Source organism: Mobula birostris, chromosome 18 (assembly GCF_030028105.1).
Source record: "Mobula birostris isolate sMobBir1 chromosome 18, sMobBir1.hap1, whole genome shotgun sequence".
NCBI classification, from domain to species: domain Eukaryota; kingdom Metazoa; phylum Chordata; class Chondrichthyes; order Myliobatiformes; family Myliobatidae; genus Mobula; species Mobula birostris.
Genome location: NC_092387.1, coordinates 70249677 through 70393855, shown reverse-complemented (window position 1 = coordinate 70393855; position 144179 = coordinate 70249677). Strand labels below are relative to the sequence as shown.

The following is a 144179-nucleotide window of genomic DNA, read 5'->3' as shown; positions in this document are numbered from 1 at the left end:
CATGCTGACTTTGTCCGATGATTTCACCGCTTTCCAAATGTGCAGTTATCACATCTTTGATAACTAACTCCAGCAGTTTCCCCACCACCGATGTTAGGCTAACCGGTCTATAATTCCCTGGTTTCTCTCTCCCTCCTTTTTTAAAAAGTGGGGTTACATTAGCCACCCTCCAATCCTCAGGAACTAGTCCAGAATCTAAAGAGTTTTGAAAAATTATCACTAATGCATCCGCTATTTCTTGGGCGACTTCCTTAAGCACTCTGGGATGCAGACCATCTGGCCCTGGGGATTTATCTGCCTTTAATCCCTTCAATTTACCTAACACCACTTCCCTACTAACATGTATTTCCCTCAGTTCCTCCATCTCACTGGACACTCTGTCCCCTACTATTTCTGGAAGATTATTTATGTCCTCCTTAGTGAAGACAGAACCAAAGTAATTATTCAATTGGTCTGCCATGTCCTTGCTCCCCATAATCAATTCACCTGTTTCTGTCTGTAGGGGACCTACATTTGTCTTAACCAATCTTTTTCTTTTCACATATCTATAAAAGCTTTTACAGTCAGTTTTTATGTTCCCCGCCGGTTTTCTCTCATAATCTTTTTTCCCCTTCCTAATTAAGCCCTTTGTCCTCCTCTGCTGAACTCTGAATTTCTCCCAGTCCTCAGGTGAGCCACTTTTTCTGGCTAATTTGTATGCTTCTTCTTTGGAATTGATACTATCCCTAATTTCCCTTGTCAACCACGGGTGCACTACCTTCCTTGATTTATTCTTTTGCCAAACTGGGATGAACAATTGTTGTAGTTCATCCATGCGATCTTTAAATGCTTGCCACTGCATATCCACCGTCAACCCTTTAAGTGTCATTTGCCAGTCTATCTTAGCTAATTCACGTCTCATACCTTCAAAGTTACCCCTCTTTAAGTTCAGAACCTTTGTTTCTGAATTAACTATGTCACTCTCCATCTTAATGAAGAATTCCACCATATTATGGTCACTCTTACCCAAGGGGCCTCTCACGACAAGATTGCTAATTAACCCTTCCTCATTGCTCAATACCCAGGCTGGAATAGCCTGCTCTCTAGTTGGTTCCTCGACATGTTGGTTCAAAAAACCATCCCGCATACATTCCAAGAAATCCTCTTCCTCAGCACCTTTACCAACTTGGTTCACCCAATCTACATGTAGATTGAAGTCACCCATTATAACTGCTGTTCCTTTATTGCACACATTTTTAATTTCCTGTTTAATACCATCCCCAACCTCACTACTACTGTTAGGTGGCCTGTACACAACTCCCACCAGTGTTTTCTGCCCCTTAGTGTTATGCAGCTCTACCCATATCGATTCAACATCTTCCCGGCTTATGTCCTTCCTTTCTATCGCGTTAATCTCCTCTCTAACCAGCAACGCCACCTCACCTCCTTTTCTTTCATGTCTATCCCTCCTGAATATTGAATATCCCTGAATGTTGAGCTCCCATGCTTGGTCACCCTGGAGCCATGTCTCTGTGATCCCAACTATATCATAATCATTAATAACAATCTGCACTTTCAATTCATCCACCTTGTTACGAATGCTCCTTGCATTGACACACAAAGCCTTCAGGCACGCTTTTACAACTCTCTTAGCCCTTATACAATTATGTTGAAAAATGGCCCTTTTTAATGCTTGCCCTGGATTTGTCGGCCTGCCACTTTTACTTTTCACCTTACTACTTTTTGCTTCTACCCTCATTTTACACCCCTCTGTCTCTCTGCACTGGTTCCCATCGCCCTGCTGTGAACTAACCTCCTCTCGCCTAGCCTCTTTAATTTGATTCCCACCCCCCAACCATTCTAGTTTAAAGTCACCTCAGTAGCCCTTGCTAATCTCCCTGCCAGGATATTGGTCCCCCTAGGATTCAAGTGTAACCCGTCCTTTTTGTACAGGTTACGCCTGCGCCAAAAGAGGTCCCAATGATCCAAAAACTTGAATCCCTGCTTCCTGCTCGAATCCCTCAGCCACGCATTTATCCTCCACCTCATCGCATTCCTACTCTCACTGTCGCGTGGCACAGGCAGTAATCCCGAGATTACTACCTTTGCGGTCCTTTTCCTCAACTCCCTTCCTAACTCCCTGTACTCTCCTTTCAGGACCTCTTCCCTTTTCCTACCTATGTCATTGGTACCTATATGTACCACAACCTCTGGCTCCTCACCCTCCCACTTCAGGATATCTTGGACACGATCAGAAATATCCCAGACCCTGGTACCAGGGAGGCAAACTACCATCCGGGTCTCTGGACTGCGTCCACAGAATTGCCTATCTGACCCCCTTACTATCGAGTCCCCTATTACAACTGCCCTCCTCTTCCTTTCATCTTCATCTTCCTCTTCTTCTTCCTTTTAAAATACATTAGGACAGATAAGTCCCCGGGGCCTGACGGAATATTCCCCAGGCTGCTCTACAAGGTGAGAAAAGAGATTGCTGAGCCTCTGGCTAGGATATTTATGTCCTCGTTGTCCACGGGAATGGTACCAGAGGATTGGAGGGAGGTGAATGTTGTTCCCTTGTTCAAAAAAGGTAGTAGGGATAGTCCGGGTAATTATAGACCAGTAAGCCTTACGTCTGTGGTGGGAAAGCTGTTGGAAAAGATTCTTAGAGATAGAATCTATAGGCATTTAGAGAATCATGGTCTGATCAGGGACAGTCAGCATGGCTTTGTGAAGGGCAGATCATGTCTAACAAGCCTGATAGAGTTCTTTGAGGAGGTGACCAGGCATATAGATGAGGGTAGTGCAGTGGATGTGATCTATATAGATTTTAGTAAGGCATTTGACAAGGTTCCACATGGTAGGCTTATTCAGAAAGTTAGAAGGCATGGGATCCAGGGAAGTTTGGCCAGGTGGATTCAGAATTGGCTTGCCTGCAGAAGGCAGAGGGTGGTGGTGGAGGGAGTATATTCAGATTGGAGGGTTGTAACTAGTGGTGTCCCACAGGGATCTGTTCTGGGACCTCTACTTTTCGTGATTTTTATTAACGACCTGGATGTGGGGGTAGAAGGGTGGGTTGGCAAGTTTGCAGACGACACAAAGGTTGGTGGTGTTGTAGATAGTGTAGAGGATTGTCAAAGATTGCAGACAGACATTGATAGGATGCAGAAGTGGGCTGAGACGTGGCAGATGGAGTTCAACCCGGAGAAGTGTGAGGTGGTACACTTTGGAAGGACAAACTCCAAGGCAGAGTACAAAGTAAATGGCAGGATACTTGGTAGTGTGGAGGAGCAGAGGGATCTTGGGGTACGTGTCCACAGATCCCTGAACGTTGCCTCACAGGTGGATAGGGTAGTTAAGAAAGCTTATAGGGTGTTAGCTTTCATAAGTCGAGGGATAGAGTTTAAGAGTCGCGATGTAATGATGCAGCTCTATAAAACTCTGGTTAGGCCACACTTGGAGAACTGTGTCCAGTTCTGGTCACCTCACTATAGGAAGGATGTGGAAGCATTGGAAAGGGTACAGAGGAGATTTACCAGGATGCTGCCTGGTTTAGAAAGTACGCGTTATGATCAGAGATTAAGGGAGCTAGGGCTTTACTCTTTGGAGAGAAGGAGGATGAGAGGAGACATGATAGAGGTGTACAAGATAATAAGAGGAATAGATAGAGTGGATAGCCAGCGCTTCTCCCCAGGGCACCACTGCTCAATACAAGAGGACATGGGGTGGGAAGTTCAAGGGGGATATTAGAGGAAGGTTTTTTACTCAGAGAGTGGTTGGTGTGTGGAATGCATTGCCTGAGTCAGTGGTGGAGGCAGATACACTAGTGAAGTTTAAGAGACTACTAGACAGGTATATGGAGGAATCTAAGGTGGGGGCTTATATAGGAGGCAGGGTTTGAGGTTCAGCACAACATTGTGGGCCGAAGGGCCTGTACTGTGCTGTACTATTCTATTCTTACTATTCCTAATCTCCACCCAGATGGATCCAACATTCTGCTCCTTAGATTTTGTATCATCTCACTATCTCCCTGATCTCATCTCATCTATGAGTGCTATCCCACCTCCCTTACTTTCTTGCCTATCCTTCCATATTACCTGATATTCTTGGATATTTAATTCTCAACCCTCTCCAGCCTGCAACCACATTTCTGTAATGGACACTAAATCATAACCTTTCATACTGGTATGTGCCACAAGTTCACTGACATTGCGTCGAGTACTACAGGCATACAGATAAAGTGCCCTTACACTCATTACGCTTTTAAACTCTTGTAATCTTTTTCTCTTTTGCTCTTGACTTTTCTTTACTCCACTCTTTTCTCTTTTTTTCTATATCTTTATCCACACTTTTTTATGTTATCCATACTTCTCTAATCTGTTGAAACCACCCCTCTACTATTTAGTTTAAAGCCCTATCCTCAGCTCTGGTTATGTGATTCGTTAGGATCCAGATCCCATCATGGTTCAGGTGCAGCCTGTCCCATTGGTTCAGCTCCCTCCTTTCCCAATACTGGTGCCAATTTTCCATGAATTCAAACCCACTTCTCCCACATCAATCCTTGGGCCACGCATTTAACTCTCTAATCTTCTTGAGCCTATGCCAATTCGCACGTGGCTCAGGTAGTAAACCAAAGATGACCACCTTTTTGGTTCTGCTTTTTAATTTAGTCCTTAGCTGCTCAAATTCCTTCGGCAGAACCTCTTTCCTCATTCTGTCTATGTCGTTGGTATCCTCATGGACCACAACAACTGGATCTTTCCCTTCCCACTGCAAATTCCTCTGCAGGTCAGATAAGATGTCCTGAAGTCGGGCACCAGGCGGGCAGCACAGCCTTTGGGATGCTCTATCTTCGCGACAGAGAACTGTTTATTTTCCAGACTGTACTATCCCCAATTACCACATTTCTCTTCTCTCCCCCTTCTTGAATGGCTCCCTGAACTACAGTGCCACAGTTAGGTTGCTCAACCTTCGTATAGTCCCCACTCTCATCCACACAGGGAGCAAGAATCTCAGACCTGTTGGACAAGCTCAAGGGCTGAGGCTCCTCCAGCGTTGTCTCTTGGATCCCACTACCCACCTCACTCATAGTCACACTCTTTTGTCCCTGACCACAGACTGAATTATTTTTCAAACTTCTGGTACTGGACCCCAACACCCCTCACCATTCCCTATCCCCTTTTCCCTCTGTCACCTTATCTCCTTGCCCGCCCATCGCCTCCCTCTGGTGCCCCTCCCTGATTCTTCTTCCTTCCATGGCCTTCTGTCTCTTTCGCCAAATAACTTCCCAGCTTTTTACTTCATCCATCCCCCTTCAACTTTCACCGATCACCTGGCGTTTCTCCCTCCGCTCCCCCCACTTTTAAATCTACAGTCCTGCCGAAGGGTTTTGGCCCGAAATGTCGACTGTACTTTTTTCCCCCATAGATGCTGCCTGGCCTGCTGAGTTCCTCCAACAGTGTGTGTGTTCGAGGGTGTTCCACATCTCAGAATGGATGCCCATACCGTTATTTAATCTTTCGGTCATTGAGCCTACTGGGGCATCAGCTGTACAGGATTGGGTGTTATGTAATGAACTCGAGCTTAAGGTAAAGGAACCCATAGTAAGGGAAATTACAGTGGCATGAGAGAGGACTTGGTCAAAGTAAATTGGAAGGAGCTGCTGGCAGGGATGACAGCAGAGCAGCAATGGCGCGAGTTTCTGGGGTAAATGAGGACGGTGCAGGACATATGTATTCCAAAAACTCTAATGGAAAAATAGTACCACTGTGGTTGACAAGGGAAGTCAAAGTTAATGTGAAAGCAAAAGAGAGAGCATACAACAAAGCAAAGATTAGCAGATAGATAGAGGATTGGGAAGCTTTTAACAAACCTACAGACAGCAACTAAAAAAATCATCGGAAGGGAAAAGATAAAATATGAAAGCAGGCTAGCAAACTATATCAAAGTGGATAGAAAAAGCTTTATCATGTATGTATAAAAAAAAGAGATGAGAGTGAATATAGAATCACTAGAAAATGAGAAATAATAACAGGGGATAAGCAGATGGCAGGTGAGCTAAATGATAACTTTGCATCAGTCTTTACTGTGGAAGACACTAGCAGTGTGCCAGGTGTTGATGGGTATGAAGGAAGAGAAGTGAGTATCGTTACTATTACAAGGGAGGAGGTGCTGAAAAAGCTGAAAGACCTAAAGTCATCCAGACCAGATGAACTGCACTCTATGTTTTTGAAAGAGGTAGCAATGGAGATTGTAGAGGCATTAGTAATGATTGTTCAAGAATCATTGGACTCTGGCATAGTTCTGGAGGACTGGAAAATTGCAAATTTCAATCGATTCTTCAAGAAAGGATAGAGGCAGCAGAAAGGAAATTATAGACCAGTTAGCCTGACCTCAGTGGTTGAGAAGCTGTTGTAGTCAATTGGTAAGGATAAGGTTATGGAGTACTTGGTGGCACAAGACACAATAGGACAAAGTCAGCACAGTTTCCTAAAGGGAAAATTTTGTCTGATGAACCTGTTGGAATTCCTTGAGGAGATTATAAATAGTTTAGATAAAGGGGATACAGTAACTGTTGTATATTTGGATTTTCAGAAGACCTTTGACAAGGTGCCACACATGACACTGCTTACCAAGTTAAGAGCCCATGGTCTTACAGGAAAGTTACTAACATGGTTAGAGCATTAGCTGATTGGTAGGAGGCAGCAAGTGGGAATAAAAGGATCCTTGTCTGGTTGGCTGCCAGTGATGAGTGGTGTTCCATAGGGGTTGGTGCCGGGACTACTTCTTTTTATGCTGTATATAAATGGTTCAGATGCTGGAATAGATGGCTTTGTTGCCAAGTTTGCAGGTGATATGAAGATTGGTGGAGGGGCAGACAGTGTTGAGGAAACAAGACGACCTTAGACAGATTAGGAATGAAATATAATGTTGGAACATGGTCATGCACTTTGGTGGAAGAAATAGATGTGCAGACTATTTTCTAAATGGGGAGAAAATCCAAAAATCTGAGATGCAAAGGTACGGGAGTCCTTTTGCTGAATACCCAAAAAGTTAACTCATAGGTTGAGTTGGTGGGGAGGATTTATTTCAAGAGATCTAGAATATAAGAGCAGGGATGTGATGGTAAGGCTTGATAAGCACTGGTGAGGCCTCACCTTGAGTATTGTGTACAGTTTTGGTCTCCTTATCTAAGAGATGTGCTGGCGTTGGAGAGGGTTCAGAGGAGGTTCACAAGGATGATTCCAGGAATGAAAGGGTTATCATATGAGGAATATTTGATAGCTCTGGGTCTGTACTAGATGGAATTTTTGACTGTTGAAAGGACTAGGCAGAGTAGATGTGGAAGGGATGTTTCCCATGGTGGGGGAGTCTAGGACAGCCCAAGGATAAAGGGGCATCCATTTAACAGAGACGTGGAGAAATTTCTTTCGCCAGATGATGGTGTATTTGTGGAATTTGTTACCATGGGCAGCTGTGGAGGCCAGATTGTTGGATGTATTTAAGGTGGAGATTGATAGGTTCATGATTGGCCACAGAATCAAAGGTTATGGGGAAAAGACCGGGGAGTGGGGCTGAAAAGTGGAGAAAAGGATTGGCCGTGATTGAGTGGTGGTGCAGATGCACTGGGCTAAATGACCTAATTGTGTTCCTATGTCGTATGGTCTAACATTGCATTTTCCTTCCTCACCACAGACCCAACCTGCAAATTAATCTTTACAGAATTCTGCACAAGTACTCCCAAGTCCCTTTGCACCTCAGATTTTTGTATTTGCTTTCTGTTTAGAAAATAATCAACCCTTTCATTTGTACTACCAGAGTGCATGACCATACACTTCCTGACACTGTATTCCATCTGCCATTTCTTTGCCCAATCTGGTAATCTGTCTAAGTCCTTCTGTAGCCTCTCTACTTCCTCAAAACTACCTTCCTCTCCAACTACCTTCATATTGTCTGCAAAATTTGTGAAAAAAACCACCAATTCCATCATCCAAATCATTGACAAATAACATTGTCACGTACCCCCTGACGGGAATAAAAAACCAGCAGAAATAGAAACCACTTTGGAGTCCAGTATTGCTATAAACTACTAATATTTATTAATAACTATGCAACACAATAATATCAATGTAAATAAATCACACAGGTTAGCAATGAATATATATATGAAAGTAAGTGTGGAATATATATGTATGAAAACCAAGCTTCTTTAAGTCTAGGGGTAAAAAGATACAGTCTTATGATGTTAAGTAAAGTTCAGTTCAGTTCATGGTATTTAGTTGAGTAGTGATGGAGAGAGGGAGAGAGAGAGAGTGAGTTCAGTCTTCGGGTGAGCTGATGCTGTCGATCTTCTTGTCGTCCTCCGAAATCCTTTACAAGTCACCGACTGTGACTTTAACCAGGGGCACCGGTTTTCCTGTGGTGGAGCTATCATCCCGGCGAGGGTGGACACATAGACAACTCCCCACCAGTCAACCCCTTCTTTACCATTGGAATAGCAATTTGGATCGATCCGCCTGATCGATCCTCCAAAACCCACTTTCTCTGCGGGCACAACAATGCTCATTCAGTGTCCAGATCATGTGTCTGAGGTCTGTATCATCTGACCTCCCATTTATTTCTCTGTGTTGAGCATCACCTGTCATTCAAAGAGTCCCTCCTTCCTTTGTCTGTGAAGAAATGCACAAGCAGGCAACAAGTCCCTGAAAGTAACATCAACAATGTTCTGTCAGTCACCATAGCAACTTTCGAGCTGCTCGGTGCTGTCTCTAACTCCAAACTCAGTAGAAATCCAAAGTTACTTCCAATGCCTTAAGGTGACAGTCCAACCGTTGATCTTCGTCTCTCTCTCTCCTTTCCAAACAAACCATCAATGGTGAATGTCTCTCTCTGTCTCTCTTCAAACAGTTAATAGGGGCACTCCTGGATCCCCTCACAACGTAAAAAGAATTGGCCTCAACACAGACCCCTGGAGAACACTACTAGTCACTGGCAGCCAGTCAGAAGAGGATCCCTTGATTCCCACTCTTTGCCTCCTGCCAATCAGCCACTACTTTATCTATGCTAGAATCTTTACTGTAATACCATGGGCTTGTAGCTTGTAAAGCAGCCTCATGTGTGGCACCTTGTCAAAGACCTTCTGAAAATCCAAGTACACTACATCAACCGATTCTCCTTGTCTATCCTGCTTGTTACTACTTCAAAGAATTCCAACACATTTGTCAGGCAAGTCTTTCGCCTCCAAGTACCCTGAGACCGCATCCTTAATAATTCACTCCAACATCTTCCCAACACTGAGATCAGACTAACTGGCCTATAGTTTCCTTTCTTTTGCTTCTTTCCCTTGAAGAGTGGAATGACATTTGCAATTTTCCAATCTTCTGGAACCATTCCAGAATCTAGTGATTCTTGAAAGATCATTACTAATCCCTCTGCAATCTCTTCAGCCACCTCTTTCAGAACTCTGGGGTGTACACCATCTGGTCTAGGTGACTTATCTACCTTCAGAATTTCAATTTCCCAAGAACCTTCTCACTAGTTATGGTAACTGCACACTCTTCGTGCCCCTTGACACCTGGAACTTCCACCATACTGCTGGTGTCTTCCACAGTGAAGACTGATGCCAAATACTTATTCAGTTCATCCACCATTTCATTGTCCCCCATTACTACCTCTCTAACATTGCTTTCCAGTGGTCTGATATCCACTCTCGCTTCTCTTATCTTAAGAAACTTTTGTTATCCTCTTTAATATTATTGTCTAGCTTACTTTCATATTTCATCTTTATCTTAATGACTTTTTTAGTTGCCTTCTGTTGGGTTTTTAAAGCTTCCTAGTCCCTCAACTTCCCACCAATTTGTGCTCTATTATGTCTCTTTGGCTTTTATAGACATAGTCATACTTTATTGATCCCGAGGGAAATTGGTTTTTGTTACAGTTGCACCTTAAATAATTAAATAGTGATAAAACCATAAATAATTCAATAGTAATATGTAAATTATGCCAGGAAATAAGTCCAGGACCAGCCTATTGGCTCAGGGTGTCTGACCCTCCAAGGGAGGAGTTGTAAAGTTTGATGGCCACAGGCAGGAATGACTTCCTATGACGCTCTGTGTTGCATCTCGGTGGAATGAGTCTCTGGCTGAATGTACTCCTGTGCCCACCCAGTTCATTATGTAGTGGATGGGAGACATTGTCCATCCACTACATGGGAGACATTTTATATTGGCTTTTACTTCTCTTATTAGCTATGATTGTGTCATCTTTCCTTTAGAACGCTGCTTCTTTGGGATGTATATATCCTGTGCCTTCTGAGTTGTTTCCAGAAATTCCAGCCATTGCTGCTCTGCCATCATCCTGCCAGTGCTCTTTTCCAATCAATTCTGGCCAACTCCTGTCTCAGGCCGCTGTAATTCTCTTTATTACACTGTAATACTGATACATCTGACTTTAGCTTCTCCTTCTCATATTTCAGGGTGAATTCAATCATATTATCCTCCAAGGGTTATTTTACCTTAAGCTCTCTAATCAATTCTGTTTCATTGCACCACACCCAAACCAGAATAGTTGACTCCCTAGCTCTCAACCACGAACTGCTCTAAAAAAGCCATCTCATAGACATTCTAGAAATTCCCCTCCTGTAATCAAGCACCAACGTGCTCTCAAGATGAGGCTTTTCATTCCAGGACGAAGGAGGTGTCTTCGTTTTTTAAAGAAAAGGGGCTTCCCTTCCTCCACTATCAACTCTGCCCTCAAATGCATCTCCCCCATTTCATGCACATCTGCTCTCACTCCATCCTCCCGCCACCCCACTAGGAATAGAGTTCCTCCTGTCCTCACCTACCACCCCACCAGCCTCCGGGTCCAACATATAATTCTCCGTAACTTCCGCCACCTCCAACGGGATCCCACCACTAAGCACATCTTTCCCCCCCCCCCACTTTCTGCTTTCCACAGGGATCGCTCCCTACACAACTCCCTTGTCCATTCGTCCTCCCCATCCCTCCCCACTGATCTCCCTCCTGGCACTTACCCTTGTAAGCGGAACAAGTGCTACACATGTCCTTACACTTCCTCCCTCACCACCAATCAGGGCCCCAGACAGTCCTTCCAGGTGAGGCAACACTTCACCTGTGAATCTGCTAGTGTGATTGTATGGTGTCCGGTGCTCCCAGTGTGGCCTTCTATATATTGGTGAGACCCGACGTAGATTGGGAGATCATTTCGCTGAACACCTGCGCTCTGTCCGCCAGAGAAAGCAGGATCTCCCAGTGGCCACACATTTTAATTCCACATCCCATTCCCATTCTGATATGTCTATCCACGGCCTCCTCTAATGTAAAGATGAAGCCACACTCAGGTTGGAGGAACAACACCTTATATTCTGTCTGGGTAGCCTCCAACCTGATGGCATGAACATTGATTTTTTTTAACTTCCGTTAATGCCCCTCCTCCCCTTCTTACCCATCCCTATTTTTTTCTCTCTGTCCCTCTCACAATAACTTCTTGCCTGCTCTCCATCTTCCTCTGGCGCTCCCCTCCTCCTTTCTTTCTCCCTAGGCCTCCCGTCCCATGATCCTCTCCCTTCTCCAGCCTTGTATCCCTTTTGCCAATCACCTGTCCAGCTCTTGGCTCCATCCCTCCCCCTCCTGTCTTCTCCTATTATTTCCCCCTCCCCCTCCCCCTCCCACTTTCAAATCTCTTACTATCTCTTCTTTCCGATAGTCCTGACGAAGGGTCTTGGCCCGAAACATCGACTGTACCTCTTCCTATACATGCTGCCTGACCTGCTGCGTTCACCAGCATTTTGTGTGTGTGTTACTCTGCCTAGTCCTGCTGACCCACATCCTGTTGTAGACCTCCTGTCCATGTTCTTATCCAAACTTCATGTTGAAATGGAACCAGTATCCACCACCTCCACTGGCAGCTCATTCCACATTCTCACCACCCTCTGAGTAAACAAGCTCCCCCTCAGGTTCTCCTCAAGTGTTTCACCTTTCACCCTTAAACTATGACCTCTTGTTCTAGTCTCACATAACCTCAGAGGAAAAAGCCTGCATCTATTTACCCTGTCTATACCCCCCATAATTCTGAATACCTCTATAAGATATTTGCTCATTCTCCTGCAGCACAGGGAATACAGTCCTAACCTGTCCAGCCTTTCCCTGTGACTCAGTCCTTCACACCCGGCAACATCTACGTAAATTTTCTCTGCACTCTTTCAATCTTATTAACATCTTTTCCTGTATGCTGGTGACCAAAACTGTACACAATACTCCAAATTAGGCCTCACTGATGTCTTATACAACCTCAACATCCCAATTCCTGTACTCAGTACATTGATTTATGAAGGCCAATGTGCCAAGAGCTTTCTTTATGACCCTGTCTACCTGTGACACCACTTTCAATGAATTATGGACCTGTATTCTCAGATCCCTCTGTCCTACTGCACTCCTCAGTGCCCTAGTTTACTGTGTAAGACTTACCCTGATTAATCCTCCCAAAGTGCAAAGCCTGACAGATGGAATTTAATACATTTTTTCCAGCTCATCAAGATCCCTCTGCAGGCTCTCTTGCTGTTCACTACACCCGAGATTGTGTCTTGTGCAAGATTTCTCCTTCCACATCATGTTACTACTGAGAGAAATTATTGATTTTCTAGGAAGTTCCAAGAGTCCAAGATTCTAGTTACTCCTGAGAACTGCTGTCTAAAGGGGAATAAATGCCAGGATTATGGCTTCAGGTTTGAATCTGAATTATTTCTGGTTGACTGAAATTCTTGCCAGCTGAATAACCACAAGAGATTCCAGGCACCTCACTGCAACTTTTTCCAGGGGTAATTGGAGAGTAACACATTTCAGCTTCAGCAGCAGGGTCCAGACCTCACCGTTATAGTCTTACTGAGCCTGGAACTGAAAATAACTGTCGACATACGAAGCACTGAAGGAACCTAGCAGGTCAGGCTGCACCTACAGAGTTGATGTTTCAGGCTTAGACCCTTCATTGGGATTCACAATGAAGGGCCTTGGCCCAGAATGTTAACAGTTGTTCCTCTCCACAGATGATGCCTGACCTACTGAGTTTTCCCCAGTATTCTGTGTGTGTTACTCTGAATTTCCAGCATCTGCAGAATCTCCTATGTTTATCAATCTTCAGGCATATAGAAGGGACAATGCAGCAGGAAACAGAATCCAGTTTAGAATCCCATCTCCTGGCTGGAAGGAAGTTAGTGCAGATCTTGAATATTTTCTCTTTCATACGATAATTGCAGTGGGAATCTGGGCTGCTTCTCCCCGAAAACAAGGGCTTTCTTTATATTCTCAGGATTCTACTGAGACATCAGCAAATGGCTAATTTCAAGAATCTGTATTAAACGCCACAATGATTAATATTGCAGAGCAAAGTACAAGGCCGCTGGGATATCCAGGAAGCTCCTCCGAAATAGGTAGAATTTTATTCTATTTTCTGGCAAGCTAAGATCCAATTAGACAGCCTCTTTTGTCTGCCTCAGGATAAGTAAACGACCCCATTGCTAACACAGTTCTGCCCTCTGCCTGGAAGGGATCTGGGTATACATTGAATAGTTGGCAGCGTAGGATTTGGGTGTGAGCCAACGAGAAACCTGGGCCATTCTGGTTTAACAACATTTATTAGGATGAAAAGCTTGAAATGAAAGTGCGTTCAAGCATGGAGAGGCAGGTGAGAAGGGTGGGGGCTGTGTAAGGCAGCCTGACCTTTCAGGACCTCCTCACTCTTCCTACCCACGTCATTGGTCCCCACATGGACCACAACATCTGGCTGCTCACCCTCCCTCTTGAGAATACTGAGAACTTGATCCAAGATATCACGGACCTTGGCACCAGGGAGGCAACAGACCATCCGGGATTCTCGATCGCTTCCACAGAACCTCTTATCTGTCCCCCGAACTATCGAATCCCCTATCATTACTGTTCTCCTCTTTTCCCTCCTTCCCTTCTGAGTTGAGGGTCCCATCTTGGTGCCAGAGACGCAACGACTGCAACTTGTCCCTGGTAGGTTGTCCCCATCAACAGTATCCAAAACGATGTACTTATTATTGGTGGGAATGGCCACAGGGGTGCTCTGCTCTTCTGTCTATTCCCCTTCCCTCTCCTGACAGTCACCCAGCTACCTGTCTCCTGACTCTTAGGGTTGACTATCTCCCTGTAACTCCTGTTTATTTCTGCCTCTGCCTCCCAATTGATCGGAAGTTCATCCAGCTCCAGTTCCCTAACTCGGTTTGTCAGGAGCTGCAGGTGGATGCACCTTTCGCAGGTGTAGTCATCAGGGATGATTGTGCTCGCCCTGACTTCCCACATACTGCAAACGGAGCACTCGACTGCCCTAACTGCTGCTTCCATTACCTACTCTTAAGGTAATTCGATTTATTAAAGGAACTTACCCGGCCTTACCTCACTTGGAGTGAAGCTCTTCCTCAGCCTCTGCTCGCCAAAGCCTTCCTAGTCTGTCTCCCTCTACTCCATCACCTGCTCCATTAATCTGCTCTTTTAAACAATCCTGCTGCCTCGCGGTCTGACTTACATGCTCTTGCGCAGTTGTGCCTCGTTCAACTGCCAAAGAAAATGGGTCTTACAAAGACTTAGCAAAGTCCTTGTAAACACATCTATCCCCAATCCTTGTTACCTATGTTACTACTTCACAGAATTCACTCCAGACAGACAGAATCTGGTTCTGAGAAGGCCACACCACCTCTAATCAGTGCCTGTCTCTCCATGAGATTATTAATCCTCCCCCGCAGGGAAATTTAATATTGTTTATTAGTGATACAGAAAACATTTACAGAAATTGTTTAACTGAAGCTCTGCACTCAACAATATCTCACTTCAGCAGAATAAACAATGAAACGGGTCACTTTGGTAATAAACACTTTTTATGGCTTCATTTAATATGTTCAAAAGCTTTCTTGATTTGATTTGTCATTTCATTTGCAAATAAAATTAACTTCAATGTGACAGAGATTTAGTGATTTATGATAGAGCAGCAGTACTGATTGCTGGCATTACCCCATGTAACTCTCTGCAAAACCTGGCAAAGCTTTAATCCAAAACTCAAAGAATTCAATCTAAAAGCTACATTTGGTGAAAAAAAATTTGCTGCAGTTATGCTTCACTGGGGCTGCCAGGCAGGCATTTGCCCCCAGTTACTTGCTCCCAAGAAGCCCCCAATCCTCCCACCAGCTTTTGACGTCATTTAAGGCAAGGATGTCTTTGTGCAGATGTCAGTTATCTACAATGTTTATCCAGTGATAGTGGATGGCGGGGGAGGCTTGGGGCAGGTTGTATTGAGGCTGGAGGTGGCCGGAGAGACCCTGGAGGGGGCTGGGGCTGGGGCCGGAGGGGGCCCGGAGAGACCCTGGAGGGGGAGTAGGACCCACGTGGAGCCCGTGAAGTAACCCAGACGGATATTGTGCCAGGGCGCATCCTCCAGTGCAGGGCCTGGACCCGGGTCGCGTGGCTACACACTGCACCGTGTGCCACAGGCATGTGCCATGCACTGGGACTTTGGCAAATGTGCTGAAATCACATGTTCCTGAACCCCAGTGAGCCTCTTACTCTCCTCCATGTTGGTTTCCTTCTGGGTATGGACAGAGTACCGACTGACCAATGAAGGACGACAGAGGAGGCTGCAGATGCTGGAATCCGGAGTAACAAACATTCTCTCTCCATAGACGCCGCTGGGCCCACAGAGTTCCTCCAGAAGACTGTGTAAGTGTTTTCAATGTCAGTATCTCCCGCCTCCTGTGTTTGTAATTTGAAGAATTTGCTCCATTTTTCAGTCTTTGCTTGATTGGTTCTAGCGAACACTTCTGTGAAGGAGATGGTTTGTCACTGTGAGTGGGCGGGAAAACGGGTGAATACTGAGTCAGGCAGGTTACAGGGGAGCATCAAAATCAAAAGTGCAGAAAGGTTTCAGGTAATGGGCCAAATGGCCTGTTGCTGGGACTCTGCAGCGTTTGAACTGTCTCAGCCCGTGGAAGGTGCAACCACTACAGCTTGAAGGCTAGGGTGACCCCATCACCAATGGCAAGCATGCTGACGTTCACCCGACTGTCCCTGGCGATCTTTTTGTTCAGTTCGTCAATGCTGAGTGTCTCTGCGTCATTTCCTGGGCTCAGTACACGGCCCCCCCACAGAACCTGTAGTGAAAGCACAGGTGAGTCACTCCACGGGAAAGGCAGAACCACTGCAGCCACTGTTCCTCTCCGAGTCTGAAATATTCCGAGTGAAGCACAGTGAGCCATTCCTCGGGGAAATGCACAGAATCTATCAGCACCAGAGAATTCAAATCAGTGCATGCTCTGGAGGGTGCACACGCACACACACACAAATTCAGACAAAAATACGCGCACACACACAGAGGTGCAGGCGCGCGCATGCATACGTACATATGCATGTGCATACACTTAAATGCAGACACACACGCTCCCGCGGTCCCACCCGAGGGTAGAGCTCTCTTGTTTCTGCTTTCGGATAATGTGCTGCAATAATACAACTGATTTCAGTGTTACCTCAGAACCCCAGAGACCCAGGTTCAATTCAAAACCTTGGGTGCTGTCTGCCCCCTGCCCCCTCTCATCAACCCCACAGCCCCCTTTACTGGCCAGTGTTTATGGACACTGTGTACTTACATTGTCAATTGCGATTATTCCTCCTTTGCGGGTAAGTTGTAGGCATTTCTCATAATATAAGCAATAATTCACCTTGTCGGCGTCTATGAAGGCAAAGTCGTAGGTCTCAGCCTCACCAGCCTGGAGAAGCTCATCTGTTGAGGAACCGGAGGGTTTATCAGGAGGTGAGTGACATTAACCAATGTGGCAGAGTGGTCACCGACACTGAGGAGCTCAGCCTGTGCGTTACCTGATGGGTTTACCGAGCTATGGTCACAGCCCAGTCAGTGACACATTCCACCCACCTCTCCAAGACACAGACAAGGCCAACATTGCCCTTGTGAAGGTGTGGGTGAACCATCATCCGAAACCACAGAGCTTCTGCTGACGGTTCTGGCGAGGGACCCCTGGTTCTGGGCCCATCGACAATGAGGGAGCTGGTACATCTCCAGAGAGAGAGGGCAGAGGAGAACTTGGAGGTGGTAGCGTTCCCATGTGCCTGCTGCTTTTGGCTAAGCTGGTAAAGATCAGGGGTTTAAGATGAACTTTGCCAAAGTTATTGGAGTTACACACCAAGGCTGTAAATGGAGAGGATTTTTCCTATAGTGGGTGATTCTAGGATGTGAGGGCACACCCTTAGAAAACAAGGATGTCCCTTTAGAACAGATGAGGAGGAATCTCTTTAGTCAGGGGGTGGTGAATCTGTGAAATTCATTACATTTGATTGCACATGTGTATGCACATGCGTCTGTGCATGTGCACGTGGGTGTTGGCGTGTGGCCAAGTGGTTAAGGCATTCATCTAGTGATTTGAAGGTTGCTAGTTCAAGCCTTGGCTGAGGCAGCGTGTCGTGTCTTTGAGCAAGGCACTTAACCACACATTGCTCTACGACAACACTGGTGCCAAGCTGTATGGGTCCTAATGCCCTTCCCTTGGACAACATCGGTGGTGTGGAGAGGGGAGACTTGCAGCATGGGCAACTGCCAGTCTTCCATACAACCTTGCCCAGGCCTGTGCCCTGGAAACCTTCCAAGGCGCAAATCCATGGTCTCATGAGACTAATAGATGCCTATATATTTGGTTGCGGAGGTCAAGTACATTTAAAGCAGAAATTGATAGGTTCTTTGTTAGTCAAGGTGTTGGGGGTTATAAGACCATAAGACATAGGAGCAGAATTAGGCCATTTGGCCCATCGACTCTGCTCTGCCGTTCAATCATGGGCTGATTCTTATTTTTTTCCCCACCTCAACCCCATTCCCTGGCCTTCTCCCTGTAACCTTTGATGCCGTGTCCAATCAAGAACCTATCTGTCTCTGCCTTAAATACACCCAACGACCTGGCCTCCACAGCTGCATGTGGTAACAAATTCTGCAAATTCACCACCTCTGGCTAAATATATTTCTCTGCATCTGTTTTAAATGAACATCCCTCTATCCTGAGGCTGTGCCCTCTTGTCCTAGACTCTCCCAGCATGGGAAACATCCTTTCCACAACTACTCCGTCTAGGCTTTTCAACATTCGAAGGGTTTCACTGAGATCCCCCCCACCTTCCTCAAAATTTCAGTGAGTACAGACCCAGAGCCATGAAACTTTCCTCATATGATAACCCTTTCATTCCCAATATCATCCTTGTGAACCTCCTCTGAACCCTCTCCAATGCCAGTACATCTTTTCTTAGATGAGGGGGCCCAAAACTGTTCAGAATACTCAAGGTGAGGCCTCACCAGTGCCTTATAAAGCCTCAGCATCACATCCCTGCTCTTGTATTCTAGACCTCTTCAAATCCATGCTAATATTGCATTTGCCTTCCTCACCACTGACTCAACCTGCAAGTTAACCTTAAAGGTGTTTTTCACAAGGACTCCCAAGTTCCCTTGCATCTCAGATTTTTGGATTTTCTCCATGTTTAGAAAATAGTCTGCACATTTCTACTACTAAAGTGCATGACCATGCATTTTCCAGCATTGTATTTCATTTGCCACTCTCTTTGCCATTTCTCCTAATTAAGTCCTACCTGTTTCCTCAATGCTACCTGCCCTCCACCAAACTTTGTATCATCTGCAAACTTGGCAACAAAGCCGTCTAATCCACCTAAACCATTTATATACAGCATAAAATGAAGCGGTCCCAGCACCAACTCCTGCAGAACACCACTAGTCACTGGTGGTCAACCAAACATTATCCTTTAATTCCCACTCACTGTTTCCTACAATCAGCCAATGCTCTAACCATGGTAGTAACTTTCCTGTAATACCATGGGCTCTTAACTTGGTAAGCATCCTCATGTGTGGCACCTTGTCAAAGGCCTTCTGAAAGTCCAAATACACAATGTTCACTGCATCCCCTTTATCTGTCCTACTTGTTATCTCCTCAACAAATTCCAACTTTCTTCCTATCAAATTTCAAGTTGAACTCAATCATATTGTGATCACTGGCTCCTAAGGGTTCTTTTACCTTAAGCTTCCTAATCACCTCCAATTCATTACATAACACCCAATCCAGTATAGCTGATCCCCTAGTAGACTCAACAACAAACTGCCCTAAAGAGCCATCTCGTAGGCATTCAACAAATTCACTTCCTTGAGATCCATTACCTACCTGATTTTCCCAATCGACCTGCATGTTAAACTCTCCCATGACTATGATAACATTGCTCTTTTGACTTGCCTTTTCTATTTCCTGCTGTAATCTGTGGTCCACATCCCAGCCATTGTTGGGAGGCTTGTAAATAACTGCCATCAGGGTCCTTTTACCCTTGCAGTTTCTTAACTTAACCTACACGGGTTCAACATCTTCCAATCCTATGTCACATCTTTTTACGGATTTGATGCTATTCTTTACCAGCAGAGCCATGCCACCCCCTCTGCCGACCTTCCTATCCCTCCGATATAACGTGTAACCTTGGACATTCAGCTCCCAACTACAACCATCCTTCAGCCATGATTGAGTGATGGCCACAACATCATACCTGAATCTGTCATAGTGCAACAATATCATCCACCTTATTTCTTATATTCCATGCATTGAGATGTAACATTTTAAGTGCTATATTTGCTATCCTTTCTGATTTTGCATCTCTAGTGCACTGATACTCACCCTGCTGGCTGCAATTTTATCCTATCATCTGCCTGCCCTTCCTGACAGTCTGACTGCATGCTATCTTTGCTTTTTTGCCATCTGTCCTATTCTGAGCCCCTCCATTCCAGTTCCCACAGCCCTTGCCAAATTAGTTTAAACCCTTCCCAACAGTTCGAACAAACCTGCCAGTGAGAATATTGGTCCCCTCGGGTTCAGGTGCAACCGTCACTTTTGTACAGGTCATACCTCCCCCAGAGGTGATCCTAATGATCCAAGAACCTGAAGCCCTGCCCCCTGCACCAGCTTCTCAACCACACATTTATCTGCCAAATCATCCTGTTTCTACCCTCACTAACATATGACACAGGCAGCAATCCAGAAATTACTATACTGGAGGTCCCGCTTCTCAGTTTTCTGCCTAGCTCTCTACATTCTCCCTTCAGGACCTCTTTGCTTTTCCTTCCCAAGTCATTGGTACCAAAATACAGTAAACCAAGACATCTGGCTGCTCCCACTCCCTCTTTAAAATGCTGTAGACGATGTCCCTGACCCTGGCACCTGGGTGTCCCATAGTGGGGAGAAGGCAGGAGAATGTGGTTGAGAGAGATAATAAATCAGCCATGATGGAATGGCAGAGCAGAGTCAATGGGCTGAATGGCCTCATTCTGCTCCTGTGTGCTATGGTCTTGTTGTTGGCCAGAGCAATGAGCTCAATATGGTCTCCAACCTGAAAGACGGGTTGAAAAGTAAAAGTCAGAAGATCCAGGGCCATCCTCTCCTCACACACTCTGTCCAGGACTTCCAATATTTAATAGGTTTCAAGGAGATCGCCACTTATTCTGAACTCCAGTGAGTATTGGCCCACAACCATCTCATGCTCTTCATCCTCCTGTTTCAGTTTAAGGAGATGGACAGGAGTCCAGTCATTTCCGGAACATTGGAAGCAGTAGCTGCCTGGGCACGGACTGGTATTTACATCCTCATAGCTTCTCCCACTGTGAGCGGTAAAGTAATCGAGTGAGTTACTGATGTACACCTCAAATACACAAATTAGTGTCTCTTTAAAAACTGTATGACCCCAAAGGTAAACAAGTTCTATTTAAAGCCCTGAAGTTTGCCTAAAACACTCACAGACCTCGCTCAAAGAAGAGAAAATCGACAGAGGCTGGAAATCCAAGCTGAGCCACGAGGTCTGCTCATCAAACCACGCTGCTCGACAACGGTAATTTCAAGCTTGTGGATTATATCATCATTATTTTGAATGAAAACTGATTTCAAAACACATTCAAAATAAAAGCTTATCAATACTACCTGAGTGACTTCATAACCCAATCTTTATTTATTAATCTGTAAAATGTTTAAACAGCTAATTTGTTTCCATTTTGGGTGAACTGATCACCTGATGTACCTTGCTGGTTGCCAGAGATCCCACAGAACAGAGCCTTGGGACCTGATGGAATTTATGGCAACCTTTTTCCAAGGATAACATGTTGCCCAGCTGCTCTCAGAGTGAGGAACGTAAAAGAAAGATCTGGACAACGTTCTCACTGGCAAGTTATCAGAATGTCACCATCAAGCAGTGTGCCCTGGAACTTGTTGGCTTGTGGCAGAAGTATATTGCAATACATAATCTTAATAGCCTATCAATCATAACAAGTATATATTTAAAATGGAGGCTAAATTAAACAAGTAGTGCAAAAAGAGGGAAAAATGCTGAGGTTTGAAAGGTTATTTATTGATGAGATGTGTGTGTCACCAGAACAACTCCAACTCCTACCACCCCATCCAGACTGTAACCTCGACCCCCACGCCACCCGGCCCCGTCCAGACTGTAACCTCGACCCCTACTGCCCGGCCCCATCCAGACTGTAACCTCGACCCCCACGCCACCCGGCCCCGTCCAGGCTGTGACCTCGACCCCCACGCCACCCGGCCCCGTCCAGACTGTGACCTCGACCCCCACGCCACCCGGCCCCGTCCAGGCTGTGACCTCGACCCCCACGCCACCCGGCCCCGTCCAGGCTGTGACCTCGACCCCCACGCCACCCGGCCCCGTCCAGGCTGTGACCTCGACCCCCACGCCACCCGGCCCCGTCCAGACTGTGACCTCGACCCCCACGCCACCCGGCCCCGTCCAGACTGTGACCTCGACCCCCACGCCACCCGGCCCCGTCCAGACTGTGACCTCGACCCCCACGCCACCCGGCCCCGTCCAGACTGTGACCTCGACCCCCACGCCACCCGGCCCCGTCCAGGCTGTGACCTCGACCCCCACGCCACCCGGCCCCGTCCAGGCTGTGACCTCGACCCCCACGCCACCCGGCCCCGTCCAGGCTGTGACCTCGACCCCCACGCCACCCGGCCCCGTCCAGGCTGTGACCTCGACCCCCACGCCACCCGGCCCCGTTCAGGCTGTGACCTCGACCCCCACGCCACCCGGCCCCGTCCAGGCTGTGACCTCGACCCCCACGCCACCCGGCCCCGTCCAGGCTGTGACCTCGACCCCCACGCCACCCGGCCCCGTCCAGGCTGTGACCTCGACCCCCACGCCACCCGGCCCCGTCCAGGCTGTAACCTCGACCCCCACGCCACCCGGCCCCATCCAGACTGTAACCTCGACCCCCACGCCACCCGGCCCCGTCCAGACTGTAACCTCGACCCCTACTGCCCGGCCCCGTCCAGGCTGTAACCTCGACCCCTACTGCCCGGCCCCGTCCAGGCTGTAACCTCGACCCCTACTGCCCGGCCCCGTCCAGGCTGTAACCTCGACCCCCACGCCACCCGGCCCCGTCTAGGCTGTAACCTCGACCCCCACGCCACCCGGCCCCGTCCAGGCTATAACCTCGACCCCTACTGCCCGTCCAGGCTGTAACCTCGACCCCCACGCCACCCGGCCCCGTCCAGACTGTAACCTCGACCCCCACGCCACCCGGCCCCGTCCAGGCTGTGACCTCGACCCCCACGCCACCCGGCCCCGTCCAGACTGTGACCTCGACCCCCACGCCACCCGGCCCCGTCCAGGCTGTAACCTCGACCCCCACGCCACCCGGCCCCGTCCAGGCTGTAACCTCGACCCCCACGCCACCCGGCCCCGTCCAGACTGTAACCTCGACCCCTACTGCCCGGCCCCGTCCAGGCTGTAACCTCGACCCCCACGCCACCCGGCCCCGTCCAGGCTGTAACCTCGACCCCCACGCCACCCGGCCCCGTCTAGGCTGCGAGTCAGACCCCTGCAGCCCGGCCCCGTCCAGGCTATCCTGATCCAAGTGTTGTTCCAGCACTGAAGAAACCCAAGAGTGAGCATTTGATCTGGTGAGTACCCTTAGACCCAGGAAGACTTCCTTCCCTGAAGACTATTTATGAACCAGACTGGATTCTATTGTAATGTAAAAGTTTCATGGTTATCACCTTTAACAATATGTACTTGTTTCTGCATTGTGGTGGCTGACTGGGTTTGAAGCAGTTGGCTCCCTGTGCAGAGGATCGGAGCTTCTGATGGAGGGGTTAGGGCATGGACTGTTTCCTTCTTTTTCAATATTTTTATTATTTCAATATTGTTTTATTTCCCTGAGCAGACCACCCTGAGCAAACACTCAGCCGCCCTGTCTGAAAATTAATTTCCCCACTTTCTAACCGGGTAGATCAAAGATATCTAGTACACATCCTGATTACGTTTATGACTATTCAGATCAGTGATCCTGTCTGCTATATCCACATTTTTCAGTGGCTCTAAATTTCCAATAAATCTTAAAAAAAAAATAACATAAGGCCATCAATGGATCGCGTCTCCCTGCTCGGTGGATCTCATTAAGGTCTGCTGAGAGCTCAGTGGGCCAGGGCCAACGACACGGAGACACCAGGGTGGAGGAGCCATGACTCCCAAGAGCACAGTGGGCAGGGAATGGCTCTCACTGGGAGAGGCGGACTCTGGTTCAATTCAAATGCTCCTGGTAAGTGCTGTCCTGAGGCTGATGTCCATCTGAGGCACTGGCTCTGGCGGACCGGTGAGGTGGGAGAAAGCTCGGGCAGTAACTGCCATCAAGTCCAATCACACTGCTTTCTCTCAAGTGTTTGTACGTTCTCCTCGTGATTGTGTGGGTTTGCTCCAGTTTCCTCTCACAGTCCAAAGACATCCGGGTTGCGGGTATGTTATGTTGGTGCTGGAAGCGTGGTGACTCTTGCAGGCTGTCCCAGCACACCTTCATACTGTGATCATTATCATGAACAATGAATTTCACTGTATATTTCAATGTTCATGTGACAAATAAAACTAACCTTCATCTTAAAGCAGTGGATTTGACACTGGTGGTGGGACAGTCAGCAGATCCCTACAACCACACCGTCTGTGTGTTGCCCCACACCAGTCCAGGGCTGTCAGCATGACCCCAGGATAAGCATCTGGCTGTACATCAGTACAGACTGCTGTGTCCTCCCCCCACCTACAGTCCATCGGGGGCTGGGTTTCTACTGAGCCAGGGTAAGAGTGGCATCACATTCTATTCACAGCGTGGGCACATGCCTCACTCAAACACGAGCAGTCAGTCCTAGACTGGGCTGGGATTCTTACAGGGAGTGGAACCTGTTCAATTTACAAACTGATGGGCTTCAGGGCAATCGTCATACATGCCAGAAAAACACTAGATCCTTTTTCTTCTCAAAGTGATTAATGGCAATGGGCTTCGTGGCAATAGCTTCATATTTTGGGGAAGATCATACAATGAGGCCGATGTAGTTTCAATTAACAAGCTGAAAATTAATCTTCAACTCAATTTGAAATTCTAAAATAACAAATTATGATTAATTAGCAAAAACAACCACAGGTTAATTCCAAACAATTAACAGTTTAAAGGACTGGAATCTCCTTGCCTTGTGTATTCAGGTAATTAGTCTGAGGGATTTTTACTATGAATTCATGCCAGTCCTACAGTTTCTGACTTACTGCTCATTCCACAAATTTTAGGACAACTAACTCATACAAAAGGGGCGTGTCAGAAGGCGGAGCAGACCACCAGGAAATGACATCAATGGTGCCTCAAGCCAATCAGTGCAAACTGCCTCTGACTGACACGAGCTCCACCTGCAGTCAGCATACCGCTATTCCCAGTGTCACCTTGTTGGAAACAAGGGGATAAATTCTTCAAGGCACAGTGTCAACTCGCTACATTTATGTGCTGGGAGTCCCTGCCCTGCAGCGCAGCGTATCAGATCTGTGATCCGGACACCTTGATACAGTTCCAGGGAGCAGAAAACTTCAATTGTTAATTGATTCAGAGGTATACCTGGAACTTAACAAAACATTGTCAACTTGAAACTTCTAGATACTATAGAAACAGTCACAACACGCTGGAGGAACTCAGCAGGTCGGGCAGCATCTGTGGAAAAGATTGGTCGACGTTTCGGGCCGGAACCCTTCGTCAGGACTGTAGGGGGAAGGGGCAGAGGCCCTATAAAGAAGGTGGGGGGAGAGTGGGAAGGAGAAGGCTGGTAGGTTCCAGGTGAAAAACCAGTAAGGGGAAAGATAAAGGGGTGGGGGAATGGAGGCAGGGAGGGGATAGGCAGGAAAGATGAAGGAAGAATAGGGGAAAACACAATGGGTAGTAGAAGGAGGCAGAACCAAGAGGGAGCAGCTGGGGGAAGGGGCAGAGTGAAACTGGGATAGAGGAAGGGAGGGGGAGGGAATTACCAGAAGTTGGAGAATTTTATGTTCATACCAAGGGGCTGGAGACTACCTAGACGGTATATGAGGTGTGGCTCCTCCAACCTGAGTTTAGCCTCATCATGGCAGTAGAGGAGGCCATGTATGGAAATATCTGAATGGGAGTGGGAAGCAGAGTTGCAGTGGGTGGTTACTGGGAGATCCTGTCTGTTGTGGCAGACGGAGCGGAGGTGCTCGACGAAGCGGTCCCCCAATCTGCGATATGTCCATACATGGCCTCCTCTACTGCCGTGATGAGGCTAAACTCAGGTTGGAGGAGCAACACCTCATATACCGTCTAGGTAGTCTCCAGCCCCTTGGTATGAACATAGAATTCTCCAACTTCTGGTAATTCCCTCCCCCTCCCTTCCTCTATCCCTATGTCTCTCTGCCCCCTCCCCCAGCTGCCTATCACCTCCCTCATGGTCCCACCTCCTTCTACTACCCATTGTGTTTTCCCCTATTCTTTCTTCACCTTTCCTGCCTATCACTTCCCTGCTTCCCCTCCCCCACCCCTTTATCTTTCCCCTTACTGGTTTTTCACCTGGAACCTACCAGCCTTCTCCTTCCCACCCCCCCCACCTTCTTTATAGGGCCTCTGCCCCTTCCCCCTACAGTCCTGACGAAGGGTTCCGGCCCAAAACGTCGACCGACCTTTTCCACGGATGCTGCCCGACCTGCTGAGTTCCTCCAGCATGTTGTGAGTGTTGCTTTGACCCCAGCATCTGCAGAGTATTTTGTGTTTAGATACTATAGAATCCTGCCTGGTTCATGAATACTTTCCTGGGATCCTCAGTCTTAAATCAATCCATCCCCTTCTCCCTCCATCAGAAGCTGAGATCCTCTGTGTATGGAGCTTACTTCCTGCTGCTCAGGCTCAGCCAACCTCTGCTATGCAGTAACCAGTCGATATGTTAACCATGAAACTTCTAGATTGCAATAGAATCCCATCTGGTTCTTGAATACTCTCCAGGGTCTTGCAGTACTCTCTAGATTGTGTGTTCACTCTTGGTTTTGTTAGGTCCTGGAAGACCACTCAGATCAGTGCAGTTTGGGCTGGACAGGGGCCTGGGCCTGGTCATTTACAGAAGGCAGGTACTCTGTACACACAACCCAGAATCAGAGCAGAAGTCTATTCAGCCCCTTGAGCCTGATTCCTCACTCAATACCTTCCATCTCAAAACACCTTTTCCTGCCTTCTCTCTCTATTCCCGATGTCCCTCTGTCTCCGTTTGAAACAGTATCAATGACTGAGTTTTCCCAGCACTCCAAGGTCCAGATTTTCACAGATTCACACCCACCCACCCACCACCCAACAGATTTTTCCTTGTCTCTCTCTCAAGTCTGTGAACTCCTGGGATAGGAGAAGCTATTCACTCTGAATCTGCTCAACAGTTCTGTACATTTCACTTTTCCAAGTTCTAGAGAATAAATGGATCATCTCCCCAACCTTCCCTCCGGGACCTGCAGCTGGTCCGGAAACTTTCTCTGCATTCCCATGGCAAGTAAATTATTTTCGGGTAATATGACCAAAATTGCAGATGCTATTCCAAAAGCATTTTCAAACAAGGTCTTGTATAATCATAGGAGATATCCTTCCTCTTGTATACAAGAGCCCTACAAGCGCACGACACACATTACTGATACTCATTGGGAGCACAGCTGGACAGGAGGTTCCATGGCAGGTGTCGAGTGCATGGGCAGTTAGACTGGAGGCTGTCTTGCAGTCTGGGTTCAACATCTCCAGGCCCAGTGGTAAATGTGAAGCCCACCCATCCACACTGACACGGTTGGGTTTTGGATCAACAGCAATGAGGTCCACAGAGTGACCTGAGCTTCTGAAGGGACTGCCCTGTGGGAAAGTGGCTCCCTGACCTGATCACCCACTCACCTTGCCTCTGGGAGAGAATTCTGGTCCAAAAACAACCAGACGTTTGCAGGATTTTAGTACATTCACTGTTACTCCCTCTCTGGTGTGGGACTTACTCACCAAGTGTCTCTGAGGCTGGTTTAATGCGAAGGTCAATCTTATGTTCCACTCCAGCCTGCAATCGACACATCACACGATAAGTGAACAATACCACAGGTGAGGTGCAGCCCTGTCTGAGACACTGAGGACACAGGAGTTCTGTGCTGGGACCACAGCCTCATTCTGTCACTCACCTGGCGCAGAGCTTCCCAAACTGAGGGCCACAGACCGCTCGGTTAATGGTAGAATTCCATGCCCTGCCTTAGTGGCTGGGATCACTGGTCACCCTCCCACAGCAAGGCAGGGGTGCTGAGGTCCGCAGCCATCAATACCAGAGATTTACCAGATCCACTGACCCTGATTCCCACACTTCCATTCCCCCCAATTCAAAGGGAATTCATTATGGTGGACATCAGTAAGTTGGGAGCTTGACATGTGAACAGTATCAGGGCCTGAATGAGGCTCAGGGCTGCACAGAATGTTGGAGATAGGGTTGTGGTGGTGTTCGGGGTGAGGGAGAGGCAGATAACCCACTCACGGGGCCAGGCCTTCTGGTTACCACGGTCATCTCACACTCCCCTCCCATCTTAAACTGCCCCATTCCCCACTCCCCCTGACCACCCACACAACTCACCTTCTCATCCGCTGTAAGGAAAGGGTTAAATACAATTCATCCTTGGCTTATTTCTTTATTTAGAAATAGTGCAGAACATCCCCTTCTAGTTAGAGTCTCATCACACCAGCAGCCCCCAACAGCCCCGATTTAACGTGAACCTAATCACCAGACAAGAAACAAAGACCAACTAGCCTACTCGGTATGTCTTTGGAGTGTGGGAGGAAAACAGAGCCGGAGAAAACACACGCATTCCCTGGGAAGGACATACAGAGACACCTTACAAATAAAACCAACAGGGGAGATCAGGAACAGGTGGTCAGGAATGGAGAGATCGGGAAGGGAGAGACTGGGACCCGGGGGGGGGGGGGTTGTTAGGAATGGGGAGTGGGGGGACAAGACCACAGAGAGAAGTGGTGGGAGATCAGGGACCGGGAATGGGGGGAATGGAGCAGGGAGCGGGTGGGGGAGGGGGAGACTGGGAGCCGGGAGTTGTGCAACCCCCTTCTCCACAAGCATACACACTCTCTGAAGGGACAATTAGTTTGAAAACCAGTTACACAAAAATGTTTACTCTTTGAAGGTAACCTCGTTTTAATTGAAATCTCTTCTCACCTCGCTCCAAAATGGTTTCCCAATGTTGGCAAAGTCCATATCGATGTCGCAGGCAACGACCACGCCGTCAGCTGGCAGTGTCAGGGCCATGTTCAGCGTGTTGTATCCGGTGTAGACTCCTGAGGAAACAGCACAAACTCAAGACCATCGCCACCAAACTGGCCAAGGCAAGACAAAGGAAAGCTACTCCCCTGTTCTGTAGGATTGGGGTCAGTGCATTACAGAGTGCTCTCTACACTGCCAGTGTGATCAACCTCAGAGTCCACTGCTCCGTTAGTCCTAGCTTCAGACCGCCAGGCTGCTGGACCTTAGTGCCCACTGCCCTCTCCATTCCAGCTTCAGACCATCAGTGTGCCAGCCCTCCGAGTTCACTGTCCCATCAGTCCCAGCTTCAGATTGACCGTTGCCTCATCAGCTTCAGACTGTCAAAGCCATAGACCTCAAAGTCTGCTGTCCTGGCTTATGAAGGGACTTAATGATTTATTTTTACAATTATTTTCCATCAGTTCCTTACCTGTGACCCACAGCTGTGGGGACACTGCTCTGTACAACCTACAGAAAGTAGTTGGCAGTCTCTGAGATTGTCTTCCATTTAAATATATTCCAAAGCCACTGTCGAAACTCAACACCCTCATTCCTATGACAATACTGTCTGCCACCTAACCAGCTCAGCTCTCCCCCTCAGCTGAGCACAGCCCAGGAAAACTCCACTCACCTCCACTCGGGTAATCTTGCCCCTATCCTCTCCCTTTGCAGCTGAGCCCGTCCTACTCATTGACTGTCCACAGTGGCCCCTCCCAGCGTGACAATGGAGTCCCTCACTCTCTGCAACTGCTTCACGAGGAGGTAACCTCCTTTCCTCAGGAGGATTACGAGGACCTTTTATTCACACTTGCAATGGCTACTTTTCAACAAGATTCAAGTTTCTTTGATGTCAGCTCCTGTACACAAGTGTAAAGGAGAATGAAGCATCTGTTACTCCAAATCTGATGCAGCACAAAAAAAAAAGATAAAGAACACAATAATAAAGAAAAAAAATGTAAATATTGATCAGCCTTACTGCTCGGGGAAAGTGCCTGTCTTGGTGTGGATGCTACGTGGCCTCTTACCCGTTGGGAGTGGAATACACAGTCCACGAGCAGCATGGGTGGGATGATAGGTGCAAAGGAGGGGAGCCCACGATCTGTGACAACAACCTTAAATACTTGCTGGTGGGATCAGAGGGTCAGGCAGCCTCCATGGAGAGTCAACATTTCAACTGAGACCCTTCATCCAGACTGGAAGTGCAGAGGAGAGATAGCTGGTATGAAGAGCTGGAGCAAGAGCTGGCAGGTGATGGGGAATGGGAGCAGAAATAGCAATAGTGACAGCTGAGGAGACAATCCCTTGAAGAATCTCTGCTCATATTGCTTTAATTCAACTGGATCTTGTCTCATGTCTGGTGACCCACAGTGACGGGCAACAGGCAGCTCCTGTGGCAGGCTTCTCAGGTGGGACTCACCTATTTCAATAACCTTCTTGGCCTTGATGAGAGTGGCCAGGTTTGCCAGGAGCTGAGCTTCCTCACACGCCACCATCATTAAATAATTCTGATCCTCTAGAGTCCGCTGGAGAAGAATTGCAGAAGATGCTGAGTGAGAGGGGTTAATTATTTTAAAATTTGTTTTGTGTTCTTTCCTGATTCATCTCAGGGCATTTACAAACAAAGGGAGGCACCGCACACGTTCTAAATACAAGAAAACACTTTATTAGAACTGCAATACAAAGAAAGATAAATGTCTACAGTAATCAAAATACTTATCGTTCACTAAATAAGCTAACTTGCAGAATGTTGACAAACTTTATGCAGCCTTCCCACCGCCCCCACCAACCTCTATACGTACTTGTCCCGTCTTCTCCAGATCTTAGCACCAACCAAAGTTATGATCTAGCCTAAAACAGCTTCACCAAGAAAGTGCCCTTTTTATACTCTTTAAGCATAATACAGTTATCACCCCAGTACTGTTCCATCCCTTAGTGGTACCAGATGCACACCCTCTTCAGGCCAGACACACAATGTAGGAAAGTAAACACAACAGGAGAAAGACATTCCTTATCTAATCACAGGGAGGTACACTCCTGCACAGCTCCAAACTTTCACATTCCCTTGCCTTCCTTTCCCCTCCCTCCGGGTAGTGGCTAGGACAATCGCTTTACAATGCTACTGAAGCTGGCAATTCTTGCTGCAGTCTAAGGAGTTTGTACATTCTCCCCATGACCTGTGGGTCTCCTCCGTATTCTCTGGTTTCTTCCACAGTCCAAAGACACGCAGGTTATGATTAGTAAATCGTGGACACGCAGGTTATGATTAGTAGATCATGGACATGCAGGTTATGATTAGTAAATCGTGGACACGCAGGTTATGATTAGTAAATCATGGACATGCAGGTTATGATTAGTAAATTGTGGACGTGCTATGTTGTGGACATGATTAGTAAATCGTGAACACACAGGTTATGATTAGTAAGTGGTGGACACACTATGTTGGTGCTAGAAGCATGGGGACATCGGTGGGCTGCCCCCAGCACACCTTCATACTGTATTGATCCTTGACGCCAACAACACATTTCACTGTATGTTTCAATGTACATGTGGCGAATATTGTTAATCTTTTTATCTTCTTCAACTTCTCTAAAACAGAAGTTACTAATCCCAAAGCCATTCCCCCAGTAACTGGCTCCCCCTGGGAGGGGAAGGGGTGCATACCCAGCCCAGAGATGTCAACCAACTTCCTTCACCTGACAGTCTCCCTGTAACCGTGGCCCATCTTACACCCTGTCTTGCGTCTGACAGGGTAGTTACCGAAGGGGTAACCATCACTGCTTTTCACTGACCTGCTTCAGCTTTTGCAGCACAGGATGTTCCCGCAGGGAATTCTGTAGGACGTATTTCGTCAAAGGATCATCTTTGGCACCTCCGTGACTCGTAAAAGACCTTCCGTGAGACTGAGAAAAGTACCTCTTCCCTGAAGGAAAGACAGAGCAGTTCTGAATTAATCCAAAAGCATGCAAATATTAACTTGACAAATCCCAAGGTGTGAACAGAAATACAGATAATAGTGGTACAGTAATAAACATGCTTAACAATATAATCTCATAAACCAATAGACATCGGTGAAAAACACTTCCTACAGAACAAAACCCAATAGCATGAATGGCAGCAACGTTTCACTACCAGATGAATCCAATACCTCCTATGCCCGCTTTGAAAAGGAGAAAATAACTGCAGCTGTGAAGATCCCTGCTGCACCTGATGACCCTGTGATCTCTGTCTCAGAGGCGGATGTTACATAGAAACATAGAAAATAGGTGCAGGAGTAGGCCATTCAGCCCTTCGAGCCTGCATCGCCATTTATTATGATCATGGCTGATCATCCAACTCAGAACCCTGCCCCAGCCTTCCCTCCATACCCCCTGATCCCCGTAGCCACAAGGGCCATATCTAACTCCCTCTTAAATATAGCCAATGAACTGGCCTCAGCTGTTTCCTGTGGCAGAGAATTCCACAGATTCACCACTCTCTGTGTGAAGAAGTTTTTCCTAATCTCAGTCCTAAAAGGCTTCCCCCTTATCCTCAAACTGTGACCCCTCGTTCTGTTAGACTGTCTTTAAAGAGAGTGAACACTTGCAAGGCAGGAGGTCCCGATGGAGTACTTGCTAAGGCTCTGAAAACTTGTGCCAACCAACTGGTAGGAGAATTCAAGGACATTTTCAACCTCTCAATGCTACAGGCAGAAGTTCCCACTTGCTTCACATATTAGTGCCTAACAAGAAGAATGTGAGCCCGGTAGCACTCACATCCACAGTGATGAAATGCTTTGAGAGGTTGATTATGACTAGACTGAACTCCTGCCTCAGCAAGAACCTGGACCCTCTGCAATTTGCCTATGGCCACAGTAGGTCAATGGCAGGTGCAATCTCAATGGCTCTTCACATGGCTTTAGACCACCTGGACAACGCAAACACCTACATCAGGATGCTGTTCATCGACTATAGCTCAACATTTAATACCACAATCTCACATTTCATTCCCACAATCCTGATTGAGAAGTTGCAGAACCTGGGCCTCTGTACCTCCCTCTGCAAATGGGTCCTCAACTTCCTAATCGGAAGACCACAATCTGTACGGATTGGTGATAACATCTCCTCCTCACAGACGATCAACACTGGCGCACCTCAGGGGTGTGTGCTTAGCCCACTACTGTACTCTCTCTATACCCAGGACTGTGTGGCTAGGCACAGCTCAAACACCATCTATAAACTTGCTGATGATACATCCGTTGTTGGCAGAATCTCAGGTGGACGAAAGGGAGTACAGGAGCGAGATATGCCAACTAGTGGAGTGGTGTCGCAGCAACAACCTTATACTCAGCGTTAATAAGATGAAAGAGCTGATTGTGGACTTCAGGAAGGGTAAGACAAAGGAACACATACCGATCCTCAGAGGGATAAGTGGAGAGAGGGAGGAATTTCAAGTTCCTGGATGTCAAGATCTCTGAGGACCTAACCTGGTCCCAACATATCGATGCAGCTATAAAGAAGGCAAGACAGTGACTATACCATTTGAAGAGATTTGAAATGTCAACAAAAATACTCAAACTTCTACAGCTGTATGTAGGAGAGCATTCTGACAGGCAGCATCACTGTTTGGTATCAGGTAGGGGAGGCTACTGCACAGGACTGAGAGAAATGACAGAGGGTCGGAAAGGGTACTAGTACAAAGTACCAGGACATCTTCAAGGAGTGGTGTCTCAGAAAAGCAGCATCAAGGCACACAGTCAACAATTCAGGAACAGCTTCATACCCTCCGCCATCCAATTCTTAAAAGGACATTGAACTCATGAACACTCCCTCACTTTATTAATACATATTTCTGTTTTTGCATGATTTTAATCTATTCAATATATAGAACCACAAAACACTACAGCACAGAAAGCAGGCCATTTGGCCCTTCTAATCTGTGCCAAAACTTTATTCCACTAGTCCCATTGACTTGCATCTAGTCCATAACCCTCCAGACCTCTCCCATCCATGTACCTATCTAATTTATTCTTAAAACTTAAGAGTGAGCCCGCATTTACGCCAGATTTCAGCTCATTCCACACTCCCACCACTCTCTGAGTAAAGAAGTTCCCCCTAAACCTTTCCCCTTTCACCCTAAAGCTATGTTCTCTCGTATTTATCTCTCCTGGTCTAAGTGGAAAGAGCTTATTCACATTTACTCTGTCTATACCCCCTCACAATTTTGTAACCCTCTATCAAATCTCCCCTCATTCTTCTATACTCCAAGGAATAAAGTCCTAATCTGTTCAATCTTTCCCTGTAACTCAACTCCTGAAGACCTGGCAACATCCTCATAAATCTTCTCTGCACTCTTTCAATCTTACTGATATCCTTCCTATAGTTAGGTGACCAGAACTGCACACAATACTCCAAATTTGGCCTCACCAATATCTTATACAACCTCCCCATAACATCCCAACTCCTATACTCAATACTTTGATTTATGAATGCCAGGATGCCAAAAGCCTTCTTTGCCATCCTGTCCACCTATGATGCCACTTTCAGGGAACTATGTATCTGAACTCCCAGATCCCTTTGTTCCTCCGCACTCCTCAGTGCCCTACCATTTACTGTGTATGTTCTACCTTGATTTGCCCTTCCAAAATGCAGCACCTCACACTTGTCTGTATTAAGTTCCATCTGCCATTTTCTGGCCCATTTTTCCAGTTGGTCCAGATCCCTCTGCAAGCTTTGAAAGTCTTCTTTGCCATCCACAACGCCTCCAATCTTAGTGTCATCAGCAAACTTGTTGATCCAGTTTACCACATCATCTAGGTCATTGATATAGACAACAGACAACAATGGTCCCTGCACAGATCCGAGGCACACCACTAGTCACAGGCCTCCAGTCTGAGAAGTAATCATCCACTACCACTCCGTCTTCTCCCACACAGCCAATTTCAAATCCAGTTTACAACCTCTCCATGGATACCTAGTGTCTGAACCTTCTGAACTAACCTCCCATGTGGGACCTTGTCAAAGGCCTTACTAAAGTCCATGTAGACAACATCCACAGCCTTTCCTTCATCTACTTTCTTGGTAACCTCCTCGAAAAACTCTACAAGATTTGTTAAACACGATCTACCATACACAAAGCCATGCTGACTATCCTTAATCAGCCCTTGGCTGTCCAAGTACTTGTATATCTGATCTCTCAGAACACCTTCCAATAATTTACCTACTACTGATGTAGGCTCATTGGTCTGTAATTATCTGGTTTACCTTTAGAGCCTTTTTTAAACAATGGAACAACATGAGCAACCCTCCAATCCTCCGGCATCGCACCCGTGGCTAAGGACATTTTAAATATTTCAGCCAAGGCCCCTGCAATTTCTACACTAGTCTCTCTCCAGGTCTGAGCAAATATCATGTCAGGCCCGGGGGATTTATCTACCTTTATTCACTGTAAGACAGCAAGCACCTCCTCCTCTTTAATCTCTATATGTTCCATGACACTACTGCTTGTTTCCCTTCCTTCCATATAACCTATGCCAATTTCCGGAGTAAATACTGATGCAAAACATCTGTTTAAGATCTCCCTCATCTCATGAAGCTCCACACATAGACAACCACTCTGATCTTCTAGGGGACCAATTTTGTCCCTTTCTATCCTTTTACTCTTAATATACTTGTAGAAACCCTTCGGGTTTACCTTCACATTATCTGCCAAAGCAACCTCATGTCTTCTTTTTGCCTTCCTGATTTCCTTCTTTAGTATTTTCTTACATTTTCTATACTCTTCAAGTACCTCATTTGTTCCTAGTTGCCTATACCTGCTATACACCTCTCTCTTTTTCTTAACCAGATTGCCAATATCCCTGGAAAACCAAGGTTCCCTATGCCTGTTAAATTTGCCTTTAATCCTGGCAGGAAAATGCAAACTCTGCACTCTCAAAATTTCGCCTTTGAAGGCCTTCCCCTTACTGAACACATCCTTGCCAGAAAACAACTTATCCCAATCCACTCTTCCTAGGTCCTTTCTCATCTCCACAAAATTGGCCCTTCTCCAATTTAGAACCTCATCTCAAGGACCAAACCTATCCTTATCCGTAATTAACTTGAAACTAATGAAATTATGGTCACTGGACCCAAAATGTTCACCTACACATACTTCTGTTACCTGACCTGTCTGGTTTCCTAATAGGAGATCAAGTATTGCACCCTCTCTCACAGGTATCTCTATATATTGATTTAGGAAGTTTTCCTGAACACATTTGACAAACTCCAAGCCATCCAGCCCTTTCACAGTGTGGGAGTCCCAGTCAATATGTGGAAAGTTAAAATCCCCTATTACAACTTTCCGTTTCTTACATCGGTCTGCTATCTCTCTACAGATTTGCTCCTCCAATTCTCTCTGACTATTGGGCGGTCTATAATACAACTCTATTAGTGTGGTCGCACCTTTCCCGTTCCTCAGCTCCACCCATATGGCGTCTGTAGACGAGCCCTCCGGGCTGTCCTGTCTACACACAGCTGTGATATTCTCCCTGACTAGTAATGCCACTTCTCCCCCTTTCATCCCTCCCCCTCTATCACGTCTGAAACAACGGAACCCTGGAACATTAAGCTGCCAGTCCTGCCCCTCCTGCAACCAAGTCTCACTAATAGCAATAATGTCGTAATCCCACGTGCCAATCCACGCCCTGAGCTCATCTGCCTTACCTACAATACTCCTTGCATTGAAATAGATGCACCTGAGAACATTTCTATCACATACAAACCTTTGATTTCTGTCTATACATGCAGTCCTCACATGACATTTATCCTCCTCCACCTATCAGCTTTAACACTTTGGTTCCCCTCCCTCTACAAATCTAGTTTAAACCCCCTGGAGCAGCACTAGCAAACCTTCCCGCAAGGATGTTAGTCCCCCTCCAGTTCAGGTGCAACCCGTCCCGTCAGAACAGGTCCCACCTTCCCTGGAACAAGGCCCAATTGTCCAGAAACATGAAGCCCTCCCTCCTGCACCAACTCCTTTGCCACGTATTTAGCTGCATTATCTTCCTATTTCTAGCCTCACTATCATGTGGCACAGGTAGCAATCCTGAGATTGCAACCCTGGAGGTCCTGTCCTTCAACTTTGCACCTAGCTCCTTAAACTCTCTTTGCAGGACCTCCTCACTCTTCCTATCCATGTCATTGGTCCCTACATGGACCACAACATCCGGCTGCTCACCCTCCTTCCTGAGAATACCAAGAACTCGATCCGAGATATCGCGGACTCTGGCACCAGGGAGGGAACAGACCATCCGGGATTCTCGATCTCTTCAACAGAACCTCTTATCTGTCCCCCTATCGAATCCCCTATCACTACTGCCCTCCTCTTTTCCCTCCTTCCCTTCTGAGTTGAGGGTCCCATCTCGGTGCCAGAGATGTGACCACTACAACTTGTCCCTGGTAGGTCATCCCCATCAACAGTATCCAAAACGATGTACTTATTATTGATTGGAACGGCCACGGGGTGCTCTGCTCATTCTGTCTATTCCCCTTCCCTCTCCTGACAGTCACCCAGCTACCTGTCTCCTGACTCTTAGGGGTGACTATCTCCCTGAAACTCCTGTCTATTTCTGCCTCTGCCTCACGAATGATCTGAAGTTCATCCAGCTCCAGTTCCCTAACTCGGTTTGTCAGGAGCTGCAGCTGGACACACCTTTTACAGGTGTAGTCATCAGGGACAATTGTACTCACCCTGTCTTCCCACATACTGCAAACGGAGCACTCTACTGCCCGAACTGCTGCCTCCATTACCTACTCCTAAGTTAATTAAATTAATTAAAGGAACTTACCCAGCCTTAGCTCACTGGGAGCAGGCTCGTCCTCAGCCTCTGCTCGCCGAAGCCTCTCGAGCCAAAACCTCAAAGCTCCAGTCCTACTCTGAGCCACTCACACACTGGCTGCTCCTCTTCAGTTACCCCTCCTTTCATTTGTCCCTGCCAATTATCTCAGGTACTCACTCCCTCCAATCAACTAATCAGCACTCTGTTTAACCCTTCAGTTGCCCTCCACACTCCTTTTAAAGCACACTCCCCTCAGCTGCTTCCCAGCACTCAGCGCTCTCCCGAGCCCCTCGCTCCTCCTTCTGCTGCGAGGATCCCGCGATCACACTGTAATTTATTTCGTATGTACACTGTAACTTATTTCTTTCCTCCTTCTATATTATGTATTGCATTTTACTGCTGCTAAGTTAACAAATTTCACAACACATGCCGGTGATAATAAACCTGATTCGGAAAATAGTGCCCGAGATTCTGGGAACTCCAATTACAGAATAGGGCAAATGTGAATAATTTTGTAAAGCAACCTCAACCTTTGCATTTTCTCCTACAATTATTCCTCAGCCCAAGCTGTCCAAGTGTTACAGAAATGTTTGGAACTATGAGAGGCATAGGTAAGGTGGACAGTAACAGTCATTTCTGCAGGGTAGGAGAGCCCAAAGCCAGGAGGCCAAGGTTTAGAGAGGAGAAAGATTTAAAAAGGACCTGACGAGTAACTTTTCCATGCAGACAGTGGTGAATATATGGATTGAGCTGCCAGAGCAAGTGATCGAGGCAAGTACAATGATATTATTTAAGAAACACATGGTTAGGTACATGGTGCAAGGCCCCTCTCCCCCTTTTCTCCCCTCTTTCCTTGCTCTATCCCTGTCCCTCCCCTCTTTCCTACTCTCCCCCTCCTTCTCTCTCATGTTCTCCCTGTTTCCCCTTCTCCCCCTTTTCCCTTCTTTCACTCAGGGGCGGGACCCACTGATGGTGGGGGTTGGAATGGGGATGGTGCCAATTCCCACTGTTAGCAGCTCTCTCCGCCCAGCCTGGACTGCAGTTGGAGCCGATGTGTGATCCAGTCAATCCCGGGGCCTAATCGCCACTACAGAGGGTTAATAATCACTTCCCCACTATGGCAGGGCCGAGGCAAGGCCTGTGTCCAACCTGGTGGGTGGGGAATGGGGGCTGGGGTGGTGCCAATACCTGCTGATGGCATTTATAGCCCTCCTGAGTTTGTAGATAGGACTGCCTGTCCGGTGGGAAACTACACACGACTGGTTTGTGTACAGATACTGAACGTCTTCATGAAGAATCATACCAGATGTCATATGAAGAGCGTTTGATGGCTCTGGGTCTGAATTCACTGGCATTCAGAAGAATAAGGGGTGACCTCATTGAAACCTATCGAGTGGTGAAAGACCTTGATAGAGTGGCTCCTGTATCTTATGGTTGATGGTTTCTTTCTCCACAGCTGCTGCCTGACCTGCTGAGTACCTCCAGGCTTCCCTATTTCAATCCTAGAATGGGTCCTACTGTGCATTTGCAACCTATCTTAGTACTAATTAGTTAGTGCATAGATCACAACATTCCTCCTTTCCTGAAAAATGAACTTCAAAGTATTAGTACACATTCGACTCACAGATTTGACCATTTCAATTCAACATATATTCTCTGATATGCATGACCATAACCAACACACTTAATGATAACTCTGGAACTGAAAACTTCATTTTCAACTTCCAACAGTTTTCATTGTTTCAAAACCCACAACTTAAAGCTCTACTTTACTACAAAACTGTTAAACTTCAGAGGTTGTTTTCTTATGCTCTTCTACCAGTATCTTTTTGCTTTCAATGTCTGGTAATGGCTCTTGCTCACTGTGAGCCTGAGCTTGCCTGTAACTGTCCATCATATTGTTCTCCTGTCCCAGTATCTCATTGTCAAATCCTTCAATTCCCTCCTGTTTGTCAAAAGTCTCTTGCATGTTGAACTTTTTTTTTAAAAATGTGTGGTGTTCCTTGTATATTGCACTCCGGTTGGAGATTCAACTACCACATGGAGAATTTATCCACTTTTTCTTGCTGAATAAGCACCATGTCCCCAACTTTTACAGTAGACTCTTGTGTGTCTCTGTGATCGTCTACATACAGCTTGTACTTTCCTTTCTGTTCTGTATCCCGATCTCATACTCCCAGTCCTGCTGTGTGTACCTTCTTGATGTCTGGTAACTTCCTCCTCAATTTGCAGTTGTAGAGAAGTTCAGCAGGACTTTTCCTTGTAGTGGCATGGTCCACACACCTTTCAATTGCATTTCTTCTATCTCACGCACGTCTGCTCTCACCCCATCCTCCCACCACCCTACGTACCAGGGACAGGGTTCCTCTTGTCCTCACCTACCACCCCACCAGCCTCTGCGTCCAGCACATAATTCTCCAAAACTTCTGCCACCTGCAGCGGGACCCCACCACCAAACATGTCTTTCCCTCCCCCCCCCCCCCCCCATTTTCTGCTTTCTGCAGGGAACGCTCCCTACGTGACTCCCTTATCAATTCATCTCTCCCCACTGGTCGCCCTCCTGGCACTTAGCCTTGCAAGCCAAAACAAGTGCTACACCTGCCCCTACACCATTCAGGGCCCCAAACAGTCCTTCCAGGTGAGGCGACACTTCACCTGTGAGTCTGTTGGGCTCATATACTGTGTCCGGTTCTCCGGTGTGGCTTCCTGTATATCGGTGAGATCCAATGTAGACTGGAAGGCCAGTGCACCGAGCACCTCCACTCTGTCCACAGAAAAAGTGCAATCTCCCAGTGACTAACCATTTTAATTCCACTTCCCATTCCGATGTGGCCTCCTCTGTTGTCACGATAAGTCCACACTCAGGTTGGAGGAACAACACCTTATATTCTTGTCTGGGTAGCCTCCAACCTGAGGGCATGAACATCGATTTCTTGAACTTCTGGTAATTCCCCCCCCTCAACTTTTCTTACTACCATGGCCTTCACTCCTCTATTAGATTCCCCCTTCTCCAGCCCTGTATCTCTTTTCACCAATCAACTTCCCAGCTCTTTACTTCACCCCTCCCCTCCGTTTCACCTACCACCTTCTGTTTCTCCTCCCCTCACCCACCTTTTAACTCTACTCATCTTTTTTTCTCCAGTCCTGCTGAAGGGTTGAGGCCTGAAATGTCAACTGTACTCTTTTCCATTGGCCTGCTGAGTTCCTCCAGCACTTTATCTGTGTTGTTCCGATTTCCAGCATCCGCAGATCTTCTCTTGTCCGTAAAACATTGGAAGTTTTGGATCTCAGATTTCTCCATTCTTATCAACTAACGTTGAACTTACTTTCAAAATCTGTATTCTATCACCATTGCGTATTGACTGCCTATCTTAGTACTCAATCTGACAGTGCATATATGACTCAACACTTCATGCTCTGAACAAGTCTTTATTTCTCACTCTCACTTCCAAGCTCCCTCACATCACCTGTTGTTCTGTGCCAGACTGATGACACCATCACTGTACTTGACAAATGTCAAACTCCATAACTAACCATAACATTTCAATACTGTACATGACAGGGCCCACACAGGACAACTGACTCCGGGCATGCACACAGAGACGGCAGTTAGTGCCTCAGGACGACTGCTTGGCAGGTTGCAATCATCGAGAGCACTAGATTGATTAGCTGAGGTGGTGTGAGGCTGCTTTCCCTCTCCTTCCCCCCTCTATCACACCCTCCCTCCCCCTCCTCTCTCACCCCCTCCCTCCCCCCTCCTCTCTCTCACCCCCTCCCTCCCCTCCTCCTCTCTCTCACCCCCTCCCTCCCCTCCTCCTCTCAGCCCCTCCCTCCCTCTCCCTCCCCTCCTCCTCTCAGCCCCTCCCTCCCTCACCCCCTCCCTCCCCATCTCTCCCCACCCCCTCCCTCCCCATCTCTCCCCCCATCTCTCCCCCATCTCTCACTCACCCCTCCTCTCTCACTCCTGTCACCCCCCCCCCTTTAACAGAAGTATAAAAGTTCATTTACTTGAACACGTGGCCAAGTGGTTAAGGCATTGGACTTGAGCAAGGCACTTAACCACACAGTGCTCTGCGACGACACCGCTGCCAAGCTGTACGGGTCCTAGTGCCCACCCCTTGGACAAAATTGGTGTCATGGAGAGGGGAGACTTGCAGCATGGGCAACTGCCGGTCTTCCATACAACCTTCCTGCGCCCTGGAGAGTGAAGACCTTCCAGGGGCAGATCCAAGGTCTCGCAAGACTAACGGATGCCTATCTCCTAAAAGTTTATTTACAACTCATATACACCAAGGTACAGACAATCTATATTTACAAAGACAGTAAGTATACTCAAAATATAATACAATATGGTCCCTACCGTCTATAAAACAGAGCCAAGTCGGAAAGGGGGCAGGCAGTCGGCCCGGGTAGCGCAGCCCTCCTTCCGCCACCGATAGACCGGCGGATGGCCCAGGGCCCCGTCAAGCCCCGTCACGACCCGAACTTGCCCGGAGACGAGGAGCGTGGGACCAGAATGGGAGAGTGGACAGCCGGACGGGGCGCCGGCGAACTTGCTCAGGCCCCATTGCCCGATGCAACCTCTTACCCCCCAGGTCCCCAGCGCACACCAGCACCCTGCGAGCACCGCTCCGCTGCCAGGTGCCAACATGGACCGGCCAGCAGGCGCGGTCACTCACTCACCCAGACCCACTGCTACAACCAAGCCCAGTCCGAGGCCCGTCACTCCGAGCACTTTCTGCAAGTTGCTCAAATCCATGGCGCAGTCTGACAAGAGGGGAAGCGGCGGCGGTCAGGACAAGGTCCAAGTGGGGAGACCGGGGCCGCCAATGGACTGCGTGCAGCTCGGACCTGGGGCGGGGCCAGTACCCGCTGTTGGCAGCCTTTCCCCGGCCGAGTCCAAACCGTAGTCAGGCCCATGGGTGCCAAGAAGGCGACCTCAGATTTTATGGGTGATCCAGCCAATCTTCGGGCAGACAGTGACCCGGGGTCTAATCGCCACTACAAGGGGATAGTAAATGCTCGCTCACTGCAGAAATGAAACCTTTTGTCATGAATGGCAGCGCTACTTCATTCGCAGACGGGCTCAAGGCCTTTTATGCTCGCTTTCAAAGGGAGAGTAAAACTAGGGCTGAAATGGCTAACACGAGAGGGCATAGTTTTAAGGTGCTAGGATGTAGGTACGAGGGCGATGTCAGAGGTAAGTCTTTTTACACAAGAGAGTGGTGGGTGCCGGCCATGGTGGTATAGGTGGATACATAGAATATTCCAGCACAGTACCGGCCCTTCGGCCCACTCTGTTGTTCCAAGCTTTTCAACTACTCTTAAGATGAATCAAACATTCCCTCTCACATAACCCTCCACTTTTTCTTTCCCCATCTGCCTACCTCAGAGGCTCTTGAATATCTGCCTGTACCCATCACCCCTGGCAGGGCGTTCCACACAACTACCCCCCTAAGTGTAAAATAAAACCGACCCCTGACATCCATCCAATCATCTTAAAACAATGCCCTCTCCTAACAGCCCTGGGATGAAGGTGCTGCCTCTGATCATCTTGTACACCTCGATCAAGTCACCTCTCATCCTCCTTTGATCCAAACAGCCCAAGCTTGCTCAGCCTTTCCTCAGAAGAAACACTCTCCAACCCAGGCAGTATTCTGGTAAATCTCCATAAGACAATAAGATATAAGAGCAGAACTAGGCCATTGAGTCTGCTCTGCCATTTAGAAACATAGAAACCTACAGCCCAATACTGGCCCTTCGGCCCACAATGCTGTGCCGAACATGTCCCTACCTTAAAAACTACCTAGGGTTACCCGTAGCCCTCTATTTTTCTGAGATCCATGTACCAGTCCAGGAGTCTCTTAAAAGACCCCATCGTATCCACAAACCTGACCACATATATCAGAGATAATGAACCTCATTCTGATTCTGGGTTAATACTCACTGTGGGATTATTGGTTAATTCCCGCACTCTAGGAATTCAGGGCTTAATCTCCACTCTAGGAAGTTAATACCCCACTATTACAACGAGACACAGAACCCATCGCTCTCCATAGCTCTTAGTTCCTGCTCTGTGAGTTTTCCAGTTCATTAGGAGCAGAATTGGGCCATCTCTCCCATGATTCCATGGCATTTGTAGCCCTCGAGTTTGTACACAGGACTGCCTGCTCCCAGATGCCTGTGGACACTACCCGGTGTGTAATTACCCACGACTGGTGTGTGTATGGATGCTGAACATCCTCATGAACGATCACTTACCAGTTGGTGATGGTTTCTTTCTCCATGGCTGCTGCCTGGCCTGCTGAGTGTCTCCAGGTTTCCCAGTTTCAATCCCAGAATGGGTCCCACATAGAACATCTGACCCCTGAAAGTGTAGAGAAGGCAGCCAGTGTCTGTCCTGTTGCATACACTCGTGATAACTGGTTGGCAGGTTGCAATCATCGGCAGCACTCCCTTGATTAGCTGAGGTGGCATGAGGCCCCTCTCCCTTTCCTTACCTTCCTCCTTATCCCCTCCCCTCCTCTCTCCTCCGTCTCCACCACCCTGCCCCTCCCCCTCCTCTCTCCTCCGTCTCCACCACCCTGCCCCTCCCCCTCCTCTCCTCCGTCTCCACCACCCTGCCCCTCCCCCTCCTCTCCTCCGTCTCCACCACCCTGCCCCTCCCCCTCCTCTCTCCTCCGTCTCCACCACCCTGCCCCTCCCCCTCCTCTCCTCCGTCTCCACCACCCTGCCCCCCCTCCTCTCTCCTCCGTCTCCACCACCCTGCCCCTCCCCATCCTCTCTCCCGTCTCCACCACCCTGCCCCTCCCCCTCCTCTCTCCTCCGTCTCCACCACCCTGCCCCCCTCCTCTCTCCTCTGTCTCCACCACCCTGCCCCCCCATCCTCTCCCCCGTCTCCACCACCCTGCCCCTCCCCATCCTCTCCCCCGTCTCCACCACCCTGCCCCTCCCCATCCTCTCCCCCGTCTCCACCACCCTGCCCCTCCCCATCCTCTCCTCCGTCTCCACCACCCTGCCCCTCCCCCTCCTCTCTCCTCCGTCTCCACCACCCTGCCCCTCCCCCTCCTCTCTCCTCCGTCTCCACCACCCTGCCCCTACTCTCATCCCCTTCACTCTCCCCTCCCCTTCAGCCCTTCTCCTCTCTTCCTCCTTCCCTTCTCTTTCCTCCTCCCCTCTTCCTCCCCCATTCCTCCTTCCCTCCCCGTCCGCCCTCTCTAAATGTACGTCCTATTTTGAATCTGTGCCCTCGGTTTCTAGACTCACCCACTATAGGAAACATCATCTTCACATCCAATCTATCTCGGCCTTTCAATATTGGATAAGTTTCAATGTGATCCCCTCTCATTCTTTTAAACTCCAGTGAGTACAGGCCCAGAGTTTCAAATGCTCCTTGTACCCTTTCACATTCATAGAAAAGTACTGCAAAGAAACAGGCCCTTCTGTGCTGAACCATTTAACCCATCGATCCGATCTGCACTGCGACCACGGGGCTCCCTACCCCTCCAAACCTCTCTTAAACAAGGAAGTCGAGCTTATTTGCATCTTTCCTGTAGGTAGAGGACCAAAACTGCACACGATCCCCCAAATTAGGCCTCATCAATGACTTATTCAACTCCAATGTAACATCCCACCCGCTGTACTCCATACATTATGAAAGCCAATGTGCCAGAAGCTGGTTTTTATGACCCTATCTACCTGTGACGCCACTTTCAATGAATTATGGACCTGTATTCCCAGATCCCTTTGTTCTACCACACTCCTCACTGCCCTACCGTTCACTGTGTGAGACCTACCTGGCTGGCCCGAGTGAAGTGCAACACCTCACACTTGTCTGCATTAAATTCAGTTTGTCCTGGTCTCTCTGCAAGCTCTGATAGTACTCCTTACTGTCCACTACACCCCCAAACTTGGTGTCATCTGCAAATTTGCTGATCCACTTCACTACATTATCATCCATCTCATTGATACAGATAAAAAACAACAGTGGACCCAGCACTGATCCCTGCAGCACTCCACCAGTCACAGGCCTCCAGACAGAGAGGCTTGGAAGAACCTTCTTGATCAATCTCCCATGCAGGACCTTGACAAATGTGTTGTCCATGTAGACAACAGCCACTGCCTTGCCTTCAACTTTCCTGGTAACTTCCTCAAAAAGAATGGCTAGACATGACCTACCACACATGAAGCCATGCTGACTATCCGAATCAATCCATGTCTGTCCAAACACTTTGATATCCAGTTCATCAGAATACCTTCCAATTACTTTCCCAACGTTGACGTCAGGCTCACCGAACTATAATTCCCTGGTTTATTCTTAGAGCCTTTCTTAAACAGCAGAACAACATTAGCTGCCCTCTAATCCTCTGGTACCTCACGTGCCACTAAGGATGATTTAAATATCTTTGCTCAGGCCTAGGGCCCTGGCAATTTCTGCATGCCTCCCGCAGGGTGTGAGGGAACCTTGTCAGGCCCTACCATTGGAGATTTACCCACCCTGATTTGCCTCTGGATGGTAAACATCTCCTTCTCTGTAATCTGTATCAGACCCATGAAGTGGATGACACTTTACTTCACTTCTATTATTTCCATGTCCATCTCCAGTGCACACATCCCAGCTTCCCTGCAAGAGAGCCTAATGATCCAAAAATCTCTCCTACACAAACTGTTTAATCTTCCTATTTGTGGCCTCACTAGCCCATGGCATGGGTAGCAATCCTGAGATCACAGGCCTGGAGTTCTTGCCCTTTAATGTAGCACCTAACTTCCTGTACTCCCTTTGCAGAACTTCGTCACTCTTCTTACCCATGACATTGGTACCTACACGGACCACAGCCTCTCGCTGTTCACCCTCCCACTTAAGAATGCTGAGATGTCCCAGGCCCTCGCACCCAGGAAGCAACACACCATCTGGGAAACTCATTCTCATCCACAGAACCTCCTTTCTGTTCCCCTAAATAACGAATTCCCTATCACTACAGCTCACCTCTTCTCCCCCCTTCCCTTCTGAATCACAGAGTCAGACTTTCGTTCCCAGAATTATTCTTGTGAATCTCCTCTGGATCTTGTTCAATGCCAACACTTAGATAAGGGGCTCAAAGCTGCTCACAATAGTCCAAGTGCGGTCTGACCAATGCCTTACATAGCCCAGCATTGCATGCTTGTTTTTAATATTCTAGTTCCCTTGAAATGAATGCTAACATCAATCTGTAAGTTAATCTTCAGAGAATCCCGCACAAGGGCTCCCAAGTCTCTTTGCACTTCTCATTTTTAAATTTTTCTCCCCATTTAGAAAATAGTCTATAATTTTATTTCTTCTACCAAAATGTATGAGCATACATTTCCTCCAACCTGAGTGTGGCTTCATCTTTACAGTATTCAGGGCCCCAGACAGTCCTTCCAGGTGAGGCGACACTTCACCTGTGAGTTGGCTGGGGTGATATACTGCGTCCGGTGCTCCCGATGTGGCCTTCTATTGGCGAGACCCGACGCAGACTGGGAGACCGCTTTGCTGAACACCTATGCTCTGTCCGCCAGAGAAAGCAGGATCACCCAGTGGCCACACATTTTAATTCCACATCCCATTCCCATTCTGACATGTCTATCCACGGCCTCCTCTACTGTAAAGGTGAAGCCACAATCAGGTTGGAGGAGCAACACCTTATATTCCGTCTGGGTAGCCTCCAACCTGATGAACATTGACTTCTCAAACTTCCGCTAATGCCCCACCTCCCCCTCGTACCCCATCCGTTATTTATTTTTATACACACATTATTTTTCTCTCTCTCCTTTTTCTCCCGCTGTCCCTTTGTCCCTTGCCCATCCTCTGGGTTTCCCCCCCCCCCCTTTCCTTCTCCCTGGGCCTCCTGTTCCATGATCCTCTCATATCCCTTTTGCCAATCACCTGTCCAGCTCTTGGCTCCATCCCTCCCCCTCCTGTCTTCACCTATCATTTTGGATCTCCCCCTCCCCCTCCCACTTTCAAATCTCTTACTAGCTCTTCCTTCAGTTAGTCCTGACGAAGGGTCTCGGCCCGAAACGTCGACTGTACCTCTTTCTAGAGATGCTGCCTGGCCTGCTGCGTTCACCAGCAACTTTGATGTGTGTTGCTTGAACATCCATTGACTCTCCTTCGTTTCAACAGATTTGTTAGGTAAGATTTCTCCTTAGGAAACCACGCAGACTTTGGACTCCAATATCCTGAAACCTCATCCTTAATAATGAACTCCAACATCTTCCCGATCACTGAAGTCAGGCTAACCGGCCTATAATTCAAGAGTGTGAGGGGTCAGAAGTGTGTGAAGTTGCTATTACTAGGGAGAAGGTTCTTGCGAATCTGAAAGGTCTGAAGGTAGATAAGTCACCTGGACCAGATGGTCTACACCCCAGGGTTCTGAAAGAGGTGACTGAAGAGATTGTGGAGGCATTAGTAATGATCTTTCAAGAATCACTAGATTCTAGAATGGTTCCAGAAGGCTAGAAAATTGCAAATATCATTCCCCTCTTCTAGAAGGGAGAGGGTTAGAAGAGAGTCTAACCTCAGTGGTTGGGAAGATATTACATAGAAAATAGGTGCAGGAGTAGGCCATTCGGCCCTTCGAGCCTGCACCGCCATTTATTATGATCATGGCTGATCATCCAACTCAGAACCCCGCCCCAGCCTTCCCTCCATACCCCCTGACCCCCGTAGCCACAAGGGCCATATCTAACTCCCTCTTAAATATAGCCAATGAACTGGCCTCAACTGTTTCCTGTGGCAGAGAATTCCACAGATTCACCACTCTCTGTGTGAAGAAGTTTTTCCTAATCTCAGTCCTGAAAGGCTTCCCCTTTATCCTCAAACTGTGACCCCTCGTTCTGGACTTCCCCAACATCGGGAACAATCTTCCTGCATCTAGCCTGTCCAATCCCTTTAGGATTTTATACGTTTCAATCAGATCCCCCCTCAATCTTCTAAATTCCAATGAGTACAAGCCCAGTTCATCCAGTCTTTCTTCATATGAAAGTCCTGCCATCCCAGGAATCAATCTGGTGAACCTTCTTTGTACTCCCTCTATGGCAAGGATGTCTCTCCTCAGATTAGGGGACCAAAACTGCACACAATACTCCAGGTGTGGTCTCACCAAGGCCCTGTACAACTGCAGTAGTACCTCCCTGCTCCTGTACTCAAATCCTCTCGCTATAAATGCCAGCATACCATTTGCCTTTTTCACCGCCTGCTGTACCTGCATGCCCACTCTCAATGACTGGTGTATAATGACACCCAGGTCTCGTTGCACCTCCCCTTTTCCTAATCGGCCACCATTCAGATAATAATCTGTTTTCCTATTTTTGCCACCAAAGTGGATAACTTCACATTTATCCACATTAAATTGCATCTGCCATGAATTTGCCCACTCACCCAACCTATCCAAGTCACCCTGCATCCTCTTAGCATCCTCCTCACAGCTAACACTGCCACCCAGCTTCGTGTCATCCGCAAACTTGGAGATGCTGCATTTAATTCCCTCATCCAAGTCATTAATATATATTGTAAACAACTGAGGTCCCAGCACTGAGCCTTGCGGTACCCCACTAGTCACCGCCTGCCATTCTGAAAAGGTCCCGTTTATTCCCACTCTTTGCTTCCTGTCTGCTAACGAGTTCTCCATCCACACCAATACCTTACCCCCAATACCGTGTGCTTTAAGTTTGCACACTAATCTCCTGTGTGGGACCTTGTCAAAAGCCTTCTGAAAATCCAAATATACCACATCCACTGGTTCTCCCCTATCCACTCTACTAGTTACATCCTCAAAAAATTCTATGAGATTCGTCAGACATGATTTTCCTTTCACAAATCCATGCTGACTTTGTCCGATCATTTCACCGCTTTCCAAATGTGCTGTTATCACATCCTTGATAACTGACTCCAGCAGTTTCCCCACCACCGACGTTAGGCTAACCGGTCTATAATTCCCCGGTTTCTCTCTCCCTCCTTTTTTAAAAAGTGGAGTTACATTAGCCACCCTCCAATCCTCAGGAACTAGTCCAGAATCTAACGAGTTTTGAAAAATTATCACTAATGCATCCACTATTTCTTGGGCTACTTCCTTAAGCACCCTGGGATGCAGACCATCTGGCCCTGGGGATTTATCTGCCTTCAATCCCTTCAATTTACCTAACACCACTTCCCTACTAACATGTATTTCCCTCAGTTCCTCCATCTCACTGGATCCTCTGTCCCCTATTGGAGTGCATTGTTAAGGATGTGGTTTCGGAATATTTGGAGGCACATGATAAAATAGGCCATGGTCAGTATGGTTTCCTCAAGGGAAAATCTCCCCTGGCAAATCTGTTGGAATTCTTTGAAAAATAATAGGCAAGGTAGACAAGGAGAATCGGCTGATGTTGTGTATTTGGATTTTCAGAAGGGCTTTGACAAGGTGCCACACATGGGGCTGCTTAACAAGCTACAAGCCCATGGTATTACAGGAAAGATTCTTGCATGGATAAAACAGTGGCTGATTGGCAGGAGGCAAAGAGTGGGAATGAAGGGAACCTTTTCTGGTTGGCTGCCAGTGACTAGTGTTGTTTCACAAGGGTCAGTGTTGGGAACACTTCCTTTTACGTTACATGTCAATGACTTGGATGATGGAATTGATGGTTTTGTTGCAAAGTTTGCAAGTGATACGGAGATAGGTGGAGGGGCAGGAAGCTTCAAGGAAGTAGAGAGGTTACAGAAGTCCTTAGACAGATGAGGAGAATGGGCAAAGAAGTGGTAGATGGAATACAGTGTTGGGAAGTGTATGGCCAAGCACTTTGGTAGAAGAAATGAAAGGGTTGAGTATTTTCTAAATGGAAAGAAAATACAAAAATCCAAGGTGCAAAGGGACTTGAGAGTCCTTGTGTACGATTCCCTAAAGGTTAATTTGCAGGTGGAGTCAGTAGTGACGAAGCCAAATGCAATGTTAGCATTCATTTCATTTCAAGAGGACTAGAATATAAAAGCAAGGATTAATATTGGGGCTTTATAAAGCACTGGTGAGACCTCACTTGGAGTGTTGTGCGTAGTTTTGGCCCCTTATCTTAGAAAGGTGACACTGGAGAGGGTTCAAAGGAGGTTCACAAAAATGATTGCATTTTCATTGAAACCACTTTCATTTAAACCATTTTCAATTCCACTTCCCATTCTCATTTTGTTATGTCAAACCATGGCCTCCTCTACTGTCATGATGAGGCCACACTCAGATTGACTTTATACTGCAACCGAACTTTTTCCTCTGTTCCCTCCTGCCATGCATCCTGCATTCTGCACAGTGCACTCTGTGCTTGCCTCTGGAGCTGCTTAAACTGATCACGTTTCATAATATAAGACAAGTCATTCTGCCATGCAGTCAGTGTTTTCTGCTTTTCTCACAAGATCTTGGCAATGCTCTCATCATTTTCATCGAGCCAGTCTTGGTGGTTTCGCTTTCTAGACTCCAGAACATGTAGCTGGCTCTTTTACCCAGGCTTTATAGTCCTCCCATTCTGTGTGGGGTTTCCAGTGAGGGGGCCTTGTAACATCAACTTGTCACCCAGATTGTCTGCAAATTGTCCTCGGTGCCAGGGGTGGTTCACCTTCCTGCTATTGAATGGCTGTTGAATGGCCTTTGGCTTCCTGAGATGTTGAGGAGCAATGCATATTGTGAGAATCGATCTAACCAGCCGATGATCCGTCCAGCACCCTGCTCCGTTCATTGCTCTGGTTGTCCTGAAGTCACCAGTGTCCCACCTCCGAGTGATAAGAAAATCTATAAGATGCACTGTTTGGATCTCAGATGCTGCCATGTTGTCTTGTATTGAACAGGGTGTTGGTGATAGTCAGATCATTTGCAGCACAGAGGCTCAACAACAGTAGACTGTTACTGTTCATTTTGCCAACACCATGCAGACCCAGCACCTCTTTCCAGTTTCTGAAGTCTTTGCCAACCCTCGTGTTATGTGTTGCCAAGCGGAAGCAGTTTGTCTTCTGGAGGTGTTGATTGCACATACATACCGTGACCACTAGGGGACGCACTGAACAATTGCACATACATACCATGACCACTAGGGGACGCACTGAACAGTCGCATATACACACTGTGACAACTAGGGGACGCGCTGAACAATTGCACATACATACCGTGACCACTAGGAGACACACTGAACAACTGTTTTATAGATGGTAATAACCATAATTTAATTTGAGTATACTTCCTGTCTTTGTAAATATTGATTATCTGTACCTTGTGTATATGTGTTGCAAAGAAACTTTTAAGTTTGTAAAAAAAACTACATGTATATGATGTAGCCACCGGGGGACACACTGTACAATCGCATATACACACTGTGACCACTAGGGGACACACTGTACAATTGCATATACACATTGTGACCACTAGGGGATACACTGAACAATTGCATATACACACTGTGACCACTAGGGGACACACTGTACAATTGCATATACACATTGTGACCACTGGGGGACACACTGAGCAATTACATATGCATAGGTTGGGGTATATGGGGTGTCAGGGAGGGGTAGCACCTTTGGTGGGGGAACGTGTCGCGTCCTTTTCAGGGCGGTTAGTCCACCTTTGGTCCCCACCTGGCACTCAGCTCTCGCCTGTGGCTCCCCGTAGCTGTTTGCATGCAACAGCGGCCACACCCCAGGCAACGGCTTCGACAAGCCGGCTAAACCAGGTGAGGGTAGCCGATGGGTCTCAAACCCTTGGTGAGATAGGGAGTTGTCTATCCCAGCATGTGAAGACTCCGGCGGATTGAGCGGACGAGACCGATGGAAGGTCCAACGGTCAAGAAGGCGGTCTCTGCAAGCGTCGTGGAACGTGTAGAGCAGGACAAGACACAGAAGACGTCCACTATGGGACACACTGTACGATCGCATATACACACTGTGACCACTGGGGGACACACTGAGCAATCGTATGTACATACTGTGACCACTATGGGACACACTGAACAATCGCATATTCACACTGTGACCACTAGCGGGACACTGAACAATTGTATTAACATAACATGACCAAGCAACACACACAAAATCCTGGAGGAACTCAGCAGGTCAGGCAGCATCTATGGAAAAGACTAAATAATCGGCATTTTGGGCCAAGATCCTACATCAGGAGTGGAAAAAAAAGATGAGAGGTCAGAGTAAGAATGTGGGACAGGAGGATAGAAAGAAGAACAAGGTTCTTGGTGATTGGTGAAATGGGGGGGGAGTGAAGTAAAAATCTGGGAAGTTGATTGGTGAAAGAGACAAAGACTGGAGAATGGGGAATCTGATAGTAGAGGGTGGAAGACCATGGAAGAAAGTAGAGAGGAGGTGACGCTGCCGTAAAGATATAAAGTGAGAAAGGGAAATGGGAATGGGGAATGGTGAAGGAGATGTGAGGGGCAGTTACCAGAAGTTTGAGAAATCAAGGTTCATGCCATCAAGGTGGAGGCCACCCAAACGGAATATAAGGTATTGCTCCTCCAACCTGAGTGAGGCTTCATTCTGACAGTAGAGGAGGCTGTCGATTGACATGTCTATGTGTAGGGGCAGGTGTGGCACTTGTTCCACTTGCAAGGATAAGTACTAGGAGGGAGATCAGTGGGGAGGGATGAATGGAGAAAGAATTTGCATAGGGAGCAATCCCTGTGGAAAGTGGGGGGGGGGAGGAAAAGATGGGCTTGGTTGTGGGATCCCATTGGAGATGGCGGAAGTTACAGAGAAATATATGCTGGACGCAGAGGCTGGTGGGGTGGTAGGTGAGAACAAGAGGAACCCTATCCCTGGGAGGGTGGTGGGAGAATGGTGTGAGTGTAGATGTGCGCAGAATGGAAGCGATGCAGGTGAGGGCAGCATTGATACTTGAGGAAGGAAAGCCCCTTTCTTTGAAGAAGGAGGATATCTCCTTCATTCTGGAATGAAAATGCTCATCTTGAGAGCAGATGCAGCAGAGATGGAGGAACTGAGAGAAGTGGATAGCATTTTTACATGACAGGGTGGGAAGAGATATAATCCAGGTAGCTGTGAGAATCGATGGGCTTATAAAAGATATCAGTAGATAAACTGTCTCCAGGCATAGAGACAGACAGATCAAGAAAGGGGAGGGAGGTGTCGGAAATGAACCAGGTAAATTTGAGGGCAGGGTGGAAGCTGGAGGCAAAGTTGTTGATGTCGATGTGCTCTGCATGTGTGCAGGAAGTAGCACCAATGCAGTCGTCGATGTAGCGAAGGAATAGTTGGGGAGTGATACCAGTGTAGGCTTGGAACATAGACTGTTCCACGTAGCTAACAGAAAGGCAGGCAAAGCTGGGACCCATGCGAATGCCAATGGCTACACCTTGGGTTTGAAGGATGCAGGGGGAGCCGAAGGAGAAGTTATTGAAAGTGAGGATCAGTTCCATCAGAGAGAGCACACTTAACAAGTGCTACATACTGTGACTACTAGGGGACACACTGAACAACTGCGCGTACAAACTGTGACCACTAGGGGTCACACTAACAATTGCATATACATACTGTGACCACTGTGGGACACACTAACAATTGCATGTACACACTGTGACCACTAGGGGACAGACTGAACAATTGCATATACACACTGTGACCACTAGGGGATACACTAACAATTGCATATACACACTGTGACCACTAGGGGACACACTGAACAACTGCATATACGCACTGTGATTACTAGGGGACACACTGAACACTGAACACACTGCATATGCATACTAAAGAAATTTGGCCTGTCCCCTAAAACCCTCACTAATTTTTATAGATGCACCATAGAAAGCATTCTTCTGGGGTGCATCACAACCTGGTATGGAAGTTGTCCTGTCCAAGACCGGAAGAAGCTGCAGAAGATCGTGAACACGGCGCAGCACATCACACAAACCAATCTTCCGTCCATGGACTGACTTTACACCGCACGCTGTTGGATGAGTGCTGCCAGGATAATCAAGGACACGACCCACCCAGCCAACACACTTTTTGTCACTCTTCCCTCCGGGAGAAGGCTCAGGAGCTTGAAGACTTGTATGGCCAGATTTAGGAACAGCTTCTTTCCAACTGTGATAAGACTGCTGAACGGATCCTGACCCAGATCTGGGCCATACCCTGCAAATATCCGGACCTGCCTCTCGGTTTTTTTGCACTACCTTACTTCCCATTTTTCTATTTTCTATTTATGATTTATAATTTAAATTTTTAATATTTACTAATTTTTACTATTTTTAATATTTAAAATTTGTAATCCAGGGAGCGGGAAGCGCAGAATCAAATATCGCTGTGATGATTGTACGTTCTAGTACCAATTGTTTGGGGACAATAAAGTATAAAGTACTGTGACTACTGAACAATTGCATATACATAATGTGACCACTAGAGGATATACTCAACAACTGCATATACACATTGTGACCACTGGGGGCACACTGAACAACTGCATATACATATTGTGACCACTTGTAAGCATACTGAACAGTTGCATGTATATAAGTAGTTATATAAAACACAAGCAGATAATTAATTGTTAAGCTGCAAGAAAAAGTATTAATTAAACAGTATAATCCAACAGAACCATCTGCAGTGAACAGACGTGTACACAAATAGGGAACTGGTTCCACTTGTCTGTACACACATGACAGCTGGTTGCAAGGTGCAAGGTGCAGAGGGTTGCTGAGCCCTGAGTGTGTACAGAGCTGCTTCCTACATCTGTACGCACGTAGTTCCGTTAACTGCTAAAGATGAACACATATTGGGCAACTAAATTTCTACAGTATATGTGTACGCACATGGGACAGTTGTTGCTACTTAATGCATACACAAACCAGACAGTTGGTTTAGAGAAGTGTACATACACAACAAGGTTAATTCCTTGATATATACATGCAACAGCACAGTCGTGTATGTGTAGCAGCACAATACTGATCGTTTCTGCATGTATATACACAGGACAGTTATATCCAGGGCAGCTATAAGGCAGGATTCCCACACCACCAGGTTCAGGAAGAGCTACTTCCCTTCAACCAACCGGTTCTTGAACTGATCAATATGACAAAAGCACTAGAGTACTATAATCAATCTGTACTGAAACAGACTTTTTTTGGTTCAAGTTGTTCTCTTTCTTGTAAAAATTGTGTATAATTTATGCTTAATTTATTGATTTTTGTGTGAATGCTGATTATTTTATGCTATATGTCTGTTAGTAACCTGTGCACAGACAATGAAGTTGACTTTGACTGCATCTGCCTATGTGCAGGACGGTTGATTGCCAATCTTCCCTGCACTGTACAGCATAGCAAACCGAAGCAACACACACAACGTGCTGGAGGAACTCAGCAGGACAGGCAGCATCTATGAAAATGAATAAGCAGTCAACGTTTCAGGCCGACAGCCTTTATCAGGACTGGAAAGGAAGGGGGAAGATGCCAGAATAAGATGGAGGAAGTGGAAGGAGAACGGGCTAGTATGTGACAGGTGAAGCCAAGTGGCTGGGAAAGGCAAATGGTTTGAGAGGAAGGAACCTGATACGAGAGAAGAGTGGACCGTGGAAGATAGGGAAGGAGGAGGGGCACCAGGGTGAGGAGACATGCAGGAGAGGAGAAGAGGCAGGAGGCCGGAGTGGGGAATGGAAGAAGAGGAGGAAAAAAGAAAGGAAAGTAAAAAAAAAAATTACCGGAAGTACAAATCAATGTTCACGCCATCAGGTTGGAAGATACCTTGACGAAATATGAGGTATCGCTCCTTCACCCTGAGAAAGGCCTCACTGTAGGCCTCACATGTCGCAATGGGAATGGGATAAGAATTAAAATGGTTGGGAGATCCCGCTTTTGGCAGATGGAGCAGAGCTGCTTGACAATTCCATCATTCTGCTGGGCCGGTCAGCAGTGGGAGCAGTGCAGAGCCAGGAGATTTCTCGCAGCTTGACAGCACTAGTTTAAAAGGAGAGCTTGGCGCGTGTTTGGTGTCACTCCGACAGCCTAATCTGTGGCGGGACCAGCTCAGGGAGAAGTAAATAAAAGTACAGAAGGGACAAACAGAGTGGCTATTGCTGGGAGTGACCCAGTGGTGACAGTGGGAGTGTCAAGCTTTGGCTCAGAAGGGGCATTGGCTCTCAGTAAGTTGCTGGGTAAGTTTTTGTTAAGTTTCTCATTTTCTTACTGCGTCAGGTGTATTTAGTGGAGTTGTGTGCTCTTCATGCCAGATGTTGGGGTTCTGGGAGACCCAGAGACTCACAGGGAATTACATCTGTGTGATGTGCATCGGGCTGCAGCTCCTTGAAGACCGGGTTGGGGATCTGGAGCGGCAGCTGGATGACCTTCGGCTTGTATGGGAGAGTGAGGAGCTCATCAATCAGAGTTACAGGGAAGTTGTCACTCCTAAGCTGCAGTCCTGACGAAGGGTCTCGGCCTGAAACGTCGACTGTACCTCTTCCTAGAGATGCTGCCTGGCCTGCTGCCTTCACCAGCAACTTTGATGTGTGTTAGTTGGGTGACTGTCGGGTGAAGGAATGGGACGGTGAATAGGCAGTTAGCACAAAGCATTGCAGTGGCCATTCCCCTCAATAATTAGTATACCGTAGGAAGATTAGTGGGGAGAGTTAAATAGACAAGGGTTCATGGAGGAACACTCCCTGCAGAAAGATGAGGTGGGGGGGAGGAAATAAGATGTTTGGTGGTAGGACCTAACTGAAAACTAGAAAGTGAACACTTTCTTCCTCCCAGGTGAGCAGCCACCGTCTGTAACAGTAGCAGATGTGAGAAGGACTCTGCAGAGAGTCAGTGTTCTGAAGCAGCCAGCCGGAGAACATCCCAGGCCTGATACTCAGGGAGTGTGCACACCAGCTCACTGACATCTTCAGTACTTGGCTCATCCAGGCTGCTGTGTCTACATGCTTCAAATCAGACAGCATCATCCCTGTACCAGAGAACTCGACATCTTCGGAACTGAACGACTACAGCCTGGTGGCAGTGACACCTCTCATGATCAAGTGTTTTGAACTGCTGGTAATGGCACATACCAAACACTCCATTCCTGCCATATCGGACACTCAACAATATGCTCCGACAAAACTGCTTTACAACAGATGCCCTAGTACCTGTCACGCACCTGGCCCTGACACACCTGGAAAACAAGGATGCTTAAGAAACATTGGATTCCGGCATGGTTCTGGAGGACTGGAGAATTGCAAATATCACTCCACTCATCAAGAAAGGAGTGAGGCAGAAGAAAGGAAATTATAGGCCAGTTAATCTGACCTCAATGATTGGAAGATGTTGGAGTTAATTGTGAACGATGTGGTTTCGGAGTACTTCGAGGCACATGATTCAGCATGGATTCCTCAAGGGAAAATCTTACCTGACTGAATGCTGTTAGCATCTCTGAGGGAACCCCAAGCAGGACAAACAAAGGAGACTGGTGAATGTTGTGTACTTGAATTTTCAGAAGGCTTTTGACAAGATGCCGCATATGAGGCTGCTTAACAAGATAAGAGTCCATAGTATTACAAGAAAGATTCTAACATGTATAAAATAGTGGCTGATCGGCAAGAGACAAAGAGTGGGAATAAAGGACCCTTTTCTAGTTGGCTGCCAGTGACTTGTGGTGTTCTGCAGGGGTCTGTGGTAGGACCGTTTCTTTTTATGTTATATGTCAATGATTTGGATGATGGAGTTGATGGCTCTGTGGTCACGTTTGCAGACAATACAAGGCTGGGTGGAGGGGAGGGTAGTGTTGAGGAAGCAAAGAGTCTGCAGAAGGACTTAGACAGATTAGGAAAGTGGGCAAAGAAGTGTCAGATGGAATACAGTGTCTGGAAATGTATGGTCATGCACTTCGTTAGAAGAAATATAAGTGTAGACTATTTTCTAAATGGGTAGAAAATGAAAAAATAAGAAGTGCGAAGGGACTTGGGAGTCCTCGTGCAGGACTCCCTAAAGGTTAATTTGCAGGTTGAGTCGGTGGTGAGGAAGACAAATGCCATGTTAGATTTCATTTCGAGTGGACTAGAACATAAAAGTAAGTATGTAATGCTGAGGCTTTATAAGGCACTGGTAAGGCCTTAGTTGGAGTATTGAGAGCAGTTTTAGGTCCCAGATCTAAGAGAAGATGTGCTGACATTGGAAAGGGTTCAAAGGAGGTTCACAAAAATTATTCTTGGATAGAAAAGCTTATCATATGAGGAGCATTTGATGACTTTGGGCCTGTACTCAAATGAATTTAGAAGAATGAGGGGGAATCTTATTGAAACCTATTGAGTGCTGAAAGGCTAAGATAGAATGGATGTGGAGATGATGTTCCCTCTAGTGGGGGAGTCTAGGGCCAGAGGGCACAGCCTCAGAATAAAGGAATGACCATTTAGAATGGAGATGGAGAGGAGTTTCTTTAGCCAGAGGATGGTGAATCTGTGGAATTTATTGCCACAGGCGACTGTGAAGGCCAGGTCATTGGGTGTATTTAAGGTGAAGGTTGGTAGGTCCTTGATTAGTCAGAGCATAAAGGGACATGGGGAGAAGACAGGAGCTTGGGGCTGAGAGGGAAAATGGATCAGCCATGATGAAATGGCGGAGCAGACTGGTTGTGCTGAATGGTCTAATTCTGCTCCTACTGCTCCTCTGTCTTATGGTCTTATGCCAGAGTGTGCTTCTGGATTTCAGTTTGGCATTCGACACTATTATCCCACAGACCCTTACTCGTCAGAATAAACACACCATTATACAACTGGGCGTCAGACTTCATAACCAACAGAATAAACACACCACTGTAAAGCTGGGTGTTGGGTTCCTAACCAACAGAATAAACACACCACAGTACAACTGGGTGTTGGGTTCCTAACCACAGAATAAACACACCACTGTACAACTGGGTGTTAGGTTCCTAACCAACAGAGCTCAGTTAGTCAGGATTCACAACCCCTCCTCCCTCCACATCATCCCCAACATGGGTGCCCCCCAGGGCTGTGTGCTGAGCTCATTGCTGTAAACTCTGCTCATACACAAATGCACAACCAAACAGCTGAGTAATCACATTGTCAAGTCGCCAATGACATGACAGTGCTGGGGCTCATCACCTACAGGGAGGAGGTGGAAGACCTTGAGGTTATGTGCCAGGCAAATAACCTCTTCCTTCATGTCGACAAGATAAAAGAGATGGTTATCCACTTGAGGAGAACTCACACCACTCACTCTCCCCATACATCAACAGCACAACAGTGGAAACTGCGAGCAGTTTCAGTCTCCTGGGAGTGCACTTCTCACACAACCTCCCATGGTCCCAGAACACATGCTATACAGGAAAGTTTACCAACATCGCTACTTTCCGAGGAGACTGAAGGGAGCTGGACTGTGTCCATCTATTCTCACATCCTTCTACAGACGTGCAGTGAAGGGCATGGGAACAAGCTGCATCACTGCACGGTACGGAAACCGCACCGTGGTGAACAGGAGGACTCTACAACGAGGAGTAGAAACTGCCCAAAAGGTCACTGCCCTAACGCAGTAGAACTGCCATAAGGGACATCGAAATGTGCTGGAAGAGGACCAGTAACATCACAAAGGATCCCACCCACCCTGCTCATGGACTGTTGGTCCCACTCCCATCAGGGAGGAGGCCACGTAGCATCCACACCAGGACCACCAGACTCAAAAACAGTTACCTTACTCAAGAAATAAGGCTGATCAACACTTTTGCTCTTTCACACCCTCAACCACCACGATGTTATCAATTCCGGTCAGTTACTTATGCACAGACACTCCTGTGCCTAGCATCACCTTATGGACATACCCATAGTGTTACCTTATGGGGGCATTTAAGGCAGAGATAGACAGGTTCTTGATTAGCCAGGGCATCAAAAGGTATGGGGTGAAGGCAGGGGAGCGGGGGTGACTGGAAGAATTGGATCAGCCCATGATTGAATGGTGGAGCAGACTCGATGGGCCAAGTGGCCTACTTCTGCTCCTATATCTTATAGTCTTATGGCTTATACCAGCAATCTTTTTATATAAACTATCTTGTGTATTTATATTTATTGTGTTTTTGCATTATTGTGTTCTTTATCTTATTGTGCTTATTTTGTGCTGTGTTGCATCCAGAGTAGTAATTATTTAGTTCTCCTTTACATTTGTGTACAGGAAATGACATTAAACAATCTTGAATCTTCTCCGTGGGAGCCAGGTCTTCACTTTGTCCACTGACTCTGTTTCCGTGTCCTGCATCTCTCCACCAGATGGAAGCACTTTCGTTTATAATGTCTGCCATCCGCTGTTTGGCACTCAGAGACATTCACCTCAGCTGATGCAGCACTTACAACTTGGCTTTAAGTGATGTTAGATGACCGGCTTTCTGAAATAAATACGAGAAAATCTGCAGATGCTGGAAACCCAAGCAACACGCACAAAATGATGAAGGGTCTCAGCCCAGAGACGTCGACTGTTCTCTTTTCCAGAGATGCTGCCTGGCCTGCTGAGTTCCTCCAGCATTTTCTTTTTGTGTGTTTCTGAAATGAATGTTAACTTTCTGTGGCAGGTTTTTTACACAAATGTAAAAAAGCACTGAGACACATATGTAGATTTAACACGTTATCAAAAACTTTGACAAACTTCTACAAACGTACAGAGTCCTAATGGGTTACATCATGGCCTTGTATGGAAACACCAATGCCTAGGAACGGAAAGTGATGAATTCAGCCCGGCCCGTCACTCAGTTCTCCCACCACCGAGCACATTTACTTGGAGTGCTACCAGAAGAAAGCAGCACTGCTCATCAAGGACCTGCATCATTCAGGCCATGCTCTCTTCCTGATATCACCATTACACAGGAGCTACAGGAGCCTTAGGTCCCACACCGCCAGGCTCAGGAACAGTTCTTACCCTACAACCATAAGGCTCCTGATTCGCATTATCTACAAACTTCCTAATCAAGCCTTGTGCATTCACATCTACTTATCAACGGCACCACGGTAGCAAAGTGGTTAGTGTGACATCATTACAGCTCAGGACGTCAGAGTACTGAGCTCCATTCCGCCGCTGTCTGCAAGGAGTTTGTACGTTCACCCCGTGGGCACATGGGTTTCCTCCGGGTGTTCTGCTTTCCTCCCTTAGTCCAAAGACGGACTGGTTAGTAAGGTAATCTACTTACAGACGGACTGGTTAGTAAGATAATATACTTACAGACGGACTGGTTAGTAAGGTAATATACTTACAGACGGACTGGTCAGTAAGGTAATCTACTTACACACGGACTGGTTAGTAAGGTAATATACTTACAGACGGACTGGTCAGTAAGGTAATATACTTACAGACGGACTGGTTAGTAAGGTAATCTACTTATAGACGTACTGGTTAGTGAGGTAATCTACTTATAATTGGTCATTGTGCTTATCGGTGGTTTGCAGGGTGGTGGGACATGGCTCATTGGGCTGGAAGGGTCTGTTCTGCACTGTATCTCTACATAAGTAACGTTTATAAATATAATAAAGAATAAGGGTTCTACCGCTGACCTCGGCACCACAGCATTAGTCCTTGGCCTTCGCTCCCAGAAACAGACTTGAACCTGCCCTCTGCTTCCTACCCCCAAGCTAATATTGAAACGTCCTGAGTAGCTCGCTTTGGGTTCCGCGGCATCTAACCTGTGAGACCAGCCTACCATGCAGGACCTTGTCAAAATGCCTTGCTAAAGTCCAAATAGACAAACTCCACTGGCTTTTCCTCATCTACCCTCTTGGTTACCTTTAGATTGTCTGTTAGGAACAGAATGATTGACGTGATAAAACCTTCGGGACTGTCCAGCTGGTGTTGACAAGTGCACTCCATGTTGTGGGAGTTTTCCCCAAGAGGCCTCTCCCAGGACAACAGGAAGGGAGGTGATTGGATGTTCTAGGGAAGGTGATATTCCATCATAGTTGGATCCGAGAGGCTCCAACTAGCTTGTAGTTGTAAATGCAGCCAGTTCCATCATGGGCACGAGTCTCCACATAGGCATCGAGGACATTTTCAAAAGGCGATGCCTCAGAGAGCCGGCATCCATCATTGAGGACCCCCATCACCCGGAACAAGCCTCCTTCTCGTTGTTTCCATCGTGTCCTGGAGCTTGAAGACGCACACTGAACGATTCAGACACGGCTTCTTCCCCGTCACCATCAGATTTCTGAACCAACAATGAATCCATAAGCACTTCCTCACTACTTTTCCTTTTATTGCACTACTTATTTAATTTAATTTTTCTTATATATACTAATTATAATTTATTCTTTACTATTATGTACTACTCTGTACTGCTGCTACATTTCATGACATATGCCAGTGATATGAAACTTGATTGTGATTCCGGTTGCCAAATTAGAAGCAGCGGAGACTTTGCCGATGAGAAAAGCTTGCAGATTGAACTGTGGATCGACAGACAGTGTCACAAGAGGCAGAAATCAGCTCAGCAGGGAATCTGTGAACGATTAAAGTGAAATGCTGAAAACCAAGTGCTGCACTATCCTTTGGGAATTTGTATGTTGTTAATTGCCAAAAGCGAGTGTCTGGGACTGTTTAGCAGATTTGAAATGTCCTGGGAGGTTGTTGCTTTTCACACGGAGTGAACTTGAAGTCGAGTGAGGTCAGCCCCAGCCGGAGCTCGGAGAACCGCTTGAGCCTGGGTCCCGGACTGGATCCCACCACTGACGGCCTGTGGTCATGTGGACCACACTAATTTAGTGGGGGTCTCCTTCCTGTGTCCTCAGGCAGACAGACGGGGGAGGGGAGGTCAGTGTTTGCCTGGAATGTGGGTTGGTGACAGGGGTGGAGTGGGGGGGGGGGTGCTGAACAGACAGGATTCTGAGCTGCAGTGGCCTGTTCATTGATGGATTTCCCAGTCCACGGACCTGCTCCACACTAATTCATGAATCGATCAACAGGGCTCGGTGTGAGCAGTGGAGCGGGAGGTGGTGCTGCTGCCTCACATCTCCAGAGACCCAATTTCGATCCCAACTTGGGCACTGTCTGTGTGGAGTTTGCATGTTTGTTTATTTATTTAATTTGGAGATACAGCAACCGTGATTTAACCCTAATCTCGTTAATCACGGGACAATTTATGATAACCAATTAATCTACCCAGTACATCGTTGAACTGTGGGAGAACCCAGAGAAAACCCATACATTCCACCGCGATGACGCACAGAGATTCCCAACAGACGACGCTAGAATTGAAGTCCGACGCCCCAAACTGTCTTAGAGTCGCGTTAGCCCCTACGCTGCCATGGTCCGTTTTCCCTGCGACTTTGCGGTCTTCCCCAGCTGTTTTGCTTTCCTCCCAAGTCCTCGGGACATGCGGGTCGGTGCGTTAGATGTCACTGTGAGCGGTCCCAAGGAGGCAGAATTGGGAGTGGATTAATGACGTCCTGTGTGTGAAAGGGAAGGAGTGACGGGCATAAAGAGAATGGGCTGCTGGAGTGGACGGGCCGAGTTACAAACACCTCGTATCTGTGTCATACACTGACTTCGCACCTCTCCCACTCCCCACTGCCAGTCCTTTCCCAGGACCACTGAGCTGATCCGATTCCCACCACTGCCATCTGTATCTTATTCTGCAGAAAACTATGAAACAAATCCCCTCCCGGTTCTCAGTGACGTGTGGGCGGTTCTGCTTGCTCACTGTGAATTTATCGTCTGCTCCTGGATCCGTGACCCAGGCCTCATTCCCACAATCCTTGCCCCAACCCCCCAAATGTCCTCTTCGACATTTCTGGCAGATCTTGACGCTGTAAAAATAAATCGGTGATGGGCTCCAGTTGCTTGTATTTCCTGTTTTAAAAACACATTAACTGCTGAAAACGACAGGAAGGGATTGTGACTGAGCCGTGAATCACCATGTCCTATTGGCCGGGGCAGCTCTGAACCTCTCTACAAGATCCAACAAGTTCTCCTGGCCCTGTGAGCTCACACTAATTAGCTGACTCCTCCATCCTGCTAAATTGTGATGAGTTAACTGGTTACTGGCTTATATACCGGTAACCAAGGTCCTGATTATACTGACAATGATCAGAATCAGGTTTAACATCTCTGGCATACGTCATGAAATTTGTTGGTTTACTGCAGCAGTACATTGCAATACACGATATTTTTTTAAAACTCAGCCACTCCACCGTGGGCACAAACTCAGCTCCACCATGGGGACAAACTCAGCTCTGTCATGGGGACAAACTCAACTTCATCATGGGGACAAACCCAGCCAATCCACCATGGACACAAACTCAGCTCCGTCATGAGCACAAACCCAGCTCCATCATGGGCACAAACCCAGCTCCATCATGGGCACAAACCCAGCTCCACCATGGGGACAAACTCAGCTCCATGTGGGGACAAACTCAGCTCCATCATGGGGACAAACCCAGCTCTATCATGGGGACAAACTCAGCTCCATGGGCACTATCTCAGCCATCTCACACAACCTCTCATGGTCCCAGAACACATTCTAATGTATCAGTAAACCTGAATAACTCCCCTACTTTCTGAGGATGCTGAAGACAGTTGGTCTATGCATATCTATACTCACAAATTCTGCAGATGTGCTGTCGAGAGCATCCTAACAAGCTGCATCAGTCCATGCATTACATTGCGGTGGACAGGAATGATCTACAAGGGAAGTTAAAACTGCCCAACACATCACCTGTACCAACCTACCCTCCATCAAGGATATACATACAGAAGGGTGCTGGAAAAGAGCCAGTAATATCATGAAGGATCCAACCCACCCTGCTCATGGACTGTTTGTCCCTCCCTCATCAGGGAGGAGGCTATGTAGCATCCATGCCAGGACTACCAAACTCTAAAACAGTTACTTTTCCCAAGCAGTAAGGCTGATAAACACCTCCACCCACTAACCCGTCCCTTCACATCCCCAACACCACTACTTTATCATTTCCTGTCACTCCTTATTCACTGATGCTCCTGTGCCTAGCGTCACTTTATGGACATACAATCAATCTATGTATTTATATTTATTGTGTTCTTTATCTTATTGTGGTTTTTTGTGCTGCGTCAGATCCGGAGTAACAATTGTTTTGTTCTCCTTTACACTTGTGTACTGCAAATGACATGAAACAATCTTGAACCCATCAACACTGCGAGGTATCAGTTCATTCCCAGACACAGGAACGTTCGAAAGGTCTCACCGTAGCCTGACTGAGTGACAACAGTGTGCTCTCCCTTCCACCTCTTCGTGCCCTCCACGTTATGTAAAGTCCTCTTTCACCACTACTTTCTGTTTCAATCCAAACGTTTTTAACTAACTTCACATCTGCCGGACTTCAAATTACGCATCGCTGTACAATTGGAAAAGAACATCAGGGCACAGTTTGCTATCAATTCATGGAGTCCTGTTGAAGCTGAATTTTATTCATTTTTTGTCCTCGTAGAGACAGAGTCATACAGCAAAGAAACAGACTGACTGGAAAAGGCAGGAGCATGGGTTTGAGAGGGATAATAAATCAGCCATGATGGAATGGCAGAACAAATCTGATGGGCCAAATAGCCCAATTCGGTTTCTATGTCTTATAGTCATCGTCTAAACCGGGGAGTCTGTTGACAGTGGTTTACCTCCGTGATGGTGCCATCATAGTCCAGTGTCCCCAGTGTCAGGCCGCCCTTGTCTTTTATTCTTGAATGATCACACTCACCAGACATGGACTCTGCTGTCAGTGAGCTTGGTGAGCTGCTGCTGTGGCGGTGACTAATCACTCACTGTCTTTAAACCATAAAAATGCCAGAGTCCTCGTCACAGGGAATAGGCCCTTCCACTCACATTCACCATGTCAACCTTTTTGGTCACCTACCCTAATCCCATTTGACCTCATTACGATTGCATCCTTTTAATCCTTGCCTGGTTTTGTTTCTGTTTCTACATCTATTAACCAGGGAAATTCCACCCACTACTCTGTCAGTGAGTTCCAGAGATCACCCACTCTCTAAAAAATCCCATCTCTCAGGTTCCCTTTAAAACTCCGTCCTCTCACCTTCAACTCCTTCCCTATTGTTTTGATACCCCTACAATGGGAAAAAGATTCTATGTACCCAACCTACACCTCGTACATCTCTATCTCATCCCCCCTAGCCTCCTTCACTACAGAATAAACAAGCCCACCTTCACCAATCTCTCCCCATAATTAAAATCTTCCAGTCCAGGGCAGCATCCCGGTGAATCCCCTCTGCACTCTCTCTAAACCAGTCACATCCCAGTGAATCCCCTCTGCACTCTCTCTAAACCAGTCACATCCTGGTGAATCCCCTCTGCATGCTCTCTATTCCAGTCACATCCCGGTGAATCCCCTCTGCACTCTCTCTATTCCAGTCACATCTGGTGAATCTAATCTTCACCCTCCCCACTGCAGTCAAATATTGGTGAAGCTCCTTCTATTCTGAGGCTGTGCCCACTGGTTCTCAGCTCCACTATTCTAGGAAACATTCTGTCTATGTCCACTCTATCTACCTGTGTTACTACTTTTAGGGAACTAAAGATGCGAACCCCCAAAACCTTTGTGTCCTGAACATTTTTTAGTGCCTGGTCATTTACTGTATATGTCCTAACCCTATTTGACTGCTGAAGATGCATCTCCTCATACTTGTCAGGATTACATTCCCTCTGCCAACTCTCCACCCAACTTTCCATCCGAACCACATCCTGCTCTAGCCTTTGACAACCCTTTTCACCAACCACAACACTGCAATTCTCGTGTATCTATAAGCATACTGGATGTATCTCCTACACTCACCCCCATCAGACCATAGAGTTGGAGCAGAATTAGGCCATTCGGCTCAACAGGTCTGCTTTGCCATTTCATTACAGCCAATCCATTTTCCCTCTCAACTCCATTCTCCTGGCTTCACCCTGTAACTTCTCCCTGGCCAATCAAAAACCTATCACCCTCTGCCTTAAATTTACCCATTGACTTGGTCTCTACAGTCACCTGTAGCAACAAATGCTACAGATTCACCACTGTCTGGCTAAAGAGATTCCCCCCTTCTCCGTTCTAGATGGGCATCCTCTCTTTTGAGGCTGTTCTAGACTGTCCTAGACTCCCCCATTCCTCTCCATATCTACTCTGTCTAGGCCTTTCAACATTCAATGAAATCCACCCCCCCCCCCCATTGACATATGTCACAAACAGTGAGGGTCCCAGCACTGATCCCTGTGGTACACCACTGGTCACAGACTTCCACTACCCTCTGTTACCAAACTAATTCTGGATCCATATCACTGGCCTGCTTTGACCCCTATGTGCTTTAACCTTCTCGACTAGTCTACAGTGTTCCTGAGGGAACCCACTCTTTCCATAGCTATGATCTTGCTCCTGATAAGCTTTTAGAACGTCCTGGAATTCTTCTCAATCCAACTTCCTTTGGGAATTTCTAACCAGCATCCATCATCAAAGACCCCCACCACCCAGCTCTCTTCTTGCTGCTGCATCAGGAAGAAGGTACAAGAGCTTCAGGACCCACACCACCAGGTTCAAGAACAGTTCTTAACCCTCAAACATCAGGCTCTTGAACCAGACACATTCAACTTCACTTGCCCCAACATTGAAATATTCCCACAACCTATGGACTCACTTTCAACGACCCTTCATCTCATGTTCTCAATATTTATTGCTTATTTATCTATTATTAATCATAAATAGTGTGGTCTTTCATTAATTCTATTATGGTTAATATTCTATTATTGATTTATTGAGTATGCCCACAAGAAAATGAATCCCAGGGTTGTATATGGTGACATATATATGAGGGGTGATTGATAAGTTCGTGGCCTAAGGTAGAAGAAGTCAATTTTAGAAAACCTAGCACCTTTACTTTTCCTACATTTACACACTTAGTCCAGCAGTCGTGGAGCATATGGATCCCTTCTTTGTAGGGGTCGGTGTCTTGGACCTCCAGGAGTGGTCCACAGCAGGGGTAATTGGTAAGTTTGTGGCCTAAGGTAGAAGGAGATGAGTTATTAACATCAAACTTTCTGCATTTTCACTCAAAGAGTTGAACTGCACTTGCATGTAACGAGAGCTGTATAACTCACCTCCTTCTACCTTAGGCCACAAACTTATCAATCACCCCCGCAGCGGACCACCTGGAGGTCCAGGATGCTCTCGTTACATGCACGTGCAGTTCAACTCTTTGATTTGAAGTTAATAACTCATCTCCTTCTACCTTAGGCCATGAACTTATCAATACTCCACGGCCACTGGACGAAGTGTGTACATGTAATGTACTAGGTTTTCTAAAATTGACTCCTTCTACCATAGGCCACGAACTTATCAATCACCCCTCATATACCTTGATAATCAATTTATTTTGAACTTTGAACTCCATTACCCCTTTTGCTCTCCTGTGTTTTTAGCTCTCTCTCTGACTCACTGAAGATGCCTCCTGTCAAATACTTCCACCTTTTTCCTGATGATTTATCACAACTTGTAAAGTTGCTCAACATGCAAGATTCTCCTTTGCAGCCTCTGCTGTTGATAAAGGTTGAAGTGGATAAAGGCAGTAGATCAAATAGATACAGATTGACAGTTCTCAGATCTAACTGAATCTGTAAAACGCCTAACAGGAAGTCTCACAGTTTGAAAGTATCTTTCACCAACTCAGGACATCAATGAAATCTTACAAAGGAATGTCACTGTCGTACTGACTAGAAACACATTTTTGAATTTGTACCTTTGCAGCTGGTGGCTTAGTCAGGAGAAAGGGTTGCACTTTGTGATGGGACTAAGCACATTGGAGGACTTCACACAAGAAGCCATGGAAATCGAGGACATTTTCTGTGGGTGGGAGTCCCAGTGAGGTGGAACAAACACCTGTGAACTGACCCCAGAGATATTCTCACTTGACCACATAGGTCATATTCCATTGGATCATGATGGGTGTGTGGCCTCAGATTTGGCCAGGTTTACAGTTTATACCAGAACTGAACTCTGTTGTACAAGAGCATGGAGTCACTTTGTGAGATAGCATTTGTTAATTGACAAAGAACACACTTGACCATCAGAAATCAGACCACTAGAGAAACTCAATGGGACAGGCTGTAGGGGGAAATGGACAGCTGATGATTTGGTTTGAGACCCTCTTAAAATCATTTTGGAGATTAAACTCACAGCAGCAGTTTTAAATTGTGGAATTTATCTCAGTGATAGGTTCAGTGAGTGGGGTTCTTGAATAGTGGGGGATCATCTATTGCAATTAACACCAGGCTGCTTGGCTGCAGATCTCATTGCAATGCAGACAAACAGGACGTCTTTATTCTTTGTCTGTTTCTCTGAAGGTGTCAGGAGTTTGAAAGCTCTAATTTTGAGACCATCTTTGATACCTTGCTGGCTCCAACAAGCTGTGACCTAGTTTAATTTATTGTGCAATGTTAGTTCCTGGAACAAGTGAAACAAGCTTCACTTAAAAAATTAGGTGCAAAGTCATGACATTAGGAAATATGAGGCTAAAATAACTTAACCGCCAAGATCCTAATCTTTGTCTAGTTTTGACAAAGACTGTCAAATATTCTGAGTAAAATTGATTCTTCTTCCATTTAGAAAGATGTTTCTACATACTCATCAGTGAAACTGCCTGTCCCACTGGGAATCTTCATCAGTGTAGCTTTTGGGTTTTTAATTTGAATTCATTGAAGCAAAGATCAAAGAGAATGCCTATCTTCACTACTCCTGAAGGGGTAAGAACATAAGAAATAGGAGCAGGAATAGGCCATCCAGCCCATCGAGCCTGCCCCACCATTCAATAAGATCATGGCTGATCTGTCCGTAAACTCAGCTCCATTTACCTGCCTTTTCCCCATAACCCTTAATTCCCTTACTATGTAAAAACCTATCCAACTGTTTCTTAAATATATTTAGTGAGGAAGCCTCAACTGCTTCCCTGGGCAGAGAATTCCACAGATTCACCGCTCTCTGGGAAAAACAGTTTCTCCTCATCTCGGTCCTAAATCCTCTTTGATGATGTGCCCTCCTTGTACTGGTGTATCACATCCACAGCTGAACCACCCATGAAAACATTTCAGCACCAAACCTGGTTCATTCAACCCATCAATCCTACTGTCCTGGCTCCTGGTAACTTTCCCTGACATGGTCTGCCCCATAAGAAAGCAGCAGTGACAGCCTCTTCACACAGCCTTTCCACACACATGATAGCCTTTCCGTAATGAGGTAACCAGACTGAACACAAGACTCCTAGTTCGGTCTGTCCATGGATTTAGGGAGACTGTGTCAGCTCTCTGTCTTCCTTCAGGGTAATTGCTGAAGTAATTGTAGTTCCACAATTGTCTCTGACCTGATTTTACTGTGTGGACAAACTGTAATTCAAAATCACAATTTACCCAATAAAATAACAAGGGTTGTATTGATGGGGAAATGTTAATGTGTAAAATATTGGAAAGGGCGGAATTAGACAGCGGAAGAGGGAGGTTCACTCTGAGGGAGGAAGTTTGGAGGAACAGAGACAGATAATGTGGGTGAACAGATTTCAGAGCCACAGAACTCAATGATGGGGAGCTTACAGGGGGCCCAAATAAGTGAAAAGTAGGGATCTGGGAGGAGTGGGTGGCTGGATCAGGTTGCAGGGACAGCGAGGGTGATTTGTGGAGCTGATGATAGCAGCAACAGTGGATGGGGAGGGTGAATGGTTCAGGGGAGGAGGTATGAGATGATTCACACCTGTCAGAACCCCTTTTCTACACCATGTGAGGTTAAACATTCCAGCTTCACCAGCCAAGGCATTTTCAGAAAACTCAGGAAGCGGTAATATTACATGTTTTGTCAGAGGAAACCCACAGGATGGTAGGGAACGTGTCAAACACCCTTTGCAATATCAAGCTCCATTTCTTTCATCAGGAAATTGGGAGGATGATAAGTCACTTGACAGAAGTGTACAAGATGGTAAGAGGCAAAGATTGAGTAGACAGCCAGAGACTTTTTCTCAGGATAGCAATGCCTAATACAAGGAGCATAATTCTAGGATGTTTGGGGGAAAGTATAGGGGGGATGTTAGAGGTAAGTTTTTAACGCAGGAAGTGGTGAGTGCTGCCAAGGGTGGTGGTAGAGGCAAATGCATTGGTGGCATAAGAGGCTCCTAGACAGGCACATGAATGATAGAAAGTGGAGGGCTATGTAGAAGGGAAGGATTAGGTTGATCCTGGAGTAAATTAAATGGCAGGCACCACATCGTGGGCCAAGGGGCCTGTATTGTGTTGTACTGTTCTGTGTTCTATAAAACGAGTGACACAGCTGAAGTCAACTGCTCTCGAGGCACAGGCTAGGTTAATTAAGTCTTTTTAAATCTTCCCTACCCATTATTGGGTCTCAAGTGCAGCATCTTAGTGACAAAGGTCAATAAACTGCCTGTGATCTTTCTCTGCATTTGTACAAGCTTTTGATGAATGGCTGTCTCTGATGCTTGAATCCATCTCTCCTGTTTGACTGGCTGTACACTTGGACCGTTTCTGTTTTATCTCAGTTTTTATCCACCCCGAAAAAAGAAACTGAAGTATGTGGTGGTTAGTCAGGCTTTCCTGTTGAAAGTGATCTCATCCCCAACTGCTCGATCATCTCCCAACTTCACATTCTGATTGGTAAGGCTGTTTTTACAACACAATTATCTCTGAGCACATTGTATAAATCAGAGAGAAAGAATTAGTGGTTAATCACTGCACTGTAACCAAGAAAGAAACTGCAATCCAGGGGAATTTGTCATCAGCACTGAACCACAGCTGCAGGAGAGGGAGTCACTGCCTCTCCATGTGGACAAGCTCCCACTGGCAGGGAAGATTTCACAGTAACACTATTGCAGTTTTCCTTCAATTGACTGAGTGGATCATTACACATCAGCCGGTGATGGTCTTCCATCCTTCGGTGCCTGTCTGTGACTGCTGATCAGAGATAGTGTCACGGCTGCAGAAAAGGTGGTCGCCATGGAGGATTGTCTACGGACTCTCTGCGGGTGGAGGTTAAGAACAGGAAGGGGTCAATAACTATACTGGGTGTTTTTTATAGGCCGCCCAATAGTAACAGGGATATTGAGGAGCAGGTAGGGAAACAGGTCCTGGAAAGGTGTAATAATAAGAGTTGTCATGATGGGAGATTTTAATTTCCCAAATATTGACAGAGCAAGGGGTTTAGATGGGGTGGAGTTTGTTAGGTGTGTTCAGGAAGGTTTTTTGACACAATATGTAGATAAGCCTACAAGAGGACAGGCTGTACTTGATTTGGTATTGGGAAATGAACCTGGTCAGGTGTCAGATCTCTCAGTGGGAGAGCATTTTGGAGATAGTGATCATAATTCTATCTCCTTTACAATAGCATTGGAGAGAGATAGGAACAGACAAGTTAGAAAAGCGTTGAATTAGAGTAAGGGGAATTATGAGGCTATCAGGCAGGAAATTGGAAGCTTAAATTGGGAACAGATGTTCTCAGGGAAAAGTATGGAAGAAATGTGGCAAAGGTTCAGGGGATATTTGTGTGGAGTTCTGCATAGGTACGCTCCAATGCGACAGGGAAGTTATGGTAGGGTACAGGAACCGTGGTGTACAAAGGCTGTAATAAATCTAGCCAAGAAAAGAAAAGCTTACAAAAAATTCAGAGAGCTATGTAATGTTAGAGATCTAGAAGATTATAAGGCTAAGAGGAAGGAGTTTAAGAATGAAATTAGGAGAGCCAGAAAGGGCCATGAGAAGGCCTTGGCGGGCAGGATTAAGGAAAACCCCAAGGCATTCTACAAGTATGTGAAGAGCAAGAGGATAAGATGTGAAAGAATAGGACCTATCAAGTGTGACAGTGGGAAAGTGTGTATGGAACCGGAGGAAATAGCAGAGGTACTTAGTGAATACTTTACTTCAGTATTTACTATGGAAAAGGATCTTGGTGATTGTAGTGATGACTTGCAGCAGACTGAAAAGCTTGAGCATGTAGATACTAAGAAAGAAGATGTGCTGGAGCTTTTAGAAAGCATCAAGTTGGATAAGTCGCCGGGACTGAATGAGATATACCCCAGGCTACTGTGGAAGGTGAGGGAGGAGATTGCTGAGCCTCTGGCGATGATCTTTGCATCATCAATGGGAATGGGAGAGGTTCCGGAGGATTGGAGGGTTGCGAATGTTGTTCCTTTATTAAAGAAAGGGAGTAAAGATAGCCAAGGAAATTATAGACCAGTGAGTCTTACTTCAGTGGTTGGTAGGTTGATGGAGAAGATCCTGACAGGCAGATTTATGAACATTTGGAGAGATATAATATTATTAGGAATAGTCAGCATGGCTTTGTCAAGGGCAGGTCGTGCCTTACGAGCCTGATTGAATTTTTTGAGGATGTGACTAAACACATTGATGAAGGAAGAGCAGTAGATGTAGTGTATATGGATTTCAGCAAGGCATTTGATAAGGTACCCCATGCAAGGCTTATAGAGAAAGTAAGGAGGTATGGGATCCAAGGGGACATTGCTTTGTGGATTCAGAACTGGCTTGCTCACAGAAGGCAAAGGGTGATTGTAGATGGGTCATATTCTGCATGGAGGTCGGTGACCAGTGGTGTGCCTCAGGGATCTGTTCTGGGACCCTTACTCTTTGTGATTTTTATAAATGACATGGATGAGGAGGTGGAGGGATGGGTTAGTAAGTTTGCTGATGACACAAAGGTTGGAGGTGTTGTGGATAGTGTGGAGTGCTGTCAGAGGTTACAGCGGGACATTGATAGGATGCAAAACTGGGCTGAGAAGTGGCAGGTGGAGTTCAACCCAGATAAGTGTGAAGTGGTTCATTTTGGTAGGTCAAATATGATGGCAGAATATGGTATTACATAATGGTAAGACTCCTGGCAGTGTGGAGGATCACAGGGATCTTGGGGTCCGAGACCATAGGACACTCAAAGCAGCTGCGCAGGTTGACTCTGTGGTTAAGAAGGCATATGGTCTATTGGCCTTCATTAATCGTGGAATTGAATTTTGGAGCTGAGAGGTAATGTTGCAGCTATATAGGATCCTGGTCAGACCCCACCTGGAGTACTGTGCTCATTTCTGGTCGCCTCACTACAGGAAGGATGTGGAAGCCATAGAAAAGGTGCAGAGGAGATTTACAAGGATGTTGCCTGGATTGGGGAGCATGCCTTATCAGAATAGGTTGAATGAACACGGCCTTTTCTCCTTGGAGTGACGGAGGATGAGAGGTGACCTGATAGAGGTGTACAAGATGATGAGAGGCATTGATTGTGTGGATAGTCTGAGGCTTTTTCCCCAGGGCTGAAATGGTTGCCACAAGAGGACACAGGTTTAGGGTGCTGGGGAGTAGGTACAGAGGAGATGTCAGGAGCAAGTTTTTTATGCAGAAAGTGGTGAGTGCGTGGAATGGGCTGCCGGCAACAGTGGTGGAGGCGGATACGATAGGGTCTTTTAAGAGACTTTTGGATAGGTACATGGTTCTTAGTAAGATAGCGGGCTATAGGTAAGCCTAGTAATTTCTAAGGTACGGACATGCTCGGCACAACCTTGTGGGCCGAAGGGCCTGTATTGTGCTGTAGGTTTTCTATGTTTCTATGTTTCCTTATACCATACAGTACTGTGCAAAAACCTTAGCTAGGGTGCCTAAGACTTTTGCACTATACTGCCGCTGCAAAAAGAGAAAACTAATTTCATGATAAATGTGAGTGATTATCAACCTGATTCTGATATGGGTCTCTATTGTGGATTGATAGTGGGAAGGGGTCGTGGTTGGGAAAAGGGGAAGGGAGAGGGGAGGGAGCAGGAAGCACCAGAGAGACATTCTGTAATGATCAATAAACCAATTGTTTGGAATCAAATGACCTTGCCTGGTGTCTCAGGGCTGGGTGTGTCTGCACCCACACCACCTCCCACCCTGGCACTCTGCTCTGCCACCTGTCCCACTCCCTCCCACAACACTCCACCCTCCCCATTCTCAGCTTCCTTTGCTCCATATATTCCTAAGACTATTACACAGTACTGTAGGAGGGGAGTGGAAGGAGGTGACCTGTCAGAGGGCGATCACACAAATCAGACTGGCCCACCATTTAATCTGATCATGGCTGATCTGTCCAGCCTCAACTCCTCTTATCAGCCATTCCCGCCATTCCTTGAACTTTCAAATTCTTACCTGTCTCCATCTTCAATTTATCCACTGGCCCATCCCCCACTGCCCTCGGGCCTGAGAAGTCCGAGATCCAACCTCTGAGAGAAGATATTTCAGAATGGTTAAAGACAAATCAGTGATCGAAAGAGGAATGGGAGGAGAGAGGGAGAGACAGAGAGAGACAGAGACAGAAAGATAAGCAGAGAGAATGAGAAAGAGAATTAGAGGATAAGAGGATGAGAGAGAGGGAGAGAGAGATAGAGAAAGAGAGAGAGAAACAAAGAGAAGCAGAGAGAGAATGGGAAAGGGGATTGGAGAGGACAAGAGGATGAGAGAGCGAGAGAGAGAGTGTGGGAGAGAGAAAGGGAGACAGACAGAAACAGAAAGAGAATCAGAGAGAGAGAGAATGAGAGAGCAAATTAGAGAGGATGAGAGGATAAGTGAATGAGAGAATGAGAGAGAGACAGACAGAAACAGAAAGAGAAGCAGAGAGAGAGAATTAGAGAGGATGAGAGAACGACAGAGAGAGAGAGATTTATACATGTTTGTGAAAACATTTTATTGTAAATGTACTGGTGAACAAGTGGAGCTGTACAGCTGCTGTCTCCCTGTTCCTACAATCCAGGTTCAGTTTTGCTCTGCTTCCTGCCACACCCCAAAGCCCTGCGTGTTGGTGGCTGATGGGCCACTGTGAGTTCCCATATCCCAAAGCCCTGTGTGTTGGTGAGTGACTGGACCCCTGGGCTGAGTGTGAGTGGTTGTTTGGTGGTCAGTGCAGCCTCTTTCAATGCGGTATTACTCTGACCAGTATTCCCTGGCTGTGTCTGCGAGGATTGACATGTTTGGTTTGTGGATGGGAAGCTGGGAAAGGGAATTGTTTTGCTGTTGTTCTGCTGAACATTGCGGGCATGCTAAATTGTCACTAGAATGGTTGGTGCTACTAGCTGGCTGCCCGAGTTCATCTCCAGGTAGTGTTGGTTGTTAATGCAAACAACACATATTACTGTATGTTTCCGTATACTGTACATATAATAAATAAATCTGACTCTGTTTCTTGAACCAGAAGTCCCTGATTGTTTCTCTGAGGTTTGTCTGACTTTGCCTCTATCGACCACACACCATCCATGATCCGTGGGACTGAGTCTCCAGCTTTGCAGCTGCCCTCTGCCTGGGCTGAACAATCAAATGTCCCCTCAGAGCACAGATCTTGCTCCTACAAAGTCGCTGAAGTTGCTGAGTATCTACCTCACACCTCTGGCCAGGTTTAGCACCTTTCACCTGTACCATTGCCTCAAGATCCTGAGAAGACAGTTCACAGCAGAACCGGCCACTGACGTGATGCTTAATGGGGGGGGAGGGGGTATGTGTCACAGTAATTGGGTCATCTACACACTGATGCCAGGATGTGCATTACCCAACGTAAACCACGAAAATCTGACACCGGGTTAGCTGGATGATGAAGTGGCTTGAGCAAGCAGGTGCACCAGCCTGTTCAGGACCCCCAGACCAAATCTCAGGGATACATGCCTGGGTACAGCTTCACATTACTCACAGTGGGATGTCCATGCCAGTTCCAGGGAGCCCATCTTCCATCCCTGCCCCACTGGGGTGCAATAGTTCTCAAGGTGGATGGAACTGTCATTCCCGGGATGGATGGGACCCTCTTTTCAGGGTGAGTGGGCTTCATTTTCCCAGGATGGGTGGGCCCTCGTTTCTGTGTGTGTGGCCATGGGTTGCTGCCTTGGTGTTCTGGACAACTGGGGCCTGGTGGTCTGTTGTACCTCATGGACATGGCTGTGTGGATGTCAGTGAAAGCTGGAACCCACTCCATGTTCCCATTGCAACACACATCAAAGTTGCTGGTGAATGCAGCAGGCCAGGCAGCATCTCTAGGAAGAGGTACAGACGACGTTTCGGGCCGAGATCCTTCCTCAGGACCAACTGAAGGAAGAGCTAGTAAGAGACTTGAAAGTGGGAGGGGGAGGGGGAGATCCAAAATGATCGGAGAAGACAGGAGGGGGAGGGATGGAGCCAAGAGCTGGACAGGTGATTGGCAAAAGGGATATGAGAGGATCATGGGACAGGAGGCCCAGGGAGAAGGAAAAGGGGGAGGGGGGAAAACCCAGAGGATGGGCAAGGGGTATAGTGAGAGGGGCAGAGGGAGAAAAAGGAGAGAGAGAGAAAGAATGTGTGTATAAAAATAAATAACGGATGGGGTACGTGGGGGAGGTGGGGCATTAGTGGAAGTCAGAGAAGTCAATGTTCATGCCATCAGGTTGGAGGCTACCCAGATGGAATATAAGGTGAGTGTGGTTTCATCTTTACAGTAGGGGAGGCTGTGGATAGACATATCAGAATGGGAATGGGATGTGTTCCCATTGGTTGTTCCACTTGTAAATTGATTACCTGATTCCTTTTGAAAAAAGAAGAGACTGCAGATGCTGGAAGAAGTCTGCGTCAAACACATTTGTGAAGAAAGAGGTGACATTTTGGGAGTGATGCAGGGTCTCCACACAAAACATCAACATCACTGTGTTGCTGCTTCACCCACCAAGTTCTTCCAGTGTTCTCTTCTCCCTTTCTGAAAGCATTTGGAGAACAGTTAGCAAAGCCCTCCACTCTCACCCAGGAATTGGCCTCCAACTTTCCCATCACTGTTTATAATGTCTTCCTTCCTGCCTCAGTCATCTTCTCGTGCCTCCTGCTTGCCCCTGGCCTTTCCGCTCCACTGCGGCTGGGAGTCCGCCTGTCACTGACACCAAATAATCAGACACAGTGGCAGCAGCGCATCACACTCCACCTATGAATTCTGTTTCAGTTCACTTCAGGGAAGCTGAGAGCAAAGACATGGGAATTTTACCAATTACTCCGTGAAAGTTACAGTCGGTGGCTGCTGCACAACGCCTTTGCGGCCCAGTGCATCTTTCTGCATCCTCGCCATCCTCAAGTCCACAGCCCCTCTGTGCTCAAAATTCTGTCTTCTGCAGGTTCAACACCAGGTTCCTCACTGTCATGAGATTGTTTTCCAGCAATGGAACAAAACTGACAGCACAGAGGTAAAAAAATAAAATTAAACAATTCCTCCCTGTATAATGAACACTTTTGTCGATTGGTCATAAAGCATTTTGACCTTTGCTGAGATTATGAAGGCTATGGTATCAATGCTAGTCTGTCCTAAACCCGCGGAACCAAATTAAACTCATTAACCACAACCAGAGTGTGCTGGTGTCGGAGCCGAGTATAGAGAAAGGGCTTTTGAAATTCTCTGAAAAACACTTGCACATCACATAAACAGTTGATTACTCCTGTGAGCAAGACTGGGATCCTTTCAGTGAGCTCTGTGAAGGTCAATGAGACTCATCTGCTACAACTTATTTTTTCCATTGATTTGAGGAACAGTTTTCCCCCCAATTATCGGTGTTACAATGCACAATAAAGAGCCTGTGATTGCACAGCCTGTGTATTTATAACTGCTGATTAAACCTCAGGTTATAACATTACATACCAAGTGGTGTAAATCACAACCTTCAGGAAAAACTGCCTCTTAATTTTGAAGAAATTCCCTAACACATCAATCTTAGCAGTCACTTAATACCTCCAGTTACTGCCTAAAGAGGCTCTACGTTTAGACGACTATAATCCAGAAATGGCTCACAATATCAGTAAACCCGCTCTGCATTGCCTGTTCTTGTTGTGTCCCAGTCTACATGGGTGAGGAACTCAGCTCAGGACAGGGTGACGCGGACTATTGCACCAAACAGGCATCTCCAATCAGTGCCAACAGTAACACAATATAGAAACACACACAAGATGCTGGAGCAACTCAGCAGGTCAAGCAGCGCCTATGGAGAGGAATAAACAGATGATGTTTTGGGCTGAAACCCTCCATCAGGACAAGAAAGGAAGGGAGACGAAGCCAGAGTAAGAAGCATCTTACCATAGATGCAGAGCAGTGCAGAGACTGTTGTGCACACAACAGAACAAGGCAGAGACTATCGTGCACACAACAGCAGAACAGTGCAAAGACTGTCGTGCTCACAACAGAACAAGGCAGAGACTGTCGTGCACAGAAAAGTAGAACAGTGTGGGACTGTCGTGCACAGAACACTAGAACAGTGCAGAGACTGTCGTGCACACAACAGCAGAACAGCGCGGGGACTGTCGTGCACAGAACAGTAGAACAGTGTGGGGCTGTTGTGCACAGAACAGTAGAACAGTGTGAAGACTCGTGTACATAACAGTAGACAGTGCGGAGACTGTTGTGCACACAACAGCAGAACTGTACTGAGACTGTCATGTATACAATGGTAGAGCAGTGCAGAGACTGTCGTGCACACGACAGCAGAACAGTGCGTAGACTGTTGTGTATTATTTATATATATTATATATTGATATACAGCACAAAACAGGCCCTTCCAGCATTCAAGCCGTGCCGACCGACAAACCATGATTTAACCCTAGCCTAATCACAGAACAATTTACGATGACCAATTAACCTATTAACCAGAGCACCCAGAAAAAACCCTTGCATTCCATAGGGTGGATGTACAGATGATGTCGGAATTGAATTCCGAGCTCTGATGCACTGAGCTGAAATAACATCATGCCAACTGCTATGCTACCTTGCCGTCCATTATCAAAGTACATATGTGTCACCATATACTACCCTGTGATTCATGTACTTAAGGCATACACAGTAGCTACAAAGAAACACAAAAGATTCAATGAAAAACTGCAGACTAAAGATGGCATACAACCAATATGCAAAAGATAAACTATGCAAGAGGAAAAAAAAACAAAATAATAATAATAATAATAAATGAGCAATAAATATTGAGAACATGAGTTGTAGGGTCCTTGAAAGTGAGTCCATAGGTTGTGGAACCATTTCATTGTTGAGGTGAGTGAAGTTATTCCCTCAGCTTGGGCTTCCAGCCAGGTACAGGTATCGATTATAACCGGTGTTTCCATGACAAACTCTATTTTCATCAGGGATAATGCCTGGGCATGTCTACTCCGGTGGTATTTATACCCTTGTAGTCCGTCCTTCCTGATTGCTTAGTCCCCAGCCAATCAGATTTCGGCTCTGTGTATACAACACTAGAACAGTGCAGAGACTGTTGTGCACACAACAGCCAAACAGTGTAGGGACTGTTGTGCAGTCTGAAGCCAAACAAATAGAACCAAATAGACCATAGGACCATGAGATTGCATGGGATTGTGTCTGCTCCGCCATTCCAACATAGCTGATTAATTGTCTCTATCAGCCCTTTCTCCCTGTAACCTTTGACATCCTCACTAAACAAGAACTTATCATCTTCCGGTTTTAATATACTCGGTTGCTTGGCCTCCACAGCCATCTGTGGCAATAGATTCACCACTCCCTGGCTAAAGAAGTTCCTTCTCATCTCTGTTCTAAAGGAAAGACCCTCTATTATAAGGCTGTGCCCTCTGGTCCTAGACTCCCCCATTATAGGAAACATCCTCTCCATGTTCACTCTGTCTAGGTCCCGATGAGATTCCCCCTCATTCTTCTAAACCCCAGTGAGTACAAGCCCAGGGTCATCAAATATTTCTCGTATGTTAACTCTTTCATTTCAGGAATAATTCTTGTGAACCTCCTCTAAACCCTCTCTAATGCCAGCACTTCTTTTCTTAGATAAGGGGCCCAAAGCTGCTCACAATATTCCAAATGTGGGCTGGTCAATACCTTATAAGGTCTTAGCATTGCATCCTTGCTTTTATATTCTAATCCTCTGGAAACGAATGCTAACATTGGATTTGCCTTCCTTTCCACTGAATGAACCTGCAAGAGGTCCTTCAGGAAATCCCCCATGAGGACTCCCAAGTCCCTTTGCATCTCTAATTTCTGAATTGTCTCCCTGTTTAGAAAATAGTCTATCCCTTTATTCCTTTTACCATAGTTCATGACCATACACTTCCCCACACTATGTCTATGTGCACCTTCTTTCCCCATTCTCCCAATCTGTCTATCCTTCTGCAGACTCCTTACTTCTTCAATATTACATGTCCCTCTGCCTGTCTTCAAATAACTGAAAGAGGGAGAGTTAAGGGTCGGAGAACGTGACAGAGGGATGTGAGCGAGGGCATGGTTTCAGCAGTCTGCCAGTGGTGGAGAAGAAGCTGTTCCTGCATCTGGATTGTGCTCCTGCATTTTCTCCCAGAAGGTAGAAGACAAAAAAGGGAATGGCCAGGGTGGCAGGTGTCCCTGTCGATACTGTCAGCCTTTCTGCAGCAATGCACCATGAAGATGGAGAGGATAGAAGAGTGTGATGACCCTTCGCTACTCTCTGCAAGTTGCATTGCTCCACAGCAGAGCAGATGCCATCCCAGGTTGTGATGTAGCCAGTCAGGATATTTTCTAGACCACATCTGCAGAAAGTGTCATTTCTATGTTGGGACCAAAATGCTGAGCCCTTGCAGCTTGGTGGGGGCAGTCAGATCTTGTCAGGACACAGAGATGTGAGTAACACTCTCAGTCATGGGGATTAGACAGACCTTTAGTTCACAGAATCTCCAAACTTTTGATCTCTGTCTCCAATGTCAAACATGCTATAACTAAAATAACCAGTCATTATTCAGCCACACTCCTTCCTATGGCAACTTGTCCAGATCATGTTCCATCATCAGCTCTTCCTCAGTGCCTTTGAACAGTGTTTGCTGACTATCCTTAAAGTAATGGATACCATCCTTGCTGGACCTGAGCCAGACCTGAGCTCATCTTGACTCACTCTAACCACAAACTTAATTCTGCCCATTGGGTCTACGTGGAATCACAGTGTGTCTGGGTGAATCTGCGATTCCTTTACACCAAACGTGTTTTCACCAGTGAAGTTCACTGTGTGGATACATGGCAGATCACGATCAAGGTTAATGTAGGGTTTCTATGGACAACAGATAAGAACCGTGAGATATTCATCTCTGAAAGACTGGCAGATGGAGTTCAATGGGGATTGGGGGCGGGGTGGGAGGAAGGTGGTGTGAAGGAGCTGCAGTTTGGCAGGTCAAACATAAAGGGGCATTAAATAGCAAGATCCTTCTGGGTGCAAGTTCACAGCTCCCTGAAAGCGGCAAGACAAGCAGATAGGGTCGAAAAGAAGGCATTTAGCATGCTTGCCTTCATTGGTCATGGTATTCAGCACAAAGATGGCAAGTCAGGTGGCAATTGTATCAATCTTGGTCGGGACATTTGGAATATTGGGTTTGAAAGAGGGGCAGGAACGGAGGAGGGTGGGGTAGGAGGGGCAGGATCATGGAAGAGGGTGAGGTAGAAAGGGCAGGAACACAGAGGGGTGAGGGGCGGGAAAAGAGGGGATGGGGTAGGTCTGACAGGAATGTGGAGTGGATGAGGTAGGAGGGGCAGGAACATGAAGTGAGTGAGGTAGGAGGGGGAGGAAAAGAATGAGTGAGGTAGGAGAGGCAAGAACATGGAGGGATAAGGTAGGAGGGGCAGGAAAGGAGAGGTAAGTTAGAAGGGGCAGGAACATGAAGTGAGTGAGGTAGGAGGAACAGGAATGAATGGGTTGGGATAGGTGGAGCAGGAACATGAAAGGGGTGAGGTAGGAGGAGCAGGAAAGGAATGAGTGAGGTAGGAGAGGCAAGAACATGGAGGGGTAAGGTAGGAGGGGCAGGAAAGGAGATACGTTAGAAGGGGCAGGAACGAATGGGGTGGGATAGGGGGAGCAGGAAAGGAATGAGTGAGGTAGGAGAGGCAAGAACATGGAGGGGTAAGGTAGGAGGGGCAGGAAAGGAGATACGTTAGAAGGGGCAGGAACGAATGGGGTGGGATAGGGGGAGCAGGAAAGGAATGAGTGAGGTAGGAGAGGCAAGAACATGGAGGGGTAAGGTAGGAGGGGCAGGAACGGAGGGGGTGATGTAGAAGAGGCAGGAACATGGAGGGGGTAGGTAGAGTAGAAACATGGAGGGGGAATGAGAGAATGGAAACTGCTCGGCCCAGTAATGAGGTAATAGGGTAAGAATAGAAGGTAGAACCAGAGAGTGCGGGCGCCGAAGTCTGAAAAGCTCAGCAGCCTCCGTGGGACAGAAACCACTCAGGTTCAGGTCCATCACTTTCCGTTCACTCTGACTGTTACTAACTTGAAACATTAACTCTTTCAGAATACAGAAACAAAGTTAAAAGAAGCAAGAGGAGACCAACTGGCCCCTCAAGCTTTCCCAACATTTTGTAAGATAATGGCTGACCAGCTCCAGGTCTCATCTCCCCTGCTGTTTCTGTCTGCACAGATAGTGCCTAACCTACTGGTACTTCCAGTACTTTCTCTCCTTATTTCTTTTAAAGTGTTCTCTGGATTCTGCTTGAAAAGGTCAAATTGAAATGGATGGCTTTGAGTTATAAAGGACAGTATTTACACTGACCTGAATCATCCAGGATCTTACAAATTTCATGGCTTGAACAGTCAGTGTGATTAAACACCAGACTGTTTTAATTTAGCTCTTTTTGGTATCATCCTTGTACCAATGAGTTAACCTCAAACAAACTGTATCACTCCACAAGACTAAGCTAATCTCTGGCCACTTTTTCCAAACAATTGCTTACATCACTGAGATTTCTGCTGGTCTCCACTGCAGATCAGAGTCTTGTGTCAATATTTGCTTCCTCCAAGAAGCAGCTTTCCACTTGCAGGGCCCAGGGAATTACGCTGCAATGAATTGTTTGTCTGCTAGAAAATATTTGTACAATTATTAAAGCTACAGTCTAAGTTGTCTCTCTTATCTTTAACAATGCAACCAACATTAGCCAATGTCTTTGACCTAAACCTCAAAATCCCATTTGATTTGTATAACACTGAAGTTTGCCATCAAACACGGATAGATTACACCAAATCCACACAAAGGAATGCCCAGACAATTATTAATAATAAAACTTGATTATTTGCAGAAGAAATTTCTCTAAAAAATGTTATTTTAGAAGTCTAATCCATATGTAAGCCATGTGGAATTTATAAACTGCTAGCTTTAAAATGTAAATAAAAAGTTCACATAAGAGTCTAACAATGGGATAGTTGTTGGGGGATTTTGTGCCTGTATTTTCAAATGTCCGATGCATGGAGACAATTGTGAGGGTCTCAGCAATGCTTCTCCCACGGAGAAATTTAATTGCATCATCATCTTTCCAGCATTAGCGGCTAATGTGGTCAGAACAATCATGTAAAGAATTTGTCTTCCACCAGACTGCTGCAGCTTTGGTTTTCCAGGAGACAGGGGAAGTTTTGAACCTCTGAGTTCCCACATTCCTCCTGGCAGCTGGAGGTACTGTTGTCAGACAGAACATTCTCATGGGGTAACAGTGGGGGGAGAGGGTGTGCAGCAACAAAGGCAGCAGCGAACATTCAGCAGTTCCTATCTTGTCCTTTCTGATGGAACTTCATACTGTATGGTGGATTTAATCCCACTCGTGCCTGAGACATGCAATCTGAACTGAGCATTATGTCACGTGTGTCAGAGACCACTGGCCATATCTGGTGTGTGGGGGCTCTGTCTGGTGGTACAGAGATCAGGAGGGGCTGCAGTCGCCCTGGTTAATGGTGTAGTTGAAGAAACAAGGATGAGGCAGTTGGGCTTCGGGTGAGGTCTGCCTGGGATTCTTAGCAAGGGTCAGGTCAAAGTTCAAAATTCAAAGTAAATTTATTATCAAAGTACCATATACAACACTAAGATTCATTTTCCTGCAGGCATTCTCAGCAATCTATAGAACAGTAACTATAACAGGATCAGTGCAGAAGACAACTAACTGTGCAAATGCAAGTATAAATAAAAAGGCAGCATAGTTTCAAGGTGCTTGGAAGTAGGTACAGAGGGGATGTCAGGGGTAAGTTTTTTACACAGAGAGTGGTGGATACACAGAATGCACTGCCAGCGACGGTGGTAGAAGTGGATACAATAGGGTCTTTTAAGAGCCTCTTAGATAGGTACATGGAGCCTAGAAAAATAGAGGGCTATGCAGTAGGCTAATTCTAGGCAGTTTCTAGAGTAGGTTACATGGTCGGCACAACATTGTGGGCCGAATGGCCTGTAATGTGCTGTAAATTTCCATATTCTATGTTCTAATATTGAGAACATGAGATAAAGAGATAGAATCCATAAAGTGAGATCATTGGTTGTCGGAACATTACAAGGAAGGGCAAGTGAGTGCAATTATCCCCTTTTATTCAAGAGTCTGATGACTGAGGGATAGGATCTGTTCCTGAACCTGGTGGTGCAGAGAGACAACAGAGAAAGGTGATGGGCAAGTGTGGAGAAGAAATGGGGTGAGAGGGAAACCAGAATGGGGAGTGGAAAAAGAGAAACGTGGGAGAGGGAGAAATGATCAGAAGTTAGAGAAATCTATGTTCATGCCATCAGGTTGGAGGCTACCCAGCTGGAATATGAGGTCTTACTCCTCCAGTCTGAGTGTGGGCTCATGGCAGTAGAGGAGGCCATGAACAGGCATGTCAGAATGGAAATGGGAATGGGATTTCTGTTTTAAATGTTTCTCTCAATGGTTTGTAACCTGCTTTCAGAGCTTACCTCTGAACATGCTGCTTCCGGTCGAGGGCTCTGAGGGTCCATTTAACTGTTCTTGTTGATTGAGTCAATCAAATAAAATCTGCTTCTCCTCATGGGGACTCCTACAGTTGGGGAGAACACGTGAGGAGATGGGAATCTGGAATAAAGAGGAAAATTCTGGGAAAAATCAGCAGGTCGGGGAGTACCAGTGGAGCATGCATTTGGTGTCGGTTCTAAGGGGCATCACAGGAGGAGAAAGAAAGCAGTAGCGTTATTAAGGGGTGGGGATGGAGAGCTACAAGACCACAGCATTTTGGATTTAGAGATTCCTAATCATGTATCTCCTGTAGGCCCTTGGAAGTTGATGTTACTGTAAGTGTAGCCCTCCCTACAAGAAGTGCCTAATATCAGAGGACATGCATTTAAGGTGAGAGGAGGCAATTTCAAAGGAGATGTCAGGGGCAAGTTTTTAACAGAGAGAGTGATGGGTGCCTGGTATGCGCTGCCTTGGTAGAGACAGGTACATTAGGACTTTGAAGAGATGTTTAGATAGGCACATGAATGTGTGGAAAATGGAAGGCTATGGACATTGTGTAGGCAGAGGGTATTAGTTAGGCTGCCGATTTGATTACTTATTTAATTGGATCCGCACAACATTGTGAGCCGAAGGGTCTGTTCCTGTGCTGAGTTTTAAGAAAGGTGTGTACCACAGGATCACAGACAACTCACCATATCTGCTCCACAGCACCATGGTTTCACGTGGATGCTCTGAGTTGCATCCCCTACCTCCAGTCAGGCTCACTGTTAATGTTGCATGCAATCACTGTCTGATGAGCATGGGTTAAATCCAGTTCTATTTCCAACTCTGCAATAGATTCAATGTGTTTAACATCACTTACTGTGAAAGGCAGCCACTCTCTCGAGTTAGTTTGGACTCCACTGCTCAGTATAACCAGACAGAACATGGCTTATTCATGTTCCACGTTTTATTGTAGAAATTACACATCTCGACCAGCAGCAAAACATTGTACAAAGAGTAGAATCTATGTCTGTGGCAACTACTTTCACCACTTAAAAAACTATTAATTTTTTAGGGTATTTAGGTAAGAACTAATGACATCTCTGAGTTTTCCTGGTTACTGAAGTAGAAGATTGTACTGAGACTAGGACACAGTTGGATTTGGTTGTGACAGGTACTGGCAAGTTTGACTCTAGGAGATGGCTCAGAGTCCCTGTAATCCCAGATCCTAATGCGCACACACACATATCCACAAAGAACACATCCACCACATATTTCTCCCCTACAAAGATGGAGAAGATTTTTTTGGTTTAGTTATTGTCAGTTTGCTATCTCCTTTGCTTTCTGTTTCTTCAAATGCCTTGTCAGGTCGTCAATTCGCAGGTCCTTCAGCTGAACCAGATGCTCAAGTCTCTGTACTTTCAACTGCAGAATCTAACAAAGCAAAGATTAAACTTTCAGCAGAATTACAGCATTTCAGCAGCACCACACAGCAACCTGAGCTCTTGCAATGAAATGCAGACCCTTTAACAATTAAATAACTAATGGCCAGCTCCAGAATATTGAGCAGTGCCCATTCACAATCACTGCTTCCTGCTCTGTACCTTTTGGGCACAATGATTAGAAAATGCTTTCAGACTATATACGTTTTTAGTAAAGATGAAAGATTAGCTTTATTTGTCACATGTGCATGGAAACATATAATAAAATGTCACTTGCATTAACGACCACAGTCCGATGATATGCTGGGGGCAGTCTGCAAGTGTTGCCACGCTTCCAGCACCAACATAGTATACCCACAACTCACCAACCCTAACCCGCACATCTTTTGGAAAGTGGGATGAAACCATAGCACCCAGAGGAAACGCATGTGTTCACGGGAAGAACGTATAAACTTCTTCAGACAGTGGCAAGATTCAGAACCTTACTTGCTGGCACTGTGAAGTGTTAAACTAATTGGTTCACTACTGTGTTGCCTTGTTGTGTTTCCTTTGCAAAACTAACAACGTGAACAACTTGTAATATGTGTGAAGGATTGCACGTGGACGTAGGAGGCAACATCAGTAAGATCATGTTCAGTTTATTGTCATTCAACCGTACACATGTATACAGCTAAACAAAACATTCCTCGGACCCAGTAAATATAACTTACACACACAACACATAAAGTAGTATTACCACAAATAAATTCACAAATAACAAGGTGCATTTATGACACAGGTTAAAAAATAAACAGTATAATGCTACTGGCACTTCATACGAGATGAGACCTGTGTGGTGGCAGTGAATTCAGTACTTTTATGGCCTGGGGAGAAGAAGCTATTTCTCATCCTAACAGTTTTTGTCCTAATGTTACGGCACCTCGTTCCTGATGGGGTCAAAGAGATTGTTGGATGGATAGGAGGAATCACTGACCTTGCTAAGGACATGACCACGGGTGGAGTTGACAACGTGGGCGGTTGTCTTTACTAAAAGAATAAGAGAAAAGGCTGCCACCATTTGATCCTTCAAGAGCTGGGAGTGTCAGTGATAGTCACACCGAAGGATTGTCAATGCAGAGTTCAGCGTAAATTTATTATCAAAGTACATATATGTCAATATAAACCCTGAGATTCACTTTCTTGTGGCTATTCACAGTAAATATAAGAAATACAATAGAATCAATGAAAGACCACACACAACAGGACAAACAACCAATGTGCAAAATACAACAAAATGAAAAAAGAATAAATAAATAAATAAATAAATATTGAGAACTTGAGATGAGGGGTGCTTGAAAGTACTCCACAGGTTGTGGGAACAGTTCAGTGTTGGGGTGAGTGAAGCTATCACCAATGGCCTGATGTTTAACCGCTCCTGAACCTGGTGGTGTGAGTCCTAAGGCTCCTTCCTGATATCAGCAGCAAGAAGAGAACATAGCCTACTATTCACCGTGTAAGACCTACTCTGGTTTGTCCTAAGTGCAACACCTCGCACTTGTCTGTATTAAATTCCATCTACCATTTTTCCAGCTGGTCCAGATTCCACTGCAAGCCATGATAGTCTTCCTCGCTGTCCACTACACCCCTAATATTGGTGTCATCCGCAAATAGTCTGACCCAGTTAACCACATTATCAGATTCTTCATATAGATAGAGGAAATGATGGCTTTGTGGCAAAGTTTGTGGATGATACAAAGATAGGGCGAGGGGTAGGTAGTGCTGAGGAAGCAACATGATAACAGAAAGACTTAGACAAATTGTTAGAATGGGCAAAAAAGTGGCAGATGGAATATAGTGCTGGGAAATTTATGATAATGCATTTTGGTAAAAGGAACAATAGTGCAGACTATTATTTAAATGGGGAGAAAATTCAATCATCAGAGGTGCAAAGGAACTTAGGAGTCCTCATGCAAGACTCCCAGAAGGTTAATTTACAGATTGAGCCTGTGGTAAAGAAAGCAGATTTAATGTTGACATTTATTTCAAGGGGAATAGAATATAAAAACAAGGAGATAATGCTGAGCCTTTATAAGACACTAGTCAGGCCGCATTTGGAGTATTGTCAATGGTTTTGGGCCCCTTATCGCAGAAAGGATGGATTGTCGTTGGAGAGAGTCAGAGGAGGTTCACGAGTATTGTTCCCGGAATGAAAGGGTTAACATATGGGGAGTGTTGGGCAGCTTTGGGCCTCTTCTCGCTGAAATTTAAAAGAATGCATGGGGATCTCATTGAAACCTACCGAAAGTTGAAAGGATGAGATAAGGTGGATGTAGAGAGGATGTTTCCTCTGGTGGGGGTACCCAGAACTAGAGGGCACAGCCTCAAAATTGAGGGGCAACCTTTTAGAACAGAAGTAAGGAGGAATTATTTTAGCCAAGGAGTGGTGAATCTGTGGAATGCTCTGCCACAGGCTGCAGTGGAGGCCAAGTCTGTGGTTATATTCAATGCGGAAGATGATAGATTCCTGATTGGTCGGAGCATCAGGGGATATGGTGAGAGGGCAGGTGCATGGGGTTGAAAGGATCTGGGAGCATCCATGATGAAATGGTGGAGCAGACTCAATGGGCTAATTCTGCTCCTATGTCTTATGGTTATAGATGACAATCATCACTGACCCCTGCGGCACTCCACTAGCGCAGGCCTCCAGTCACAGAGGCAACCATCTGCTTCCACTCTCTAGCTTCTTCCACAAAGCCGGTGTCTAATCCAATTTACTACCTTATCTTCAATGCTGAACCACTGAACCTTCTTGACCAGCCTCCATGCAGGACGGTGTCAAATGCCTTGCTAAAGTCCATGTAGACATTTTTTGTAAGCTTTTCATAGTCGTAGTCATACTTTATTGATCCCGGGGGAAATTGGTTTTCATTACAGTTGCACCATAAATAATAAATAGTAATAGAACCATAAATAGTTAAATAGTAATATGTAAATTATGCCAGTAAATTATGAAATAAGTCCAGGACCAGCCTATCGGCTCGGGGTGTCTGACCCTCCAAGGGAGGAGTTGTAAAGTTTGATGGCCATAGGCAGGAATGACTTCCTATGACGCTCTGTGCTGCATCTCGGTGGAATGAGTCTCTGGCTGAATGTACTCCTGTGCTCACCCAGTACATTATGTAGTGGATGGGAGACATTGTCCAAGATGGCATGCAACTTGGACAGCATCCTCTTTTCAGACACCACCGTGAGAGAGTCCATTTCCATCCCCACAACATCACTGGCCTTACGAATGAGTTTGTTGATTCTGTTGGTGTCTGCTACCCTCAGCCTGCTGCCCCAGCACACAACAGCAAACATGATAGCACTGGCCACCTCAGACTCATAGAACATCCTCAGCATCGTCCGGCAGATGTTAAAGGACCTCAGTCTCCTCAGGAAATAGAGACGGGTAGTCAAGGGTATTTCCATACCAGACTGATGCAACCAGCTAATACCCTCTCCACTGCACATCTATAGAACTTTGTCAAAGGTTTAGATGTCATGCTGATTCCTTACAAACTTCGAAGAAAGTAGAAGCACTGCCATGCTTTCTCTATGTGCTGGACCTAGGACAGATCCTTTGAAATGTTAACACTGAGGAAATTAAATCTTTTGACCCTCTCTATCTCTGACGCTGTGATGAAGACTGGCTCATGGACTTCTGGTTTCCTCCTCCTGAAGTCAATAATCAGCTTCTTGGTCTTGCTGACATTGACTGTGAGGTTGTTGTTGTGGCACCACTCAGCCAGATTTACCAATCTCCCTTCTATATGTTGTGTGCTGACAAACGCTGGAGGTCCACTCGGAGAAGAGTTCAAGTGACAAATAAGATGCAATTAAATATGCAAAAAGAACAATTTGGTAAAAAATCTTGGTACTTTAGGATAAAATATGGAGAATTCAGAGCACATACATATTTTACATCATGGCGTGATATGGAATTAAAAAGAAGTTAAGCTGCCTGTGTGAAGCAGCTCACTGAAGTTGTGAAAGAGGGAAGAGATTAGTGTAATGAGAGGGGACCACAGCTCAGCCAGCCCTGGATATTCTCAAACATCAGCACCAGCAAAATCTGCATCTCCTTCAGCCAATGAAAACACAGACAATAGAAAGAAGGTATTAAAATGGTTTCTTTTGTGAGAAATTGGTATAGAAACTTGGCATTAAAACAAATGTTAATTTTGCGAACTCTCAAACTTTACATTGCAGCTTGTAGCACAAGACCATAACACACAGGAACAGAATTAGGCCAATCCCTCATGGCTGATTTATTTTCCCTCCAAACCTATTCTCCTGCCTCCTCCTCCTAACCCTGTGATGCCATGATTAATCAAGAACCTATCAATACTTGCTTTAAATATACCCAATGACTTGGCCTCCGCAGCAATCTGTGGGAATGAATTCCACAGATTCACCAACTCTGGTTAAAGAAATTCCTTCTCATTTCTGTTTTAAAGGTACCATTATAAATATACAAAGATTAATAAATTGGTGTTTCTTCCCCATTTATCGGCTATGGCCAACTGTGTCACAGTGTTCAATGTGGCTCTAATGCAAACATTGAGTCTATTACACATGTGCTCTGAGTTAATCTTACCCCATAACATGATGATTGTTCTTGAAATGCAGCCATCATTTTCATTAAGTGCTTTGGCTTATGAAAAAGAGTTTAAATAAATAATTATTCTTGGCTGAGAAACAGAGGCTATGTAACTAAAGACAGTTTTAACATTAGCTCCTCTAAGGAAACAGATAGAACTTGACACACTTGTGTTACTGAGGGACCTTCAATTGAAATGCAGGGTTGAACAAGCCTGTCACAGACCCTGTGTGTTTCCCTTCTCCTGCTCCTTATAACTGGACACTGGGCACGAGAATGGCTCGGCCTGTGGTTCTCATTGCACCAATTCACCTTGGGCATCGATGGAATAGTGCATGAGGCCAAAGACAGAGGTCAGAACAATAGTGGGGCGAGTTGACTAGAAACTCAGGATCACCCTCACAGATGCAGTGACACAATCCACAATTCTCCTGGATAGGGGAGCCCACTTGGTTGGCACAGGATACAGTTGACTTCATAGGGGAAAGTGCAGGTGAGTTGCTTCTTTCCCTGGAAGTACAGTTAGGATCTCTGGATAGTGTTGAAGTGGGGTTATGCTGCCTGTAGTTGACGGGGAAGTATTGTAAATGAGAGTGGATAGTGCTGATGAAAGACTGAGCAGGAGTCATGGTGGGAAAGTGTCCTTTTAAATGCTGGAAGGAGAAGGAATGAATCACCTAGAGCAGTTTGTGAAGATGCTCAAGGGGGAATGCATTCAGCCAGTTCAATGTGTGGTGGAGGTAAGGGGTGCCTCGAATCTCTGCTGAAAAAAGCAGTGAAGGGGTCTCAGACCATCCTAGCTGATATGCAGATCTGCTGGAGCACCAAGGTACAGGTGAGTGAGTGGGACCAGGAAACAGGAAGCTGTGAAATTAGCGCTCAGGGTGTTGTGGATGTGAGGGGGAAGGCACAGGTCAGAGGAATGGTCAATGTTTCTCAGGGAACGTACGGAAGAAACATGGCAAATATTCAGGGGATATTTGTGTGGAGTTCTGCATAGGAACATTCCAATGAGGTAGGGAAAGGATAGTAGGGTACAGGAACTGTGGTGTACAAAGGCCGTTGTAAATCTAGTCAAAAAGAAAAGAGCTTACGAAAGGTTCAAAAGGCTAGGTAATGACAGAGATCTCAGATCTTGGTGATTGTAGGGATGACTTACAGTGAACTGAAAAGCTTGAGCATGTAGATATTAAGGAAGAGGATATGCTGGAGCTTTTGGAAAACATCGAGTTGGATAAGTCACCGGGACCAGACCAGAAGTACCCCAGGCTACTGAGGGAGGCGAGGGAGGAGATTGCTGATCCTCCGACAATGATCTTTGCATCATCAATGGAGATGGGAGAGATTTCAGAGGATTGGAGGGTTGTGGATGCTGTTCCCTTATTCAAGAAAGGGAGTAGAGATAGCCCAGGAAATTATAGATCAGTGAGTTTTACTCCAGTGGTTGGTAAGCTGATGGAGGAGATCCTGAGAGGCAGGATTTATGAACATTTGGAGAGGCATAATATGATTAGGAATAGTCAGCATGGCTTTGTTAAAGGTAGGTCGTGTCTTACGAGCCTGATTGAATTTTCTGAGGATGTGACTAAGCACATTGATGAAGGTAGAGCAGTAGATGTAGTGTATATGGATTTCAGCAGGGCATTTGATAAGGTACCTCATGCAAAGCTTATTGGGAAAGTAAGGAAGCATGAGATCCCAGGAGACATCGCTTTGTGGATCCAGAACTGGCTTGCCCACAGAAGGCAAAAAGTGGTTGTAGACGGGTCATATTCTGCATGGAGGTCGGTGACCAGTAGTGTGCTTCAGGGATCTGTTCTGGGACGCCTATTCTTCGTGATTGTTATAAATGACCTGGGTGAGGAAGTGGAGGGATGGGTTAATAAATTTGCTGATGACATAAAGGTTGGGAGTGTTGTGGATAGTGTGGTTGGAGGTTACAGCAGGACATCAACAGGATGCAAAACTGGGCTGAGAAATGGCAAATGGAGTTCAACCTAGATAAGTGTGAGGTGGTTCATTTTGGTAGGTCAAATATAATGGCAGAATATAGTATTAATGGTAAGACTCTTGGCAGTGTGGAGGATCAGAGGGATCTTGGGGTCCGAGTCCATAGGACATTGTTCCCGATGTTGGGGAAGTCCAGAATGAGGGGTCACAGTTTAAGGACAAAGGGGAAGCCTTTTAGGACCGAGATGAGGAAAAACTTCTTCACACAGAGAGTGATGAATCTGTGGAATTCTCTGCACAGGAAACAGTTGAGGCCAGTTCATTGGCTATATTTAAGAGGGAGTTAGATATGGCCCTTGTGGCTAAAGGGATCGGGGGTATGGAGAGAAGGCAGGTCCAGGGTTCTGAGTTGGATGATCAGCCATGATCATACTGAATGGCGGTGCAGGCTCGAAGGGCTGAATGGCCTACTCCTGCACCTATTTTCTATGTTTCTATGTTTCTATGACACTCAAAGCTGCTGCGCAGGTTGACTATGTGGTTAAAAAGCATATGGTGCATTGGCCTTCATCAATCGTGGGATTGAGTTTAGGAGCCGAGAGGTAATGTTGCAGCTATATAGGTCCCTGGGCAGACCCCACTTGGAGTACTGTGCTCAGTTCTGGTTGCCTCACTACAGGAAGGATGTGGAAACCATAGAAAGGGTGCAGAGGAGATTTACAAGGATGTTGCCTGGATTGGGGAGCATGCCTTATGAGAATAGGTTGAGTGAACTCAGCCTTTTCTCCTTGGAGCAACGGAGGATGAGAGGTGACCTGATAGAGGTGTACGAGATGATGAGAGGCATTGATCGTGTGGGCAGTCAGAGGCTTTTTCCCATGGCTGAAATAGCTAGCACAAGAGGGCACAGTTTTAACGTACTTGCAAGTAGATACAGAGGAGATATCAGAGGTAAGTTTTTTTCTGCAGAGAGTGGTGAATGCATGGAATGGGTTGCCAGCGACGGTGGTGGAGATGGATACGATAGGGTCTTTTAAGAGACTCCTGGATAGGTACATGGAGCTTAGAAAAATAGAGGGCTATGGGTAACCCTAGATGATTTCTAAGGTAAGAACATGTTCAGCATAGTTTTATGGGCCCAAAGGCCTGTATTGTGATGTGGGTTTTCTATGTTTCTATATGTGAGAAATATTTATCAGGTCAGGTAGCATCTGTAGAAAGGTTCCTGGCAGCATTGTTAGATTTTATTTCAGATTTCCATCACCTGCAGTATTTTATTTTCAGTTTGTAGTAAGTCTAGTGGAGCAGGAGTGAGGAGAAACCATGGGTTTACCTATATGCGGGAGGTAGAAGCATATCATATCAAGTTCAGGAGCTATCAAAGTAGAGGCTCCAGAGGGAAGATCTGGTCAGTGTCTGTCGAGAGTTCTGATGTTAACTGATGGGGTCATTGTCTGGTGAAAGTTATCATGAAGGTCTGGAAACCTGGTGTTCAGTGTTTGGGAGGCAGAGGGCAGTTCCTCGAAACACAGTGACACAGCCTGGACCCACAGGTTTGATGGTCATGCTGGAGCTCGTGCTGCGAGGTCTGAATGGGCTTAGGTAGAGTGACTGAGGGGAGCGAAACACTGAAACTGTTAATGTTGCAGTGGGAGTTAGTGATGATGGATCTCAAGAAGGAAAGAGGCTGAAAGGAAGAATCCTTGGATAAGGAATTCTGCAAGAAAGAGAAGGGTGCACACAACGTGTGTGTGTGTGTGTGTGTGTGTGTGTGTGTGTGTGTGTGTGTGTGTGTGTGTGTGTGTGTGTGTGTCTGTCTGTCTGTCTGTCTGCTGGGGGTAGGATGAAAAGGACAGCAAAGACAGCCGCCAGTGAAATGGGGATGGAAAAGAGGGCAGCAGATGGAAAGCTCTAGATTCATCAGGATGGGGTTGAGATCTAATTGTCATAGTCAGAATGGGAAAGACCAATACGGGCAGTAAAAGCCCATCAAGGGGTGCATTGAGAGGAGAGTTAGAATCAGAGGAAAATGATGAGGAGGAGTGTTAGAACTGAATTAGAACATAAGAGCTGTTGAATTTGCAGTTTTGGGTGCTGGAACATAAGGAACATTTTGTTTGATGAAACTCTAAATGCAGCAAAGGGCAAAGTGGAACTGTGGACCAGGGTACATTTGAGTGAGAGTGAGTTGATGCATTTGTAGAAAGAGGTCAAGTACGTAGGTCAAGATGAGATTATTAGCTATTACTAGCAACATAGTTGATGGAGTTTGTAGATATTCCACAATTTCAACAATCAGTACTGTTGAAGAGGAGGGGCTGTACCAGACCCGGTATTGGGTAATGAGTTTGGCCAGGTGACTGAATTTTCAGTGGGTGAAAAGTTAGGAAACAGTGACTACTTCTCCTTAAGTTTTAAGATAGGATAGGTACAAACCTTGCACGAGATAATTAAATTAGAGCAGGGCAAATTACAAGAGTATTAGGCAGAAACTAGGGAGAGTTAATTGGCAACAGCTGTTTTTTTTTGTCAAGTGCACATCTGACCTTTGGAGGGTGTTCAAAGACCAACTGAACATAATGCAGGACAATATGTTCCAATCAAAAGGCAGGACAAGGATGTCAAGGTAAGAGAACCTTGAGGTTGAGAGAGGTGATGAATTTAGTTAAGAAGAAAAAGAAGTACTGGATGCTAAGCTTAGGAAACTAGAATCAAACAGAGCCCTTGAAGATTATAAAGAAGCCAGAAAAGAACTGAATAAGGGAATTAGGAAAGCCAGGAGGGGCCATGAAAAGTCCTTGGCAAGTAGGATTAAAGTGAATCCTATTGGTGCAGGGAGCAGGGCTTCAGGTTCTTGGATCATTGGGACGCATGACCTGCACAAAAGGGACGGGTTGCATCTGAACCCAAGGGGGACAATATCCTCGTGGACAGGTTTGCTAGAGTTGTTGGGAAGGGTTTAAACTAATTTGGTGGTGGGTGGAAACCAGAATGAAGGAACTCAGGACAGGACGGACAGTGAAAAAGCAAAGACAGTATGCAATCAGACTGTCAGGAAGAGCAAGCAAATGATAGGACAAAATTGCAGTCAGCAGGGTGAGTATCAGTGCATTCGGGATGCAAAATCAAAAAGGGTAACAAATACAGTGCTCAAAGTGTTATATCTCAGTGCACAGAATATAAGAAATAAGGTCTTGAGTCTGTGGTGGCCAGTGCTATCACATTTGCTGTTGTGTGCTAGGGCAACATACTATTTATGATTCTATTACTATTTATTATTTATGGTGCAACTGTAACGAAAACCAACTTCCCCCGGGATCAATAAAGTATGACTATGACTATTTGTTGCACTATTACAGATAGTCAGGTATGATGTTGTGGCCATCAGTGAATCACAGATGAAGGATAGTTGTAGTTGGAGCTGAATGTCCAAGGTTACATGTTGTATCGGAGGGATAGGAAGGTAGGCAGAGAGGGTAGCATAGCTCTGCTGGTAAAGAATGGCATCAAATCAGTAGAAGGATGTCACATAGGATTGGAAGATGTTGAATCCTTGTGGGTTGATTTAAAAAACTGTAAGGGTAAAAGAACCCTAATGGCAGTTATATACAGGCCTGTCAAAAATAGCTGGGACGTGGACCACAGATTACAACAGGAAATAGAAAAGGCATGTCAAAAGGGCTATGTTATGATAGTCATGGGAGATTTTAACATGCAGGTTGATTGGGAAAATCAGGTTGGAAATGGATCTCAAGAGAGTGAGTTTGTTGAATTCCTACGAGATGGCTTTTTAGAGTAGCTTGTCGTTGAGCCTACTAGGGGTTCCGCTATACTGGATCGGACGTTATGTAATGAACTGGAGATGATTAGGGAGTTTAAGGAAAAGAACCTTAAGGAGCCAGTGATCACAATATGTTTGAGTTCAATTTGAAATTTGACAGGAAGAAAGTAAAGTCTGACATAGCAGTATTTCAGTGGAGCAAAGGAAATTACAGTGGTATGAGAGAGGAGTTGGCCAAAGTAAATTGGAAGGAGGTGCTGGCAAGGATGACAGCAGAGCAGCAATGGTGTGAGTTTCTGGGAAAAATGAGGAATGTGCAGGACAGATGTATTCCAAAAACGAAGAAATACTCAAGTGGCAAAATAGTACAACTGTGGCTGACAAGGGAAGTCAAAGCTAATGTAAGGACAAAAGAGAGAGCATACAACAAAACAAAAATTAGCTGTAAGATAGAGGATTGGGAAGCTTTTAAAAACCTGCAGAGAATAACTAAAATAATCATTAGAAGGGAAAAGATGAAATATGAAAACAAGCTAACAAACAATATCAAGGTGGATAGTACAGTAAAAGCTTTTTCAAGTATGTAAAAAAAGAGATAAGAGTGGATATAGGACTGCTAGAAAATGAGGCTAGAAAAATAATAACAGGGGACAAGGAGATAACGGATAAACTAAATGAGTATTTTGCATCAGTCTTCACTGTGAAAGACACTAGCAGTGTGCCAGGTGTTGAAAGGTGTGAGGGAAGAGAGGTGGGTGCAGTTACTATCACAGAGAAAAGGTGCCCAAAAAGTTGAAAGACCTAAAAGGTACTTAAATCACCCGGACCAGATGTACTGCACCTGCACCCTACAGTTCTGAAAGAGGTAGCAGTAGAAATTGTGGAGGCATTAGTAATGATTTTTCAAAAATCATTGGACTCTGGCATAGTGCCAGAGGACTGGAAAATTGCAAATGTCAGTCCACTCTTTAAGAAAAGAGGAAGGCAGCAGAAAGGAAACTATAGACCCATTAGCCTGACCTCAGTGGTTGTGAAGATGTTGGAGTCAATTGTTAAGGATAAGGTAATGGAGTACTTTGTGACACATGACAAGACAACATCGGCATGGTTTTCTTAAGGGAAAATCTTGCCTGACGAACCTGTTGGAATTCTTTGAGCAGCTTACAAGTAGGACAGATAAAGGGGATGCAGTGGATGTTGTATATTTGGACTTTCAGAAGGCCTTTGACAAGGTGCCACACATGAGGCTGCTTACCAAGTTACCAAGGTCCAATGTATTACAGGAAAGGTACTGGCATGGTTAGAGCAGTGGATGATTGGTAGGAGGCAGTGGGAATAAAAGGATGACGATCAGTGACTAGTGGTATTCCACAGGGGCCAGTGTTAGGACCACTTCTTTTTATGTTGTATATAAATGATTTAGATGATGGAACAGATGGCTTTGTTGCCAAGTTTGCAGATGATATAAAGATTGATTGGTGGAAGGGCAGGTAGTGTTGATGAAACAGGCAGGCTGCAGAAGGACTTAAACAAATTAAGAGAATGGGCAAGAAAGCGGCAAATGAAATATAATGTTGGAAAATGCACGGTCATGCTCTTGGATAGTAGAGATACATGTGCAGACTATCTTCTAAACGGGAAGAAAATCCAAAAATCTGAGATGCAAAGGGACTTGGGAGCCGTTGGGCAGAACATCCTCAAGGTTAACTTGCAGGTTGAGTTAGTGGTGAGAAAGGCAAGCGCAATGTTAGTATTCATTTCGGGAGGTCTAGAATACAAGAGCAGGGATGTGATGCTGAGGCTTTATAAATCACCTTGAGTATTGGGAACAGTTTTGGGCTCCTAAGTTAAGAAAAAATGTGCTGACATTGGAGAGGGTCGAGAGAAGGTTCACAAGGATGATTCTGGGAATGTAAGGGTTATCCTACGAGGAATGTTTTATGGCTCTTAGTCTAGCTCATTGGAATTTAGAGGGATGGGGGGGGGGATCTCATTGAAACATATTGAATGTTGAAAGGCCTAGACAAAGTAGACAAAGAAACAAAGGACGTTTCCCATGGTGGGGGAGCCATGGGACGTTTCCCATGGTGGGGGAGGACAAGAGGGCACAGCCTCAGGATAGAGTGGCATCCATTTAAAACAGAGATCTGAAGAAATTTCTTTAGCCAAAGGGTGGTGAATCTATGGAATTTGTTGCCACATGCAGCTGTAGAGGTCAAGTTGTTGGGTGTATTTAAGGCAGAGGTTGATAGGTTCTTGATTGGATGCAGCCTCAAAGGTTACGGGGAGAGGCTGAGAAATGGGGTTGAGGAGGGAATAAAAGGATCAGCCATGATTGAATGGCAGAGCAGACTCGATGGGCCAAATGGCCTACTTCTTGTTCCTAAGTCTTATAGTTTTATGGAATTCCAAGGCATTCTATACATACATACATACAAGAGTAAGTGGGTAACTAGGGAGAGGGAGAATCCCTGAAGGATAAAGCCGGGGGAACACTTGCTTGGATGCGGAGGATGTGTGTGAGGTCCTTAATGAGTACTTTACATCAGTATTTCCCAAGGAGAAGGATGTACAGGATAGGGAGTTCAGTGCTGAGTGTATTGAAATGCTAAGATATTTTGAGGTAAAGGAGGAAGTAGTAAAGAGTCCTCTAAAGAGTATTAAGGTAGACAAGACCTCAAGTTATTGCGGCTTTGACCAATATCTTCATGTTCTCCCTAGCCATAGGCAAGGCCCTGGAGGACTGGCGAGTTGCCAATGTTGTTGCATCATTCAACATAGAACATAGAATAGTATAGCACAGTACAGGCCCTTCGGCCCATAATGTTGTGCCGACCCTCAAACCCTGCCTCCCATATAAGCCCCCACCTTAAGTTCCTCCATATACCTGTCTAGCAGTCTCTTAAACTTCATTAGTGTATCTGCCTCCACCATTGACTCAGGCAGTGCATTCCATGCACCAACCACTCTCTGAGTGGAGAAACCTTCCTCTAATATCCCTCTTGAACTTCCCACCCCTTACATTAAAGCCATGTCCTCTTGTATTGAGCAGTTGTGCCCTGGGGGAAGAGGCACTGGCTATCCACTCTATCTATTCCTCTTATTATCTTGTACACCTCTATCATGTCTCCTCTCATACTCCGTCTCTCCAAAGAGTAAAGTCCTAGCTCCCTTAATCTCTGATCATAATGCATACTCTCTAAACCAGGAAGGGAACCAGATATCATCTCGGAAACCACAGACCCGTGAATCTCATGTCAGTAGTACGGAAGTTAATGGAAAGAATTCTTAGAGATAGGATTTACAAGCATTTGGAAAATGATGGTCTATTTAGGGAGAGCCAATATGGCTTTCTGCGGGGCAAGCTGTGTCTTACTAACTTGATGGAGTTTTTTGACAAGGAAATGAAAGTGATTGATGAAGCTAGAGCTGTGGATGTTGTCTATATGGATTTTAGTAAGGCAATTTGGGAAATTCATCCAGAAGATTAAGATGCATGGGATCCATGGTAAACTGGCAGTTTGAATTCAGAAATGGCTTGCCCATGGAAGACAGAGGGTAGTAGTCAAAATGACTTATTTGAGCTGGAGGACTGTAATTAGTGGCGATCTGCAGGGATCTGTGCAACGATTGCTGATGTTTGTGATGTATATAAGTGTTCTAAACGAAAATTTGGATGGGCGGTTTAGTATATTTGCAGATGATATGAAGATTGGTGGTGCTGTGACTATTGCAGATGACTGTCAAAGAATACAGCACAATATAGATTATTTGCAGATATGGGCTGAGAAATGGCAGATGGAGTTTAACCCAGATAAATGTGAGGTGTTACATTTTGGTAGGGCAAATGCAAAGTAACTGTGCTCTGTTAAGGGCAAGATCCTGAACAGTGTTGATGAACAGAGGGATCTTGGGGTCCAAGTTCATAGTTTCCTGTGAGTGGCTACACAGGTGGATAGGGTGGTTAAGGAGGCAAATAGCATGTTTGCGTTTATTAGTTGAAGCACTGAGTTCAAATGTCAGGAAGTTATATTGCAGATTTATAAAAATCTAGTTCGGCTGTATCTGGAGTATTGCATACAGTTCTCATCACCCCATTAAAAGAAGGATTTTCAGGCTTTGGGGTGGGTGTAGAAAAGGGTTAGGAAATTGTCTAATACCAGAGGACATGCATTTAAGGTGAGAAGGGGTGACGTGAGGTACTAGTGTATTTTCTTACACAGAGAATGGTGGAGACCTGGAAAGAATGCCTGCGGGGGTGATAGGGCAGGAACACTAAGGACCTTTAAGAGATGTTTCGGCACATGAATGTGAGAAAAATGGAGGGATATGGACTTTGTGTAGGTAGAAGAGATTAGTTTAGTTTGACATTTGATTACTAATTTAATTGGTTCAGCACAACATTGTAGGTCAAAGGGCTGTATTGTTCCATGTTCTAATATTATGGAGAATGCAAATAAACTTGATAATCAAACCAAACTGCATTAAAATATTATAAGATTGAAAATAAAGTACAAAATATTAATGTACACAGGTTGAACCTGCAACTTTGGCAGCAGGGTGATCTTCTACTTTAGCTCGTGAACATACACAGGCGACCTTCACTAATCCGACTACCTGTAATCCGGTTCCTTCGATAATCCCGCACTGATTATGCTTAATGTGATCCTTCTGTAATTCGGCATTTTCACTAATCCGGCACTCCTCAGGTCCCAATGGTGCTGGATTAGTGAAGGTCAACCTGTACAAAGTGAACATTCTAAACACAGTGTTAGGAGAGTGTGCACTGATAACCTGTTGCATGTCTTCAGACTCACATTCTCTGCTTGGATCGAGAAATCCCACTGCATTCCACAGAAAAGTGAAAGGGCTTTTCATCAGAATCCATCATTTCGAGCTTCTGCAGCATTTTGATTTTGGAAAAGACCAGAATCCATAATAATAATAATAACTTATTTACAGAGCGCCTTTCATACAGACAATGTAGTTTAATGTGCTTTACAAAGGGATAAAGTGTAAACATGAACATAAAATAAAAAATAAACATGAAAATTAAAGACAAAAAGATGTTAGTTAAAATCAAGGTTAAATAAATAGATTTTGAATTCAGGATTCAGAATTTATTTAAATCTTACATCTATCCCACAACTTGAGGGAGTAAAAATCTTTGCATTATGACTCTGTTGCAACGTACAGACATGTGAATTTATAAGTCTAATGGCTTGTAGAAAGAAGCTGTCACACAGCCTGGTGGCCCTGGCTTTAATGCTGCAGTAGCATTTGCCAGATGGAAGCAGCTGAAACAGTTTATGGTTGGGGTGACTGGTGTCCCTGATGATCTTCTAGGCCTTCTTTCTGCACCTGCTACTATAAATGTCCTCAATGGAAGGAAGTTCACACCACAGATGCACTGGGCTGTCCGTACCACTCTCTGCAGTGCCCAGCGATCAAGGTTGGTGCAGTTCCCATACCAGGCGGTGATACAGCCAGTCAGTATGCTCTCAATGATGCCCCTGTAGAAGGTCTGGAGGGTTTGGGGACCCATGGTGAACTTTTTCAGTCGCCTGAGGTGGAAGAGACACTGTTGTGCTTTTTTTTTGCCACAAAGCTGGTGTGTACAGTCCAGGTGAGATCATTGGTGATGTGTATACTGAGCTGAAACTACTCACCCTCTCAGTTGCAGACCCATTGATGTTGATCAGGCTGATCCTGTCTCTATTCCTCCTGTAATCCACAATCAGCTCTTTTGTTTTTTGAACACTGAGGGAGAGGTTGTTATCCTGGCACCACTTATAACTTCTCTTCTGTAAGCTGTCTCATTACTGATAGAAATAAGGCTGATCAAAGTCATATCATCTGCAAATTTGATCAGCAGATTGGAATTGTGTGTGGCAGCACAGTCGTGGGTGTAAAGGGAGTAGAGAAGGGGACTCAGGAACACAACCCTGGGGTCACCTGTGTTGAGGGTTAGGGGCAGAGGTGAGGGAGTCCGTCCTTACTACCTCTCGGTGATCTGATAGGAAGTCTAGGATCCAGCTGCACAAGGTGGGGTGCATACCAAGGTCTCCGAGCTTCTTGTCTAGTCTGGAGGGAATTATGGTGTTGAATGCTGAACTGTAGTCCAGGAACAGCATTCTAACATATGCATCCCTCCTCTCCAGGTGAGTGAGGACAGTGTGTAGTGCTGTGGCTATGGAGTCATCAATAGACTGGTTCCATCGGTAGGCAAATTGTAGGGGGTCCACTGCAGGTGGTAGCATGCTGCAGATATAGTCTTTAACCAGCCTCTCAAAGCATTTGCTTATAATTGAGGTGAGTGCGACAGGGCGCCAATCGTTCAGGCATGCTACCGTGGCTTTCTTAGGTACGGGGACTATGACGGAAGATTTGAAACAGGAGGGCACTACACACTGGGAGAGGGAGAGATACAAAATGTCCATTACACATGAGCCAGCTGTTCAGCACACACTTTAAGGACGTGCCCTGGGATGCCGTCCTTGAAACTGTTGACACCTTGGAATGTCCTACGTACCTCAGCCTCAGAGATGACCAAGGTGCAGGTCTCACGGGCAGCTCCCTTTGGAGGTTCAGACCTATCAACCTCGGATCAAGTATAAAAAGCATTTAGCTCATCCGGGAGCGAGGCGGCAATGCTGGTTTATTGCCTTGTTTCTTCTTGTAGTCCGCAATGGTGTGCAGACCTTGCCATATGCTGCATGTGTCACTGTCGCAGAGTTGTGACTGGACTTTGTCCCTGCGTTGCCGTTTTGCCACCTTGATGGCTCTACGTAAATCATAGTGGCATCGCTTGAGTTCCTGTTGGTCTCCGGAGGCGAAGGCTTTATCCTTTGCACTGAGAGCAACACACACTGAACTATTTATCCAAGTTTTTGGTTTGGGTTGACCTAGACTGATTTTTGAGGAACAATGTCTTCAATACACTTCCGAATGAAGCTTGTGACTACCTCCATGTATTCGGAGATGTTTTCAGCTTGAAATATCTCACAGGTGACGCTATCAAAGCAGTCTTGTAATGTTGAGTCTGATTGGTTAGACCAGCAGTGAATAGTTTTCACTGCGGCCGCTTCCTGCTTCAATTTCTACTTGTAGTTGGGTAGGAGCAATATGGAGGAATGGTCAGAGTTTCCAAATGGAGGGGGAGAAGTTCTTTGTAGGCATTGTGGAAGAGAGAGTAGCAGTGGTTGAGTATGCTTCCTCCCTGTGTGCTCACCTCGTTGTGCTGGCAGAACTTCGGGTAAGCTCTGGTCAGCAACACTTGGTTAAAGTCTCAGCTTCTGGGTGTGTGGTTTCATGGACATTGATGGTTTTGCATATTACATTGAGAGTCAGGTTGGTATCAGCCTGTGGTGGGTGTAAATAGCTGTAATAATAACAGACGTGAATTCTCTAGGCAGCCAGAAAGGTCGACATAGCAGCATAAAGTACTCCTGATCCAGGGAGCAGAAGGCTGGCATCTAAGAGTGTCAACTGAGTCTGCATCTCTTATAAGATCATATGGTATTGGAGCAGAATTAGGGCATTTGCTCCATCGACTCTCCTCCAGCATTTTATCATGACTGATCCACTTGTCCTCTTAGCCCCAATCTCCAGCCTTGTCCCCGTATCCCTTCATACGCTGAATTACCTATCAATAATCAATAACCTATCAACCTCTGCCTTAAATATACCCAATGTCCTGGCCTCCACAGCTGCCAGTGGCAATGAATTCCACAGATTCACAACTCCCTCTGGCTGAAGAAATTCCTCCTCAAAAGGATGTCCCTCTAGTCTGAGGCTGTGTCCTCTGGTTTTTGACTCCCCCACCATAGGAAACATCCTCTCCACACCCACTCTAGCAAGGCGTTTCGACAGTTGATAGGTTTCACTGAGATTTCTGCCCGCTTTCTTCTGAATTCCAGTGAGTACAGGCCTAGACCCATCAAATGCTCCTCATAAGACCATAAGGCATAGGAGTAGAATTAGGCCATTCAGTCCATCGAGTCTACTCCGCCATTCCATCATGGCTTCTCCCGGAACTCACTCAACCCCATACACCTGCCTTCTCATCATATCCGTTGATGCCCTGATCAGTCAAACTATCAACTACCACTTTATAGTTTCAGGTGTTGAATTCCACAGTTCATGAGCATTGTTTACTAAAAGTTGACCAGGGAGATTGTTTAAATTTAGGTCTTCTTACAGCGGTCTCTTAAGAGATAAGGAAGTGTTTAGCAAAGCTTTTGGTATGCAGGAATATTGAGTTGCCGAGATATGTAATATGCAGGTGATATGGTGATTCAGATTGACATGAATCACTCTACGGTTTGGATATGTCTGGAGTTTTGCCAAGAAGCAGCTGTGCACAATGGGGACATTGTGTCTCACTCACAGGGGAAGAAATGCCCTCTTTCTTCATTATTATCACATTTATAATTTATACTCCTGACTCACTCTCACTGCATTGTTTGGCAGGGACAGAAGTCACATTGGGTAGGAAGGATGTGACTCATTCTCTGACCAGGACAGTTTCTCCTGCCCCACACTTGCCTTGCCAGCACCACACCAGGCTTTACAACCAACTTAATCAATTACATAACAGCCCTTCCTCTGCAATGTTTAACGAGGGAAGTGGTTTAAAGGTAATTATTGTTATCAGGAAATATCAGTACCGTGCCCAATCTGACAATGGTCTCACACCCGTGCCCCTGACTCGTCTTCCTGTCCTTTACCATGGCCTCCTCTCCACCGAACACAGCTCTCAAATGTGTCTACTGCATTTCCTGCATTTCTGCTCTCACCCCTTCCTTCTCCTCCCACACAGAGCAAGGATACAGCTGTCCTGAGCCTCATTTTCGACCCCAGCAGGCTTCTTGTTCAATGGATTTGTACTTTCTGTCCCCTGTAACATGACGTCACCAGCAGACACACCTTGCCCTTTTCCCTCAGCATTCTGCAGGGATATGGTCCTCCCTGACACCTTGCTTCACTTACCCACCTCCAGTAATATTCCTTCCCTTCATCCAGCATCTTCCCATGCTTATTTACCACTTTCATCCTTCTCGCCGTCTACAGCTCTCTCCCAGAATCAGAGAGTTACACAACACAGAGGTGGGGACACAAGACACTGCAGATGCTGGAATCAGGAGGAACACACGGGACACTGGTAATGCTGGAATCGGGAGGAACACACGGGACACTGGAGATGTTGGAATCGGGAGGAACACACGGGACACTGGTAATGCTGGAATCGGGAGGAACACACGGGACACTGGAGACGCTGGAATCGGGAGGAACACACGGGACATTGGAGATGCTGGAATCGGGAGGGACACACGGGACACTGGAGACGTTGGAATCGGGAGGGACACACGGGACACTGGAGACGTTGGAATCGGGAGGGACACACGGCACACTGGAGACGCTGGAATCGGGAGGGACACACGGGACACTGGAGACGCTGGAATCGGGAGGGACACACGGGACACTGGAGACGTTGGAATCGGGAGGGACACACGGGACACTGGAGACGCTGGAATCGGGAGCTACACACGGGACACTGGAGACGCTGGAATCGGGAGGGACACACGGGACACTGGAGACGCTGGAATCGGGAGGGACACACGGGACACTGGAGACGCTGGAATCGGGAGGGACACACGGGACACTGGAGACGCTGGAATCGGGAGGGACACACGGGACACTGGAGACGTTGGAATCGGGAGGGACACACGGGACACTGGAGACGCTGGAATCGGGAGGGACACACGGGACACTGGAGACGTTGGAATCGGGAGGGACACACGGGACACTGGAGACGCTGGAATCGGGAGGGACACACGGGACACTGGAGACGCTGGAATCGGGAGGGACACACGGGACACTGGAGACATTGGAATCGGGAGGGACACACGGGACACTGGAGACGCTGGAATCGGGAGGGACACACGGGACACTGGGAACGTTGGAATCGGGAGGGACACACGGGACACTGGAGACGCTGGAATCGGGAGGGACACTGGAGACGCTGGAATCGGGAGGGACACACGGGACACTGGGGACGTTGGAATCGGGAGGAACACACGGGACACTGGAGACGCTGGAATCGGGAGGAACACACGGGACACTGGAGACGTTGGAATCGGGAGGAACACACGGGACACTGGAGACGTTGGAATCGGGAGGAACACACGGGACACTGGAGACGTTAGAATCGGGAGGAACACACGGGACACTGGAGATGTTGGAATCGAGAGGAACACACGGGACACTGGAGATGCTTGAATCGAGAGGAACACACGGGACACTGGAGATGTTGGAATCAGGAGGAATACACAGGGCACTGGAGATGCTGGAATCGGGAGGAACACACGGGACACTGGAGATGTTGGAATCAGGAGGAACACACGGGACACTGGAGATGTTGGAATCGAGAGGAACACAGAGGACACTGGAGATGCTTGAATCGGGAGGAACACACAGGACATTGGAGATGTTGGAATCAGGAGGAACACACGGGACACTGGAGATGTTGGAATCAGGAGGAACACAGAGGACACTGGAGGTGCTGGAATTGGGAGGAACACACAGGACACTGGAGATGCTAGAATCAGGAGGAACACATGGGACACTGGAGATGCTGGAATCAGGAGGAACACACGGGACACTGGAGATGCTGGAATCAGGAGGAACACACGGGACACTGGAGAAGCTCAGTGGGTCAAGACGCACCTGCAGGGGAAATGGACAGCCAACTATTTTGAGTCAAGACCCCCTTTTAGCCCAACTTGCCCATGTCCATCATGATTGTTATCTACTCTACTGCATTGCCTGCATTAGGCCTGTACCCTCTACTCTTCTCCTATCCATGGAGCTGTCCAAAAGCCTTCTAAACATTACTACTGCACCTTCCTCCACCACCTCCAGAGAGTGACTACCCTCTTACCCCTCAAATTTCCTTTACAATTCTCGCTCCTCACCTTAAACCCGTGCCCTCTGGTTCTCAACTGTCCTGCCCGATGAGTGTGGATCCCAAATTACATTTGTGTGGCAGGACACATAGTCAGTGTTTTGGTTCTGGCCCGGTCTGCAGGACAATTGCAACAGTGGCTTGACCAAACACAGGCATCTGCACAGGACTTTCCTTGACCATGCTGTTTGCTGCACAGACTGGAGGAAGAATCTGTGGCAACCATTACCAAAGAGACCATCTGAAGATGGTACATTGCAAGTGATAAAATTGCCCTGACTGCTCACCTCCACGGTTTCGTGAAGAGCCAACAAAGCTTGTTCTTTCTCTTCCAACAGGAAACGGATTGCAGGATCCAAGTGGGAATACTGCTTACAAAATGATCTGAAACAAACAAAGCAGGGAAAAGTAATTCAGAAGGAACATTGATCACTGCCATTCAGTAATATTAACACTGAACTCTGAATAAAAATTTCAATGTGAAGAATGCTCAGCAGGGGCATGCTGGAGTTTGATGCACAGTTCAGTCAACTTCCAGCGGGGAACAAAAGTTATGTTCTCCCTGACATCATACACAACTTTTAATATATTTCCATAAGACCACAAGACCATAAGATATAGGAGCAGAACTAGGCCATTTGGCCCATTGAGTTTGTTCTGCCATTTTATCATGGGGTCTGAACAAATTTTCCTCTCAGCCCCATTCTCCTGCCTTCTCCCTGTATCCCTTCATGCATTGACCAATCAAGAATCTATCAACTCCTGCCTTAAATATACATAAAGACTCGGCTTCCACAGCTGACTGTGGCAAAGAATTTCGCAGATTCACCATCCTCTGGTTATAGGAATTCCTCATCTCCGTTATAAATGGATACCTCTCTATTCTGAGGCTGTGTCTTCTGGTCTTTGACTCTCCCACCATAGGAAACATCCTCTCCACATCCACGCTATCAAAGCCTGTCACTATTCAATAGGTTTCAATGAGATCAATCCTCATTCTTCTAAATTGTACTGAATACAGGCCCTGAGCCATCAGACGCTCTTCATTTGGCAAGCCATTCAATCCTGGAATCATTTTTGTGAAACTCCTTTGAACCCTCTCCAGTTTCAGCAGATTCTTTCTAAGATAAGGGACCTAAAACTGCTCACAATACTCCAAGTGAGGCCTCACCAGTGCTTTATAAAGTTTCAACATTATATCTTTGCTTTTATATTCTAGTCCTCTTGAAATTAATGTAAATATTGCATTTGCCTTCCTCATCAGACTCAACCTGCAAATCCAATCCAGAATAGTTGACCCTCTAGTGGGTTCAACCACAAGCTGCTCTAAAAAGCCTTTTCATAGGCACTAAAGGTTGCCCCTCCTTATAATCAATCACCAGCCTGATTTTCCAAATCTATCAGCATATTGAAGTCCCCCATGACTATTGTAATATTGTCCTTCTGGCATACATTTTCTATCTCTTGTTGTAATTTGTAGACCACATCCTTACAGCTGTTAGAACTCCCATCAGTGTTTTTTTAGCCTTGCATTTCCACAATGATTCAACACCTTCCGACCCTATATCACCCCTTTCTAATGATTTGATTTCATTTTTTACCTACAGAGCAGCACTGCCTCCTCTGCCTTCCTGCCTGTCCTTTCGATGCAATGCATATCATTGGACATTAATCTCCCAGCTACGATCTTTCAGCCATGCTTCAGCGATGTCTACAACATCATACCTGCCAATTTGCAGCTGTGCTGCCAGTTTATCTACCTTATTGCGTGTACTGCACACATTCAGATACAACACCTTCACTCCTATATTCACCCTTTTGGATTTTATCACACCATGCTCAACCTTTTGATTCCTCACTTTGTCTGAGGTCTTACCAACAATTGCCTCCACAACCTCTCCACTAACTGTTCTGGCACTTACAATGCATGAAACAGAAGGGCTGCCCTAGCCTTCTAACCAACTACTCACACAAATCTTGGCTGATGTTCTACTCAGTGCCATTCCCATGTGGTATCCTGTTACCTCTCCATTGCTTTCCTATCCTATATAGGTTATACTTGCAGTGCTGTGTGGAATTGGGGTTGTCCTAGCACAAGAAGGGTGTCATTTCACAGCATTATCATATCAGAGGATCTGTCTGGGACTGGCACCTAAGTGCTATTACAAAGAAGGCACAGCAGTGCCTCAACTTCCTTAGAAGTTGGTGAAGATTTTGCATGAAACCTAAAACTTCAGAATCAGAAACACACTTAATATCACTGGCATATTTCATGAAATGTGTTAATTTGCGCAGCAGTATTGTGCAATATACAATAATAAAAATCTATAAATTACAATAAGAAATATATTTTAAACATTAATTAAGTAAGTGGTGCAAAAAGAGAGAACAAGTATTGGTGTTCATGGGTTCATTGTCCATTCAGAAATCTGATGGTGGAGAGGAAGAAGCTGTTCCTGAAGCATTGAGTGTGTGTCTTCAGGCTCCTCTACCTCCTCCTCAAAGGTTGCAATGAGAAGAAGGCATGTCCTGGGAGATGGTGATCTTTAATGATAGATCTGCCTTTTTGAGATATCGCCTCTTGAAGATGTCCTCAGTGCTGTGGAGGCTGGGTAGATGATGGACCTTTGACAAACTTCTACAGATGCGCGGTGGGAAGTATACTGACTGGTTGCAGCACAGCCTGGTATGGAAATACCAATGTCCTTGAACAGAAAAGCCTACAAAAAGAAGTGAACACAGTCCAGTCCATCACAGTAAGGCCCTCCCCAGCATTCAAAACATCTACATGCAGCGCTGTCGCAGGAAAGGCAACATCCATCATCAAGGACCCCACCATCCAGGCTATGCTTCTTCTCGCTGCTGCCATCAGGAAGGAGATACAAGAGCCTCAGATCCCACCCCATCACGTTCAGGAACAATTATTACCCTTCAACCATCAGGCTCCTGAACCTGTGTGGATAACGTCATTCACCACAACACTGAACTGATTCCACAACCTATGGAATCACTTTCAAGGACTCTGTAACTCATGTTCTCAATATTTAATATTTATTTAGTTAGTTATTATTATTGTTTTCTTTTTGTACTTGCACAATTTGTTGTCTTTTTCACATTGGTTGTTTGTCGGTCTTTGTTATATGCAGTTTTTCATTGATTATATTGTACTTCGTTGTATTTACTGTGAATGACAACAAGAAAATAAATCTAAGGTAGTGTATGTGACATATATGTAGTTTGATAATAAATTTACTTTGAACTTTGAACTTTTTGGAAGCTCTGAAATAGGTACAGAAGAGATTTACAAGGATGCTGCCTGGAATAGAGGGCAAGTATTATGAGGAGAGGTTGGACAATTAGGAATATAGAAAACCTACAGCACAATACAGGCCCTTCAGCCCACAAAGCAGTGCTGAACATGTCCTTACCTTACAAATTACCCAGGGTTACCCGTAGTGCTCTATTTTTCTAAGCTTCAGGAATCTCTTAAAAGACCCTAACGTATTTGCCTCCACCACTGTCACCAGCAGCCCATTCCACACACTCACCACTCTGTGTAAAAAACTTACCCCTGACATCTCCTCTGTATCTACTGCCAAGCACCTTAAAACTGTGCCCTCTTGTGCTAGCCATTACAGCCCTGGGAAAAAGCCTCTGACTATCCACACGATCAATGCCCTTCATCATCTTACACACCTCTATCAGGTCACCTTTCATCCTCCGTCGCTTCAAGGAGTAAAGGCCAAGTTCACTCTGCCTATTCTCATAAGGCATGCTCCCCAATCCAGGCAACATCCTTGTAAATCTCCTCTGCACTCTTTCTATGGTTTCCACGTCCTTCCTATAGTGAGGCGACCAGAACTGAGCACAGTACTCCAAGTGGGGTCTGACCAGGGTCCTATATAGCTGCAACATTACCTCTCAGCTCCTAAACTCCATCCAAGGATTGATGAAGGCCAATGCACTGTATGCCTTCTTAACCACAGAGTCAACCTGCACAGCAGCTTTGAGTGTCCTATGAACTCGGACCCCAAGATCCCTCTGATCCTCCACACTGCCAACAATCTTACCATTAATACTATATTCTGCCATCATATTTGACCTACCAAAATGAACCACTTCACACTTATCTGGGTTGAACTCCATCTGCCACTTCTCAGACCAGTTTTGCATACGACCAATGTCCCGCTGTAACCTCTGACAGCCCTCCACACTATCCACAACACCCCCATCCTTAGTGTCATCAGCAAATTTACTAACCTATCCCTCCACTTAATATCTATACGCTCAAGCTTTTCAGTCCACTGTAAGTCATCCCTACAAGCGTCAAGATCCTTGTGTTGTTTTTTTTCTGGAGCATTGGAGTCTGAGCAGAGACCTGATAAGAGACATTAAAACTATGAGGGGCGTAGATAGGGTAGACAGTCAGAATCCTTTCCCCAGTGTAGAAATGCCTTCATAGCCATCTGTGAAAATGAATTCTATAGGCACACCACCTCTGACAAAGAAATTCCTCCTCATCTTTGTTCTAAAGGGACATCTATATGTCAATATTTGAAATGTTTTAAAATTCTCTCAACATTCTCATCAGCTGCTCTCAGATTCCAACGGTCAACGAATTTGGGCAGTGGGGAAAAAACCGAAGCACATTGTGGAAACTCACATGGTTGGGGGGAAATGCAAAGTCAACCCAATGGGCATCTGAGATTGGGACTGAACTCTGGTCTCTGCTGTTCAGAGACAGCAGGTTTGATACACAGTGATGCAGCATTGGCCTAAAGGTCTCAGCAGAGCAGTCAGACATGGTTTTCCTTTCATAAATCCCACTCACTGAGTCTGTTCAATCCTGTTGATTATTTCCAAGGTGTTCTCTTTCCATGCTGTCTAACTCTGACTTGACATAAATGCGGGCAGTCTAAATGCAGGGAGGACATTACTGAAACTGAGAAGTCCAGAATGAGTGGTCATATCTCAGAATTTAGAACCGTGATCAGGAGCCACTGATTGTGTTTGCTCTGCCAATCAGTAATTCACAGTTAAGCATGTGGAGTTATAGATCCATCACCTACAACACAGTCAAGCCTCAAAGATACCTCCTTAAGCCTATTTTATGATCTCAGAATAGCAAATTTTATTTCACTGATTAGCCACAGAGCACCCTAAAGGGACAAGGGGGAATAATAAGAAATGTGGTCCGAAGAACATTGGTAGGAGGATCAGATTTGAAGGAGCTTAAAATGCAGGACCCAACAAGTGGTGACTTCAGGATTTTCCCATGCTGTGTACCAATAAGGCTAGAAATGGGATAGGACAAAACAATGGATGGTTGGAAAGATGGTCTGTAGATTTCTGGAGTAGGTAGAACGGTACAGCACAGGAATAGGCCCTGCAGCTCACCATGGTTGCTGGAAAGTATAATGAAGGGCATGATGTCAAGATGAAACGCAGTGACTGAGTCAACATGAGATAAGATGGATTTATAACGGGAAAGTCACCTTTGACTAATCTATTCTAAGTCTTTGAAGATATAGCACATGGGATTGGTGAATGGAAATTAGTATTTACAGAATTTCAACTCAGTCCCACAGAGGGAACTGCTGCACAGAGTTAGAGCAGATGCATCTGGGTTTAATATATTACTGTGCATTTAGAGTAGGCAGATAGAAAACAGTGAATAAGAATAAATGGGTCCATCTCAAATTAGCATTCTGGGGATCAGTACATAAGCAACACCCTTTCACCATATATCAATGATAAATTCATGTTTCTTGTCAAAGGTACACATACCCATGGTAAGGTAATGACTAGCACCATGCTATTACAGGTTGGAGCGTTGGAGTTCAGAGTTCAATTCCAACACTATCTGCAGAAGTTTCTATGTCCTCGCCATGAGTGCATGAGTTTCCTCTGGATGTTCTGGTGTTCTCCCATGTTCCAAAGATGTACCTGTTTGTAGGTTAATTAGCCATTCTAAGTTGCCCTGTGATCAGGGTAGGGTTAAATCGGTGGATTGCTGGATGGTGTGGCTCATTGAGCTGGAAAGGTCTGTTCCATACAGCATCTTTAAATAAATAAATAAATGGATTTATAGACCGATTCATTACCATGAAAACCAAAGTTAAGGCAAGGCCACACAGAGCTGAAACATGGACAAATTTCTCCAGTCTCTGGGTGATGAATCCGTGTTCGGCTGTGGAGCTCAATCATTGATCATTGAGAACTAATTCTGTTGGATCACTGATTGATCAAGAGTAGTGTAGTGTAGGGAAATGGTTCAGAGGTTGGACATCAGCTATAATCTTGTGGAATGGTGGAGAAGAGTCGGAGAGTGGGGAATGATCCATCCTTGCTCCTGGTTCTCATAAACAGCACACTATGCAGGGCTGCCGTCAGTTAGGTGCAGCATCATTTAAGTTCCCAAACCAGAGTTCAGTGAGTTGAAGAGTGAAAAGAGGAAGTGGAGTGGAGTTAAGTGGTAACAGAAGAACAGGAACCAGCTGGCCATTTCCTTCCTCATAGACACTCATTAAGAATTAATAACTTGTAGGGTCTAAAGCATAAAACGTAATTGTTAACTGAGGAAGACTGCTTCAAAAAATTACTTGAGTTAAATTCAAACAAAAATAGAAAAAGATCATTGCCTTTTATAGCACATCTCAAAAATTCTTAACAGACTATGGTATTTTGAAGTGTGTTGACTGTTCTGATGTTGAAAATGCAGAAGGTTATAAGCACAGATCAAACTCCAAAATAATGAGAAACTGACCAGAGCCGTTCTTCCTCACGTGTACGTGACATTGGTTTAATGGGAGAATCAGAAATGGAACTCAATGGTTACTGAAGGGTTTCAACTCGAAACACTGACTGTACTGTTTTCTGTAGATGCTGCCTGGCCTGCTGAGTTCCTCTAGCATTTTGTGTGTGTTGCTTGGATTTCCAGCATCTGCAGATTTTCTGTTGTTTGTCAATGGTTGCCAATTCATACTAGAGTACACATTACAATAGTTTAATGGGGATATCAGAAATAGAACTCAGTGATTGCTGCTTGGCCTATTATTTACATTAGACTTAGAAGGAGGCCAATTAGCCACTGAGTCACTGCTGTCTCTCAGTGAAATCCTGTCAACCCTTTGCTCCACTTATTTCCCAGTAAACTGCACCCTCTCCTACTCATCAACCTCCCCAACTACTCAGGTGACTTATAGCAACCTGTCAACCAGCACATCTACCGGAGGAAATCAGAGCACCCGGAGGTGACTCACAGAGTCACGTGGAGAACATGCTGACTCTACACAGACAGTTCTCTCTAGGGGCTCCAGTTTCCCCCCACAGTCCAAAGACATACTAGATAGGTTAACTGATTACTGTAAATTGTCCTGTGATTACATTAGGGTTAAATCGTGTTTGTCAGGGTTGCTAGAAGGTGCGGTTTGAAGGGCTAGAAGGGCCAATTCCTTGATATATCTCTAAGTAAAAAATAAATAAATAAAAATTATACAATGAAAAGCAATCTGCAGAATAATTTTGAGATTACATACATTTACTGAGAAACTCACAAAGCTGAATCACAGCATATTCTTGGTACGTCTGAGAGGATGCACACAGCTACCTAATCGACTTGGAAAGCTGACAGGTAACAGCTGCCAAAATGAACAGCAACAAATACCTGGGATTGTTGTTGCACATTTCTGGTTTGAGTTGGCACTCCTTTGCAAATGGATGCATGCTGACAGGAATGTAATCTGCAAAATAAAACAAAACGTCAGAAGGTGTATTAGTCACTGCAGCAATCCAAGAGATGAAATGCCACCCATTCCCCACATACTGTTGCTTCTTTCACAATGTAGCTGTATTTATATGATGGACTCGTGCAGCAGAATGTAAACTTATGAGCAGAAAGTATGATATTTTGCAACTGTAACAGCTGATGGAACTGCAACATCTTCTTCATGTCAGATCCAGTCACATCATTATGAGATCATTTGCAGGGCAAAGATCTATGATTAACTTTATTCGCCATATACATTTACATATATTAGGAATTTACTGTGGTGTGATGGTCAGAGAGTGACATGCAATGAAAACAACATTCAACAATTATAAAGAATAAGTATTATATAAAAATAAAAAATACTGTATATCTAACAAAGTAGAGATTAAACACCCTGCCTTTTCAGTCTAACTGGGTTGGTGTTTAAATTGTTCAAACACTGGTCATCCCCCACACTAGGACCTGGGCCCCGCCACAGTGATATACTCTAGACCTGTACCCAGCCACTCAACCCATGGCCATAGTCAATCTTTCCAAATCAGCTTGGCACTTAGATCAATCCCACCTCACTCCCAGTTTAGGTGGATGGGCTCTGAAACCTCCTCCCCACTGACTCCTCTCCAATTCATTCCCACCAACTCCATCTTCATCTCAAACAGGCCTTGACCTCACTCCAACCACTCCTCCTTGAACATGCCGTGCTCCGACTTTGTGTTGCACCCGCATGGCTCAACCCTCAACTCAGCTTCACTTTGGCTCATCTCTTCATTGTTTGCGGAGATAGCTTACCACAACCTACCATGGAAAATGTTTTATTAATACAGCCTTGAGTTGTATTTCTTGCTTTATGAACCACCAGTAATCTGTTGCCAGACTTCAGTAGCACCATCTTACACCAGAAGTTTTCCCCACCTTCAGCATTGATATTGAATCCACCAAGGAGAATAACAATACACACCTCACAGCTCCTTCACTGACTGTGTCAAGTACCCCAGCTGTTGAAGGAGAGTGGACGTTCCTAATTGTAGGATAACTACTGAGCATATTAATTGGAGCCTCACGTTCCAAAAAAAAACATCCAATTGGACCAGAGTTGAGAACTGCCCCTTCAACATGACATTGATGGCTTAAGATTTGGTTTTCTAACTGAAATATTCATTATTCCAAATGCTACAATGTCATAACATAGAACATAAAAGAGCAAAATACAATACAGTACAGGCCCTTCAGCACACAGTAGCTTTGTAATTGTCTTTAACTGACACAATAGTAGATAGGCAAGCATGAGGACAGGTAATAAAACTAAGAAAATCACTCACTTGGAAAACTCTTATCAGTTCTATCACTGTAATCTTCCACATCCTGCTAACATAAAGGAAACACAGAATAAGTACAATATATGCTCATCTATTTTGTAACTTCACAATGTGTGTACTACAGGAAGTTTCGTCAGTGCTTTCATTTAGCCCCCCAGTGTTCCAACACTGTCTCATGGTTTCGCCTAGAGCAGGTCATTTAGTGGTGCCAAAGGAAAAGACAAGCTCAGACTTCAACTGCAAGCTAATGGAATTTACATCCCAACAACCAACTTGTCTTTTCCATCAACCTGCTCTTTACCTCCAGTCATTATCTCCATTTCTCAGGTATCTGATTGAGTCATAGAGTCATAGAAAAGGACAGCACAGAAACACGCCTTTTGGCTCATGTAGTCCATCTGAACCTATTCAAACTGCCTAGTCCTATTGACCCTGCAATAGGACTATAGTCCTCCATACCCCTACCATCCAAGTATCTATCCAAACTTCCCTCTGCAAGCTATGATAATCTTCCTCGGTGTCCATTGCACCCACAATCTTGCTGTCTGCAAATCTGCTGATTGAGTTAACTACATTACCATCCAGGTCATTGATACGGATGACAAACAACAGACCCAGCAGCACTCTACTAGACACAGGCCTCCGGACAGAGAGGGAACCATCTACTACCCTTCTGGCTTCTCCCACAAAGCCGATGCCTAATCCAATTTAATACCTCATCTTGAATTCCAAGCGACTGAACTTCTTGATCAATCTCCCATGTGGGACGTTATCAAATGCCTACGTAAAGTCCACATAGACAACATCCACTTTCCCTGGTAACTTCCTCGAAAAGCTCTTTAAGATTGGTCAGATATGACCTACTACACACAAAGCCATACTGACTATCCTCAATCAGTCCATGACTATCCAAATACTTATATATCTAGTCCCTTAGAAAGCCTTCCAATAACTTTCCCACAACCATTGTCAGACACACTGGTTTATAATTTCCTGGTTTATGTTTAGAGCCTTTCTTAAACAGTGGAATAGCATTGGCTGTCCTCCAGTCTCTGGTACCTTTCCTGTCGCAAAGATAATTTAAATATCTCTGCTTTGGTCCTGGCAATTTTTGCACTTACTTCCTGCAGGGTTCGAGGGAGCACCTTGTCAGGCCCTGGTGATTTATCCACCCTGATTTGTCTCAGGACAGCAAACACCTTCTCCTTTGTAATCTACACAGGTTCCATGAAATTGATGCCACCTTGCCTCACTCTATAGACACTGTGTATGTTACCTGAGTAAATGCAAATGCAAAAACATTATTTAAAATCTCCCCATCTCTTCTGGCTCCACACATGGATTACCATTCTCATCTTCCAGAGGATCAATTTCATCCCTTGCAATCCTTTTGCTCTCAACATATCTGTAGAATCCCTTGGGATTCTCCTTCAGCTTGTCTGCTAGGGCAACTTCATGCCTTCTTTTAGCCTTACTGATTTCTTTCTTGTGTTCTCTTGGATTTCTTATACTCCATAAGCACACCATTTGCTCCTACTTGCCTATACCTGTTATGCGCCTCCAGTTTTTTCTTAACTAAAACCTCAATATCTCTCGCAAACCAGAACTATCTTTTTGCATACTTACTTTGAAACTAATGCATTGTGATCACTAGATGCAAAGTGTTCCCCTACACAAACTTCTGTCACCTGCCCTGTCCCATTCCCTGATACAGATCAAGTATCACACACTCTCTGATTAAGGAAACTTTTCCAGAACACATCTGACAAACTCTATCTCATCTAGTCCTTTTATAATATGGGAGTTCCAGTCAATATGTGGAAAGTTAAAATCACCTGCTATTAACAACCCTATGTTTCTTACAACAGTCTGTGATTTCCCTACAAATTTGTTCCTCTAAATCTTTCAGACTGTTGGGTGGTCTGTAATATAGCCCTATTAATGTGGTCATACCTTTCTTATTTCTCAGTTCCACCCATAACACCTCACTAGTCGAGTTCTCCAGTCTATCCTGATGGAGCACTGCCGTGACATTTCCCCTGACTAGTAACACCACCCCTCCTCCTTTCATCCCTCCCACTCTGTCACGTTTAAAACAACAGAGCACAGGAATATTGAGCTACCAGACCCATCCCTTCTGCGACCAAGTCTCACTAATAGCTACAATATCATAATTCCAGGCATTGATCCATACCCTGAGCTCATCCGCCACTCCTATGATACTTCTTACATTGAAATATACACATCTCATGACACTCATTGCACCATGCTCAACCTTTTGATTCATGACTTTGTCTGAGGGCTTACCAACATCTGTAGCCACAACCTCTCCACTAATTGTTCTGGTATTCTGGTTCCATCCCCTAGTTGAAACCCCACCGTGCAGCACTAGCAAACCTTCCACTTGGGTATTAGTCTCCTTCGCAAACTATCCCTTCTGAAAATGTTCAATACTTCTAACTAAGCTCAATATTCAAAGTAAATTTATTCCCAAAGTACATATATTTCACCATATACAACCCTGAGATTAATTTTCTTGCATGCATTCACAGAAAATACAATAGAAACAATGAAAGACCAAAGCCAAAAGGACAAACAACCAGTGTGCAAAAGACAAAAAACTGTGCAAATACAAAAAGAAAGGGATAATAATAATAATAAGTAATAAATATCGAGAAAGTTAGATGAAGAGTCCTTGAAAGTGAGTTCATATGTGTCACCACATTGAAGAAAAATTACAATACTACTTGTTAAATTTATTGGGACATAACTTCAGTGCATGCTCCAATGCTTAAAGTTCTAGTATATGAGCACTCTGCTGGCTGCAGACATTTTAACTCTGTGTGTAATGTCTCTATCGGCCAACAATGAAGAAGTGCACCATTAATCTGTAGAGTCCGACGATGTTTGAGTAGCTTCACCAGTCTTTCTCAGAGAAACGGACAATAGTTCATGCTCAGTGTCTCCCTGACAGTGCAGCTGAGATCACAGTATCTGTATTGTAAGAATGAAAGATACCAGCATGCTGCTAAATGAACAAAGTATTTCATCTTGCCTCTATGTGAAAGGACCGACTTTCTTTAAATGACTGCTTCTGCCTCGGATCTGATTTTTGTTCTAAGCTCTCTGATATTCCAAAGCAGTGTCTAAACTGAGAACAATGCATGGTTTGCATATTTAATGACAGCACTGCGAAGGGGCTTACAGTATAAAATTCTGACTGAGTTTCTATGAGTTGTTACAGTTACTTACAGAATTTGACCTCAAGGAAAAGTATTTGAACATCCTATTTTAGTACCTGTATCTGCTTATGGACAAGATGTCTATTTCTTACTTGTATCACAGTGAGTTCTTCCCCAATCTTCTGTCTCAGCGTATGCAAAACCAGTTCAATAACTCCAGGGCAACTCTTAACCAACTTTTTCAGCATATCTTCAGAAATACGAAAATGCAATTTGGAAAACACCTTCCTGTGTAAATAAATTATGAAATATATTAATAAACAGGTTTTAAAATACAAGACCTGATGACTACTTAGATTTAGTCAAAAACATATAAGAGTAATAGAGCCTCAGAGCACAGAGACAGGCCCTTCATCCCATCACATTCATGCTAGCCTTTTGTCCATCTGCAGTAATTTCATTTGCCAGCATTAGGTTGATAACACGCTTTCTCTATTCAAGTGCCTGTCTAAGTGTTTGTAATGATTGTATTTGATCCCACCACCTCTTCTGGCATTCGAGATGCAAGAAATCTGAAGTAATTTAGCAGTGTTTGTAAGTCATTATTGTACTACGCTTTACACTCAGTGGCCACTTGATTAGGGAAACCTGTACATCTGCTCGTTGATGCAAGTATCTAATTCGCCAATCACGTGGCAGCAACTCAATGCATAAAAGCATGCAGACGTGGTCAAGAGGTTCAGTTGTTCTTCAGACCAAAGATCAGAATGGGGAAGAAATGTGATCTAAGTGACTTTGACCATGGAATAATTGTTGCTGCCAGATGGGGCGGTCTGAGTATCTCAGAAAGTGCAGATCGTTGGGAGTAGACAGTTTAAAGCGTTTCAGCATGGACTGGATGGGCCAGATGGCCTGTTTCTGTATTGTACTTTTCTATGACTCTCTGACTCACACTCAGTCTCAGCCAGGCCAAGGAACTGATTGTAGACTTCAGGAGAGGGAAACCAGGGGTCCTTGAACCAGTCTTCATTGGATGATCAGGGGTTGAGAGGGTTACCAACTTTACAGTCCTGGGTGTTACTATTTCAAAAACCCTGCCCTGGACCCAGCACACAAATGCAATTGCAAAGAAAGGATGGCATCAACTCTACTTGCTTAGGAGATTTGGCATGACATCTAAAACTTTGACAAATTTCTATAGATGTGTTGTGGACAGTGCATTGACTCGCTGCACCACCACCTGGCGTGGTAACACTGATGCCTTTGAACGGAAAATCCTACAAAACATTGTGAACTGGTAGTGGAAATCAGATGGAGAACATTAAACATCAAACCGCAAAGTGCCCGAAAGTGAGTGCAGAGCCTCAGAGCTGCCGTGGTGAGTGCAGCCTGTCCAGGAGCCCGATAGCTGAAGCCCACAGCTACTCAGTTAGTTCAGCTCAGTGCTGTGCTGATGGCTGATGGTTCAGAATCAGCCCAGCACTAAGCACCTTGATCAAATCACACAAATAGTAAAACAAAAAGTTAAAACACATGGAAAATGAACTGTGAAGACCCCAAAAGTGAGTTTACAGCTGAGGAACATGTTCAGCAATGAGGTGAGTGAAGCCTGATGGCATGGGACCCAAGACTCCCGCACCTTCTACCAGCAGCAGCAAGAAGAGAGGGAGACCAGTCAAATGCGGGCAGATGGCTCTGAGCACCTGTTCATTTTCTGTTCACATCCTCGACAATTTTAATCTTGCTCAACATTTTAATTGGCACTGAGAAATAGAGCCAACATCGAATTCTTGTTCCACCATTAGGAATTGAAGCAGCCACCCCAGCAAACGACCGTCTCTGCTCACTCTCTCTCATTCTTGCCGTATCCCCTAGGAGATTGCAAAAGTGCCAAATTGTTCAGTGGACTCAAAAATACAGTCTTGGATTAGCTGCAATTGATCACAGTTCAGAAGAAGTGTACCGTACCTAGAGAAAGTAAAGTATCTAGTAGTTTTGTGAGCAGAGTGCAAGAAGTCACAAGTGGTTGCTGGCACCAACTTGTCCTTTATACTGCACCATTGGGAAGATACGTTTTTATTCTGGGTACTTTGGGATAATGCATAAAGCCAGCACTTTATCTAGCTGAACACTCATTGTGACCAAAAGCTCCAGTGCAAAGTACAGTACTGGGAAATGCAGAAGCTGTGAATATAGATTTAACTGTGATAATCTGTGACTCACTGTGGACAGCATGAGGACTTGCCTCCGCTGTATGGAAGGCCAGCTCAGCAAACCATCATCTTACTGTGAAGCCATGATGTATGTTTCGATGCCAAAGGTCGCAAGTAAATATTAAACATAATTCTGGATAAACACAGACCACCATACACGTCGTCTGCTTTGATTCATCCCACTATTGATAGCAGAGGTTAGGACTGAGTAACCTGCCTTCTGGAGAGTAATGGGTGGGTACGAGTGGTGCAGGCCATATGAACAACATCAGTGATAATCAACGTTTTAGACCTATTATCTTAAAAACACATTTCATGCTAACAAAGTTTTTGAAAAAACAGTGACAAACATTTGCTTCACAGTGAGTATTTTTCCAGGGGTCAGCAGTAACAGGGAGTGGTCTGGTCATGGCAGGACCACACAGGGCCTCTGCTCACTGCTGTTGTACTGACTCTGCAGCTGTCGTCTCTTTCCGTAGAAGCACACTGTTATATGTATCAGAGTGTGAAAAGAACAGAATACTTTTATATAGTGCCTTTTAACATACTGAAGGCATCTCAAATCACTTTAAAGTCAATGACATTACCGGTACACCATTCAATGTCGCCCTGCAGAGTGCTAAATTCAATACAGTCCATCTTGTGCACCAGCCCAACTACCCACAGGCATATACACACCACCCTTGATAAAAAAAAACCCAGACTCTGTCAGAAACTTTACACAAGCCCCTCTTCACATTGAGGAGGAGATATAAGAGCCTAAAGACTGAAACTCAAAGTTTTACGGACAGCTTCTTCCCCTCTGCCACCAGATTTATGAATGGTCCATGAACTCATGAACATTACTTTGCTAACCCTCTTTTGCATTGTTTTATTTTTTATTATTACATAGAAACATAGAAAATAGGTGCAGGAGTAGGCCATTTGGCCCTTCGAGCCTGCACCGCCATTCAGTAGGATCATGGCTGATCATCCAACTCAGAACCCTGCACCAGCCTTCCCTCCATACCCCCTGACCCCCGTAGCCACAAGGGCCATATCTAACTCCCTCTTAAATATAGCCAATGAACTGGCCTCAACTGTTTCCTGTGGCAGAGAATTCCACAGATTCACCACTCTCTGTGTGAAGAAGTTTTTCCTAATCTCGGTCCTAAAAGGCTTCCCCTTTATCCTCAAACTGTGACCCCGCGTTCTGGACTTCCCCAACAGCGGGAACAACCTTCCTGCATCTAGCCTATCCAATCCCTTTAGGATTTTATACGTTTCAATCAGATCCCCCCTCAATCTTCTAAATTCCAACGAGTATAAGCCTAGTTCATCTAGTCTTTCTTCATATGAAAGTCCTGCCATCCCAGGAATCAATCTGGTGAACCTTCTTTGTACTCCCTCTATGGCAAGGGTGTTTTTCCTCAGATTAGGGGACCAAAACTGCACACAGTACTCCAGGTGTGGTCTCACCAAGGCCCTGTACAACTGCAGTAGTACCTCCCTGCTCCTGTACTCGAATCCTCTTGCTATAAATGGCAGCATACCATTCGCCTTTTTCACCGCCTGCTGTACCTGCATGCCCACTTTCAATGACTGGTGTATAATGACACCCAGGTCTCGTTGCACCTCCCCTTTTCCTAATCGGCCACCATTCAGATAATAATCTATTTTTCTGTTTTTGCCACCAAAGTGGATAACTTCACATTTATCCACATTAAATTGCATCTGCCATGAATTTGCCCACTCACCTAACCTATCCAAGTCACGCTGCATCCTCTTAGCATCCTCCTCACAGCTAACACTGCCGCCCAGCTTCGTGTCATCCGCAAACTTGGAGATGCTGCATTTAATTCCCTCATCCAAGTCATTAATATATATTGTAAACAACTGGGGTCCCAGCACTGAGCCTTGCGGTACCCCACTAGTCGCTGCCTGCCATTCTGAAAAGGTCCCGTTTATTCCCACTCTTTGCTTCCTGTCTGCCAACCAATTCTCTATCCACATCAATACCTCACCCCCAATACCGTGTGCTTTAAGTTTGCACACTAATCTCCTGTGTGGGACCCTGTCAAAAGCCTTTTGAAAATCCAAATATACCACATCCACTGGTTCTCCCCTATCCACTCTACTAGTTACATCCTCAAAAAATTCTATGAGATTCGTCAGACATGATTTTCCTTTCACAAATCCATGCTGACTTTGTCCGATGATTTCACTGCTTTCCAAATGTGCTGTTATCACATCTTTGATAACTGACTCTAGCAGTTTCCCCACCACCGATGTTAGGCTAACCGGTCTATATTTCCCTGGTTTCTCTCTCCCTCCTTTTTTAAAAAGTGGGGTTACATTAGCCACCCTCCAATCCTCAGGAACTAGTCCAGAATCTAAAGAGTTTTGAAAAATTATCACTAATGCATTCACTATTTCTTGGGTACTTCCTTAAGCACTCTGGGATGCAGACCATCGAGCCCTGGGGATTTATCTGCCTTTAACCCTTCAATTTACCTAACACCACTTCCCTACTAACATGTATTTCCCTCAGTTCCTCCATCTCACTGGACCCTCTGTCCCCTACTAATTCCAGAAGATTATTTATGTCCTCCTTAGTGAAGACAGAACCAAAGTAATTATTCAATTGGTCTGCCATGTCCTTGCTCCCCATAATCAATTCACCTGTTTCTGTCTGTAGGGGACCTACATTTGTCTTAACCAATCTTTTTCTTTTCACATATCTATAAAAGCTTTTACAGTCAGTTTTTATGTTCCCTGCCGGTTTTCTCTCATAATTCTTTTTCCCCTTCCTAATTAAGCCCTTTGTCCTCCTCTGCTGAACTCTGAATTTTTCCCAGTCCTCAGGTGAGCCACTTTTTCTGGCTAGTTTGTATGCTTCTTCTTTGGAATTGATACTATCCTTAATTTCCCTTGTCAGTCACGGGTGCACTACCTTCCTTGATTTATTCTTTTGCCAAACTGGGACGAACAATTGTTGTAGTTCATCTATGCGATCTTTAAATGCTTGCCATTGCATATCCACCATCAACCCTTTAAGTGTCATTTGCCAGTCTATCTTAGCTAATTCACGTCTCATACCTTCAAAATTACCCTTCTTTAAGTTCAGAACCTTTGTTTCTGAATTAACTATGTCACTCTCCATCTTAATGAAGAATTCCACCATATTATGGTCACTCTTACCCAAGGGGCCTCTCACGACAAGATTGCTAATTAATCCTTCCTCATTGCTCAAAACCCAGTCCAGAATAGCCTGCTCTCTAGTTGGTTTCTCGACATGTTGGTTCAAAAAACCATCCCGCATACATTCCAAGAAATCCTCTTCCTCAGCACCTTTACCAATTTGGTTCACCCAATTTACATGTAGATTGAAGTCACCCAATATAACTGCTGTTCCTTTATTGCACACATTTCTAATTTCCTGTTTAATACCATCCCCAACCTCACTACTACTGTTAGGTGGCCTGTACACAACTCCCACCAGCGGTTTCTGCCCCTTAGTGTTATGCAGCTCTACCCATATCGATTCCACATCTTCCCGGCTTATGTCCTTCCTTTCTATTGCGTTAATCTCCTCTCTAACCAGCAATGCCACCCCACCTCCTTTTCTTTCATGTCTATCCCTCCTGAATATTGAATATTCCTGAATGTTAAGCTCCCATCCTTGGTCACCCTGGAGCCATGTCTCTGTGATCCCAACTATATCATATTCATTAATAACAATCTGCACTTTTAATTCATCCACCCTGTTACGAATGCTCCTTGCATTGACACACAAAGCCTTCAGGCGCGCTTTTACAACTCTCTTAGCCCTTATACAATTATGTTGAAAAGTGGTCCTTTTTGATGCTTGCCCTGGATTTGTCGGCCTGCCACTTTTACTTTTCACCTTACTACCTTTTGCTTCTACCCTCATTTTACACCCCTCTATCTCTCTGCACTTGTTCCCATCCCCCTGTTGTGAACTAACCTCCTCTCACCTAGCCTCTTTAATTTGATTCCCACCCCCCAACCATTCTAGTTTAAAGTCACCTCAGCAGCCCTCGCTAATCTCCCTGCCAGGATATTGGTCCCCCTAGGATTCAAGTGTAACCTGCCCTTTTTGTACAGGTCACGCCTGCACCAAAAGAGGTCCCAATGATCCAAAAACTTGAATCCCTGCCCCCTGCTCCAATCCTTCAGCCACCTACAATATTTTTATGTATTGTGCTGTACTGCTACCACAAAACAACCAATTTCACAAAATAAGTTAGTGATAATGTACCTGATGCAGAAGAAGGTAAACTGAGAAGCTGCAGTACAGAAAAAGTTATAAACCCCCCAAAAGCTCTCAAGATCACTTTAGGTCAGTTTCCCGTAGAGGCGATGTAAGCACTAATCAATCATTTTACTCCTGCGGGCAAGGCAAAGAGAAGCACATATAATGTTGAACTCAAAAGATTCTGTAGATTTCTGCTCTGGAAATCCAGAGCAACACAAGTAAGATGGTGGAGGAACTCAGCAGGTCAGGCAGCATCTATGGAAATTAAACAGTCGACGTTTTGGGCTGAGACCCTTCATCAGGGTTGGAAAGGAAGGAGGAAGGTGGAGGAGGGTGAGGACAAGTCAGAAGGTGACAGGTGAAGCCAGGTGTGTGTGTGGGGGGGGGGCAGGGTGAGAAGTAAGAAGTTGGAAGGTATAGGTGCTTAACGTAAAGGGCTAGAAAAGAAGAGAGTAAAGTGGATTATGGGAAAAAGGGAAGGAGAAGGATCACGGGGGGGGGGTGATAAGCAGGTGAGGAGGAGAAGCAGTAAGAATGGGTGCCAGAGTGGAGAAATGAAGAAGAGAGAGGAGGGGGGAGGGTGAAAAATTACCGCAAGTTGGAGAAATCATGTTCATGCCATCAGGCTAGAGGGGGAATATAATGCTGATTTTATCACTAAACCATTTTTCTCAATGATTTATTAAAACAAATATTTTACAGTGGGAGGGAAGTTTTGCCACTGCTAATTCCAACTGAATTCTCCTTTACTGTTCCGTATGTTGATTTAGAAGGACCCAAATGGGACCTGGGTGCTGGAAAGTAGAGCCTGCTGTCCCAGGCAGGAAAGTGTTAAACATTGATGCACTTGCCTGTTTAGTAGCTGCCAGTTACTCAGCTTCTGTTGGGTGGAGTTTGCTGGAATATAGTTGTGCATTTCTACCAATCGGGGCAAAAAGTGCTTCACCACTTCAGCAACCATAACTGAAGGCAAAGAAATGAAAACCAGTTGAGATTTGTTGATTGAAAACCATCAATACACATATAGCCCATTATCAGACAGATTATAAATTTAACTTATCAACACTTCTGTTCTGTAGAGTTATCACATTCATAACAATACTAGTTCTTGATTAGTCAGGGTATCAAAGGTTTCAGGAAGAAGGCAGCAACGTAGGGTTGAGAGACATAATAAATCAGCCATTATAATAAATGGAGGAGAAGAATGGGCCAAATAGCCTAATTCTGCTCCTGTGTCTTACGGTCTAATATAAAGCCTTTTCTTTGCACTGACTGCAGATGGATACTAGGGCTGATTTACCTACTTGCACTGGAAAAGTCACCGGTACTATGCCTACAATTTTCCAAATGGTGATGTCACTGGATAAGATTCCACATTATCAGTGCAGTTATAAAATTATCTCCCAACTTATCCTGTGTTTTCATAAGCAAATCAGTAAAAGTTAATTCAATTAGATGGCCTGCAGAAGCAAGCCGTGCATCTCCCTGTGGCTGACTAAGGCAGTTACCAGTTATTTACTCACTGCCTATCACTAATTGTCTTTGAACTGAGTGATTGATAAGCCATTTCAGGAGGCGTTTAAGAGATCTGGAGTCACAAACAGACTGGACAGAATAATGATAGCAGATGTCCCCCCTGAAGAACATCAGTGAACTGGGTACATTTTGGGACAATCCGTTAGTACTTTCTGTGGTCATCACCACAAATAACTAGCATATTATTAATTGGATTTAAATATGATTTCTGAGCTACTACAATATCACTCAGCTTTACACAGAATAACACTGCAGGCTTTACAAAACAGGACAAACTTCAACTCACCTTTGCACTGCTGGGACATTCACTGGCATTTTATAAATTTTGAGAATTGAAAGCTGGGGAGACTTTATTTTCACACACTACTAGGCTCTCTTGAACATTAGGTGGCTGTTATTTATTTTATTTAGAGACATAGCATGACACAGGTCCTACCGACTCTTGGAGTCATGCCGCCAGCAACCGCTGATTTAACTCTAGCCTAGTCCCAGGACAATTAACAACGACCAATTAACCTACTAACTGATATGTCTTTGGATTATGGGAGGAAACTGGAGCACCCGAAGGAAACCCACGGGGTGACAGGGAGAACAAACAAATTCCTTACAGATGATGTCGCGATTGAACACGGAACTCTGACGTCCTGAGCTGTAACAGCGTCGCACTAACCGCTATGCCACCATGGTGCTCATTAAGATCAGTAACCATTCCCATGTAAGCATCGATAATAGTGCTACACTTTGAGTGAAGACAGCTACACATTGCAATTTCCCAGCCCCATTCCTGCTCCCGTTATCAGGAGAGACAGACACTCAGGAACTTTCATATGGTTAACAGAGTTACAGCTTCAATGAAGAAATGGAGCTGGGAAAGACAGATAGAAGATACTGGATAGAGCTCAAGTGTATTTTAAAATAAACAATAGATACATGCAAACATTTGCACAACAGTTTGTTTTGTATTAGATAGTAGTCATTTGTCTTAAACAATTACTATTTTTTCCTAAAATTCCCCAAGTTTAAAAGACTAGCTATAACATTTAAAACACCAAGGATTATTCTGTTAACAGGAGACACGAGACTGCAGGTACTGGAATCTGGAGCAACAAACAATCTGCAGGAGGAACTCTGCAGGTCGAGCAGCGTCTGTGGGGGGAAAGAAATGTGGGGTCTCAACCCAAAACCTCAACAATTTTTCCACCAATCTCACCGCATCCCATCCTGTGCCCCCTCCCCCAGCTTGCTTCAGTCAGGGAGGCAGTAGCAATTGGGCTCAGATGCCTTGGTTTGCAGGCAAACATTTCCTAACCTTGACATCATGTGCCTGTGTGTAGGGCCAGGATTAGACTGGGGAGTAATTTTATTATTTCCTGCACAGGCTAGGCTGACAACCATGACAGTCACAAAGAATGGATCTTCTGATCACTAGTGCAAACCAACCAGAAGAAACATCACAAGAATCCCTTAAGTTTATGAAAGGCATAGATGGGGTAGAGAGCCAGAATCTATCCCCAGGATAGGAATGCTGAATACTGGAGGATGTAACTTTAAGGTAAGAGATGGAAAGTTTAAAGGGGATGTGCAGGACAAGTTTCTTTATACATTGGTGAGTGACTGGAATGGGCTAGTCATAGTCATAGTCATACTTTATTGATCCCGGGAGAAATTGGTTTTCGTTACAGTTGCACCATAAATAATAAACAGTAATAGAACCATAAATAGTTAAATAGTAATATGTAAATTATGAAATAAGTTCAGGACCAGCCTATCGGCTCAGGGTGTCTGACCCTCCAAGGGAGGAGTTGTAAAGCTTGATGGCCACAGGCAGGAATGACTTCCTATGACGCTCTGTGCTGCATCTTGGAGGAATGAGTCTCTGGCTGAATGTACTCCTGTGCTCACCCAGTACATAATGTAGTGGATGGGAGACATTGTCCAAGATGGCATGCAACTTAGACAGCATCCTCTTTTCAGACACCACCGTGAGAGAGTCCAGTTCCATCCCTACAACATCACAGGCCTTACGAATGAGTTTGTTGATTCTGTTGGTGTCTGCTACCCTCAGCCTGCTGCCCCAGCACACAACAGCAAACATGATAGCACCGGTCACCACAGACTTGTAGAACATCCTCAGCATCGTCCGGCAGATGTTAAAGGACCTCAGTCTCCTCAGGAAATAGAGACGGCTCTGACCCTTCTTGTAGACAGCCTCAGTGTTCTTAGACCAGTCCAGTTTATTGTCAATTCGTATCCCCAGGTATTTGTAATCCTCCACCATGTCCACACTGACCCCCTGGATGGAAACAGGGGTCACCGGTACCTTAGCTCTCCTCAGGTCTACCACCAGCTCCTTAGTCTTTTTCACATTAAGCTGCAGGTAATTCTGCTCACACCATGTGACAAAGTTTCCTACCGTAGCCCTGTACTCAACCTCATCTCCCTTGCTGATGCATCCAACTATGGCAGAGTCATCCGAAAACTTCTGAAGATGACAAGACTCTGTGCAGTCGTTGAAGTCTGAGGTGTAAATGGTGAAGAGAAAGGGAGACAAGACAGTCCCCTGTGGAGCCCCAGTGCTGCTGATCACTCTGTCGGACACACAGTGTTGCAAGCACACGTACTGTGGTCTGCCAGTCAGGTAATCAAGAATCCATGACACCAGGAAAGCATCCACCTGCATCGCTGTCAGCTTCTCCCCCAGCAGAGCAGGGCAGATGGTGTTGAATGCACTGGAGAAGTCAAAAAACATGCCCCTCACAGTGCTCGCTGGCTTGTCCAGGTGGGCGTAGACACGGTTCAGCAGGAAGACGATGGCATCCTCAACTCCTAGTCGAGGCTGGTAGGCGAACTGGAGGGGATCTAAGTGTGGCCTGATCATAGGCCGGAGCAGCTCCAGAACAAGTCTCTCCAGGGTCTTCATGATGTGGGAGGTCAATGCCACCGGTCTGTAGTCATTGAGGCTGCTGGGGCGCGGCGTCTTCGGCACAGGAATGAGGCAGAACGTCTTCCACAGTACAGGAACCCTCCGGAGCCTCAGGCTCATGTTGAATACATGGCGAAGTACTCCACATGGCTGAGAGGCACAGGCTTTGAGCACCCTGGTACTGACACCATCCGGTCCTGCAGCCTTGCTTGGGTTGAGACGTTTCAGCTGTCTTCTGTTGGCGGAAGCAACACACACAAAATGCTGGAGGGACTCGGCAGGCCAGGCAACACCTATGGAAAAGAGTACAATCGACATTTTGGGCCTAGCCCCTTCAGCAGAACCATTCAGTCCTGCTGAGTATACCAGCCTCAACAGATTCTTGGAGACAGAGAGTTGAAGATTTCCTTCCACCTACATTTAGAACGCCAGAGAGTGGTGGATATATGGAATGCTCTGCCCCAGAAGGCAAAGGAGGCCAAGTCTCTGGATGCTTTCAAAAAAGAGATGGATAGAGCTCTTAAAGATAGTGGAATCAAAGACTATGGAGATAAGGCAGGAACTGGATACTGATAGTGGATGATCAGCCATGATCACAGTGAATGGCGGTGCTGACTCGAAGGGCTGAATGGCCTACTCCTGCACCTATTGTCTATTGTCTATTATCTATTGTCTACAGTGCCTATAAAAAGTATTCACCCCACCCCCATAAGTTTTCATGTTTTATTGTTTTACAACGTTGAATCACAATGGATTTAGTTTGGCTTTTTTTTTGACACTGATCAACAGAAAAGGCTCTTTTATGTCAAAGTGAAAACAAATGTCTACAAATTCCTCTAAATTTATTAGAATTATTAAACACAAAATAATTGATTGCGTAATTATTCACCCCCTTCAAAACAGTATTTAGTAGATGCACTGGCTTCAAGACAGTATTTAGTAGAAGTAGAAGCACTCTTGGCAGCAAATACAGTCTGTGTGGATAGGTCCCTATCAGCTTTGCTTATCTGGATACCAAATTTTCCCCATTCTTCTTTACAATACTGCTTAGATTACACGGTGATTGTGAGTGAACAGACCTTTTCAAGTCCAGCCACAAATTCTCAGTTGGATTGAGATCTGGACGCTGACTTGGCTTCTCCAGGACATTAACTTTGTTCTTAAGCCATTCCTGTGTAACTTTGGCTTTATGCTTGAGGTTATTGTCTTGTTGGCAAACAAATCTTCTCCCAAGTCACAGTTTTCTTGCGGACTGTATCAAGTTTTTTCCTCCAGAATTTCCTTGTATTTTTCTGCATTCATTTGATCCTCTATTTTCACAAGCCTTCCAGGGCCTGCTGCAGTGAAGCATCCCCACAGCACAATGCAGCCACCACCGTGCTTCATGGTAGAGATGGTGTGTTTTTGATGATGTACAGAGTTTGGCTTACACCAGAGTGTTTAGTCTAACGGCCAAACAGCTCAATTTTGGTTTCGTCAGATCATAGGACCTTCTTCCAGCTGATTTCAGTCTCCTATATGCCTTCTGGCAAATTTTAGCTGAGATTGCATGTGAGTTTTTTTCAACAGTGGCTTTCCCTTTGTCATTCTCCTATAAAGCTGCAACTGGTGAAGCACCCAGGCAACAGCTGTTGTGTGGACAGTCTCTCCATCTCAGCCACCGAAGCTTGTAGCTCCTCCAGAGTTGTCATTGGTCTCTTGGTGGCCTCCCTCTCTAGTCCCCTTCTTGCACCGTCACTCAGTCTTTGAGGACGGTCTGCTCTAGGCAGATTTATAGTTGTGCCATATTCTTTCCATTCCTTGATGATTGACTTAATTGTATTCCCAGAAATATTCAGTGACTTAGAAATTTTCTTGTGTCCATCTCTTGACTTGTGCTTTTCAACAATCATTTTACAGAGTTGCTTGCAGTGTTCTTTGCCTTCATGGTGTAGTTTTTGCCAGAATACTGACTCAACAATAGTTGGATCTTCCAGTTACCAGTGTATTTTTACTACAATCAATTGAGAAACCTTGACTGCACATGGCGATCCTTATTTAACTAATTATCTGACTTCTAAAACCAATTGGCTGCAACAAAGATGATTTCGTGTATCATATTAAAGCAGGTGAATACTTACGCTACAATGATTTTGTGTTTTATATTTGTAATTAATTTAGATCATTTTGTAGAGATCGGTTTTCACTTAGACAAGAAAGTGTCTTTTTCTGTCGATCAGTGTCAAATTAAAGCCAAATTAAAATCAGTGCGATTCAATGTTGTAAAACAATTAAAACATGAAAACTTCTAAGGGGGGGGGGTTTGAATACTTTTTATAGACACTGTATATGAACCAGATGCTGCCTGGCCTTCTGAGTTCCTCTAGCACTTCGTGTGTGTTGCTTGGATTTCCAGCATCTGCAGATTTTCTTGTTTGAGATTGAACCAGAACCTCTAACGCCAAATTTGATTTTTTTTGTCTAGTCCTCTTCCACAAGAACAACTAAAAATGAAAGGTTTCAATTTCTAGGAAATCTTTCACAATTTTTGGACTCCACAAAACATTTTACAGTCCAAACGCTTTTGTGATTGTGTAAAGGAGTTCATTTGCTCATAGCAGGGTATGAGAAACATCAGTATGGCCACGACCGTTACAGATTCACACCCTGATTGCGTCATTAACAGTGACAATCGAACCCTCAGGTCCAGGAAACATCTCTACCAAGCAAAAACAAGCGACTACAGATAATGGAAATCTGGAGCAACAAACAACATGCTGGAGGAACTCAGCAGGTTGGGCAACATCTACGTTGGAAAGTGGACAGTCAATGTTTCGGGTTGAGACCCTTCATCTGCACTGAAAAGAAAGAAGGATGATAGCCAGTATAAAAAGATGGGAGGAAGGGGAGCAAAAGCTGGCAGGTGATATATGAATTTAGGTGACATGTATGTGAAAGAAAGGTTACTGTGGGACCATGGTCTCTGCCATAATGTGTTTTTTTCTTTGTTTTGCTAAATATTTGAACTAATGGTTTTAATAAAAAAGATCAATGTTTAAGACAAAATGACTGAAGATTCCCATGAGGCAGAGTTACCAGAACACAAGTTCCACCCCTGGATATTTCTGAAGTTGCCTCTGGTAGGCCACAGTGAACTGCATCTCCACACACCTGCAGGCAATGCGCTTGGAGTTCCAGTTCAGTTCAGTTTCTGTTTACTGTCATTTAGAAATGCATACATTAAAAAAATGACACAACATTCCTCCAGAATAATATCACAAGAAAACACAGGACAAACCAAGACTAAAACTGACAAAACCACATAATTATAACATATAACAGTGCAAAGCAATACCATAATTTGATAAGGAGCAGACCATGGGCACGGTAAAAAAAGGTCTCAAAGTCCCGATAGACTCATCATCTCACGCAGGCGGCAGAAGGGAGGAAACCTCCCCGTCATGAACCTCCAAGCACCGCCAACTCGCCGATGCAGCACCATTGGAAGCACCCAACCGCAGCGGACTCTGAGTCCGTCCGAAAACTTTGAGCCTCCGACCAGCCCCTCCAACACAGCCTCTCCAAGCACCATCCTCTGCCGAGCACTTCGACCCTGCCCCGGCCGCCAAGCAACAGGCAAAGCCGAGGACCTGGGGCCTTCTCCTCCGGAGATTCTGGACCACACAGTAGCAGCAGCAGTGAAGCAGGCATTTCAGAAGTTTCACTAGATGTTCCTCCGTACTCTCACGTCCATCTCCATCAAATCAGGATTGTGCACGGCACCCTACTTGACAAATAACAGACATCACCACCGGAGTGGCTGCTGCAAGCTGCGTGGCGCCGCCATCCTCACACCATCGTTTACCAACAGAGCGGTAAAACATTGTACTCATGACACTGCTAATTCTTTTCTCCTTTATGTTATACCTATGACCTCTAGTCCTCCCCTCAATTAAAAAAATGTTTTCAGACATGCTGAATCCAAAGCCACAATCTGCTGGGGTATCTCAATGGGTCGAGCAGCATCTGTGGGAGAAAAGCAATTCTCGACATTTTAGAACATAGAACATAGAAATCTACAACACGCTACAGGCTCTTTGACCCACAATGTTGTGCCAACCATGTGACCTACTCTAGAGACTGCCTAGAGCAGGGGTAGGCAACCTTAAGCACAAATGATTTTCTAGTATGAGGTATTCATTAATTTGAGGCAAAACATAACTAGATGTATTTAAATGGATAATTTCCATATTTCAAGTTTTTTATGGAATTTATCTGGCCCACCATCCACTCATTAATACGCGATCCGGCCCCCGGAGGCAAAAAGGTTGCCGACCCCTGGCCTAGAATTTCCCTAGTGCATAGCTCCGTGTACCTATCTAAGAGGCTCCTAAAAGACCCTATTGTATCTGCTTGCACCACCATCACTGGCAGTGGATTCCACGCACCCACCACTCCCTGTGTAAAAAACTTACCCCTGACATCCCCTCGATGCTTATTTCCAAGCACCTTAAAACTATGCCCCCTCGTGTTAGCTATTTCGGCCCTGGAAAAAGCCTCTGACTATCTACACGATCAATGCCCCTCATCATCTTATACACCTCTATCAGGTCCCCTCTCATCCTCCGTTGCTCCAAGGAGAAAAGGCCAAGTTCACTCAACCTATTCTCATAAGGTATACCCTCCAATCCAGATAACATCCTTGTAAATATCCTCTGCACTCTCTCTATAGTATCCACATCCTTCCTGTAGTGAGGTGACCAAAACTGAACATAGTACTCCAAGTGGGGTCTGACCAAGGTCTTGTACGGCTGAAACATTACCTCATGGTCTTGAACTCAATCTCCCAGTTGATGAATGCCAACACACCATACACCTTCTTAACAACACTGTCAATCTGCACAGCAGCTTTCAGTGTCCTATCGACACAGCCCCCAAGATCTCTCAGATCCTCCACACTGCCAAGAGTCTTACCATTAATATTATAGTCTGTCTCCAAATTGGACCTACCAAAATGAACCACATCACACTGATCTGGGTTGAAGTCCATCTGCCACTTCTCAGCCCAGTTCTGCATCCTGTCAATGTCCTGCTGACAGCCCTCCACACTATCCACAACACCCCCAGCCTTTGTGTCAATAGCAAACTTACTCACCCACCCTTCTACTTCTTCATCCAGGTCACTTATTTAAAAAATCACAAAGAGGAGGGGTCCCAAAACAGATCCCTGCAGAACACCACTGGTCACTGGCCTCCATGCAGAATACAAACTATCTACAACCAACCTTTGCCTTCTGTGGGCAAGCCAATTCTGGATCCACGAAGGTAGGTCTCCTTGAATCCCATGCCTCCTTATTTTCTGAAGGAGCCTTGCATGGGAAACCTTATCAAATGCCTTACTGAAATCTATATACACTACATTCACTGCTCTACATTCATCAATGTGTTCTGTTAGATCCTCAAAGAATTCAATCAGGCTCGTAAGGGACAACCTGCCCTTGACAAAGTCATGCTGCCTATCCCTAATCAGATTATGTCTCTCCAAATGCTCATAAATCCTGCCTCTCAGGAACTTCTCCAACAACTTGCCCACCACTGAAGTCAGACTCACTGGTCTATAATTTCCTGGGTTGTCTCTACTCCCTTTCTTGAACAAGAGAACAACGTTTGCAACCCTCCAATCCTCCAGTACTACTCCCAGCCCCATTGATGATGCAAAGATCATCACAAGAGGCTCAGCAATCTCCTCCTTTGCTTCCCACAGTAGCCTGGGGTACATTTCATCCAGTCCCGGTGACCTATCTAACTTAATGCTTTTCAAATGCTCCAGCACATCCTCTTGCTTAATGTCTATACACTCAAGTGTTTCAGTCCGCCGTAAGTCACCCCCACAATTGCCAAAGTCTTTTTCCCTGGTGAATACTGAAGCAAAGTATTCATTAAGTACCTCTGCTACCTCCTCTGACTCCATGCACGTTTCCACTATCGCACCTGATTGGTCTTATTTTCACATGGCTCATCCTCTTGCTCTTCACATATTTGTAGAATACCTTGGGGTTTTCCTTAATCCTGCTCACAAGGCCTTCCCATGGCCCCTTCTGGCTCTCCAAATTCCATTCTTAAGCTCCTTCCTAAGAATCTTGTAATTTTCTAGAGCCCTAACAGTATCTAGTTTCTTGAACCTTTCATAAGCATTTCTTTTCTTCTTAATTAGATTTTCTACATCTTTTGTACACCATCTTTAACTCTGTCATCCTTTCCCTGCCTCAATGGAACATACCTATGCAGAATCCCATGCAAATGTTCCCTGAACATTTGCCACATTTCTGCCATGCATTTCCGAGAACATCTGCTCCCAATTTATGTTCCCAAGTTCCTGCCTAATAGCATCATATTTCCCCCTACCCCAATTAAATGTTTTCCCAAATTGTCTGCTCCTATCCCTCTCCAGCACTATGGTGAAGGAGATGGAGTTGCGATCACTAACTCCAAAATGCTCTCCCACCAAGAGATCTGACACCTGACCAGGTTCATTTCCCAATACCAGATCAAGTACAGCCTCTCCTCTAGTTAGCTTATCTACATATTGCATCAGGAAACCTTCCTGAACACACCTAACAAACTCCACCCCATCTAAACCCCTCACTCTAGGGACATGCCAATCAATATTAGGAAAGTTACAATCTCCCATCACAACAACCTTATTATTATTGCACCGTTCCAGAACCTGCCTCCCTATCTGCTCCTCGATATCCCTGTTATTATTGGGAGGGGGTCTATAAAAAACACCCAGTAGAGTTATTGCTCCCTTCCTGTTTCTGACTTCCATCCACACTGACTCAAGTAGACCATACCGCGATGACTTCCTTCTTTTCTGCAGCTGAGACACTATCCCTAATTAGCAATGCCACACTCCCACCTCTTTTGCCTCCCTCTCTGTTTTTTATGAAACATCTAAAGCCCGGCACACTCAGCAGCCATTCCTGCCCCTGAGACATCTAAGTCTCTAATGGCCACAACGTCACAGATCCATGTATTGATCCACGTTCTACGTTCACCATCCTTGTTTGTGATACTCCTTGCATTAAAATAGACACATCTCAAACCATCAGGCTGAGTGCATCTTTGCTCTAACATAAGACCATAAGACTTAGGAGCATAATTAGGCCACTCAGCCCATTGAGTCTTTTCTACCATTCCATCATGGCTGATCCCAGATCCTTTCGTTTCTTTCTTTCTCAATCTGTTTATTAGTTTCATAATAATAAACATAGCATAATATTGATACAAAGTTATTGGGAATACATTGTTGTAATTGACATAGTTAAATACAAGCCCAGTTGACACTTAAATGTTAAATCTCCCAATCATACAGGATACAGATGAACAATATAAAACAAAGAAAAATATCTAAAAAAAATCATGAAAAAGGAAAAAAAAATAAAAGTACCCCCCCCCCAAAAAAACTAACCTAAACAGTGTTAATCAACTAAACTAAAAAAAAGACATGGGCTGTTATGTAACATCATAAAAAAAGGAACCATTAGTGACAACGACTCCATTCCTCTCAACAAATATTACAAAGAAATAGAATAAATTTGGAAAAGGTCATATCCAGATCCCACTTATCCCCATACACCTACCTTCCTACCATATCCTCTGCCCTGACCAATCAGGAAACTAGCAACTTCCGCTTTAAATATACCCATGGACTTGCCCTCCACCGCAGTCTGTGGCAGAGCATTCCACAGATTCACCACCCTCTGCCTAAAAAAAAATCCTCCTTAGCTCTATTCTAAAGGGTCACCCGTCAATTTTGAGGCTGTGCCTTCAAGTTCTGGACATCCCACCATAGGGAACATCCCCTTCACATCTGCCTATCCTTCCTCACAAACTCCTTACAAGCTGTCTCTACTTATTCTCCAACCTCCCCGTCCTCTGCCACTTCAGTTCCCACCCACCTGCAAATCTAGTTTAAACCCTCACCAATAGCACTAGCAAACCTTCCCATCAGGATATTTGTTCCCCAGTCGGATTCAAATCTCTCAAACCCCTGCAGTTTTGCACTAAAATAAACTTTTTAATAGTTCTAATTGTGTTTTTGCTTCGAAAAGTTGTGCGTAATTTAAGTTTAATTGATACTATTTGTGAAAGCTGCAGATAAGCTGTGATGCTGCTACAGGGTTTTCACTACGCCTGTATGTTACAGTACACCACAATACACTCGACTTTGAGCACCTCCAGCATATCGTAACGTGTGTTTGTTGTTGCTTATTAAACAATTATTGCCCCCAACTCTAGGAATAACTCTCCTAAGGAATATCACCAAAGAACCTAACGCTTCCATAAGAGGACAGGGGATAGATGAGAGATGAGGACGGGGGGGTAGATGAGAGATGGGGACGGGGGATAGATGAGAGATGGGGACGGGGGATAGATGAGAGATGGGGACGGGGGATAGATGAGAGACGGGAGGGTAAATGAGAGATGGGGACGGGGGTGTAGATGAGAGATGGGGACAGAGGCCACTCAAAAGGCGGGGTGAGTGGTGAGGGAGAGGGGGCCCCCGAATGGGCGTGAGTGAGTGGAAGGAAGCCCGCCCGATGGAGTAAGGGGCCCTCCCTCCTCCAGGACAAAAACAGGGTATCGAAGGGGATGCTATCCCACCGCCGCCGCCCGGCCGTCCTTCACAGACCCGCTGGTGACATGAGATCCGCGCCTGCGCGATGCACCTCCGTCGCTGAAGTCGCGGGCGATGTTCCGCTTGGGTCGTGACAGCGGCACCCGGTCGATCCAGGCGTAGAGTTCCTGCTGTGCGTCCTCGCTCAGCTTCATGGTGGGTGAGGCGGAGCGGAAATCCCCCGCTTCAACCGTGCAGTCTGGCGCCAGACTACCCTGAGTGTTTGTTTGTTGCCTAGTTACCGCTGTGTACGGTGTGGGGGTAGGATCAGAAAGCGCTTTGGTCAACTCACTTCAAAACCTACCTTCTGCCACATTTTAATCAGGTTTCATGGAGCTTATCAATAGGAATTTAATCAGATAATGCTGGAACTATTCAGGCGTGGCCCGAGTGTTCGGTTTTTAATTTAGATTTTCAACAAGATGCAGTTTATTTTTAATATTTTCTTTTATAAATGCCATGTTAAAATCTGAGAGTTGCACAACCTGCATATATATATACATATATATATATATATATGTAGAACTGTAGAACATGATTGCAAATTATATTGTCGTATTTATTAATGAACTGCAGGAAGAACTCAACAGGTCAGGCAGTACCTGTGGAGGGACAAGAATCAAGACCCTTCAGCTGGACTGAGGGGAAATAGTGAATGAGTGGGACAAGAGCCGGCAGGTGAGAGGTGGATCCAAGTGTGGAGGGTAAAAGGCAAGTGGCAGAGGGATAGTGGTGAGAAGAGGTTGAGGATGATAGGTAGATGGAAGAGAGAGGGTTAGAATAGAGACAGAGGCTGGGAGGAGAAAGGTGGAGGGAGCAAAGGTCTACAGATGATAGAACCTGAGAGAAGAGGAAAGTGAAGCTTAGAACTAGATAATGGGAGTGTAATAAAAGATAAGGAAGTGATAAGAATGTAATTACCTGCTGCCCAGAGGTGGTCTCAGAGATATTGAGTGTTCTTGTTATTATCTCGCAATATTTTGTGGATTCTGATATAGTTCCTTTAGATTGGAAGACAGGAAATGAGGGGGAAAAGAAAACAAGTAATGGTGACCTGTGGGCCTGATATATCTCAGGTTACTGAGAGAGACAAGAGATGAGATTTTGGGAGCCTTGACCAATGTGACCAATGACCTACCAAATGTTGAGAGGACCAGATAGGGTGGATATGGAGAGGACGTTTCCTGTGGTGGGAGTATCCAGAAATAAAAGGCACAACCTCAAAACTGAGGTGTGCCCTTTTAGAACAGAGGTAAGGAGGATTTTTTTTTTAGCCAGCGAGTAGTGAATCTGTGGAATGCTCTGCCACAGACTGTGGCGGAGGCCAAGTCCGTGGGTATATTAAGGCGGAAGTTGATCGTTACCTGATCGGTCAGGGCATCAAAGGATATGGCAAGAAGGCAGGTGTATGGGGTTGAGTGGGATCAGCCATGATGGAATGGCGGAGCAGACTCAATGGGCTGAATGGTGTAATTCTGCTCCTATGTCTTATGGTCCTATGGTGTTTGTGCCCTTGCTAAACATAGCAGAGGTCCCGGAGCACTGGCAAATGTTGTTCCTTTAATCAGGTATAATGTTGGGAACTATAGACCGGTGAGTGCCGCGTTCGTGGTGGGGAAGTTACTGGAGAGGATTCTCATTTATTTCACTCAATGAGTTCACGACGCCTTATTACACCCATGTGACCAATTAACCTACTAACTTGTATGTCTTTGGAGTGTGGGAGGAAACCAGAGCACCTGGAAGAAACCCAGCAGTCATGGAAGGAACATACAAACTCCTTAACGACAGCAGTAAGAATTGAATCTGGGTCACTGGCACTGAAAGAGGTTGTGCTAACCTCTTCGAGATAAAATTTATGAGCATTTGGCTTGATTGCAGATTGTTAGCACAGCCTAGTGCAGAGCAAGTCATGTCTTACTAACTTGATTGTGATCTGTGACAAGGGTAATTAACGAAGATAGAGCTGTGGACATTGTCTACATGGATTTAAGTTCCTCCTAGGAGAGGATCCTTCAGGGGAGACTCATCCAGAAGATTAAAATGTATCAGATTCGTGGCTCGAGAGGAGATTCATGAGAGTGATCCTGGGAATGAAAGGGTTCTATGTTCTATTGTGGGCTGAAGGGCCTGTTCCTGTGATATACTGTTTTGTGTTCTATTATGGGCCGAAGGGCCTGTTCCTGTGATATACTGTTCTGTGTTCTATTGTGGGCTGAAGGGCCTGCTCCTGTGATATACTGTTCTGTGTTCTATTGTGGGCCGAAGGCCTGTTCATATGATATACTGTTCTGTGTTCTATTGTGGGCCGAAGGGCCTGTTCCTGTGATATACTGTTCTGTGTTCTATTGTGGACTGAAGGGCCTGTTCCTGTGATATACTGTTCTGTGTTCTATTGTGGCCGAAGGGCCTGTTCCTGTGATATACTGTTCTATGTTCTATTGTGGGCCAAAGGGTCTGTTCCTGCGATATACTGTTCTGTGTTTTATTGTGGGCTGAAGGCCTATTCCTGTGATATACTGTTCTGTGTTCTATTGTGGACTGAAGGGCTTGTTCCTGTGATATACTGTTCTGTGTTCTATTGTGGCCGAAGGGCCTGTTCCTGTGATATACTGTTCTGTGTTCTATTGTGGCCGAAGGGCCTGTTCCTGTGATATACTGTTCTGTGTTCTATTGTGGGCCGAAGGGTCTGTTCCTGTGATATACTGTTCTGTGTTCTATTGTGGGCCGAAGGGCCTGTACTGTTCCTGTGATATACTGTTCTGTGTTCTATTGTGGGCCGATGGCCTGTTCCTGTGATATATTGTTCTGTGTTCTATTGTGGGTTAAACAGCCTGTTCCTGTGATATACTGTTCTGTGTTCTTTTGTGGGTTAAACAGCCTGTTCCTGTGATATACTGTTCTGTGTTCTATTGTGGGCCAAAGGCCTGTTCCTGTGATATACTGTTCTGTGTTCTATTGTGGGCCGAAGGCCTGTTCCTGTGATATACTGTTCTATGTTCTATTGTGGGCCGAAGGCCTGTTCCTGTGCTGTGTTTTTTGTTTTGATAAGATCTTACATAGGAGATTGCTGAACATAGTTAAAGCAATAAATCTTTCTTTCGTTGGAGTCTTGGTTTAAAAACAAAAATAATATAGGCAAGGCTCTCTCTGGCTGGCAGCCTGTGACTGATGTGATACAGCAGGAATCGGTTATTGGGGTTAACCTGTCGCAATCAACATAAACAATTTGCCTACAAGGATGAAATGTAATATTTTCTGATTTTGCAGCCATGGTATTGTGTGCAGCAAGGAGCATGTGAAGGGACTTTGAGGATTTTTTTTATCATTCAAGGAATGTTGGCTTCTCAGGCTGAGCCAGAGGTTAAGGTGCCCTTGAGAAAGTGGCAGTGAACTGCCCCGTGGACATCCTCGAGGTGTGGGTATATCC

At 45.6% G+C, this 144179-nt stretch overlaps 2 protein-coding genes across 2 annotated transcripts; both read right to left on the bottom strand.

The window, feature by feature from the left end:
* Positions 1-14789: 14789 nt before the first annotated feature.
* On the bottom strand, positions 14790-42263 carry LOC140211878 (catechol O-methyltransferase domain-containing protein 1-like). The gene is made up of 7 exons (XM_072282066.1): positions 42153-42263; positions 31465-31595; positions 30093-30198; positions 28592-28710; positions 27385-27439; positions 16643-16776; positions 14790-16150 (listed from the first exon to the last, which is right to left on the bottom strand). The coding sequence occupies exons 1-7, from the start codon at positions 42226-42228 to the stop codon at positions 16001-16003; spliced, it is 771 nt and encodes a 256-aa protein (XP_072138167.1). The 5' UTR covers positions 42229-42263; the 3' UTR covers positions 14790-16000.
* A 43089-nt stretch (positions 42264-85352) lies between these two features.
* spef1 (sperm flagellar 1) lies at positions 85353-140969 on the bottom strand. The gene is made up of 7 exons (XM_072282932.1): positions 140802-140969; positions 128479-128594; positions 121313-121444; positions 117982-118027; positions 116558-116633; positions 109179-109275; positions 85353-87565 (listed from the first exon to the last, which is right to left on the bottom strand). The coding sequence occupies exons 1-7, from the start codon at positions 140902-140904 to the stop codon at positions 87452-87454; spliced, it is 684 nt and encodes a 227-aa protein (XP_072139033.1). The 5' UTR covers positions 140905-140969; the 3' UTR covers positions 85353-87451.
* Between the last annotated feature and the right edge of the window lie 3210 nt (positions 140970-144179).

Excerpts from the sequence above, each read along its gene's own strand:
- spef1 (XM_072282932.1), bottom strand. The coding sequence starts at position 140,904 with ATGAAGCTGAGCGAGGACGCACAGCAGGAACTCTACGCCTGGATCGAC. Across the intron at positions 121,445-128,478 it reads GGCAGCTACTAAACAGGCAA|GTGTTTTCCAAATTGCATTT; the intron begins GTGCATCAATGT and ends TTACACAGGAAG. Across the intron at positions 118,028-121,312 it reads AAGAACTCACTGTGATACAA|CAGGATGTGGAAGATTACAG; the intron begins GTAAGAAATAGA and ends CCTTTATGTTAG.
- LOC140211878 (XM_072282066.1), bottom strand. The coding sequence starts at position 42,228 with ATGGATTTGAGCAACTTGCAGAAAGTGCTCGGAGTGACGGGCCTCGGA. Across the intron at positions 30,199-31,464 it reads TGCTGCAAAAGCTGAAGCAG|CGGACTCTAGAGGATCAGAA; the intron begins GTCAGTGAAAAG and ends ATTCTTCTCCAG. Across the intron at positions 28,711-30,092 it reads CAAGAAGGTTATTGAAATAG|GAGTCTACACCGGATACAAC; the intron begins GTGAGTCCCACC and ends CTGTTTCCTCAG.